A 144010-nucleotide genomic window follows, 5' to 3' on the forward strand; every position below is an offset into this window, starting at 1 on the left:
TTGGAGGAGCCGAAGACATGCCAGGGATAAGTGGGGACCAAGAGGTACTACGCTCCACCATCCATGAGGCGAGCATTCTCTAGCTGTGTAGCTCTATCTTAGAAGTCTTGCACGGTGCCTTGGGGTGGAAAAGTCTCTCTCATCTTCATCGCCATTTGAGTAGGGAGTGCTCAAAGCACCCACTGTTGTAGCATGTAGTTTCCAGGATCTTGGGGTAGCCGAGCGACCAAAACTTTAGCTCTTGTGTGACAAGTTGTGGGCCACTGCCTCCCCCGCCTTCATGGAGAGTTGGTTGAGCTCTTGAGTGATGAGGTCAAAGTAGTTCCTTGGCCGAAAGGTAGCCAAGAACTGTAGCCTGAGGGTGGCTCAATTCGGGAAGTGGTTGATGGGAAATTGACAGTACCACCGATTGGCACTTTCTTCCAGCGTTGTCGAAACAAGACTAAGCGTGCATCATCTCGGTTGAGACCTCTTGAGTCACAAATAGTGAGGAACCACCGCACATGGTCTTCCGCATCTTCAGTGATGGTACCTTTGAAGGTTGGTAGCTTAACTTGCACAAGTGGTTAAGGACAGTAGCCAATGGTTGTGGCCCTGGAGCTGCCATAGGGTTAGAAGAGGAAGATGCTGAGGGAAGAGTAAGGGAACGAGGGAGAACCCTACGACTAGTTCTAAAAGGAGAATGAAGTGGTGAATCACCTCCAGAAGCTCTAGTCTTCCGGGGCATGCACAACACTCCTCTCACACCAACGATCAAAAATCACCAAAAAAGAAAAAATAAATAAAATTTGAGACTATCCTTGACCTCTAGGAGAGTCCCATCGTGATCACCAAATTTTGTCTAAGCTATGGATGACTCCGCCGGTCCTTGCTAGGGAGCTCAAAGACAACCAACACAAACACTATGGTTGGGGGAGAAGGGATCGTGGATCCTCTCAGCAGGGAAGTATACCCGCCAACGACCTCACTGGCTAGACATGCAAGACCTATGCTCTACATTGTCTATCGTGCTCTCCAACCACCACCTAGCACCGCAGTACCCCTACAAGCCTCTCACTCACACCATACACCACTCACACCTCGCTCACCTCGCTCACACAAAGAGATAGACAAAACACCAAAACAGAGCGCAACACTACAATCATAATAGACCAAAGAATGATACAAGGGAGACTCCCCTCCAATAGAAGGATTGTGCTAGACCTCAAGGTGATTCACGAGAGAGTGTCCTCCTCTGTGAGAGTATGTCCCAGACTGTCTGTATGCTACCGAGAGAGTGCTCCCCTTAACTCCTCCTTGGGTGTCCTCCTCCTTGGGTGGCGCTCAAGAGGATCTCTCCTTGTTGCCTTGGGAAAGGGAGAGGGGAAAGGAAGATGGTGCTCAGGATCTCGAAGAGGATCTCTCCTTGCCTTGGGGGGAAAAAGGAGAGGCGTGTTCCCTCCATGAGTTCCATCGGAGTTGGCCATGCACGTATAAGATGTCGAAGGGGACCAGTGGTCAGAGGGGTCGAAGAGCACTACAGGTCGGAGCGGTCGGAGGGCACTAGCGACAGTGGTTGGAGTCATCGGAGGGCACCGACGGTTGTTGGAGTGGTCCGAGCACACCAACGATGACACGATCAGAGTCATCTGGCACCGGCGGTGATGACGGTCGGAGTGGTCAGTGGAGTGTGGAGGAAGTGGCTTCCCGTCCACATACTCGGAGGGGGGGGGTCACTCATAAATATGTAAGCGTAGCATGTGGGTTCAACAAAAGGGATTTTTAAAATATTTTTTAAACACATTTTTTACGTATAGAAGGGTACCATTGGAGGTATTCATAGATTAAATAGAAAAAGGGTATGTTTTATTCATAAAAAATTCACAGATAAGGGGTTTTTAAAGTAGGCCGCCTTGAATGCATGTGATACTGAGGGTTTACATATAGTGAACCCCTCGACTCCTCCAATTTAATCATAATGGAGTATGAAGACATTAGTAATTGTTCATTCCCACAATGTGATAGTGCAATTGAGGTAGGTAAAGAGGAATCTTACTCTATACAACCGTCATCTTGTTCTATAAAGACATTATGATTCTTGGCTTTGTTAATGGTGTGACATTTTAACAAAGAGACAAGTGACCTTGACTTAAGCACAAAGGCTAACATTTTGGGTTGGATGTTGCACTATCTAGAAATTAAAGAGGTTGCGGATGTAACTAAACTCCCAAATCATATTGTATCAACAATGACTATGGGGAGAACTTGAAGAGGTCTCTGGCTCATGTAAAAGGAGCGCACAACAGTGCTGATAAGTTGGTAGCATCAAAGAAATCTACATTGCAGATGATTACCACAATAACAGTAACACATTACCAATTAGTGATGACAACAAAGTTGCAAAAGCTCTTCGCATTCATCCAAGGAATTCAAAGAAACACCGTGCCAGCATAAAGGATCCAGATTTCAAATGGGTTATTGGTGGTTGAAGGCCCAGGAATGGTGGCTTGAATCCAGTGTGTTGTAGATTTTTGGATAAACATGACAAGGTTATCTCCATCAAAGAAAGACATTTGCAAAAAGAGGATTGGACAGAAGAAGCAATATGAAGGATATCATACCCATTTTATGGAGGTCATAGAGGTACATCCTACCCATTTATTAAAGTAAATAGTACTATAAAGTAATAAATCTAACTAATTACTAGTAAATAGTACTATAAAGTAATAAATCTAATTACTACAGAAACTTGACCTCTTGTGGCTTCACATGTAGCACTTCTACATAATAATTTACACTTAACTATATATTAAGTAGTAGCATTTAAGTACGTAATAGTCTCATCCATTAAGTAATATTTACATTTAAATATCAATAAACAATGCCATCCAATACTAAATAAAGTATAAAGTAATATCTTGTTCTGGATCGTACAATCCACTAAACACTTTTATGTATAAAGTAGTACCATCCAATACTAATGCAAAGGAGGCTATATCTTATGATCCAGAGATGAGGAGGCTCTATGCCTCTATAATGTAGATCTCTCATGTATGTTTAGTCCTTTGGTTGATGCACCAAAGTATTATTATACAGTTTTTGATCTTATGGTGGCTCATGATATTCATGATGACGATTCTATGCACTAAGACCCAATGTGATTTTTAGATGTTATTATCTTATTTGGAGGATTATTTTAGTGGTCCTATATTGCCACATTCTTCATGCAAATTTGATGTAGATTCAAATGGGTTCTTATGTACACACTCATGCAAATGCTCATGCAGTGATGATCCTAAGGTCATAATTCTATGGTCGACACTTTGTCCATTGTAGCTTCCTATAGTTTACTCCTGATTCATTTATGGTTCTATGTATTCATTTAGCCTGGTACACCATGTACCTCATAGGTACTCAGTTCTAGCACACTATTATGTTGTATTCTTGTGGGCCACCGAGTGTGGCAAGTGTTAGTGGATAAGTTACTTTCATATTACTCTAGGAATTAGGCATTAATAATGCTACCCTTTATATGGTGTAAACCTTAGAGGGTATGAACCTGTTACATTCCCGTAACGCCGCTACGGGCATTACCACAGGGGGGGACGGCCTCTGGCTCACCACCCAGCCATAGAGGAAGAATGAGGATTGCCCCTCATCCCCCAGGCTATATAGTGTGTGGCCTGCTGTCCACACTAGCCTGGCCGCCCATGACTCCGCATGGGCGTCCTCTCCCACTGAACCTCGGACATGGCCATCCGGTCTGCCGCCGCCGTCGGTCACACAGGCATTACAGCCTACGTGACAGAACCTTTTCATATCCCCATGAATAACTACTCTCACGTCCATGAGAGAACATCCCATGTAATTGCAAGTACCAAATAATCACTAGTTCCTAAGCTTGACTTGTTTCTAATCAAAAGAGTGATGAAGATTTTAAGTTCCATTTAGAGACAGTAGTCAAAAACCAAAGCACTCCACATTATCCTTACCTATTTAAACTCATCTTCTTCATAGAGTAGCATTCTAAGGATCTTTCAACCATTAATACTTAAAAGGGAGGAAAGGAAAGAAATAAAAACCAAAGAACTCCACATTATCCTTACCTATTTAAACTCATCTTCTTCATAGAGTAGCATTCTAAGGATCTTTCAACCATTAATACTTAAAAGGGAGGAAAGGAAAGAAATTAGGTCAAAAAGGAATGATAACAAGACATGATGAGAAAAAGGAATGATAACAAGACATGATGAGAAACATAAAGAAATAAACATGAGTTATGAGTTTAGGTGCAAAGGGACTCTATCATATATTTTTTGAATATGACCTTTAAGATTCTCAAATAAGAGAGATAATGTCCTTTTTTACACTTCCTTTTTCAATTTTCTTTGCTTTAAAAGAGAGGTGCAGGGCCTTTTTTTTTAGTCCAAAAATTTCTTGGTATCATCATAACACCTCTTTTAAAGGTTTATGCTTAGATTGTGCAACCAAGATCCCACCATAAAAGAGATAATTCCTTTCTACTAAAAAGTTAGATGCCTACAAAGCTATTGAGTCATAGTTAAAGACATGTTTACCTCCTTCTAGACACCCTCTTATTACTTCTAGAGAATGGATTTTGATGTTGGGATTCAAGATTTCAATAAATTAAAGGTTGTGAACCCTAGAAACTAGAGCAGTAGCATATATTATAGGGGACTTTTATAATAGCATAGTTGACTACTTTGGTTTGTCCTTTCATTGGCTTTGCACTACCGACTCACATGGTAAAGTCACAGTTGGCTAATTTGATTTGGGAAACTTCTTGAGAACTTTCGTTAATTGTAACGCATACGACTATCTTGAATTTCTTGCTTTTTGACGGTTGTCATCTACCTTGCACAATTTCTTCTATTCCACCTATAGTTGTTTTTTGATGGGCATTATCATGAGAGCATCACGCTTGTTTTTGAGAATTCTGGCCCCTAAATACTTGCAAATTTTTAAAATACCTGTCAAAGATTAGACTGAAATACCCCAAAAAAAAACTTACTATGTTTCATCACTATCTAGGAGTTGAGCTAAGTAAAAAGCCTGATGTATCTTACATGTTAGTGTTTTGAATAATACAATATATCTCTTATTCCTATTTGTTTTTTGAAAAATTGAACCCGTCAGTTTTGAATGAAGGGCAAGGGTGCCCGTCAAAAAAAAAACCTTATTAATTTTCACCTTCACATTTGTGTACACTCCACGCAGCCAAGTCAATACATTATACACCTTATTACCTTAAGTCAGTCAAAAGTGTTTTGATTTTTTACAAAATTCTTCAAAAGACTTGCAGGCTGCAGTCCTATTTGGAAGTTGGAACCTCCAGTCAGACTGCTGTTGGATCGAGTTTTTCGTGCAGCTAGACGTGAAGCTAGACTGTGCGATGTGAAGTTGTGCCGTGAAGCGCATTTCTCGTGTTGTAGAAATAGACAGGCTCCATTGAATACGAGAGATACAGAGACACCCGTTTAGATCCACGAGAACACGAGATGAAGGGTGATAGAATCGGGTGAAACAAGAGAAGATTGCCAAAGCCAGCTAGGAATCATGGCTCCCACTACCTCCTCCCCCTCCTCGACCATAAGCCTCATGCTTAAGGCCTTATGCATAGTGCTTTATGCATAGTGCCTCATGCTTAAGGTCTTATGCATAAAACTATGCATAAGGCCTCATTAGTGCTTTATGCATAAAGCCTCATTAGTGCTTTATGCATAAGGCCTCATGCATAAAACGATGTATAAGGCCTCATGCATAGTTTTTTGCTTAAAGCCTCATGCATAGCTTTATGCATAAGACCTCATGCATAGTTTTATGCATGAGGCCTCATGCATAAGCTTTATGCTCAAGGTCTTAAGCATAAGGCCTTATGCATAAAGCACTATGCATAAAGTACTATGCATATGCTTTATGCTTAAGGTCTTAAGCATAAGGCCTTATGCCACGATATCTAGAAGTTAGAAAGTGCGAGATGTGAAGTGACGTAAGTATTTGTGCCTGTTCGGCATCTCTCGCAGTAATCGAAAAAACATTTTTTTTAAGAGCCTTAAAATTAAAGGCAATGCACAAACTCGTTTATGTGAGCAATGAATTGAGAAATAATTGAGCTCAATTCATGAGTGCTCGAAAGAAACATTTCTCACCATCAAGTGCTTGAGATTCACAGTGTTCGAAAGAAACATTTCTCACCATCAAGTGCTTGAGATTCACAGTGTTCGAAAGAAACATTTCTCACCGTCAAGTGCTTGAAGTGTTCGAAAGAAACATTTCACCAATCAATTAAGGGATGGCGTTTTTTTTTGGACATGCTTCAGAATGAAATGTCTTCTTAACAAATGCTTCAGAATAAAGAATGAAACCGATCGGGAAAAAGTTGCTGAATAGGGTGAACTAAACAGGGAAAAAGTTGCTGAAGCACTGACTTCACCCAATTTGGCAAATCAGGGTGCAGCTAGACCGTGCCATGTGAAGTCGTGCTGTGAAGTGCATTTCCTGTGTTGTAGAAACAGACAGGTTCCATTGAATACGAGAGACACAGAGGCGGTCGTTTAGATCCACGAGAACGCTATGGCCACGATATCTATAAAGGGTGATTGAATCGGTGCAAGAGATGAAGGGTGATTGAATCGGGTGAAATAAGAGAAGATTGCCAAAGCCAGCTAGGAATCATGGCTCCCACTACCTCCTCCCCCTCCTCGACCATAAGCCTCATGCTTAAGGCCTTATACATAAAGAGGCCTCATTAGTGCTTTATGCATAAGGCCTCATGCATAAAACGATGTATAAGGCCCCATGCATAGTTTTATGCTTAAAGCCTCATGCATAGCTTTATGGATAAGACCTCATGCATAGTTTTATGCATGAGGCCTCATGCATAAGCTTTATGCTTAAGGTCTTAAGCATGAGGCCTTATGCATAAAGCACTATTCATAAGACCTCATGCAGCATAAGCTTTATGCATAAGGCTTCATGCATAAGCTTTATGCATAAGGCTTCATGCATAGCTTTAAGGCCTCATGCATAGCTTTATGCATAAGGCCTCATGCTTAAGGCCTTATGCATAGTGCTTTATGCATAAGGCCTCATGCATAGCTTCTTACTTAAGGCCTCATGCTTAAGGCCTCATGCTTAAGGCCTTATGCATAGTGCTTTATACATAAGGCCTCATGCTTAAGGGCTTATGCATAAGCTTTATGCATAAGCTTTATGCATAAGGCCTAATGCATAATGCTTTATGCAAGGCTTGTGTAACGGCTTGCATAATGCATAGTGCCGGGAATCATTCAGCTTACATGCTTTCTTAATATTTCTTTATTTTTTATGTTTTGAAGAATGAGATTATTCCTAGGGTTAATTGACTTAAAGAGCCGAGAAATCTTCATTTCATAATATTTTTAAAATTTTTTCTTTGTTTGTATAGATGTGGCATGGGTCCTCGTCCTCTTGTCCCATAGACCCACAGGTTGAGGCTCTCATCGAGTCTCAACGACAGTTTACTAGGGAGGTAGAGGGCATCTTTGGTTATACTCCCAGCCTATACAGCAGGCACCCCTTTACCACTAGGTCCCAACAGAGTCCCTTGCTAAGCGCTTTATCCTTGCTAGGTACTTTACCTGCCATTACATTTACCCCTCATCCGCCGTTAGCCCTAGTTAGTGCTACAACAGCGGTACGAGGGTAAGAGCTTCAACTACTCTTCCCTATTTGTGTTGGTGACTATAATCGTGGTGTGTGGTGAGATAGGAATGCCACATGTAATATTGCATGGTGTGTGAGAGTTGACCAAAAGAGTGGAAAAGGAGTTGCCACATGGATGATAATGTGTAAAGTGGGATAAGGCTAGAGAGCCTATATCATTGTATGGTTTATTGTGATATGAAATACAAGGGAATAGTGGGATAAGGCTAGAGAGCCTATATCATTGTATGATGTGTAAAGTGGGATAAGGCTAGAGAGCCTATATCATTGTATGGTTTATTGTGATATGAAATACAAGGGAATAGTGTTGAGTGTGCAATCTCTCTCTCTCTAGTTATGGAGTTCTTAGTGTGGTTTAATCCACCTTAATCTTATGCTTAATCTATGTCCTTCACCATGATCAATCCCATTTCTAGAATCTTAACATGGTATCAGAGCCTGGTTCGTGTTAAGGGCTGAGCTGCAAGCATGAGAACCACAGGAAGCGGTATAAGGGTAAGAGCTTCAACTACTCTTCCCTATTTGTGTTGGTGACTACACCCTTGTCGGGAGCTCTACGGGAGGCACCGGCAAACGATCTCTGATTGAGGAGCTTTGTTTGCGGGAGTAAAGCTATAGGGCAACTATACTGTCCTATCGAACACCTATCGGACAAATTTTTCTGGGCCAAAAACGCATTTCGAGCGCATCTGGACCTCCGTTTTCAGAAAGCAAGCGATTTTGAGCACTGCGGGTAAGTCATCGATTCTCTGCAGAACTCTGTTTTAAGAACTGCAGAAAGACAGATTGACTATACAGACACCGTGGGTGCTGCAAAGAGGTCAATAGTTGCCATTGGGTGTATGTATGCATATTGAAGTCAGTGGTTGTGACATTTGAGAGTACTACAGTACCGCTGCAAAAAATATAGTAGTTTGTGCAGGACAAACCAGAGTGCTGTTTCTGGTAAAATTATGTATTTACCAAGATGTCAAATGATGGGATAACCCAGATTGTGGTTGAGAAGCTTGATAAGAATAACTTCCATGCTTGGAGGTTCAGGTTGACGAATTTCCTGATGGGAAAGGACTATTGGGACTACATAGAAGGTGAGCATGAAGAGGCACCAGAGATACCGGACATAAATCCAACTGCTGCAGATGTGAAAGAGTTTAAAGGCTGAAACTAAGGAGCTAGGAAAGTTATGTATTGGCTCTCCATTAGTATACAGGACACCATGATTGGGCACATTCAGGATGCCAAGTCCCCCAAGGAGGCATGGGACACCTTGGTAAAGCTTTATGAAACAAATACCAAGGCACGTAAGATACAGTTGAAGAATGAACTTCATACTGTGGAGAAAAAGAGCATGTCTGTGAATGACTATGCGTTGAAGATAAAGAGTATTGTGGAATCCCTTGCATCTATTGGTGTGTCAGTAGATGATGATGATAAGGTGGAGGTTTGTCTACGTGGTCTCGGGCCACAATACAAGGCGTTCAAGATGTCTATTCAGACTCGGGAAAACATTCCCAACTTTACAGATTTGGTGCCTATGCTGATTATAGAAGAGAAGAGCTTGGGTAAAGACCAACAGTCTTCACAAAACAAAAACAGTTCAGAGCAACAGGCCTTCTACACAAGTTCAGGAAGAGGACGAGGTAGAGGAGGTCGTGGACGCGGTCAAGGAGGTGGCCGAACAGGCAATCAAAATTATGGCCCCAGTAGCAGCAAAACAACAACAGTCCCAGAATACACAACAACAATAACAACAACACGCAGGTGTGGAAGAGGTAAATTCAGAGGCAAGGGGAGTCAAAGAGGCGGTGGAAATTGGCAAAGGCAGTATAATGATGCACGTGAATGCTATTATTGTGGTAAGCCTGGACATGTGCAGGCAGAATGTTATAAGAAGCAGGCTGACATGCAAAATGGGAAAGTGCAGCAAAACAACTATGCATCCTCAAGCAGAAATAATGAGGATAATGAAAGGTTGTTTATTATGCAACATGTCGTGAATACCATGTCTGAAAATGTTGATGCAGCACAAAAAGATGATGTATGGTATGTGGATTCAGGTGCTTCGAACCACATGACAAGTCATGGGGAGTGGTTCAAGGAGATGAAAAACCCAGAAAGACCAGGTTTTGTGGAAACAGGGGATGACACTGCTCATCCAATTGCCCATGTTGGAGATGTGCCATTGTCTAGGATGGCAAAGTGAAGTACCTTGCAGATGTACTTCACGTTCCGAACATAACAAAGAATCTGGTTTCGGTTGGCCAGATGATTGAGCAAGGTTTGCAAGTTCGCTGATGGTTGTTATGTTGAAGACTTTAAAGACAAGTACAGGTTGGTTGCAAAAGGCAACAGAGTGGGCAGAATGTTTACGTTGAATGTAGACATGCCTGAAATGAGTGCTGCGATGTTTGCAAATGGTTCAGGAATTGTTGCAGACACAGACATTTGGCATAAAAGAATTGGACATGTGAATGTGCAGAGAATGAAGTCTATGCAGACTAAAGGAATTGTGACAGGGCTGCCAAAGTTTAAAGTGGAAGGTATGCAGAGAATATGTGAAGCATGCCAATTTGGAAAGCAAACAAAGCATGTATTTCCACACAACAGATATGTGAGTAGAAATGCACTAGATGTTGTGCATTCAGATGTATGGGGTCCTACGAAGACCATGTTTATGGGAGGCTGCAGGTATTATGTGACTTTCATTGATGACCACACAAGGAAAGTGTGGGTATATTTCATGAAGGAGAAGAGTGAGGTGTTCACTCACTTTCAGAATTTCAGAGCTTTGGTTAAAAAGCAAACAGGGAAATATGTAAAGTGCCTAAGGTCAGATGGAGGGGGAGAGTACTTCTCCAATGAGTTCTCTGAATTTTTGAAGAAGAATGGTATTCGGAGACAGTTTACATATGCAGATACACTCCGCAGCAAAATGGAGTTGCTGAGCGGAAAAACAGACACATTGCTGAGATTGCACGAGCATTGATGGAAGAAGAAGATTTTCAGTCTCTCACCTTGTGTGTTCTCTATTAGGGTTTTGTGAGTGTGTGTGTGTGCTTGCAAGAGCTCAAGCTCTCTTCCCCCTGCATCTTTTTATGGCACTGAAAATTTTAAAAAAAAACTACGTGCTAACAGCCTGCAACGCAAGTGATAAACATCACTTTTTTAATTTTTTGAGAGAAAATAATTTAACTTTCTAAAAAAAATAAAAATAAAAATAAAGGTCCATTCACACAAGGATCCTAAGGTTGTAACTCTCTTCAAAGATATGTTCATACATCGAGGGTCCCCTACCCAGTTGCAACCAAGGGGTTTGTAATTTTATTTTTCACCCAAATATAATGATGGACAATCGTCCACGAGCATGCGTGCTCAAAACGAGAAATTTTTGTATTCACCCATTGGTATGAGAGTTACCCTGCCCGAGCTCACCTAGAAGCTCGAAATGGTTGTTGCGTGATGTGTGCAAGAGCGATGCACGTGTGAGGTGCATGCGCATGGGTTGGTTCCCACCCGAACTTCCATGTTCAAATCGGACTCAGTGGTTCTGCTGTGAGCGAGTCGGCTCAAAATGGACTAGGTGTCTAAGATGGTAGACACGGGCACACATGTTTGGTTGATGGACACTCCAATGTATCATTGAGGGGGAGTGTTGAGAGATAGCGATTGCGTTTGTGCAATGCTACATTGATATAGGTGATGGATGATAGGTGAGTTATGGAACACCTTGATTAAGAGGAGGTGTTGAGAGATATAATCGTGGTGTTGTATTGTGTGGGAAAGCACCCTAGAGGTGCAAGATATTGTGGTGAGATAGGAATGCCACATGTAATATTGCATGGTGTGTGAGAGTTGACCAAAAGAGTGGAAAAGGAGTTGCCACATGGATGATGATGTGTAAAGTGGGATAAGGCTAGAGAGCCTATATCATTGTATGGTTCATTGTGATATGAAATACAAGGGAATAGTGTTGAGTGTGCAATCTCTCTCTCTCTAGTTATGGAGTTCTTAGTGTGGTTTAATCCACCTTAATCTTATGCTTAATCTATGTCCTTCACCATGATCAATCCCATTTCTAGAATCTTAACACCTCGCAGTTATCATGGCTCTCATGAGAGTGGCAACCGTCGTCATAGCGAGGGTAGTCGTAGGGAGGGTAGGGACGGTCATACCTCACGTCGCACTAGCACTGAGAGTGGAGGTAGAGAAGATAGAGAATGCCTAGGGCAGTGCTTTGGGGATGGGGATAGTTCTTGAGAGTCACCACCACATCATGGTGATATATCATATTATGATATCACAAATGTGGGTGGCATAGTTGATGACTCTCGTGGTGGGAAGGACATGGTAAACTACTTGTGCTACCAAGTAGTGTTTGCACACTATAAAGACTGCTTTATACATTTTAAGCAGCAAAGGGAGAGCCTAGTAGATGATTGCATTAAAGCTCTCCACAAGAAGTATCCTAATCCTCACAACTAAAAGCAGATGGACGCAACACAAAATCAAAGACATACTTAAGAATAGGAGGTCTCTAGTAAGGGCAAAGGAGAAGAAAGCCCGAATAGATGCTAGTCAAAATGGACACGGCAAGCCATTTACTGCTCATAGGGGTGAGTGGAAGAAAGCCAAGAAGGAGTAGTGAACCAGCAAACAAAGAGAAGCGCGACGGTGAATACAAATGGAGCGATATGGATCGTCGCACTTCCGATCTGGAGGTCGTGCATCATGGGAGGCTGAGTTTGTATGTATAGTACAACTTCATGTCTTTTCTTTGTATTCTCTTTATTTGAGTTGTGTTATAATGTTTGTCTTGTGATGTAGCGTGACATTGTGGGTAGAGATCCTACCCTAGCAGAGACTGGCTACCATCATCGCCCACAGTAGAGGAGATACATGGGATTACCTTCACGATGAAGGGATCATCTCCGACGAACAATACAATCGTGCAAGGAGAACATCAATGCAAGTAATACTTTTTATTTTATTTACAAAACATGTTTCAATTTTTATAATACTTGCTATTTTTATTTATATATATCTTCACTTTGTGTAGGTACAGGTGGACAAGATGACCCAGAGAGTGATGACTCCTCCGAGTAGTTTTTCTTCATGTATAGTTCTGGTTTATGCAACTATGTTTCTTTTTCAAGCCTCATGTGGCCACCATCGTGTAGTATGGATAATTTCTTGGATACAAGATGAAATTTTTCATCTTCTTTATGTATCTATGTTTTTATTCAAGCCTTATGTGGCTACGATCATGTATGGAGAAGTTTTTAGATATAAAATATAATTTCTCATCTTCTTTAATCAATATTCAAAGTGTGTTCACAAATCTTTTTGTGCATATCTATCTTTAATTTAAGCTTTTATGTAGATATCTTTGCTAATCTTGATTCCTCTATGTACAAGGAAGCAAAACCTTACACCAGAGAGCTGCCTACGCAAAAAATGCAGTTGCATGTATAGAAAATGCATCTATACATCTGTACAGGCAGATCTTTGGAAATTTTTTTAATTCCAGAACATGTCTATAACAGAGGCTATAAAGGCATCTATTTACACGTCTATATGCGTGTCTGTAAACGCATTTATATTAGAATAGACGCGCTTATAGACGTGTTTATAAACACGATTATAAATGCGCCCATAACATTTTAAAGCACGTTGTCAAAACACATCTATAAAGGTGCCTATGGTCGCTTTTCCTTGTAGTGACTATTGTCCCTCTCCAAATATGGTCCTTATACTTGGCATGGAGGCTTTGGCTTTTTCAGCTATGCATACACATGTTACTATGCCATGCATGAAGATAGAGATTCATTGATTGATCATTGCGATTGTAAGTGAAAGTAAGAGTGTTATTGTGAGTATGATAAGTTCTGTGGTGGAACAATGCTTTTTTTATGATAAGCTGTGTGGTGGAACAATGCTTTTTTTATCATGAAATTATAATCAAAGGACTTTTAGTGTAATTGTTGTTTGGTGATTTTTACACTTTTTATTTATTTTGTCTTTTTCACACGTTCAATTATGTCACCTTGTCTATTTCTTCAATGCGCCCTTAACTACCGGTAATGGTGATCTGTTTGCTGTTGTTATGATGATGTGACCGTGATTTCTATTATATCAATTTAGTTTATGCAATTTGTGCCATTCGGGTAAATAGGCACCTCACAAAAGTGATGAAAAAGAAATCCAAAAAAGACAATTATGGAGTTCTATTTTCCAAACAATTATTACAGTGCTTAATTACATAAACAATAATTTAAGTAATAAATAGAGAGACTTAGAATTTAGAAACTGCTAGATTTGAAGTGAAGTAAGCATTTGTGCCTCGTTGGGCGTCTCCGGTTCTCTCGTGTTGATGAATAGAAAACATTTTGCTTAAGCGATACAAAAACCTTCAACTTGAAATTTTAAAAGGTTTTTATTGAAATTGTTTTAGGTTTGAAGCAAAAATTTAACTAAAATGCTTAAAATTAGCAGGTTTTATTTTCAAATTTGAAGGTTAGTTTTTAAAATTTGTCATTCACCTAACATTAAACCTCGGTTTTTCCGTGTAGAGTACTAGTGTTCAAAAGAAACATTTCACGAATCAATTAAAGAATGGTTTTTTTTTTAACATGCTTCAGAATGAACTAGTATTGCACCCGCGCGTTGCTGCGGCCGACCAAGGTTCCAGAAAAGAACTATTCCCTCTCTACAACCATCTCTCTCTCTCTCTCTCTCTCTCTCTCTCTCTCTCTCACACACACACACACACACACATGCCCTCTCCCTCTCTCTGTCACGTACACACACTCTCAAATGTTGAAACTCTCCCTCTCTCTCTCTCTCACACATGCACACACATACACACCTGCTCTCTCTCTCTCTCTCTCTCTCTCTCTCTCACACACACACACACACACACACATGCACACACTCCCTCTCTCTTCTTACACTCTCCCACACATAGAAGCGCTCTCTCTCTCTCTCTCTCTCTCTCTCTCTCTCTCTCTCTCTCTCTCTCTCTCTCATGCACACATACACATATGTGAATATATAGTATATACAATATTATGTTTTAGATACATAAACCAATACTTATACATGTATACATGTATTTAAAAATATAAATATAAACATCGACATAATTGATTAAATTTTAATGTACGGAGATGGGTGATAAGTTGTGGTCACTTTTAAATATATAGATAGATATATCATACACACATCTAAACACACACACACACACACACACAAACATATATACATATATATATACATACACACACACACACACACACACACACATATATATACATATATATGTATGTATATATAAATGTAAATAAAAACGCACACACATGTATACACATATACATATATGTTTTCTATTTAATTTATATTTTATTAAAAGATACTTTTTATTCTCTATCTCTCACTCTCTTTCTCTTTTCACCCTCCCTCATTACATCTCTCTCTCTCTCCAGGTGTGCCCCATCTCACTCTCTCTCTCTCTCTCGCATATTCTACACAGATGCAGATGTACGCACATGCATGCATATACTCTCTCTCTCTCTCTCTCTCTCTCACACACACACACACACACATGTATACACCGCACATACACTAATCTAAACGCACACTCTCTCCTCCCACACAAACTATCTCCTATGTAGAAATTATCTGTCGTCTCTCTCTCTCTCTCTCTCTCTCTCTCTCTCTCTCTCTCTCTCTCACACACACATGTACACACCGCACATACACTAATGAAAGCACACACTATCTCCTCCCACACAAACTATCTCCTACATAGAAATTCTCAACCTCTCTCTCTCTCTCTCTCTCTCTCTCTCTCTCTCTCTCTCACACACACTCTCTCTCTCTGTCTTCACGCATACTCTCTCACATAGAAACTCTCTCTCTCTCTCTCTCTCTCTCTCTCACACACACACACACACACTTAAATAGATTTACACATATATATATAATTCTAATTAATTAAATTTTAGATTAAATTTTAATGGTAGGGATGAGTGGTGAGGTGTGCTCACTCTCAAATAAATGCATCTTACATGTAATCTCTCTCTCTCTCTCTCTCTCTCTCTCTCTCTCTCTCTCTCTCTCTCTCTCTCTCTCACACACACACACACACACACATGCACATGCACACTATTCATATCACAATAAACCATACAATGATATAGGCTCTCTAGCCTTATCCCACTTTACACATCATCATCCATGTGGCAACTCCTTTTCCACTCTTTTGGTCAACTCTCACACACCATGCAATATTACATGTGGCATTCCTATCTCACCACACACCACGATTATAGTCACCAACACAAATAGGGAAGAGTAGTTGAAGCTCTTACCCTCGTACCGCTTCCTATGGTTCTCTTGCTTGTATCTCAGCCCTTAACACGAACCAGGCTCTGATACCATGTTAAGATTCTAGAAATGGGATTGAGCATGGTAAAGGACATAGATTAAGCATAAGATTAAGGTGGATTAAACCACACTAAGAACTCCATAACTAGAGAGAGAGAGATTGCACACTCAACACTATTCCCTTGTATTTCATATCACAATGAACCATACAATGATATAGACTCTCTAGCCTTATCCCACTTTACACATCATCATCCATGTGGCAACTCCTTTTCCACTCTTTTGGTCAACTCTCACACACCATGCAATATTACATGTGGCATTCCTATCTCACCACAATATCTTGCACCTCTAGGAGGGTGCTTTCCCACACAATATAACACCACGATTATATCTCTCAACATGAGGTATCACATCTCTTGAAGGTGCAGGTGTAGTGGATGTTGTAGCACTAACTGGGGCTAACGGATGAGGGGTAAATGTAATGGCAGGTAAAGTACCTAGCAAGGATAAAGCGCTTAGCAAGGGACTCTGTTGGGACCTAATGGTAAAGGGGTGCCTACTGTATAGGCTGGGAGTATAGCCAAAGATGCCCTCTACCTCCCTAGCAAACCGTCGTTGAGACTCGATGAGAGCCTCAACGTGTGGGTCTATGGGACAAGAGGACGAGGACCCATGCCACATCTATACAAACAAAGAAAAGTTTTTAAAAATATTATGAAATGAAGATTTCTCGGCTCTTTAAGTCAATTAACCCTAGGAATAATCTCATTCTTCAAAACACAAAAAATAAAGAAATATTAAGAAAGCATGTAAGCTGAATGATTCCCGGCACTATGCATTATGCAAGCCGTTACACAAGCCTTGCATAAAGCATTATGCATTAGGCCTTATGCATAAAGCTTATGCATAAGCCCTTAAGCATGAGGCCTTATGTATAAAGCACTATGCAAAAGGCCTTAAGCATGAGGCCTTAAGTAAAAAGCTATGCATGAGGCCTTATGCATAAAGCACTATGCATAAGGCCTTAAGCATGAGGCCTTATGCATAAAGCTATGCATGAGGCCTTAAAGCTATGCATGAAGCCTTATGCATAAAGCTTATGCTGCATGAGGTCTTATGAATAGTGCTTTATGCATAAGGCCTCATGCTTAAGACCTTAAGCATAAAGCTTATGCATGAGGCCTCATGCATAAAACTATGCATGAGGTCTTATCCATAAAGCTATGCATGAGGCTTTAAGCATAAAACTATGCATGGGGCCTTATACATCGTTTTATGCATGAGGCCTTATGCATAAAGCACTAATGAGGCCTCTTTATGTATAAGGCCTTAAGCATGAGGCTTATGGTCGTCGAGGAGGGGGAGGAGGTAGTGGGAGCCATGATTCCTAGCTGGCTTTGGCAATCTTCTCTTGTTTCACCCGATTCAATCACCCTTCATCTCTTGCACCGATTCAATCACCCTTTATAGATATCGTGGCCATAGCGTTCTCATGGATCTAAACGACTGCCTCTGTGTCTCTCGTATTCAATGGAACCTGTCTGTTTCTACAACACGGGAAATGCGCTTCATGGCACGACTTCACATGGCACGGTCTAGCTGCACCCTGATTTGCCAAATTGGGTGAAGTCAGTGCTTCAGCAACTTTTTCCCTGTTCAGTTCACCCTATTCAGCAACTTTTTCCCGATCGGTTTCATTCTTCATTCTGAAGCATTTGTTAAGAAGACATTTCATTCTGAAGCATGTCCAAAAAAAAAAACGCCATCCCTTAATTGATTGGTGAAATGTTTCTTTCGAACACTTCAAGCACTTGACGGTGAGAAATGTTTCTTTCGAACACTGTGAATCTCAAGCACTTGATGGTGAGAAATGTTTCTTTCGAACACTGTGAATCTCAAGCACTTGATGGTGAGAAATGTTTCTTTCGAGCACTCATGAATTGAGCTCAATTATTTCTCAATTCACTGCTCACATAAACGAGTTTGTGCATTGCCTTTAATTTTAAGGCTCTTAAAAAAAATGTTTTTTCGATTACTGCGAGAGATGCCGAACAGGCACAAATACTTACGTCACTTCACATCTCGCACTTTCTAACTTCTAGATATCGTGGCATAAGGCCTTATGCTTAAGACCTTAAGCATAAAGCATATGCATAGTACTTTATGCATAGTGCTTTATGCATAAGGCCTTATGCTTAAGACCTTGAGCATAAAGCTTATGCATGAGGCCTCATGCATAAAACTATGCATGAGGTCTTATGCATAAAGCTATGCATGAGGCTTTAAGCAAAAAACTATGCATGAGGCCTTATACATCGTTTTATGCATGAGGCCTTATGCATAAAGCACTAATGAGGCCTTATGCATAGTTTTATGCATAAGACCTTAAGCATGAGGCACTATGCATAAAGCACTATGCATAAGGCCTTAAGCATGAGACTTATGGTCGAGGAGGGGGAGGAGGTAGTGGGAGCCATGATTCCTAGCTGGCTTTGGCAATCTTCTCTTGTTTCACCCGATTCTATCACCCTTCATCTCGCGTTCCCGTGGATCTAAACGGGCGTCTCTGTATCTCTCGTATTCAATGGAGCCTATCTGTTTCTACAACACGAGAAATGTGCTTCACGGCACAACTTCACATCGCACGGTCTAGCTTCACGTCTAACTGCACGTCTAGCTGCACCCTGCGATGCCAGATTGGGTGAAGTCAGTGCTTCAGCAACATTTTCCCCAGTCGGTTCACCCTATTCAGCAACTTTTTCTCGATCAGTTTTATTCTTCATTCTGAAGCATTTGTCAAGAAGACATTTCATTTTGAAGCATGTCCAAAAAAAAACACCATCCCTTAATTGATTGGTGAAATGTTTCTTTCAAACACTGTGAATCTCAAGTACTTGACGGTGAGAAATGTTTCTTTCGAGCACTCATGAATTGAGCTCAATTATTTCTCAATTCACTGCTCACATAAACGAATTTGTGCACTTTCTAACTTCTAGATATCGTGGCACAAAAATCACCCAAAAGAAACTTGTAAAACTAAAGAAAAACCTTATCCCTAACACATAAGAAACGCTTACCTACTTGTGCAAGGGAGAGGCTAAGGAAGAGAATACTGAGAGGGCCTCCATGAGAGAAGGTGGAGAAGATGTGCTTTTCAAAAATTGAATATTGAAAAGGAAAAAAGGACGAGAACTTTTATCGAGCTTATGTTTCAAAATTTTTATTACATCACTAGGAAAAAAGCCTCAATCCTTGGATCCAAAAAGTTGGAAATGATGATACTAGCCTACAATAACACCATATTAGATAATTCGAAAAAAATCCCATTCCCATTTGAAAAATGGGATCAAGGTAAACCTATCCAAGATTTTGTTAAAACCCGTTCATGTGACATACCCTCGGAAAGATATTTAGGAGTAGAATCTAAATCTATAATCTCCCATAAATTTGGAGTTAATATGCTCAAAATATGGCTCCCCAAATTATCTAATATTGTCTTTAATTATAAATTTTCTATGAGGGAGATGCAAATTGAGATGATTAAGCTCGGTTAAATCCTTGGATCAACACACGAACAAAATACGGCTCAAGACGCACAATATTTGGTTGAAGACTGAAATGCAAAAAGCCATTGAAGCATTCGAGAGTTCATTACATAAATTCAAAAGGCTACTTTGAAGCTTTCTCGTCAAGCCTTTTTTGCATTGACACTTTGGTTTTCTTAGCAGGGGTCTTGAAGGGGTGAGCCAATGGGTGACTCTTTGATGATGTTGATTTCTTCTTGTTGCCCTTCTCAAAGAATGGTTTTGCTCGCTTCAAGGAGTTGCCGAATCCATCTTCCAAGACTTGAAAATTAGCTTGTGTTTCTGTTCGCTCATCCATTCTTGCCTTCATTGTCTTCACATGGCCCAATGTTCTCCTCAATCCATTGCAAGCCTCCTCAATCAAAGCCTGGTCGTGTCCTACAAAACAAGACAACTCTTGCCACAAGCATTGAAGTGTCTTCACATTTCCCGATTGCTCAAGTACTTCACTACATACATTGTCCCCCCCTAATGCGGCAACATCATCACCATTTGGTTCAAGCACATCAATAGTAGAAACATGTGAGTGAAGATCGATAGTAGACCTAGAAGCATCTTCCCATGCTTCATACATATGTTGGCATTGCTCCATAAGTGAAGCATGTGAAGCACCCCGCAATAACATCACCTTAATTTGGTGCTTACAAATATTTCCAAGCTCTGCCCATGCACATGTACAACATGCCCATTGGCAATCAGAATTGTAGACTGTGTAAAATGAAGCTTTTGTGTTCATGCTCTCCACTATAGCAACACCACCAACCTGGAATGAGACATTAGCATCTGGTATTTGAAGTGCTCGCTCATAAGAATTCTCCACTACTCTTTCAATGGCGTTGTTTCTCATAAAACCATTGTCCTTCAACTGCTGAACATACCAATAATATGGCAAGCATGATGATGTTAACTTGTATAAGAGCCAATCCACCCGCCTCGAACTCATCCTTTTGGAAGAGCCCAAAAACTTATATTTGAGCTGCCTATGATATGACTCTATTGCTCCATTAGTGTCTTGTCCTGAATGTGGAAGCAATCGGGAAGCACACACCCGCATTTCTGCACATAAAACAATTGAAGTTAGAAGAGCAAGAAATGAAGTACGAACAAGAAGGAGAGCAAGTGTGCATTATTTTACCTGTAAGAAGAGTATGTATAAAGTTTAAAATTCAACCTTACCTAGTTTAGCCTCTCTTTAGCCTCCCAATAGGTTTTGAAATACTCAATAAAACTCCCCTCATCTCTAAAGTTGGAGTAGAAGGTAGAGATCATAGCCTTTGCATCCTCTTTGATTATATGCTCTGTAGAATTTGCTGACCCTTGCATGTTCATGATATTTCCCAAAGACCAAAACATAGAAGCTCTTTTGGGCCATTCCTTCACCTTCTTAATAAGGTGTCGGAGCCAACAACGTTTGACATGCCACAAGCATAGAAAAATGGGTGAATTGAACACCACCCTACGAAAAATAGAAAGGACACATCACATAGAACTCAAACACACGGTTCTCATTAGTTTGCACTCAACACATATGAACATATGGTCCTAACCTGAGCGCATTAATCTCCGTTTCGGCATCATCAACCATAAAGGCTCCGGGCTCCCATGATTTATGAAAGTCAAGCATATTATCTCTAAACTTGCTTAACCAAGTGCAAGTACACTCAAATGTAGCTGAAGATGTAAGCACCCAAGCAATGGGCACACCATTGTGATGACCATCAAAAACAAGGATTGTATACAAATGAAACTGTTCATGTGTTTTAAAGGAAAGTGAGAATGTGAACAAGGAGTAAAAACTGAACATTTATTATAACTTAAGAGAATGTGAACAGAGTAAAAATGATAATTCATTACACCACATACCTTATATTTGTTTGTGCCAAAGGTAGCATCCATCGCAAGAAGATTCCCATTTCCGAACTTCTTGCACATCTCCCTTTGCCATGGTGATTGTATTCCAAGGATAAATTCCTTGGAATGTTCCACATCTTGCTCTTGGTAGATAAAGGTGCTTGATTGATTCTCATGACACCATCTCTTAGTGCTTTCCGCATCATCTGTGTGTAGCTGGTACTGATCAATAGCCAGCTTGCTAGATATATTCATGATGTCACGAATAGACAAAAAGTCATCCCTAACCATAGTAATTGTAGGGTCATGACTTTGGCTTGAATGCAATGCTTGGACATGCATTTCCAACACTTGATGTGGAGAGAAACCACAATATAGCATGCTTGAAACCCATAGTTTCTTTTGCATTGAGATCCATGGAGAGAACTTCAAAGAGGGATCAACAAATCTTACACCATGACAAACCTCATCATTTGAATTTGTGTGGTATGGATGTATATAAGAGATTATGGCCACCCCTGGATCTTATGCAAGCCTCTTGACACTAAAATGACATTTACATCCACGCTTTCGCTTACCCTTTGTGATGGGAGGACGCCTTTTCTTACATGGCTTCTTTGCACTTGGCTGTGGCAACTCTTTTATTTCACTACGCTCCTCCATCTCACCATCTTCGTGATTTGACTCGTCACCACTATTCTCCTCCACCTCAACATCATCTTCGCTGCCAGTGTCCTTGCATTCATTGAGCTGGGTAGTTTCGACCTCTTTGCCATCCGCAATGTTAGATTGCATTGGTGCTTTAGTGCCGGCAGGACCAAAACCACACCAAAAGCTAAACAAAACAAAGAAGTAACGATAAACATTTAATTGTATGTGTGTGTGTGATGATTAATGAATGGATTAGACAAACTAAAACAAATACACACTTACACTATCTTCTCAATCCATGATTCATGTGCAATCTTTGTAAGATTGGAGGCATCTCGATGATGGTGGCTATATTTTTTGAAAGAAGTCGGAAACTTTGCATTGTCGGCTTCTCCTTTTACAAAATCGGCAACACAGTTCCAAGGGATGTTAGCTTCGCGTACAAATTTGTATTTTGAACGATTGTCATATGAGTACACCCAACACAATGCTGTCGAATCGAAGACACCGATGTGGGGCATTTGAGAACTCATGGCATTCTCTAAGCTTCAGTTTTGGAGAGACATGATTAACTCTTTAAAAAACCTGAACCTGCTGAACCAAAGGTAATGCAAAGAGTGACACTATCAAAGAAACATTCCTAGCTTGATAGTTAGTAGAATGCAATGATTAGGTGATTAAGAGCGGATAATCGTATCATTTTTGGCACATAGAAGAAGCATAGAATTGTCAAGAATTGGTGCCCATGAACTCCATATATTCCATAGCAACAAAATGGTGAAGTAGAAAGAAAAAACCGTCATATGCAATCGTATATGTATGCTAACAATGATATTTCACACCAATGGCGAGTAGACGGGAACTAGAACTCTGAGCATGTAGAGTCCATCACAATGGAGGAAAACATGCACAATCAAAAGCATTATAAGATGGTAGCTCGAGCCCCTTAATAGGCGACAACAGAGGTGCACGTCAGTAATGACAACCAATGGTTGGATCTGCACAACACCTATTGTCGCGTGTTGGGTAGCTCTGGATAACCAGTCGTGACCAGGCATAGCATGGACAGTAACAAAGGCGTGCACAGCATGAATAATGAGTCGTGACCAGGCACAGCGTGGACAGTAACAAAGGTGTGCACCTTACTGCGTAGGTAAGTAGATGGTTGTATGCGCAGCCGGTCTAGGCAGACTTGAGATTATACGAACAGAAGTTGGGGGCTCTTGTATAAAGCGGCAAGCAGATGGCGGGCACAATCACCGCCTAGTAGGGACGATGTAGCGGAAGAAGCCTCGTCAATAAGGGAGATGGCTTGGTGGCTCTGATGGCGTAGCTGCAAGGGACGACAGTGGAGAGATGGAGCAAGTCGGACGGTAGTGGAGAGAGGCAACCAGGTGGCGGGCGACTCTGATGGGGTTGGAAGGCGCCTGAAGCTGCTGCTCGTCCTCGCTGCGTGTAGGGCTCGAGCTAGAAGGCGCCAAGGTGTGGGCTCCACGGCTGGAGCGTGTGTGGGCTGGCGCCGTTCGCATTAATGGCTGGAGCGTGCGCTGGCTGTTGATGCCTGCGTGGCATATGTGTGCGCTGGCTGTTGATGCCTGCGTGGCTGATATGCCACGCAGCGCCAAATCAGCAAAGCTGGCCGATATGTAGCTCGAGCCATAGGACGATGTCCAACATGAAGTAGGATGAGCATCCATGTGTTATTGTCTTCTAAAGAGTTTATCTTCGACTCCATAGTAGTATGCCAATGAGGGCCTTCCGGGCTCGCCAGTGCAACTGGTACACTCAGAGATGAGTCGGCATCAACGGGTGACTCATGCATGAGAGGAGGTAGCAGTATCACCAACGGGAGACGGAGATATTGTTGTGGCAAGAAGGGCATATCAGTACAAGGAGGAGTACATTCAGCGAGCAGAGCATCGAGCCGAGAGGTTGAAGAATAAAGATCAGTGAGGATGGGAGGACTGTGTGTAGAAATGAAGCAGAGGCTACACCCATGCTGGTGTTGCCACGGCTGCAGCATACACAAGAGGAGAGATGCAGAGGGTCGCACTCAACGTTGAGGAAACGTTCTAATCAAATATTGATTAACGTTGGTTACATTTATAACGTTGGTTACATTTATAACGTTGGGTTTATACATTTTCGTGTGTCGCTTGCTAATGTCCCTTTACACTCTCACGTTTACACGCTCACGGATATGGGCGTTAATTCCAACACTCCCTCTTAATGTGAATGTCGGCATGAGGGTGAATGAGGAGATGTGATGTGTATAGTGATGTATGCATTATGAATTTATCTATAATGCTATATATCTTTACATCATGAGTGTTAGATGAATAATGATATGTCGATGATGATATAATTGCTTTGGTAACTGCAACACATTTGTTTTGTGATGATGTCGATACGCTTTTTGTCGAAGTTGATCTTCTTCACAACCCCACAAGACACATGTTCTAATATGATGACATTGTGTTTGGTAGTAACTGCAACATATGTGTTCCAATATGATGTCGAAACACAAGTTCTTCCACTCTCAGACTTGTCATCCGTATTCTCCCCTTCAAGTTGAGTAGTGAAATTCCAAGTATTGCATCAGTACATGTCAAAACAAAAAGGTTGTATGAGTACTTATGATCAATAAATTTCAAATGAGACGTGATGTTATTTACATGTGTTTGTGTACAATTAAGTTTTAATGTCATCGCTCAGAGGCTAAATGGTTTTCAGCTTGTCGAAGACCAATGTTTAATTTTGGCCACATGGGTGTTGGAGATACTCCAATGGATGTAATTGCCTGTCTGGCATAGTTATTTCCCTCTTGGGGATTTGCAATTCCCAGTTTGGGTTGTTGTTTCATGCCACTTTGGGCGCTTAGGGTAGACGATCACCCATAATTTTGTTTTAATATCATACCTAGTGGGTGTGGCGAATACTCCAACGGGTAGATGCCTCTTTGGGCTAACTTTGTGGGTCTTTGCCCATTGGCAGCAGGTGATGACGAACGAACACTGGCAGAGCAGACGTCAGAAGCGTCAAGGGCAGGCCCCACAAGCACTCCAGGAAAGAGGTTCGATGATACCATGTAGAAATGAGGCAGAGGCTACAGCCAATGGATACACAAGAGGAGAAATGGAGAGCGTTGCACTCGACGTTGAATCAAATATTGATTAACGTTGGGTTTATACCCTTGAGTGTGTCTCTTGCTAATGTCCGTTCACAGTCGGGCGGATACGAGTGTTGGAATCGTTCAAAGTCTGGCGGATAGGAGCGTTAATTCCAACACTGTGGAGAGTTTAGATCTTGATTAGAGGACGTGGACAAGTGTTTGAAATCAATGGAAGTAGGAGCAGCTGATGATGCAAATTTAGGGCAAGAGGCCACATAAGTGCGACTAGAGGGTAGTCTATGGCGGATGAGACAATGTGTATGACAAAATTCAATGGAGGTATCTGGAGAAGTAAGTTTCCTAACAAAAATTAAATGCTTGGCAATGGTTAATAGCTACCACATTACCGTCGAGGAGTTCAATCTTGGCAGTTCCCACACCAAGGGCATATTGTGTGGCATTGTTGTCAAACCGAACCTCAAGTGAGGTGAGTAGTAGATGGTAATGAGTCAGCCAGTCATCTCAGGAAGTGAGATGACAAGTGTCTAAAATCCACATGGATGAAAGGGGTAATGGTATGTGTGTCAATGGCCATGAATGTGAGAAAAGCATCTTCAGTGGTCCCTGTCCATCCTCCTCATTATCAGAGGCTGAAGGACTTTCAGAATCTAATGCATAATAAGAAGCTTGCCCACGACGATATTTGTGTTTACCCTTGTGTTGTTGGCGAGACCAACAAGCACGGGCTATGTGTCTCCAGGCTTTGCGCAAATCTTACAAAATGGTTTGGAGAGTGTAAATTTCCAGATGAAGGACGAGGTGGATTGGACCGGCGAGAGTAAGAGGGATTATAAGTTTTAGCAGGGCGGAATGGTGGTTTAAAGTGAGAGGAGGTACTGGAAACCATAGCAAAAGTGAGAGGAGGTATTGGCAACCATAGAAAAAGGTGTAGCGTGAGAGGTGATAGAGGCACTATGAGCCATAATGGTGGTGTGCTCTTGGAGGATGCTAGGGATAAGGGTGGGCACGGTGAGGTTAGTACTACTTTTGCTGGTGATGATGAAAGGCTGCATTGAGGGTGGCAGTGATGCCAAAAGAATCATGGCCTGTATGTTTTATGGGAGGACGAGTCCAGATGATGAAGCATCGTCCATGGCTTGTGCCAAGAATCTAGGAATTTAGGGACATCTTTATCCTCTGTCATCTCTAAGTGTGTTAATTTTTTTAAGCAATTAACAAGGTGTTGAGACATTTGTTGGTCCATAGGTTAACTTCAACCATTGCCAAATGGCTTGTGCTATGGTCAAAGTTTGCATAGTTTGAGTTTAATGATCGCCCAAGTGTAACAAAATCTCAAGTTGGGCATTAAGATCCCTCTTTTTCCAATCCGCTAAAGCTAGATCGTTTGGGCCGGTCCCATTGTTAACCCAAGGATAACGGCACCACCAAAAACATCTTGTCAAGAGCTTGTATGCAATGGATAATGGAGAAATCATCATCAACAATGAGCTAAGAAGACACATCCAGCTAATGGAAGAGCTAAGAAAAGGGTGTGGACATTTGCAGTTAAGAAGGGATGGCGATGGACATCAAGAACTATCAATTGGCCGCCAAACCATGCAATGTCCGCCCAAAGTGAAACTTTAGATGCGTGTAACACACTCTAGTCTCGCATTTGCACTTCATGTTGTACTCAATGGGGATGGCATGGATTGTATAAAGGACATCATCCTATGCACTTCATGAGAGATCTCTAGCTACTTCTTATTAGTTCTTTTTTAAAGTGTTGGGTGCCCAATTTTAAAGAGTATGAGCACCTGTGGCCAATAAGGGCATGTATATAATTGACTTTAACTAATGAGAGAAAGGGACATTCCCTTGAGTGTTGATTGAGAGTGTGCTCTTGCTCCTTGTACTCTAGCTCTCCACCCTATCCTCTTTCCCTCTTGGTAGTTCTTCTCTGAGAGTGTGCGTCAGGGGATTCACCTAAAAATATGTAAGTATACCACGTGAGGGGGGTGAGTGTGTGTCTCGGTGGGTTCACATAAAAATATTTAAGTATACCACGTGAGTTCAAATTAAGGTATTTTTAATTCAAAAATTTAAGGTAAGTTTATAGAAATACATTTACTGAACAGGATTTTCTATCGATTTTGAAAAAGAACCTATAAGTTCATAAAGAAAAAGGGGGTCATTTTATTCATGAAAAATTCATAGGTATGGGGTTTTTTAAATACCCCTTGAATGCACGTGATACGTAGGGTTTCTTAGTATTGCACCCCTCGAGGTGTGTGTGAGAGTCTTTCCCTCTTGTCCTCTTGGTCTTGCCATGCCTTGCTAGTAAGAGAGTGAGAGTGAACTATTATCTTGCGTGGTGGAGCATTGTCTTCAACACCATGGAGTCCCAAGCTCTACATAGACAACTCTTGTGGTGGCGACAATGGGAGGTGAGTCTTCTCATGTGCTAGCTTGCATTTGTGCAGTTGCCTCTTCTACGAGATGGCCGGTAAGCTACCAAGTTCCCTACGACACATGAAAGGTAAGTACTCCTCATTTGGTTTGCTTTGTGCTAATGAGTGCAGTGTATTTAGGCTTTCCATTGGTGTTGCTACGGGAACACGGTTCCTTTCCTTAGCATTTGTGTAGACTCTTATATACAGTTTGTTTTCTTTGTGCTAGTCGGGGAAAGATCCGGTGTGAAGGGTTACACGCGTTGTAGCACTCGGTGAGAGATCCGGTGCACATGGTGGGATTGGATTTTGTTGTTTCGAGTTTTTTTGGTATTGCTTTGGTTGGGTTTGATTTGTAGGTGATTTTGTTTTAGGATTTTTTACCCTTTTTCATCATTAGTTCATGTTTTTTAAATATGAGGTTAGTGTTAGGATAATTTAATTAATATTTAGTTAGTAAGAGTAATTTTTGCATTAGTAATTAACTAGTTTTAATTAGTTAGTATTAGTTAGTTAATTAGGATAGGGAGAAACAAAAACAAAAACAAAAAAAAAACAAACAATTTTAGAAATAGAAAAGCTAGCCTATCCTTTTTTAGTAGGGGATAAGGGAGACTAGTGGAGGAAAATAGGAAAAACGAAGCAAATGTGGAGCCAAAGAGAAGAGGGAAGGACAAGATGGGTGTTGGGCATACAAGCTAGTCAAGTAAAGTGTTGGCCACAAACGACGCATAGTAGGCATAAGGTGCATACAACAAGGTGAAGTGGGCACAGAGTGTAGTCATGGAGATTGGCCGGTACACAGGTACATAGCAGACATGAGAATTGGTGGTTATGACTGGAGGGCATGGCCTTGGTGCATAGCCACGTAGGTACACAACTTAGCAAGCCAGGGGGGTGCTGGTTGCCGCTAGCCAAAGAGGCTGATTTTGATCTATGGTCTAGCAAGTTCAAAGACTCATGAAAAAGTACGATGGTAAGTACAAGGGTACACATGATGCTCTAGATAATTTAGAGGTTTTTGAACAAATGTGTGAGGCAGTAGGTGTCAGTGATGGCCTACTCAAATCTTAGCTTTTGGACTAACTCTAGATGGAGCAGTTGGACGAGAACCTCCCTATAAGGCCACTTACCCTACCTTAAAGAATTATTTTAGTGTAGAGTTCTCAAAGACTGGACCCAAATGGAGTCATGTACACCAATTGAACAAGGTCAAACAGAAAGAGAATGAGTCACTATCAAAATACATTCGACGCATTAGGTATTATTATTCCCACTACTCAATTGATGAGAAATCAAGTCAACCAAGATTGATTTTGATGTTTCTTGAAGGCTTGAAAGACAAACTTACACAATATTTACTTTTATCTGCAAAAGGAGGACAACCTTTAATGAGTATTGCATCAATGCTCTCGACTTTGAGGATAACATGTCTGGCACACAAAGGGGTCTGAGAAATCTAGTACACCATGCAAATCTCCCCATAGCATAACCTCTAGTTACAAAAGTCAGATAAAATCAGTGTCACGAGGATATGGCTACGTTGTACTAAAGAAAATGGAGTAGAATTGGAAAGTACTCCCTAGATATTCCCGAGCATACCCAAAGAGAGAGATCACATGGTGTCCTTATTGTCGAGGCAATCACACTAGTAATGAGTGTCCATTCAATAGGGGATGGCAGCCTCATGGGTGGATATTGTAGGACATGCAATAATCATGATACTCACAACATATAGTAAATCATGGTATGGTTGTTCCAACTCTTCCTGCTACCACCCAACCTTTATCACTCCTTGTGCCACACACTATGGGTTGTGGCGATCCTATGCCCCCTTCTGGGACTAACCCCCTGCCTAGAGGAATGCTTAAGTTGCCTAAAACACCTCCCTCTATTCTAGGACCTCAACCTCTCCTCAACCTATAGCTACTAAAGTGACACCCATGAGACACATTGAGGCATGACCACTCATTAAGGATGTCATCGACACTTATGCTAGATATACAGATCATGCACAAGGACCAATGGGATACAACTCCTACTCAATGTTGAGTATAGAATCTGATGTAGAGTTTGTAAGGATGCCTGACAATAGCTTGGCTCCCATTTAACAGGATGTTGACCTTTGGAACTTATGGCCATGGGCAACCAATGGGTTATAAGGCACGAGAGCTGAATTCAATGACCCCAGCCAACCTTTAGCTTGGTTTACTTGTGGGGGTGCACACCTCAAAAGGGAATTCCCTTATTGAATCTCAACAGAAGTTACCAAAAGCATCTTAGCGTTGTTCACGATGGTGTCTAAATTGCAGCATAACATGCATCATTCATGGTTGCCCCAACAAACCTCCCTTAGGAAGTGATCAAGGGCCCATAATTCAATTAAACATGGTAAGTGAACTAAGAGCAAACAACTCTTTGATGATCACCGATGGGATGGTCCTCACATGAGCCAAGGCAAAGGCCACGACTCTTCATAGCTCAAAGAACAAAGAAAGTGACAAAATCTCGCATGCTTCTACTAAGCGTTCCAAAGGACAAAAGAAGCGAGAAAGAAAAAAACCTAATAAGTCTAAACTCTCTGTAAAACAAATTTCTAAATCTAAGAAAGTAAGCAGTGTAATCATTGAGAGTGATGATGGGGCTACAAGCACTTCTTGTTCCTTAAAATATGCACCTATGGTTCAAAAAGTTATGACTAGAAGACCTCAATGGAATGGACTGGAATGGACTATAAGACCTGCCATAGAAACTAACCTAATATCCCAACCCCATGGAGGAACGAACTAGGCTCACAACTACAATGTCATGACTTGATGAAAGAGACTCAACACCAACTCCCTAGGCCCAATTACGCAAGACCCTTATAAATTTGTGCCTAAGGTAGCCCATGACCCTATCCTAGAAGGTTCCAAAGAAGGGTGTATATTGTCTCCCTCAAAATTTCATTGTAAAGAAAAATAATATGTGACCAAGCCCATGAATGTTAGAATTAATTCAAATATGGAAACCGAGACGACAAGGGAAGAAGCTACGAGAGGGAATGATAGAAAATCCACAAACTCAAATGAATATCGTTTGAATAACTACCTTGAGGATCAAGCAAAGCCCTATGTTGCTTTGCTATCCAAGAGGTTGAATGATTTCGGACCAAAATCTTTGAATACTTTCCCCTCTTATTTAGGTTCACAATGAGAAATCACTTCAATGAGAGCTCCTATCATTGGACGGGCAAGGAGACAAAAAGATACGACAAAATTGAGTGTGGTAATGTCTGCTCCTCTCACACTCGCATTGGGAGAGTTTCTATCAAGAGACCCACGCCTTTGGCAAGATATATGAGAATCGACAGACGAGAAATTCGACTAGTACCCTATAGAAAGATTAGACACAAAGTCTAAAGAGAGTACACCTATTGATAATCCTAGTATCACTTGTAAAAACATCCATGTCAACAAATCTGACAACTATTGAGGGGTGAAGGAGTTTAACGCCACTTTACCATTGAGACTCAAAGATGAGACATCTACAGCAATCCTAGAAAGGGGAGTTGGTGTGAGCATAGCCACAAAAGAACAATGAGAGGAATGGGGATCACCAAATTTAACTTTCACTATCTTAAAAATCAAAACTTGGCTATGGAAATCTTACAATTCCCATGGGTGTAATTAGGATCAACAAGATGAACTCATGTGGATCACATCTTTTCTATTATGGACTCTAAACTCCACCACAACATATGATGTGATTTTGGGAAGGCGTTTAGAAACTAGCCAATGTCATGGGACCTTTCCTCACCGCACACTCGGAAGCATAAAACAGCCCAAAGTGAGAGGTTAATCTACCATAACATAGCCAACAATTGCATATTAACAAGATGTGTCACTCACCTGGTTGATTGCTTGTGTTGAGATTCTCATAGGAGAGCTTGTTGCCATTTAGCCACACTCCAAGCTCTGCTCCAATGCTGCCCACCACACTTTAATGAAAGCTCGACCCTCCTCTCTCACTCAATCACACACACTCACTCTCTCACACACATGCAAGAAAGCACACAAGAGCTCAAAAGAGTAATAGCATAGGAGAGTAGAGAAGAAGAGCACTCTATTAAATTAGCATAAAAGAATGAATGTGAGTCTACACAATGACCCTTATCTTGTTCCATAGCCTTCATACCTTGGGCAGCCATACTTAAAAAATAGGTCCATGGCTATCCACGACTGCCTAGGCTTATGCAAGCACCTAGTCTAAGAATATAATTTCCATTATTAATTGTGTGGCACATCTTTCATAGACAAGTGGCGATCGCACACTGGCAAGGTGTCCGATGAGGTTAACATGCCTCTCTTCCTGATGCAGAATATGTCGATGAAAATTTGTTGAGGTTGTTGTTAGATGCATGAAATATTGAAGGTCCTGGAAGGTCTGCAAAGCAACATGGTACCAAGATTAAGGTGCATTTAAGTATAATGCAAACATCAATTATGCAGTGAAATATTGAAGGTCCTAGAAGGTCTGCAAAGCAACATGGTACCAAGATTAAGGTGCATTTAAGTATAATGCAAACATCAATTATGCAGTGAGGAATGATATTTAATGATTGGTCAGATTTTCTAGTTAAGACAAGGGTTCTATGAAGCTTGGTCAAAATTTGATCTAAGCTAAGAGGGAGAAAAAGCATGCCTCGGGTTATGACCTTAGTTTGGCCACACTATCCTATGGTGAAACCATCTCTAGCTAATATCTAGCCTCCTAAATGGAACTGCTAATAAGTGATTATTATAAGGTTTCTCTTTTATTTAAAAAAATAAAAAAGTAAGGCACCACCCTACAGACCCAAGCAATGGTCCCAAGACCTCATTCAAGAGTATTGTTATCCTTACTACCTTGCACACAAGGGGAAAAGAGAAGAGAAGAGAGACACATGCAAGGGTCGAGTCAGGAGAGTTGCACTTAGCCAACCCTAAGAGGGTTAACTCCTTGATGTGAGGCCGATAGGGGCTCACTCCACCTCTTCTTATGTCACCCAAGAAGAGATCCAATTGCTAGGTAGAGATCAAGAAGGAGGGAGCTATGGAGAGCTCAACCTTCACCTTATGCAACAAGCATGCAAAAGGGACTTGGTAGATATCAAAGAGATGGTAGAGAAGAAGAGAAATGAGAGCATTACCATCCCTACTTACATACAGCAACAATCAAACATGAAAGCAAGCAAAAAATAAGCTAACATGCACCCACAAGCTCCAATGAGAGAGTGAGAGAGAGAGAGAGAAGAACACACAAGGTGAGAGGCTGAAAAATCTTCTTCTTATTCATACAACAAAAGAGGTCTATAAAGAAGATAAAGTGACTAACACACATAATAGAGTATATACAAGCGGTCCATAATGTGAACACGCTAAGAGGAGCGGGTAGATGTGGACTAGTCAGAGTAGTCTAGTTGTAGAATCTCTAGTGAAGATATGTCAGTGCCAGCTACCAAACCCGCCAATGATGTAAATGTCGAACAGTCATACAAGCGTCTCGTGAGTGTCAGCCCGTGTTGAGCCTGACATCTCAATACTCCCCCTCAAGCTCAACTCCATCTCATGAACTCTAAGCATATCTCGAAATCTTTGGAGCTTCTCAGCTCCCAAGGCCTTCGTGAAGATGTTAGTAACCTCATCGTGTGTGCTGACATAGGCCAAGTCGATGTCGCCTGCCAAGACTCTCTCCCTGATTAAGTGGTAATGTACCTCGATGTGTTTCATCCACGCATGAAAAACTAGGTTCCTGGCTAACTATATACTGAACATTAAGATTGTCACAATATATCACAACCTTTCTCTCCGCAACCCCAAATCAGCACAAGTAGCTTTTGCGTAACCAAGCTACCTCACATGCTACCCATCACAGCTCCTCTGCACTCTGCCTCTGTACTCGACAAGGCAATTATGGGCTGCTTCTTGTTGTTCCATGTCCCAGCAGTACTCCCCACCAATGAAGACATAAATCCATTTGGTAGATCTCATGTTTGAGATGCTACCTGCCCAATCTACATCTGTGTATCCATATAGCTCCGATGGTACACCTGCTACATAAAATAAAGCATAATAAACAGTGGCCCTCAAGTACTAAAGTGTGTGCCGCACACTGTCAAGATGTGGTTTGCGTGGAACCTGCATAAGTTGGCTCTCTAAGAAGTCAACACTGTTGAATGGGAGAGTTAGAATTAGGGTTAGAGATTCATGTGGGAGACATACACAGAGAGAAGCAAGGGAGAGAGAGAGAGAGAGAGAGAGTTGTGGGGATAAGTCAACTCATCAAGATGAGTGTGTGACTCCCCTATCATACATGTATATTGCACTAGTACACATAGTGCACTTAGTACATTAAAAGTACTAAGTGTACTATGTACTATAACTTATGGGCTTGTACACACTATAAGGGTGGGCATAATGCCTTTACCCAAACAACCTCCCACTTAAAGGCAAAGTGCCCTTAAGTAAAGGAAAAGAAAAAATCAGCATGTACATGATAATATACAAGGCCATATCAAGGCTGAAACTGGCCTCATCGCCCATCAAGTGTCTGCAATGAGCAAACTGCTCCGGAGGCAAACTCTTTGTCAACAAATCAGCCGGGTTGTCATCCGTATGAATCTTAACAAGCTGAATTTGCTTGTTCTCTATCACCTCTCTGATGAAGTGATACTTCACATCCACATGCTTCATCTTTGCATGAAAGACAGGGTTCTTTGCCAACTGGATGGCACTCTGACGGTCACAATGCAACAATGGAATATCCCCTGTATAACCTAAATCAACCACTAACCGAGATAGCCATAATGCCTCCTTGCATGCCTCTGTGGCTGCAATATACTCGGCCTCTGTAGTAGATAAGGCTGTGCACTTCTGCATCCTGGATATCCATGACACAGCACCTCCTGTGAATGTAAACACATAACCAGTAGTAGACTTCCGGTTATCTGGATGACCGGCATAATCCGAATATGTGTAACCATGCACTAATGCATCCTGTTTGCCAAAACATATGCACATATCCTATGTGCCCTTCAGGTATCTCATGACACCTTTCACTGCTTCCCAATGCTTCTTGCCAAGGTTGGCCATGTATCTAGAAACCACTCCCACTGCAAATGCAATGTCCGGCCTAGTAGCAACCATGGCATACATGAGACTGCCACAAGCTGAAGCATACGGAATCTTGGCCATATCAGCCCTGCCACTATCTGACTGTGGGCTGTCCATAGCACTGAGTTTCACATATGGAGACAAAGGAGTACTAGTCTTCTTCCCCCCGTCCATATTGAACCTCTGCAAAACTTTGCCAATGTATTCCTTCTGAGACAAATACAACACATGCTGATTTCTGTCCCGAAGTATCCGCATACCCAAAATGTGATTTGCATCACCCAAATCCTTCATATCAAAGGTTTGATGCAGCCTCTGCTTCAAGGTATCCATCTCCTTACGAGATTTCCCGACAATAAACATATCATCAACATACAAGATGAGGATCAATAGACTGCCATCCAAAGTTTCTCCTTTCCACTTACTGCATAACCCTCTGGCTGTTGCATATATATCTCCTCGTGGAGATCACCGTGAAGAAAAGCAGTCTTCACATCCATCTGAATCAAGTCCAGATCATCATGAGCAACCAAAGCTAATACAGCTCTAAGTGTGGTCATTTTGACCACTGGAGAGAAGATCTCCTCAAAGTCCACACCATATTCCTGCTTGAAGCCCTTAGCCACTAACCTGGCTTTGTATCTTGGCTTTGCATCAAGTGCAACTTTGAGCCTGTAAACCCACTTGCATGGCAAAACCTTCTTGCCTGTAGGCAAATGCACCAACTTCCATGTTCCATTTTTGTGCAGAGAATCCATCTCTGACTTCATGGCACGCTCCCAAAGAGCCTTGTCTGCCCTCTGTAAAGCCTCCTTATAACATGAGGGCTCCCCACAGTCAGTGAGCATCAAGTAGTCAACCCCTGGAACAAACCTGTCAGGGGCTGTGGAGGGTCTTGTGGACCTCCGTACCCAATGACCATCATTTGCAGGTTGTTGTCCAGCCTGCATATCACCTATTGGTGGCTCTTGTTCCATGCCATAAGGCTGAAAAATCATGCCCGGTATCTCCTCTAACTGTGGTATATCCATAGGGATATCTTCTGCCATCTCTGGCTGTCCATTTGGACCATTTTCAGCACCATTTAAGGGCTGGTTTTCCTACTGTAATAGCTGATTTACAGCCCTTGGTTGTTGTCTATGATGTCCATCATCATCAAAGATGACTCTGCCAGGCTCCTGTTGCCTTGCAGGCTCCTTATACATGCATGTTTCATCAAAAATGACATCATTGCTGCGTATAATCTTTCTATTCACTGGATCTCAAAGTCTATACCCCATTTCACCTCTGTCACCATATCCTAGGAATATGCATTTGTGAGACTTAGGATCAAGTTTGGTGCGCATTTCCCTGCGTATGTGCACGTACGCAACGCAACCAAACACTCTCAAGTGCTTGTATGACGGAGGCTCCCTGTCCATACTTCCTCTGGCACTTTCCCACCAAGCCTCGTGTTAGGTGACCTGTTTATAAGGTGAACGGCTGTCATAACAGCTTCAGCCCAAAAACCATGAGGTAATGCAGCATGTGACAACATAGAACGGACCTTCTCCTGAATGGTCCTGTTCATCCTCTCTGCTTTCCCGTTTTGTGGAGGATCATAAGGAGTAGAGAGCCCCCTCTTGATGCCTTTAGCATCACAAAAGTCCTAAAACTGTTTGGACATATACTCTCCACCATTGTCGGAACGCAAAGCCTTCAGTGTTTTGCCAGTTTGATTCTCAACATGAGCAACAAACTTCTGAAACACTGAGAATGTATCACTCTTCAAACGAAGAGGATAAACCCACACCTTGCGTGTGGCATCATCAATAAAAGACACAAAGTATTTTGCCCCTCCCAAAGAAAGCTGAGGCATCTCACATACATCTGTATGCACAAGCTCTAACTGAGCATCTTTCTGTCCAAGAGCTTTCTTGTGGGGGCACTGGAGTTGCCTGCCATATATACAATGCTCACAAAACTGAAAACTTGAAAACTTTAGAGAAGGCAAGTAACCCAAATGAGACAATTGCTCCATTCCCTTGACACTCATGTGTCCCAACCGGCTATGCCACATAGAGATTTCCAGCAGCTCGGTTGCATTTACATTAGCATTGTGACAAACACCTGCATGCATGAAGTAAAGAGTGTCCACCTTAGAGCCTCTGGCAACAACCAGTGAGCCCTTACTAATTTTCCACTTTCCACGACCAAATGTGGTAACATAATCAGCATCATCAAGCTGTCCAGTAGAAAGCAGATTCTTCTTGATCTCCGGCACATGCCTGACATCATGGAGCATAAGCTGTGAGCCATCTGAAAACACAAGCCTCACATCACCTCTGCCAAGAATCTTGCATGCATGGTTATCACCCAAATAAACTACTCCTTCATTGCCAGCAGTATACCTGACAAACAAGTCTCTGCAACCTGTGACATGAAAGGAGGCACCTGAATCAATGATCCATGAGTGCATACCATGACCATCTCCTGTAAGAAGTGAATGGGCATCAAGTGAAGACGTGAATAGGGCCTCATCCTCACTGTCACCTGCATGTGACACATTGATTTCTTCAATCTTGACTCCACTTTTGCCCTTTGGCTTTACATCTTTGGCTTCATCTTTGTCTTTGTCTTTGCCTTTTCCCTTTTCCTTTTGATCATTTTTCCATTTGTAGCATTGCTTTTTGATGTGTCCCTTCTTGCCACAATAATGGCATTCCAAGTCCTTTTTCGAGCGAGACTTGCTCCTTCCCCGTTCTTGGCTTTTACCCCTTTGCTGGGATCTCCCACGTGCATTCATTGCATTGGACTTTCCAACAGAGTTGTTTTCCCTATTCATCTCTTCTTGAAGAAGAGCACCCTCAACATCTGCATATGACAGCATAGCATTCGAATTGCTAGTGGCTGTCCTGAATGTGTCCCAACTCTCTGGCAAAGTGCATAAGAGAAAGGTGGCTTTGAACTCATCGTCCATTGCCAACTTTTGATTTATAACTTGGCTGACAATACCATTAAACTCATTTAGATGGGCTATCATAGACGCCCCTTCCTTCATCTGAAGACCTATGAGTTTCTTCAACCAATACACTTTGCTTGAGGCACTTTGCTGGGCATACAAGTCCTGCAATCTCTGCCACATTCCCCAAGCTGTCTTCTCTTCACGAATGCTGAAAAGTAAAGAGTCTGACACAAACAACATGATAGTAGATCTTGCCAGCTCATCCATATCTTCCCACTCTTCAGCAGTAAGAGAAGCAGGCATTACACCCCTTTCTTTGAAGGGCTTGTGCTGCTTCTTCTGGAGCAACACATTATAGCACTGGGTTTGCCAAATATCATAGTTATGTGAGCCTTCAAGCTTCTTGATGTGAAGCAATGAAGAGCTCTCACCTGTGGTTGCCATAGCAATATGCAACCTGTCAATGCCTGACTCCCTGCAAAATGTGCAAACACTGCACCAAAAGCACACAAAGTGCTCACAGTTATTCTCCCAAGCTTTATCTCCCCTGCGGAAGCACAAATGCAACTCTACTCCCACTGTATGTGATGAAATCACCAAAATCTGGTTGCTGCAGATTTAGGACAGCACCTTAAATGTGCTCTGTTCCCCTTCCAAAGTACTGTACAACAGTACTAAGTGCTCACCTGTGATGTACCAAACCTGTACCAGCAAGTACAGCAGCTGAAATTGAACCTTTTTCCCACTCAAATCAATGTGCAGCCATGCCAAAACTTGTACAAAGCTGTACCAAATCTGTACCAGGTACAGTAGCAATAAATGCTCTCCTGGCTGTCCAAATGAGTGAAAATCAGACTTTTACAGTCCCGAACACTGCATACAACAGTCCCGAACAGAAATTGAGCAAAAGCCCCTTGATTGCAAGTTCTGAGGATTCAAGGCATAAATGTCTTGCCTGCTGCTTTGCCAAACTCAACAAGCATACGATCTTGAAAAGCCCCTTGATTTAAGATCAATTGCTGATCATACATGATACATTAGTGCACATGAAGGCATCCAGAGTCTCACAATGCTTCCCCCTGGCCACATACATCCAATACATGAAAGCCCCTTGATTTACAGGCACATTGAGTGCTTGTCAGGCATCAACACATTGCCCAAAGCATCAAATGCGATTGCCTGCATGCAAATCAATCCAATCGGCACAAAAGCCCCTTGATTTGCACTGCAATTTGCTGTAATTTTGCCCGAATGTGCGATTTCTCACATCATACAGCATGTATGAATGCTTAATTGCACAATTACATCAAAAGCCCCAAATTTCGACATCCAATTTCCTGCAAATTGATCCTGATTGTGACCAATGTCACCCAATTTTGCCAATTTTGCTCAGAAATTGAGCAATTCGGCACCTGTACCTGCTCAATTGATTGATTGTACTTGCTCAATTGCAAATCCCAAAAAAAAAATTAAAGCAGAATATCTTATAATTTCTGATTTTTTGTTGCAAAAAATGGAGTTGATGAATTTGGTGCTGTTATTGATGCTGATGCTGATGCTCCTGCACAGCTGTACGGATGGCTGGGCAGCCCTCTGCACTGCCTGGTTGGACAACATGGCTCTCCTCGTTGTATGCAACACAGTAGCTCTCCTCGTTGTGTGCAACACAGTAGACGGCGGGTTTTTGTTACACCTTGGCTAGCACTACGTGCGATGGGCTGAGCACCAGTGCTGACGAGTTGTGCGCGAAAGCTCCAGCATGACGCCTCATCCAGTTCTGCGCGAAAGCTCCAGCACGATGCCCGACTGCTATTTGCCACGTGCTCGTTCGAGTTTTGCTCGTAGGTGTGTTCGCGTGGACGCTGTAGGCACCTGACTACGTGTCCGGAGCCAGTTATGTGTCCGCCTGTGTTCGCTCCACGCTAAGGCTCTCACCGAAGCTATTCGTACTGCAGGAAGCCTGCTCCGCCTGCGTGTACACACCCGCCTGATGCGACTGGTTCAACGGAGAAATGGCTGCCCGCCACCTTCTCTTTTCGCTCGCCTGCCTGCGATTGCTGCGAGTGCTGCTGCCCTGTGGTGTGCGTTGCTATGCTGCGCTGCCTGTCATGGCAGCTTCTGACACCTGCAACACCCAAGCCAGTCACTTGCTTCGCTTGTAATGGGAGCCTACAAATACAACATATAGAGCCGTCAATTTTGCTGCCCTGCACTGGAGGTGTGTGAAGCGAAGGCTACAGAGATGAAACCAGTGGCACTTGCTGCTAGCTCTGATACCAGTTGAATGGGAGAGTTAGAATTAGGGTTAGACATTCATGTGGGAGACATACACAGAGAGAAGCAAGGGAGAGAGAGAGAGAGAGAGTTGTGGGGATGTCAACTCATCAAGATGAGTGTGTGACTCCCCTATCACACATGTATATTGCACTAGTACACATAGTGCACTTAGTACATTAAAAGTACTAAGTATACTATGTACTATAACTTATGGGCTTGTACACACTATAAGGGTGGGCATAATGCCTTTACCCCAACAACACCCACTTACAACCAATAGATTTCTTACCTTCAGGTAATGGCACCAAATCCCAAGTCTCATTTCCATACAATGCATCCATCTCCTCATTCATAGATTTCTCCCAACATACATTTCTAATAGACTCATGAAAACATGTGGGTTCTACAACCTACACAACTTTTACTATATAAGCATAGTGATGTGCCACATAACCATCATAAGTCAACCTCTGTACACGGTTTTTGACTCTTCTAGATCTTTGTAGCTTTGCATTCATGGCTTCCATAGCCTTCTTCACACACCAAGTGTCCTCATTGTTGGAATCCCAAGCTCCTCATCAAGGCTCATCTCTGGGCCACTAGAATCTCCATCACATTTTCAAGACTGGTATTATGATGCAGCCTGCCACTTCATGGTGGTCTATTAACAGAACCGTTGGATGAGGACTCTCCTGGTCCACTCAATGATTGTGATTGCTGGCTTGTAATTTGTGCAACCACATTTCCACTTACGTCAGCCCAACAGCATCTTTTCCAGCAGTATACCAACTACTCATCTCATCAAATACATCTCTGCTTACCCTCAATTCACATGTAGCAAGATTATAACATTTATATCCCTTTTGCTCAAGGAAATAACCAATAAACACACATTTTTCTACTTTTGGATCCAGCTTAGTACACAAGTCATCTGGCACATGCACATATGCACATATGCACATTTTGAATCTAGCTTAGTACCAACTTATCTGGCACATGCACATATGCAATACATCCAAAACTTTCAAGTGTGAGACAAATCAGGTTTCCTACCAGTAAAGTTCTCCTCTGACGTTACATCATGTATGGCTGCAGCAGTAGGAGAGTCATGTGCATGATGTAAATTGTTATAGATATAGCCTCAGCCCCCAATAGCTATGTGGCATATTCTCCTCTGCCACCATCAATGCTCGTGCTATCTCTGTAATGTGCTTGTTTTTTTGCTCAGCAAATCCATTTTGCTGTGGAGTGTACCTACATGTAAATTGTCTCTGAATGATATTCTTTTGTAAGAATTCAAAGAACTCATTGGAGAAGTATTCTCCCCCTCCATCTGACCTTAGGCACTTCACATTCTTTCTTGCCTGTTTTTCAACCATCACTCTGAAATTCTGAAAATGAGTGAATACTTCACTCTTCTCCTTCATGAAATACACCCACACTTCCCTCGTGTGGTCATCAATGAATGTTACGTAGTACCCTCAGCCACCCATAGACATAGTCTTCGCAAGACCCTATGTATCTGAATGCACAACATCTAGTACGTTCTTACTCACATTTCTATCATGTGGAAATACATGTTTTGTTTGCTTTCCAAATTGACATGCTTCAGAAAATTTCTGCATATCTTCAACTTTAAACTTAGGCAGCCCTGTCACAATTTCTTTAGTATACATAAACTTCATTCTTTGTACATTTACATGCCCAATTCTCTTATGCCAAATGTTTGTATCTGCAACAACTCCTAAACCATTTGCAAACATTGCAGCACTCGCTTCAAGCATATTTACATTCAATATAAACATTCTGCCCACTCTATTGCCTTTTACAACCAACCTGTACTTATCTTAGTCTTCTACATAAAAGCTATCGGGATTAAACCGAACGTGCAAACCCTACTCAATCATCTAGCCCATAGAAACCAGATTCTTTGTAATGTTCGAAATATGAAGAACATCTGCAAGGTACTCCACCTTACCATCCTGCAGGACAATGGCACATCCCCAACATGGGCAATAGGATGAGCAATGTTATCCCCTGTTTCAACAAAACCTAGTCTTTCAAGACTCTTCATTTCCTTGAACCACTCACCATTACTTGTCATGTGGTTTGAAGCACCTGAATCAACATACCATTACTTGTTATCCCCTGTTTCAACAAAACCTAGTCTTTCAAGACTCTTCATTTCCTTGAACCACTCACCATTACTTGTCATGTGGTTTGAAGCACCTGAATCAACATACCATGCATCATCTTTACATGCTGCTACATCGTTTCCACCCACAGCATTAACCACATGTTGCATAACAAACAACCTCTCATTATCCTCATTATTTCTGCTAGAGGATGCATAGTTGTTTTGCTGCACTTTTCCATTTTGCATGTCACTCTGCTTCTTATAGCAATAGGCTTGCCATAGTAAAAAGAACCTCGTGTATCATTATACTGCCTTTGTCAGTTACCACACGACCTCTTTAACTCCCCCTACCACTAAACTGGCCTCTTCCATCTGTGTGTTGTTATGAATCTTGGGATTGTTGCTGCTACTGACCATAGTTCTGATTACCTATTCAGCCCACCACCTTGGCCACGCCATGACCTCTACCTCGCCCTCTACCTGCACTTGTGTAGAAGGCATGTTGCTCTAAACTGTTTTTGTTTTGTGAAGACTGTTGATCTTCACCCTAGTTTTTCTCTTCAATGATCAGCATTGACACCAAATCTGTGAAGTTGGAAATGTTCTCTCAAGTCTGACTATCCGTCTTGAACGCCTTGTATTGTGGCCCGAGACCACGTAGACACACTTCCACCTTATCATCATCATTAACAAAAATGACAATTGACACAAGGAACTCCATAATGCCCTTGATCTTCAAGGCATAATCATAGAGCTTCACCAAGGTGTCCCATGCCTCCTTAGGTGACTTGGCATCTTGTATATGCCCAATCACGGTATCATGTATACTAATAGAAAGCCAATACATGACATTCCTTACTCCTTAATTCCAATCCTTGAACTCTTTTACATCTGCAGAGCAGCAGATTCCAATCCTTAAACTCTTTTACATCTGTAGCAGTTGGATTAATCTCTAGTGCCTCCTCATGTTCACCTTCAATGTAGTCCCAATAACCTTTTCCCATCAAGAAATTTGTCAATCTAAACTTCCAAGCATGGAAGTTGTTCTTGTCAATCTGGTTTATTCCATCATGTGACATCTTATCTACAACACAAATTTACCTAAAACAACACTCTTATTTGACCTGCACCACGAACTGTTATATTGTATATAGTGGTACTAAACTGCATCCAAACTATCACAGCTAGTGACCTCAATTTGCATACATACACCCAATGGCAACTTTGAGACCTCTTTACAGTACACACAGTGTCTGTACAACCAATCGTCCTTCCTACAGTTCCAAAATCAGAGTTCTGCAGAGAATCAAAACTTACCTGCAGTGCCCAGGAATGCCTGCGAGCTGAAAAATGAAGTTCTAGATATGCCCGAGACATGTAGCCCTATAGCTTTGCTCCCACGAAGAAAGCTCCCCAATCAGAGTTCGTTTGCCGGTGCCTCCCAAAGAGCTCCCGACAAGGGTGTAGTAGCCAACACAAAGGAGGAAGAGTAGATGAAGCTCTTATCCTCCTACTGCTTCCCGTGCTTCTCTTGCTTTCTGCTCAGCCCTTAGCATGAACCAGGATCTGATAACATGAAACGATGTATGGGGAAAGAGAGCTTAAGCTCTTGCAAGCACACACACTCACACAAACCCTAAAAGAGAACACACAAGGTGAGAGGTTGAAAATTCTTCTTCTTTTTCACACAACAAAAGAGGTCTACAAAAAAGATAATTTGACTAACACACATAATAGAGTATATGCAAGCGGTCCATAATATAAACACGCTAAGAGGAGTCGGTAGATGTGGACTAGTTGGTATAGTCCAGATGTAGAATCTCTGGCGAAGATATGTCGGTGCCAGCTACCAAACCTGCCAGTGATGTTAATATCAAACGGTCATGCAGGCGCCTCATGAGTGTCAGCTTATATTGAGCTTGACATCTCAACACCTCTCACTATACTTCTCCCTCTCCCACTCTCTTCCCTCTCTCCTCCTCCCAACCTCATCCTTTTTTTCTCTTTCTCTCTCCCCTTCTCCCACCCTCTTCCATCTCTCCTTCCTTGCCGTCTCCCTCACTCAACCTATGCTTAATCTCTAATTCCCTCACTCAACCTATGCTTAATCTCTAATTCCCTCACTCAACCTATGCTTAATCTCTCATTTCCTCTCCCTCACCCTTCTTATGCATCATCTCTACTTCCCTCTCTCCCACTATTTCTCCCTTTCCCACCCTCCCTTCATCTCTCCTACCCTCTCTCTCTCTCTCTCTCTCCCCCTCACCCACCCTCTTCTCTTTCTCTCTCCCACCCTCTTCCCTCTCTCTCTGTCTCCTTCCTCTCTCCCCTCCACTTCCACTAGCTTTTTTGAAATAGAGAGATTCCCTCCCCCTCCATCAAGAGAGAGAGGATCAAAGAGAGTTGGAGAGAGAGATAAAGAGAGTCATGACAAAATTATTTGAGAGGGAGAGGGAGAGGGATCGAGATCAAGAGGGAGTGAGAGAGAGAACAACATGAAAACATAAAAAATACTACTTCCAATTACAAATAAAATCAAGTTCATTTACATACAACTTCCAAATACAACTCTTGTAGGCATATAGCAATTAATCCCACCACTTTGGTCTGCACTAGAGAAATACCACTATCACTACCAAGAAGTGGTAAGGATGTGAGAGCTTTCCATGCTTGTGCACCAACTGCAATCTTTTGCTTGACCTCTGCATTGGTTCCCTCCCTCGCGATACGTGTAGCAACAAATTCAATGCTACTTTTTGATGAGGACATCACAAAAAATACAGAGGGTTGTGGGTGGTGTTCTTTACTAAGAATGTTAAGCTAAATGGTGTTTTAACAATTTTGTATAGGGCTTATTTGTATATTTATAGTAGTGGGAGGTGTTCTCTTCTTTTGCACACCCAAAAAAATGCCTTTCTTCTTTTTTAATGTCAATTTTATAAGGCATCTTCCTTGAAACTCCTACAATTAGATAATGAAGGCATGTTTTCTTAATTTTTTAGGAAAGAGTGAGTATGTCATGAAAACAATGAATAATACAAAATTGAATTGTATAATATAGCTGCCAATTGCGGGCAACATATAATTTTACTCCCGAAAAGAAATTACATCGGGATCACATACTGTTTCCTCTCAAAACAACAAACAACCTAAAATTTGACAAGGTGATTAAGAAAAAAAATAAGGTGAATTATAGTTAAAAGACCACTTTATTCAAGAAAGGAGGATACATCATCCTTGTAGGTGAAGACTAAAGACATCTAGGTACTTGTAAGGGCTACATCCTTAAATAATGTTTACAAAAGATAACATACCATAACTACATAGGGTCCTACACCTATGCGCTTTTATGGGCTACTCTATTCTCCAACTCCTCTTGAAGGGAATCCTCCTTCTCCTCAACAATGTACTCGTAACTCCGCCATTTGCACATAGTGATTTTAATCTTCATATTCTAGACATACAAATCTCTGGAATCGATAGACCCGTCTACTAGCATCTTGCTCCAAAGGCAACGGGCCGCCTCTGTCGTGATTCTCAGATGTTCTTTCTCATCTCCGCCTATTTTCTTGCACAAATCTTTGCAAACCCTATCAAGGGTATCCTTGAGAGTATAGTTGGGGATATTAGAGGAAGACATAATGAGATCAACAAAGATTAATGGATGATGGTGAGGATCGTTAAGGTAGAGAATGGTCTATCAATCCCCTATGCTAATTTGAAAATTGAGACATGTGCATGGATTCTTTCCCATAGTCACCCAGTATTTTTATTACGTGGTAGGGATTCCTCGATCTCAATTACAAACACTTCCATCTATCCAGCCTTAATGACCAAATGCTCAAAGATATATTTGAAATTGCCAAATCTATTCTCTTAGCTGCTACCATATCCAATATGCCACTTATGTACTTTGTTGACTGATGAGCTACATCATTTGTTTCTTGGCGTAGTCCCTTTTGCAAAACAAATCCACCAGTCCCTAATGCTCGAACCTCATCTATAGTAAAGTTTGTACCTCATCCAATTGGCCATACAATTAGGGGTCTAGCAAGTGATTAACAGATGGTATTACATACTCTCTAAGTATGATCCACGCGCTGCTATTGCAAAACCACATGCACTGATGCATGTGCCCCCTTGACCACTCTCTCACACCATAGAAAGATGGAGCTAGAATGCCTTGCCCACAGTCTTAAGTCTATTCTTACACTTGCCATCAGGCCACCGAACCATCCTTGGCAAGTGATCTTGCTGTGCAAAGGTGTTCGACGTATAGCCCACATTGAGTTGTGTATGTCATTCTCTAAAATTTCTTGCACCTCTGATTCAGTTGCTAATCCCTCTGCATTGTGACCACCTTTTGAGGAATAGTGGGTGGAAAGTTTAATCTCCTACCTTATTTCTTGTGTGGTTTGTTTTGTGTGACATACCTTGGACAATGTTATCTTCCTCAATATTCATAACTGTGAGTTTTTTACGTTGGCTAACTGTAATGTTATCACTAATATAGTTTAGTTGTACATGCATTAGACTGCCACTCATTGTTTCCCCCAACAATTTATTGGTGGGGATGATGAGCTTGGAGCTTTTGATGTTATGTGATGAGAATCAAAGTTTTACGCTCCAACCACATTCCATTAACAAAATATTAGATTAACAATTTAGATTCTGAATGCAAGCTATTTGTTTCAAATCCGAGAAAGTAATACTTACCCCTACAAGGTGCTTCCACCAATGGGGATATCTAGTATGCCACCAACTAAGCCAACAATCCATGGCTGGTAAGTTTTTATCAGTGAGTTTACCATTCATCCACCATGATCTAATGTGTCTGTACTTTAAGAGTGCCTCTTCTTCACAATGCACAATGCCACTAATGGCATAGTTGCTTGTGCTCTTCTTGAAAACTTCTAACTATACATTGCATTGTATGGATGTTCAAGCTTTATTCCCAATGAAAAAGACAGGAATGCTCGTGACCTTCCAATATATTCTCTGGTCCCTTATTATAGATTGTCCTAACTGCCAACAACTGGCTCCAGCCTCGTTCCAGCCTCATCAACCATGAAGCTAAAAAAATATAGTTTGGAACAGCGTCTTTGCAAAACATTGTTAATCATTTCCCATAAAAGTACTTATGCCAATGTGTCCTCCTCTTTCATTTTGCAAGTCACAAGTATCATGAGCTCTTGCAAGCTACATGCCATCATATAACAATTGGTTGCAAAGCAACTGAAACAAGTTCAAAATTTTGAAGAATTTTACAAGACCAAATTATACCTTGGATCATATACATGTACAGCCATTGTTGTCCATCCCGCACATACCTGACGTGATCAAAACAAACCCAAGCCCTCCTCAAATCACCATCTCCTATTTGGTGCATACGATTCACTAGATCCAAACTCTTTGTGCAAGCCCTGTGATGCTTAACATTTTAAACACATAACACTGCTCTCTGACTCATTCAAAGCTTGCCCAGGAAAACGACTACCATGGAAGATATCAAAAGCACATTGTCTCCTCAATTCTAGGATACTAGACTCTACTCCTTGCACTGAACCATTGATCCCAAAAGCATGTATCATCCTCCTAAATCTATAAGAGAATTGGACAAGTTAACAAACTATGTAAACTATGTAATAAAAAATTTAAAATCAATATGGAATATGCATTACCTTTTATATTGAATTAGGGGATGCATGTGTTCCAATAATAGCGACAACTCCATGTTGCTAATATTTGATTCATTCTTTGTATGCCTCCTGGTGACAAATGCATCCAATACAAGTTGTTTGGTAATATCCATTTGTATCTTCCTTGGACCACTTGTAGACACCTCTTATATTGCCTCTCGCACAAGGTCTCTTATCTTTTGCCATGCCTACTTTGATGTGCCCCTTTTGCATAGCATGCAAATGTTCCACTTGATGTATCATCAAGCTAGTCATATGTGGGTCAACAGGCATACAATAGTACACCGTAGCACCACACAATATTTTACATATAAGTTTGTTCTTGCAGTAGAAATAAGCTAGAGAGCCATACCCATCCATTTGTTAAGCCCAGCGAACGAGGGAAGCTTCTATGTGAGTTTTCCTATTATTTAAAAATTACAAAGCCTTGATAAATACTCTTATTAATCAAGGTTTACTGAAATTGAGCCAAGATAATAATCTTACCAATCCATGATGTTGTATTCGGTGTACCATTCATAGTTCTGCTTCCACACAAGGCATAAGTACACTCAAATAATCCTTCACACAGGAACTCTTTCATACTACTCCAAGAAACTTCACATGACTCTCCGCAGGTTTCACCTAATAATGACCATCATGTTCTTGCTCCATTCCTTGCATTAGAGAGGTTGAAGGATCACATATATTCGATAACTCAAAAGCCACATTACCATTATAGATTTGAGAAATCTCTTCTAACTTCTCAATATGTGTAACATTCTACGAAGAACACCTGCATGAGATTCCTCAGACAATAAGTATTTGACCCCACTCTTCTAAAGTGGTGTGCCTATGGGAGAATCTTCTATTATATGTAACATTGCTTATGATTGCCCAAAAACAAGTCAGCAACAACAAACAAAATCCAAAAAAGGCTAAAAAAATATAAAAATTCAATCACTCGCAACCCCCACCCCCTGACCCCGTTAGAAATTCCCAAAAACCACTAACCTTTTCATTTACTAACTAGCCCTTCTTATTCCTTTCGGAGGAACAACGACCATTGAACGTCACTCAACATCAAGGCAATTCTCCCCACACAATGATCTTTAATGCGAACACGAGGATGCGATCGCCATCAAGAAGAGGGAATGTTAACCCATTCCTAGGGTTAACAAGAGCTACTACCATTATGTTATATCAAGGAGTCAAGGTAAATACACCAAAAGGTCATACATTCAAGATATAAAGCAATGGTGTCCAAATCTACAGCTTGGATGGGTGCTCATAATGTTCCAAAGGAATACTTATGGCGATTCCCGCTTCAAGAGCATGTGGTAGCAAGTTAGGATGAAGTTCCAAGTGATGTACTTCATGGATATATTATGAGAGTAGTCATTGTAATAGCATTAGGTCTCTTATAAGCCTAAAGTGTCTGGCTGGCCACAGTTTAAGTGAGTGTGAACACTTATGGCCATGTATATAAGTGAATATCTCTCATAATACATGAGACTCTCCCATTGTGCAATAGAGTCTTGATCTTTTTAATCCTCTTGCTAATCTATCTCCCCAATGCATGCTAGTGAGTGTGTGTAAGTGACATGAGGTGAGAGGAGGGACGAGTACATGTAGTGCAACGTGGCAATGTGACAATGCTCGCGGGAGGCGTGGTGGAATTGCTTCTTAAGGAGTTGTAGATCTTGGAAACCTCAAGGGTTACGAGCTCGGACATTGGAAAGATCCTCACAACACTTGCGGATCGCTTGTTGGATGTGTTTCAAGGGGGGTTAGGGTGAGCCATTAACAGCCTTCTCTTCTATTTTGCGAGCACCTGCATTGGGTTCAAATTCTACCACATGGAGTTTTCTTTATAGGTTCTGTCATAGCTTCCCTTCACAATATTAGCACACACTATCGAGCCACGTGCAAGAAGTCTTCTGCCCTACCCTGACTATAGTGCCATTTCTGCCTTGCTGTGTCATTCTTTATCTCACGCATGTGGTAACACCAAGCAAAGCAACATCGTAATCGTAGCACAAATCGCAAGCACAAGTAACAACCAGCTGGAAAATAGTGCGATAACAAGGGCACTGCACTTAGAGCAGAAAGAGAGAACGACCACCATTAGCAAAGAGAGAGAAAGCTCCATCCCCATTGCGAGAGAGAAGAACAACATCGTGGTCATGTGGCTGCAGAAGATTAACATATTTTTTTCTCTTTATTTTCTTTATTTTTTTGTGTGGCTCTGACATTAAGGCTATTTTGTGGAGATCCCAATTGTCTAGCACAAGCATCATTTGAAAATCTAAATACCTCTTGCATTGCATCATTGCATCGAGCTTTCATTATGAGGCAAAGAGTGCCATATTTTGTAAGGGAAGTAGACATTGCCATTGAAGCTAAAAGCTCAATTGGTAAGAGACCCTTGTCAACATGACAAAAAGCACAAAAAGAATAAAAATTCTCATTGGAAAATTAACACACATTTTGGAAAGCATGAACTGTACACAAAGCATGCCTAAATCACATAATAGCATGGCACCCACATGTAAAGATTCAAAGGCATTAAAAGAAATTAAGCACAAGGCATCATGCAAAGAGCTTCACGTCCACACTAAAGAAGCAGTCAAAAGTCGGAGATAAAGCAACAAGGAGCAAAGAACAAGAGCCAAGGAGCCAATGAGAAGAAGAAGAAGGCGTCATTGAAATTAACATCAACAAATCATAAACAACAACAAACATGAAGGGTACAAGAAAAGATACAACGAAAAAGAAAGAGAAGCGGCAAAAGCCTTGTATCAAAAATTCATCTCACTACCCATTTCTTAAACAAAACATTATTATAAAAAATCCTACTTCCCATAAAAAGTGATTGTAACTACCCTCTAGCACTGATGATGTAGCTAAGGTAGAAGAAATAGCCAAAAATTCTTTACCTCACTCTTAGAAGAGACCTATAGACCTTAAAGATAGGTCAAGTCTTTATCAAGGGGGGACATCACTCTTAGAAATGACCTCTAGGCCTTAAAGATAAGTCAAATTACCATTAAGAGAGGGAAAGTAGCACATGAGCCAAAGTTGCTCACATCACATAGGGGAATGTAGAAAGTAAAAAGTAAAAGAACATTTTTGTAACCTCGCATCCGACCACCTTGAGTAGTAGCACAAAGATTTTGCACCAAAGAGCACAAGGAAGAGGTAGGGAATGAGTTGAGTAAAAACCAAGAAAGTGCAAAGCAACAAAGGGGTTTATCCCACATTAATGTACAAGCCCAAGGGTGTACCTCCTCATATAACAGGGGGCAGTTTCAAGCAATGAATCATAGCACTTGCACTTATCTCAAGTCTCTTTATATATCCAAGCTAATTTATCTTGGTGTCTAATTGTACTCGAGTGCATCTTAATTAGCACACTCTCATTATGAGTTTTTTCATTTCTATCCACCTTAGTTTAGCATTGTGATTAGTGTAGGATTAGTTTATCTTTAGGTAAATGTCTTGTCACATAAGGAGAGCTTGATCCGTGATTCTTAACACTACTCTCTCTCTTACACAAATCATCGATCGGAACATGTATCTTAATTAATTTAGCATTCCTCCTCTCTCACACACAAAGGATAGATAGGAAAGGAACATGTACTAAGTTCCATTCTTAGAAAATTGTGATGGCCTGAAATCTTGAACTCCGAGTTTGAATCTATAATTTGGAGCCTTTTGAGTGTTGAAGTAAGCTGCTCATGGGGGATTAAAGATGATCAGTAATATTATTAGTGAGAAAAGATATTAGAGTGTTAATGACACACTTAATCATATGATTGAGGCAAGAGCAATAGATTAATCCCACAAAAATCTTTATTAAGATTGAGTGTCTTATATAGGCTTGACGTACAAAGCGTGTGACATCACTGATGAGGGGTCAAAAGGTTCCCCCACATTCTCTCCCATGAATCTAGGCCCCACGTGGTCTCAAAGTCAAATATTCTTGTGCATTAAATGTAGTAGAATTTCCTACACTCTCACTTGAGCTAGGTGCATGCTTTTGGTAGATTCTTGAGCTTTTACTTGAGTAACTGACAAGATCATTTGTGCCCCCTTTAATCCCTAATGTCCATGACCACTACCAGTACCCAATGTCCATACCATAACTATAATTGGAGATGGCCATTGGGAGCCAACTTCCAACAATAATGAATGGAAGTTGTTAATATGAGGGTGAACAATGAGCTATGTCTACTTTCAATGTCACCAAGTTTCCATTATTAATATCTTTGTTATTTATGCCCTCAGCAGGAAGTGTAATGAACACCTATTTTGTCATCTCCTGTCATAATGTTGGGTAACCATGACAAGGTCTAACATTCTGGGGTGACGCAGGTGTATGCATCACCCCATAATGTTGGCTAAGCATGACATGTAGAGTGCAATGTCTCCCAAGAACTTCTCGCATGTGGGCTTGATCACGTTTCGCTAAAAAAAACATTTATGTTTTGGGCATTAGGCCCTACTAATCAATGCACAATCAAAGTACATAAGATTTTTTCAAAAAAAAGGTTCATGGCTCATTACTAGTGCTTGAAAAAACAAGTTTTTCCCAACCAATCAAAGTAAAGACCGTGCTCAAATTTAGCTCTAAAAATTAAAGAAACGACATGTTTATAACTAAAATGTGTTATCTTTGTCCCTTGATAATAAAGGCAATATCAAATTTTGATCTGGATTTTCAATAAAGGCATTTTTTATTATTGAAGAAAAACGAGACAAGTTACAAAAGTCGGGCTGGAATCACATAGCCAATTTCAGGCCGAGATTTCTCACTATCCTAGGCAATCAGCAAAGAGCAATGATCCTCTGGGTCTCTATCCTAGAATCTACAGGTATTGGAGCTTCAGCACATAGCTTAGATCCACGTTTACAAGATATTCTCTCTTCTCTTGAAGCTGAAGAATCTTGACCTTATCTGATACATTCTTTGGAGTGCTTCCAATAGGGCCTACCAGTTTTGAAATTTTGGCCTCAATGTCAGTGATCTTCCTCAAGTAGAACCTCTCCCCTGCAATAATAAGGAGACTTTTGAGGGAGCAGGTATTGCGGGTATCCCCGTTGTGTAGGGCCGCTAGTCTTTCAATCCAGAAGAACCAGAGGATCTCTGTTCTTAATACTGTCCATAGTTCAGTAGAGCAGCCTATGGTTTCCCCAATGAGCAGATGCTTCCAGGATAAGCAAGTTTTCCCCCAACTGGCCACATACTCATTGAGTTTCTTTACCATTGGTTCTATGTTAGGGCACAGTAGAAAAATGTGAACATCATCTTCTTCTTTGAGGCATCTGGCACATGATCCATTTCCCTTGCCAAAGACTAGAGCTTTTTTCTGTGTCCAAATGGCCCTGTACATGATAAGCCAAGCAAGACAAGCTTTCTTAGGTTCCACATGTATGCCCCAAAGTGATTTGAAGAGGAAATACCACTGGCTCCTATCTTTGAGGATATTCCATCTTTGATTTAGAATACAATGGATTGGAGGGGTATTCCACCTGGGAGGAATAGGCCAGATGCTTGTTTGGTTAATCCACTGGAAAGCCTTCAGCTTAGGGGGGTCTTCAATTGTCATTAGCCACCAGTCTTCTCGATGCCATAGCATCAGCCTATTGCCAATAATGTCCAGTTGAGAATCTGAAAGGTTGTACTTAGCAATGAGATCAGCCCTTGATAGCCAGGTTTTCTTATCCCAGTCCCAAAGGTTACTCCATGTCTTAATGCCACCTAAATGAAGCTTCAGTGCCTCTTCCACATCTTGAGTATCAACTTGAGGCAAGTCAAGAGCAGGCCACCAGCTGGAATCGATGGGGTGGATGCCCAACGTGTCCTTGTAGTCTGGGGATGGCATCAGCTGGGCTTTTACTTTAAACCAAGCCTTCCATAGAGAGATCAATAGCTCTGATCCTTTAGGGGTTATCTGATATTTGCTTCCCAAAATGGTTAGAAAAGGGAGCTGTTTCCATCTGTAATGACCTTTAAGAGCAAACAGATGGTTTTTCCTATTAAGAAGCCAAGCCCAATTCTCATCCGGGGACATTAAGCCTCTCAGAATCCATTTGGCTGCCATTCTGTCACCCATATTTTCAATGTCCAAGATACCCAGCCCTCCAAGCTCAGTGGGAAGGCAGCAGAATTCCCATTTCACTTTGGCCACTTTCTTCACCCACGGGTCTCCTCCCCAGAGAAAGTTCCTGCAACAGGAGATGAAGCTTTTCAAATCTTGTTCAGGAGGTCTCCAACAGCTCAGGAAGTAGATAATTGTGGGGATAATAAAATGGTTCAGCACCATCTTCCTCCCTGCCATGTTAAGCTGCCTATTCTGCCATTTTTTTAACTTGATCTCTATTTTTTGCATGATCCATTGCCATTTTTTCTTAAGGGAAACTCTGAACCCCATGGGTATACCTAAGATCCTAACTATTTCCCCATCCTGGATGACCTTGAAACCCTCTAGAAGCAGCCAGTTAGGCGGGGGCTGTATGCTAGTTCTGATACCAGTCTTGTTATGGTTGATAACTGAACCTGAGGCCTTGCAATAGGTTTGCAGACAATCCCAGAAGGCCCCTATACTGCTCTCCTCATTATGCCATAGTTGCTGATGATCTGGATTTTCAAAAAATACATTACCAATCGCTCATTACTTGATTTTATTTATTCTCCACATGTATTAATTAATGTTATACGTGACACGGTACAATAAACTTACTTATGTATCTTAATTATTGCTTATCTTCCAATTATCAATCTTAAATATGTGCCCAAAGATCAAATATGCAAAATTATGGTCATGATAGCCTATTGAAGATCAACGGATCTTTTGAAATGAGCGCTTAGCCACTACTATCATAAGTACAGGTTTAAAGGCGCGATTAAGTGACTCGGAAATGCGCCACTTTGCCAAATTGCCATCATATTTGCATGCAGAGGGGGAGAGCAGCTCCCGCCATTGTCGAACAGAAAAGCTCTTCCTCTCTGTGTGTTTTGCGACATCTCCATAGCCCTGCGACATCGCCACAGTCTTCGCAGCACATTAGCTTGCATTCTCTCGCACACAAACCTTCCAAGCATCAGCTACCTTCTGCTCTGCAAGTTTTTACCAGCTTCCTTTTCACAGCGATGTAGGGTTTCGCTGTTGGAATTTAGGGTTTATCTGTTCTTTTCTAGGGTATTGCGTACGTGATCGCATTTCTGAGAAAGTTGCAGAAGTTGCCTTACAACGTACGCTTTGCTCCGACTGCAAATCGCATTGTAAGGTTTCTGTGCCCGTTTTTAGGGTTTCGATGCTGTAGCATTATTTTTAGGTGTACTCGATTGTGTGCCTGAGGAAGTCACGTAAAGTTGTTCGTAAGGTAAGCTTTGTTTTCGTCACAGAAAGGAAATCTTAGGGTTTTTAAAGGGTTTCTCTGCTCGTTCTAGGGTTTTTCTACTTTTTTAAGGGTTTTTATGTCTCGTATCATGGATTGCTCATGTCTCCAAAACGCATTCAATAGCTGTAACCACAACCTACGTTTTGGTCTGACTATACAAGGGGACTTTTCGGGTTTCTATGCTCAGTTTAAGGGCTTTCAATGCTCGTTTCTAGGGTTTAGTCGTGCGCAGAGGCCTTCCTTCTTGGCCCTTGTTTTCTGCGCATACATTAATTCTTTCTTTTTTGAAGTTTAGCGAGATGGATGTTTATTCTGTTGCTCCCTTCTAGATGCTAAGCGAATTGCCCACTTATTTTGTTAGTCTCTTAGTCTGTTAATCTGCCGATCTGTTAATCCCTCTTTTAAGATGCAAGCCTATTTTATTAGTATGTTATCTACTAATCTTTTAATCTATTAAGTTGCCCATTTGTTACTTTGTTGGTCTGCTAATCTTTATAGCAGCCTGTTAATCCCTTTTGTAGGTCATTATTCTGTAAATTTCTTTGGTTAGTCTGCCAATATTCTAATCCATTTCGTTAGAGTGTCAATCCCTTATACGATTGCCAATGTGCCTATGTACGCCACATGAATGGCAGCATGTTTTGCATTGTTTAACTGGAGCTTCTTTCTATTTCTTAGGAGTAAAGCGGAGCTTTCATTGGATCCACCCCTAGCGACCAGAAAGATGAACGGTTTTGATGACAGATGGGTTGATCCTACTTCTTTTCGGGAGAGGAAAATGTAAGTTGCATTGTTGATTGAAGGCAGAGAGCGCTGTATTGATCTCCATAGATCTAGTTTATGACTGCATTATTATAGCTTAAAACCAGCTCATGGAAGACACATTGGTTGTACATCTTTGCTTTGTATTTGATTGAAACCTGAGCTCGTGTTTTGATTGCATGAAGCAGTGGCTTCGGAGGGTCTGGTGGAGAAGGATGGGGTGCAGACGGTGATGCCTCTGGTGCAGCAATGAGTGGAGACTGGGGAGAATGGGATGGGGGAAAGAAGGCAGCGGCTTCCGGTCCGAAAAAGGATTCCAATAGTTTGACTGGAGACTGGGGAGACTGGGACGGGGCAAAGTACACAATCTTCTCTGGTTCTAAAAGGAGTCTGGATAGTGCCAGTATTCCTCAGCAGGATTTTAAGGGCCTTCCACCATTTGAAAAGAACTTCTATGTAGAACATCCTAACGTGGCATCTATGACCACTGAGGAAGTTTCCACCTATAGAAAGAAGCGAGAAATCATGGTGGAGGGTAAAGACGTCCCTAAGCCTATCCGGTCCTTTGATGAGGCTTCCTTCCCTGGTTGGATTCAATCTTCTCATTTCTTAAGTTTTTTTTCTTTGTATTGAGAGCATGATGTAAAACAGCAACCTGCTACCTGTCCCAATTTTGTGCCTATGTGAGATTATGTAGTATTGACGGGGCGTTCAACAATGGCTTAGAGGTTTATTTTGTTGGCAGATTATGTACTCGAAGGGATTCTGAAGGCTGGCTTCAAGGAACCGACAGCAATCCAAGCACAGGGCTGGCCAATGGCTTTGAAAGGAAGGGATCTTATAGGTCTTGCAGTAACTGGGTCTGGGAAAACACTTGCTTACCTGCTGCCTGCCATTGTGCATGTTAGTGCACAACCAACACTTTGTGAGTCTCTCTGTCAAATTTTATTCACACTCACTTGGTTGGCTAATGCTAATTTTTTAAAGTGTTTTTTTGAGGTGGGTGATATGGATGGGAATGCTATATGATTTCTTCCTAAGTGAACAGCTTGTCTCCAGACTCGTGTACCAAGGTCATATTAGAGAAAAACATCTCCCCCCCCTCCCCTCCCCTTTTTCCAGCCCTACACTCTCTCTTTGTGGCTAGTGCTCCATTGAGACTTTGCGCTTTTCTTCTCAAGGTCTTCATAAATAGAGCTTTTGTTTTCTCTTGATTTGTTATTCTGCTATGCTCTTCTTGACTTGATGGTTCAGTTCTAAGCTTATGCTTCTTAGGCCATGCAATGATTGATAGGGTTGGACTATTCCATTAGGGTGGTTGAAGGCCATGTTGTCTCTCCATTTAGCAGTACTTAGGATTTGATCTTGCTGTGATTTGCTATTGGTTTTTGAACTTGTTGACCAAGTTGCAAAGAAAATACTAAGGTATTTGGAAAGGATCTGGATGTAAGTAGGAGGGATTTATTGAACATGCAAATTAATATTGACCAAGAGGGGTAAAATGGGCAGGCATGGAGGGGCAAGCAAAAGCACAGTTGAGATCCAAGCATGTCTACATATGTAAAGTAATACATTTACATATAAAAGTGTAGTTGTAAAATGTTGTGATTGCATTTATTGAAAGAAAGGTAGTTCTTCATAACATAAGTTAGGAATAGAATTTTGAGTGATTATCCAACTTGCTATAGTTAGTGTGATTCCTTAGTGTAGTTCATGGAGTAGGGTTTGCATAGTTGTGTCTAGGATGATCAACATTCTGAGTCCTATGGAGGATTAAGATACGAGAGATATTAGTGCTCAGAACATGGTTCTTAGAATTATGCATGGTAGAGGTTTGTGGAAGATAATGTTACTTGGACCATGTTAAATTAAAAGGATGCATGGTAGAGGTTGATGTGGAAGATAATGTTGCTTACACCATGTTTAATTAAAAGGATGCATGGTAGAGCTTATTTATTTGTTGGTTAAATGTGGGTAACTATGCATGTGATCTAAATCTCATATCTAATGAGGTCATTCTAGAAAATAATGGATTGTCTATTGGGTCTTCGTTCACTAGTGTTGACTATTGTGCTACTCTAGGATTTAAACTTTTTTTTTTTCAAGGGTATCGTGCTCAAAGTGGAGGGGTGTCTGCAGGAGCACTAGAGTTCCTCCGTTTGTGCACCTGTCACCGTCATCGAACTCCTCGGTCACTCGGTTCTCGCTTCTTAGTTACTTGGTTGTCTCTAGTTTTTGTCCTTCGTCTTCCTCCTCCTTCGCCTTGTTGAGTCCTTGTCTAATCCCATGTTGCTTTGTGCTTCAGTTTGCCATTTGTATTCGCTCATCTCTAGTTTGTTTTTTCTTCCCAGTCCTCATGCGTCTTCCTTCTTCTTTACCTTGTTGAGCTTGTCTCCTTTTGATTTGTCATTGCATCCTTTGTTTTGTCTCTTACTTTTTGTCAGTCTCTCTTTCATCTTGCTTTGCTTTCCTGTTTCCATCGATCAACGCTTCTTTTTCTCTCGCTTGAGACTTTTGTCGCCCAAGCCCTATCCTCTTCTTTGGCTAGTATCTTTAGCTTTTGGATTATTTTCTCTTTGAGTGTTGGCATTATTTGGTCTTCACACCACCAAGGAGAGTCCATGCATCTACTTTGTCATCCGTGATCGAGGCCGTTGTTCCTTGTCTTTTCTTTTCAAAAGTGGACCTTCAGCTCCTCGCTTTTGATAGTTGTCTTCTTGGAGGTCTTCACCTTGGTTTGCAAGATTGTGGGTAGTCGCCCGATTTGTGGATAGCTTAGGAGTCTTTGGCAGGCAAGTCTTGTTGATGAGCTTAAAAAGATTATTGATTTTCATTCTTTGGGACTTGGATACTACCAAGTCGAGTTTCGTTCTCTTCTAGCTTTGCACAATTATCCAGTTGAGTCTCGTTGCATTGTGCACGACCTAAGTATTCTTTGCTAGGCAGCAATACGGCTTTGATCCCTCTTTGGTTAGCATCTCATGCTTTTTCATGATAGTTTGATTTTTTGGTCTCAAGGAGAACTACCTTTTTTTCCTCACGGTTATTTGTAGTGTAATTGATAGTGATGGGATTTCTTCTCTTCCTTCTCATTGTTGCTTTGGTCTTAGCTCGGATGACATGGATTTTCTCTCTTCGTATATATGCACATACTTTTTGGAGTCAGTTTCTCATGTTATATCGCTTTCTTAGCTCTGGGGAGCTCTTATTTTGCAAAAAGTTGAGTACTCTGGTCTTCTCGGACAATGCTTCATTTGTTTGTCGAGAAATGGAACATCTTGCTAGAGCTTGTTTCCATCGTCAGGCTAGGAGGGTCTCTCAAATAGTCTCTTTCCATTTCGAGCTTAACTAGTCATGAAGGTCGGGGGAGAGGGGGGATCTTGGTCCCTAGGATTTAGAGCACTAGGTTCCTATCTTTGAGGATCTTGGTGCGAGAAAATGACATTGTCGATTCGAGGCGAATCATTAGACTTTCAAAGTAGTGGTTTGCTAGGTGCATCAGTTCGGTAGGCCATAGGAGGATATGATTTTGTCAGATAATCATTACGATCTTTTATCTCAATAGCCTCCTTGACGATGATGGGTCTTTTCAGTACCATTGAGAAACTTGTCTTCATTGGTTCTTCCCTTGATTGTTGCCTCGTCATGATTTTGCTCCAAGCATCTGTCAAAATATGCAACGGAAATGATAACCAAACTTGGTTTCACAAGAGTAAGTAGAGTGCAAAAAATAGACAGCACAAGAGACACAGAGAAAGAGGCGTGTAAACTCTTCTCTATACACAAGATCTCGCACAAAACTGAATGATGAAGTGGTGAGGAGCATGGGGCCTATTTATATGCCCCATGGATGCAGTCGGCCAACGCATGAGAGCTCCGCGACTGAGGAAAGCAGGTCGACCAGCATAGGATCTCCACGACTATGTAAAATAGGTCGGCCAGCCACCAGCACCTCCAGGATTGCAGCATAGGCAGTTGGCCAGCCACCAGGAGCACATGAGGTGAAATCGGCCTGACGGGCGGGGAAACAAACACTCGCACATAAAACACTTCAACGCCATTAAGGACCTAGAAAAGGAAAACAAACACGGGGAGCTAGAGTGCTCTTGCAAACAGTACACAGACACCGATTGGCCCCAAAACGCAGTGGCGTCCCTTGCGGTATTTCTTTAGTTGATTATAAGAGCTTTGATTACAATAAGGTTGGGAACTCAGCCGTCACAGTAGAACTCCTGAAGCCTGCAAAGAACCTGCATCATGGCTTCTTTTCCACTCGGCATCCACAAACAAGTCCAGCCATTGTTCACATCGAAAGACTCTCTCACATTGAGTCTGCATACAGAAGCTTTCTTCCATGATCAGGGCTGCCACAACCATCCATAGCCTCTCACCCTATGAACAGCATCACACCCTGACACATCCAGTGCTTCTGCATCACAACACAGACTCCCAAACTGTCTCTCAAAAGAGAACTCGCATCACAGCACAACATACTATACAGTTGACACACCTGTACCAACCTTCTCTATCTTCCAAGGGTACTATCCATCTCTGTCATGGATTCCTTGTCCCCTGTCCAATCAATAGCAAGGCTGTACCAAATATGTGTCCATTCTTGTACCCTTTGCCTGCATGTGACCTATCTCTTGGAGAAACCTGTACCAACCTTCTCTATCTTCCAAGGGTACTATCCATCTCTGTCATGGATACCCTGTCCCTTGTCCAATCAATAGCAAGGCTGTACCAAATATGTGTCCATTCTTGTACCTTTTGCCTGCATGTGACCTATCTCTTGGAGAAACCTAAAAACATGTTTCCTCGAAAAACCTACGACCTGTTTACACATGACACCCTTAGGCGTGTTTCCCTTTGAAACTTCTGTCCTGTTTTCATACAGAACCATTCATGGCACCATTCAACAACAGTGCCAAACACGGTATACATCTAGTTATCTGTTCCCTCATGAAACATCTGGAAACATAGAGATGGCCATTACTATAGGTCCCTCTCTTCCTTTCTAGCAGGAAGAAAACAATCTGCTCCATGAGCGCGCAGCTATGCGAGCTTGCTTCACTCCCATGCCAAGAAACATAACCAAGTGACCTGTACTTGCAGCCAATAACCCAATTACATAGCTGAATTTGCAGCCAAACAAAAATAGCCCATAAACAATCCTCAAACTGATCTCAAAACAGTCCCGAGCATTGCTCATGTTCATAGCCACATGCACTGCTACGAAACAGTCCATAAACCCTTTCCAAAACAATCCCGAACCAAAGCAAAGAGAAGCTGAAAGTTCCATCAGTTGAACGCCATCGAGGTGATGTCTATGTTCATAAAAAACCAGCCCCTATCCGCCTTTATGTCCAGCGAAACCAGCCCCTGGTCAGCACGCAGTCCTGAGCGCCTGCAGTCCAGCCCTCCTATAGAGAGAGAGAGAGAGAGAGAGAGAGAGAGAGAGAGAGAGGAGCATGTGCCGCAGCTTCAGCCCCCCTTCTACTGTTTCTCTTGTGACCACGTGAAAATCCAAAGCTGTATCTCTCTGCAGCCCAGCCAGCCGCCTAGAGAGAAGGAAAACGTGCAATTGTAGCCGGCCAGTTACTAGGTGGTAAACATCTGCTGTGCAGCCCCTGTGCACTGCCTGCCCAACCAACGCACAGTCCAGCCTGCTCTCTGCTCATCCTTCGTGTAGTCCAGCCCACTTGTATGCTGCGCCTGCACCAATACATACAGGACAGCACCTGCACCTGGTCGCCACACAGTCTTGTGTCAGATGACGAGCAGCAGCCTGTACTTGGTCGCCACGCAACCAATCAGCACATCCTCTCCTTCACGCAGCCACATTCAGCCTGAAGCGCAGCCCTGTGGCACACCCAAAAGCACAGCTTGCTAGCCCTTTTTCTAGAGAAAAATCGCACACACCAGATTCAGTAGGCGCCTCCCAAAAAGCATGAGAGAGAAAAAGGCACAGCCTCTAAAAGTGGAGTAGCTTGCCAAAATAGCTTTTGGGCCACCAAAGGTTATAAAACCTTTTTAATTAAAGTCTCTTTGCTCCCTTCACACTTGGGGTTGTCCACACATGGGCTTCCTTTTTAACTCCAATCTGATGCCATTCACACTGTCCACCATGTCCTCGTGCACACCTGCATATTGTTTAGAGAAAAACACAAGGTCGTGACATGAGGTGCAGTCAGCTAGCACCATGCGCTCCTACCAACATGTGGCATCCATCCACACCATGGAAAAATGAAAAAAATGGAGAAAAAAATACGAGGAGTGAGGAAAAATGGTAAAACACCTATACAGGGCGGGCACATCCACAACAGAGGCCCTGGTGTATAACAATAGACAGGAGATGACTTCTAACATCCCCTCTTAGCTCTTGGCTGTGAAATCAACCCAAGGGAGCTGGAGTGTCGTCTGAGCGTAGCTTGAGGTAGAGACTTCGTGAAGAGGTCCGTTGCATTGTCCTCCGTCGAACAATAAAGTAGCAAGATGTCACCAGCCAAGATCTTCTCTCGTACAAAGCGATATTGTATCTCTATGTGCTTGGTCCGGGCATGGAAGACCGGGCTCCGAGCAATAGCTATACAACTTTGGTTATCGCATTGGATAACTGTGGGCTTCTTCTGTGGAAACCCAATCTCGCCTAGTAGCCTTCGCAGCCACACAATCTCACAAGCAGCACCACAAGTAGCTCGGTACTTTGCCTTTGTCAAAGAGGGTAATAGTTGGTTGTCTCTTGCTGCTCCAAGAAATTGCTCCTGAGCCGAGGGTAAAATTGTATCTTGAAGTAGATCTCCTCGTGTCTAGATCTCCTCCCCAATCTGAGTCACTCCAACCTTGGAGTTTGACTCCATCTCCTCTTGTGTAAAAGAGTCCTTGATCCTTCGTACTCTGCAGATACCGCAAGATCCGCAATCCTGCGTCCCAATGAGACTTCAATGGCGTCTGCATAAAAGAGCTCAACAGTCCCACGGAGAAGCTCAATTTCAATCTGGTGTTTAGCAACCAGATCAATGAACCAACTAACTTTCGGTATTGCGAGACATCAATTGGCTCACAAGGATCAATAACGGTTAACTTTGTGTTTGGGTCCATCGGCGAAGTAATAGGCTTGCAGTTCTCCATTCCAAAGGCCTCAAGCAACTCATGAACATATCGCTGCTGAGAGACGAAAAAATCCCTTTGGGTCTGCCAGATTTCCAATCCCTAAAAGAAGTGGAGTAAGCCTAAGTCGGGGTCATCTCAAACTCCTTTGACAAGGCAGTCTTCGTCACTCCAATGTGCTCCACATGATCGTCGGTGAGAATGAGATCATCCACATAAAGGATAATAATCGTGACCATGCTGCGTTCCTGAAAGAGATACAGGTTAGGATCTACAACCGATCTCTGAAATCCAGTTCGAACAAAGAAGGAATCAGTCTTTTGATTCCAAGCCTTGGGAGCTTGCTTAAGACCATACAAGGCCTTATGTAACCTGTAAACCATCCCTTTTGATCCTGGAACAACAAAGCCTGGAGGTTGCTCAACATACACCTCCTCCTGTGTTGTAGGTCACCATTAAGGAACGCAGATTTTACGTCCATTTGATACTACACGGGTCACCTCTGAGAAGAAGCAAGGGCGAGAACGGTCCGAATCGTGGACTTCGGTGCAAAGGTATCCTCGTAGTCGATGCGTGGCTCCTGAGCATAACCTTTAGCCACAAGTCTGGCTTTGTGTTTGTCCATCGACCCATCAGACGTATATTTGGTCTTAAAGACCTATTCGACACCAATGACTGACCGTTTCGATCGACGGCCTCGGTAGTACCAACTCCCATGTGTTGTTCTTCTCGATGGCATTAAGTTCCACCTGTATGGCTTTTCTCCAAGTATCTTGTGAAAGGGCTTCCTTGACGGAAGTGGGCTCCTTGTCCCACATAATACGAGACATCAAAGCATAGTTTACCTGAAGAAGCTCCGTCGTGTTGCTTTTATCTTGGACTCTGTGTGATCTTCGAGGGCCGTCCTCTGTGGTCCACTCGAAGGGTAACTCCGTGACACCTGACTCCCGAAGGGTGTCTAACAACCACCTAGTTACTCGAACAGATCGTGGAGCCTCCTGTGGTCGCGGGGGCTCTACTCCAGCTGCGGGCTCAACCTCTTGTACTGACTGAGGTTGATCAACTGGAATAATGATTTGGGAATCATCATCAGACTCCTCTGGATCTCCAAGAAGTGGCGGCTCCTCGACAGTGGATACTGGAACATGCTCGTCAAAGACCACATCCCGGTTGACGACAATCTCGTTCTTGTCTGGATCATACAATCTGTATCCCTTGGAAAGAGAATTATACCCCACAAATACAAGCTTGCGGGACTTGGAGTCAAGCTTTCCTCAAAAACCTTACAAACTTTTGAGAGAAACTATTCTTCTTTTGATATTGTTGAAACTTCAGCTTGATACTAGAGCATGGTAACTTTTTTTTGATCTTTCTCAATCCTTGGGCTCCCATGGATGTATTGGAAGTTTTTGGCTTCCATAGAGTAAACCTTGGGCTTGCAAAGACACCCTACATGATTGTAGCTGTCCCAATCATTATTGATGTGATAGTACCACGAATCATGATACTCGCCAGTGACTCTTATTTTACAGATGATCATGTGATGTTGCTTCACAGGGGAGGATATCCTTTCACTAGGCACCACTAAGTCTGACCATTTTGCTCTGATACTACTTGCTATCAAAGAGCCTGGGTAGCATGGCTCCAACCATCTTGTGCTTATTCCTCATCACCTATATGCTGATCATTCGTGATTGACCGGTTTTCTCACGGCAGTAAGAACATACATAAATTAGGTATCTATGAGAGCTTCTAAGTTATGTAAGTCTTAGTTACGTAATTATCTATTACTCTTTGGTATGAAGATACTTGGTATTGAAGAGCTTGGGTAGCATGGCTCCAACCTTCCTGTGCTTATTCCTCATCACCTATATGCTGATGAGCAGCTTGCTTACTAGGTTAGAGATACTCCGATGGACCTCAGGGTGTTACTTCAGCCTTTCAACACAATCATGATTGACCAATTTTCTCACGGAAGTAAGAACAACATAAATTCGGTATCTATGAGAGCTTCTAAGTTATGTAAGTCTAAATTGCGTAATTATCTGTTACTATTTGTACTTGAAACAGATAGGCCGTAAATTTGGCATATTTGGACAACCAGATGCTCAAAGGACTTTGAGGGTATCCAAGATGTCCCCCAGTTATGACACACCACATTCGCTGAGTATTGATACCACTTGGGAGGTTATTGGTAGTATCACGGCGTGGCATATCTGGAAGACCAGATGCTCAAAGGCCTTTGAGGGTATTCAGGCTTATGACACCCCGATTGAATACAAGGATCTTCTAGAGTTGTGCAGACAAAATGCAGAAGATTTATGTGAGTGGAGCCAAGGTATTTTCCTTCTCCTCCACCCTTCTTGCAGGCTTTTATGGCAGCATATTGTCCTCTATTGGTTGAGATCTCCCTACCTTTTGGCTTGAGATCTGCCTTTGTACGATTTTAGTTTACTTAATAGAAGCCTCTTTGTTTTGAAAATAAAAGCTTGTTGCCCAGCTTCCATGAGCCATGGAATCATGCCCATGAGTGATAAAACAGCTTTTCTACTAGCGAGTGACGTACGCAACTCCAAATGTAATGCTTGTACGCGTCTACAGGGGATCTTTGGGGATCCTCATGTAGAACAATTAGACATTGCACGTTGAATAGCTCTAGCATGCCCATGAGTGATAAAGTAGCTTTTCTACTACGTACGCAACTCCAAATGCAATGCTTGTACGAGTCTACAGGGGATCTTCGGGGATCCTCATGTAGAACAATTAGACATTGCACGTTGAATAGCTCACCAATGATGAACTCGCAAGATGCCTTGAATAGCTCACCACTGATCAACTCGCAAGACATCTTGTGCAATGAGCCAAGGTCTTCCACTCGCAAGACACCTTGCGAGCGCAATGAACCAAGGCCTTTTGGCTCTTGATAGAGCACCATAATCTTCTTCAAAAGAAAACGTGTACCATCCCACAAGGCATGGTGGTTCTTGCAATGTCGTTGTTCTCTTGTTGCTGCTCACATGCAGGAAGTGATCTGTAAGTTATGCCCATTTTTAACTATATAGTCCAGAAAGGGAATAGTGTAAAAGGGTCTGCATGCTTCAATTCTCTTTGCGTCATAAATTAGCATGTTCATAGATCTTCTTGCTTGCTTTTTTCATGATTGCGCTTCTTCCGGTAAAAGTAGCTCTGAGAATAGTCAAAACAGGTTGTCTTTGATGTTAAAACACTGATAGAAACATCTTTCATATTCATTGAGTCCCAATTAAAAAAATTGGTCTGTTCTAGTCACGTTGGTCACTTTGGTGATTGGCCCATTTTGATCCATAGTGCGGTGTACGGAGCATTTACACTTGAATTTGAGCCACCATGCGACATACCTGTAGTGCCATGGATAGTCATGTAATTCTTTTAGTTGATTAAGTTAATAGTTAACAGGCCAAGCTTGTAACACTAGGTTCTCATGCATGATATTGCTTCAATCTGTAAATGAAATATCATGCATGAGAACCTAGTGTTCAATTTGTAGATTGAATGCACAAAGCATTGAGGCAAGGGTCCTTACTGTTTTTAAGGCTACAACCATTGACATACTCCTTATTGCTTTTGAGGCTCCCGACCATTGATGTGTACAGAAAAGAGTTGGGCCTTTGCTTTGTAACAAAGTAATGTTTTTACACTGCAATTCACAGTTTTACAAGTTTTGTTTTGAGATGCCAATCCAACATTCAGGGAAATGAATCGAAGGCCATTGCTTTAACCTGTTGGTAAGGGTTCACATTTCATAAAAGTGGATGTTCTAGAGTGTTGGTTTGAGATTGGGTTCACATTTCATAAAAGTGGATGTTCTAGAGTGTTTGTTTGAGATTTAGTAAGGCCAAGCCATATTTTTTGTGCTTTATCATCTAGTTGATTGTTGGCTTGTGTTCATTTGGATGTTCTTTATGTGCAGCACCTGGAGATGGCCCGATTGTCCTTGTCTTAGCACCTACTAGAGAGCTTGCTGTCCAAATACAACAAGAAGCATCAAAGTTTGGATCGTCATCAAAGATAAAGAATACATGTATATATGGAGGTGCACCTAAGGGACCTCAAATTCGGGATCTCCAAAAAGGTAGGTCTAAGTCTAATCAAGTCTCTCTCTCTCTCTCTCTCTCTCTCTCTCTCTCTCTCTCACACACACACACACACACACACACACACACACACCCACACACGTATGTACTTAGAGAGATTTTATTAGTGTACTAAAGACGTAATGTGTATATAACACCAAAAAGTGTTACATATGTTCCATGTGTACATCGGAAATCGTAAACATGAAAACGAAGTGCTAAAGAAAAGAAAATGGCTCATGTATGTGGGACTCACACTGCAATGAATGAATGATGCTTTGCTTGTCACGTGTTGTCCTCTTGTAATGCAATATATGTAGATGGGATAGCTGATGGATGGGACATGTTTGAGATTTGGAGGAGAGAGAGAGGGAGGAGAGAGAGAGAGAGAGAGAGAGAGAGAGAGAGAGAGAGAGAGAGAGAGAGAGAGAGAGAGAGAGATCTGATACAATAATGTCCATGGCATATCTCATCATGGAATGGAAAATAAAATAGAAATAAAACATAAACACAGCTATCGCACTTGGGTGATATGAAATTGTCCATGGAAATACTAAGAACATAAAAACATGAGAGCATCTTCAGCTCCGAGTAGATGGTATACCACTCCAAAATATCAAGCATGAGGCTAATGAGTATGGCCGAGAGGTCTCCCTTAGCTATGTCACATGGAAAGGTAGCTCGATCGCGGTGGAGCATGTCTTGGATCTGCCGATGGGGGGTCGGGGGGGTTGGGGGCATCGGGCACACTGGAGTTACGGAGGCTCGATCCGAGGTAACTTCTCTCAGGCGAGGTAGGTTTGGAGTAGCTCGGGAAGGGTTCACAAGATCCACTATATTGGTGTCCTCCACCTCTTGGCTCCAGAAGAAACTGGTGATAGTTGGCTGGCGAGCGAGGGGGCGGGGTGGTTGGGGTCGAAGCTCTCTCAAGAAGCTCAAGCAGGGAAAGGCCTAGGCAACGTTGGTCCTGGAAGTCAACGATCCTTGAGAGGACCAAATCTCTCATGAAAGACAGTGAAACCTCTTGTGGATCTCATAGTATACTAGGCAGCGGCATATGTAATACTCCTCCGTCTCAATCTTTGTGTGGCATAATCGGCAGATCCTCTCCTCTGGGTATCCGTATGAGCTTCTTGGCTCTGAAGATGCGCTAAGCTCTACCTCTCTCCACTTTGAAGCGATGGGATGAAACCCGTATCTAGCCAATCGCAATCGGCATGTCATTGAACATGTGAGCACTCAAGTAGCCCGGTTGCTAGATGAATCCATCCTTAGTGAGGAAGTGATCTTTGTAGAAGTGCATCTTCGTGGGGAGCTTTGAAGGTGTGATCCATGTGCAATGGGTGTAGAGGTGAGAAGATCTAACTGGATAACCCGGTTGGTATCCTTCCTTGCTCTCCATGTATTTGCAAAGAGCCCATCCACTCCTAGCATCTAGCAAAGCGTCATGGCATCCTCCTTGGGGGAAGCCCTCGCACTCGCACATGGAGGCCCTACCCTTCTTGCGTTTCTCCTCCTCGAGTTTCATGTACGATGCTATGTGGGGGTTTGTGCTTCTTCACCACCTCCACCCAATCTTTCTTAGTGGTCTACAGTTCTTCCCGCAGCTTATCACTTGCAACTTTCAACTCCTCCAAGTCAGTCCTTAGACCTTCTTGAATATTCAGTTCTCCTTCCTCCATTGTATGGTTCTTAATCGTAGCCTTTAGGGCTTCCATTTCTGCCCGGAGTTCCCCTCTCACTGGGGTAGCCTTTGGCATTCCTTGTTGTTGCAGTTGGGTCTCTTTCAACATTTGAATCACCTCCTCCTGGTGGTTCACCTGTGTTGCCGATTGTTCAATCTTGTTGTTCTTTCCTTGTATCTCCTTGCGGAGGTCTTCCAACTGTTTTTCATGTTGGTTCAGGATCCTATCTAGCACCTCCTTCTGTTCGCCCGACTTCTTGGTGTTGTTCTCCACTGTCTTGATGTATGTCTCTAGATCTCTCCAGATCTTGTAGATTCATTGTGGCTATTCCCTCCTAGTTGCTGCCTTGGGGGCTTGAGCAAGGGAGGCTGGGTGGGTGGGAGCATGGCTCGGTGGGTGGTTGGGCGGGTGGGAACAACAGGGGTTTAGGGAGGCGGAATGACTCACCACAGTTAGCGCTGGACAGCAGGGCAGCATGGGCGCAACAACGCGGCAAAAAGCAGTAACAAGAGCCATCGGCGGAATGACTCACCATTCATCACTGGGCAACAGGGGTGGAATGACTCACCAGAGTCAGCGTTGGCCAGCAGGGTAGCAGGGTGGCAAAAAGCAGCAACAAGGGCCATTGGCGGAATTACTCACTAGTCAGCGTTGGGCAACAGGGGGCGCAGCGTGGCAAAAGGCAACAACAAGGGCCACGGTCGCATAGGGCGAACAGAGGAGGGGTTTAGGGTTTAGGAAGATGGAATGACTCACCACAGTCAGCGTTGGACAACAGGGCGCATGGGTGCAACGTGGCAAAAAGCAGCAACAAGAGTCATCGGTGGAATGACTCACCAGTCAACGTTGGATAGCAAGGACACAGTAATGCAAAAAACAGCAAGGACCACCGTTGTGCAGCGCGGACAGAGGGGTTTAGGATTTAGAGAGGCAGGGGCACAACGTTGCAAAAAGCAACAAGGGTCACTGGTGTGCAATGCGCGCGCGCCACACACACACACACATACATATAGATAGATAGATAGATAGACACACACACACACACACACACACACACACATACATCGCCTTGTTTCAATTTGCAGTTTGTGTGATGAGGTTCTGATTTGTCCGCATGAATACATAAATATGGGGGAGTACAAAAGTGACAGTGAGTACAACAGTATATGGTTGGAGTGGTAATCATCTTAGGAGCTCTAGCATGGGTCTCTGTCGGATGGCTTGGATATTTGTCATAGTGAGATATGCTTGGTATATATATATATACCAAGCATATATATATATATATATATATATATATATATATATATATATATCTATCTATCTATCTCTATCTATCTCGATCGATCGATCCTATCGATAGGATCGGTCAATCGATCCTATCTATCTATCTATCTATCCTATCGATCGATCGTCCGATCGATCCTATCGATCGACCGTCCGATCGACCATCCGATCGATCCTATCGATCGATCGTCCGATCGACCGTCCGATCGATCCTATCTATCTATCTAGCATGGGTTATATATATATATATATATATATATATATATATATATATATATATATATATATATATATATATATATATATATATATATATATATATATATATATATATATATATATATATATATATATATATATATATATATATATATATATATATATATATATATATATATATATATATATATATATATATATATATATATATATATATATATATATCGATCGATCGATCGATCGATCCATAATATACATACATACATACATATATACATATACATACATACATACATACATACATACATACATATATTCTCGATCGATAGATAGATAGGATCGATCGGACGATCGATTGGACGATCGATATATATATATATATGTATATGTATATATATATATGTATATATATGTATATATATATATGTATATATATGTATATATATATATGTATATATATGTATATATATATATGTATATATATGTATATATATATATGTATACATATATATATGTATACATATATACATATACATATATGGATGGATGGATCGGACGATCGATCGGACGGACGATCGATCGATAGGATCGATCGGACGATCGATCGATCGATAGGATCGGACGATCGAGATAGATAGATAGATAGAGATAGATCGATCGAGATAGATAGATAGATAGGATCGATCGGACGATCGATCGATAGGATCGATCGATAGGATCGATCGGACGATAGGATCGATCGATCGATCCTATCGATAGGATCGATCGATCGAGATAGATAGATAGATAGATAGGATCGATCGATCGTTAGATAGATAGATAGATAGGATGGATGGATGGGATAGATCGATGGATGGATGGATCGGACGATCGATCGATCGATCGAGATAGATAGATAGATAGGATCGATCGGACAATCGATTGGACGATCGATCGATCGATAGGATCGATCGATCGATAGGATCGATCGATCGAGATAGATAGAGATAGATCGATCGAGATAGATAGAGATAGATCGATCGAGATAGATAGAGATCGGTCGATAGGATCGATCGGTCGATAGGATCGATCGGGTCGATCTATCGATAGAGATAGATAGGATCGATCGGATCGATCGATCGAGATAGATAGATAGAGAAGATAGATAGATAGATAGATCGATTGATAGGATCGATCGGTCGATCTATCGATAGAGATAGATAGGATCGATCGGATCGATCGATCGAGATAGATAGAGATAGATCGATCGAGATAGATAGAGATAGATCGATCGAGATAGATAGATAGAGAAGATAGATAGATAGATAGATCGATCGATAGGGGATCGATCGGTCGATAGGATCGATCGGTCGATCTATCGATAGAGATAGATAGGATCGATCGGGTCGATCTATCGATAGATGGATGGATGGGATAGGATGGATGGGATAGATCGATCGATAGGATCGATCGGACGAGATAGATAGATAGATAGGATCGATCGGAGGATCGATCGATAGGATCGATCGGAGGATCGATCGATAGGATCGATCGATAAGAGATAGGGAGATCGATCGATCGATCGATAGATAGATAGATAGGATCGATCGATCGATAGGATCGATAGATAGGATCGATCGAGATAGGAAGGATCGATAGATAGATAGATAGAGAGAGAGGGAGAGAGGGAGGGAGGGAGGGAGGGAGGGAGGTAGGTAGGTAGAGGCCATAATGGCCTATGAGACCAAAATTGAGAGTACATCTGAAGTTGGTCTCATCAAAGAGAACAAGACTAAAAAGTATAATAAATTGATTGTCCTATAGTTATAAGAACAGAACTGCAAGACTTCGAGATGATACTGAGTAGAAAAAACCTAGAAAATATTGAAAAATGTATATTAGGTAGATCCATGTATGGTGATCAATTGAAGTGTTGTCCTCTTCTTAGATCAAGAATCTCCGCCATGGAGCTGTCTAGAATGGAGAGGTCGTAGAAGCGAAGTAGGCGCCTCTGATGCCGAGCAATAATGGCTCTGATTTGGTGATGGTGAGGATGCCGTGGTCGGGATCCTGGTGGGTGTGGCTGACGAGCACGACATAAGATAACTGCTCTATCAGTGGTGACTCCCTGGGAGCGTGGTTGATACTCTGATGGTCCAATGGAGGAGGTATCAGGAGGTGTGTGGGCTCGGTTGTTGGTGCTAGTGTCGAAGAAATTTGTCAGGGTCCTCTGTCCTGTCTGCCAAGAGGGTTTCTCTATGTCTCCTGAGCTTAAGTAGAAACAATCCCAGGCTAGGCGGACGGGGGTTGAGTTTTGAGTTGACCAGATCAGTCTGTCAGGGGTGTCCTCTCGCCCCGTTTCTTTTTCTCTTCTTTGCTGAGGCTATGAGCATGTATTTGACGGCAGAGGAGGTTGGTTTGAGAGGACTCCAGCTCTCAGTCCGGGGGGAGGACTTGTGAGTTTGTTGATGACACGAGCTTATTTTTACATGGCTAGGAGGCCAATCTTCATCGGGCAGAGCAATCGCTCCAGGTTTTTAGTGCAGCTTCGAGAGCATTGATCAATTGGCGCAAGACAGTGGTCTTTTGGATCAGTAGCGCTCCCACTCCGGCATGGAGCCCAGACCGGGTTTTAGATGGATTTCTCCTGGCACAGCAGTGCGATATTTGGGATGCTAGATTGGACTAGATTTGTCACCTGAGCAACAGATTGCCCCGCTTCTTCTGAGCATTCGGAAGAAGCTTTTGTATTGGAGTACAGCTCGGCTATCCTTGGCTGGGAGGGTGGTGGTGGCAAATCAGGTGCTTTTAGCGACCATGTGGTACTTTACGTCTTGTTGGATCTTCTCGAGCTCTTGCATCAGCCAGGTATAGAGGCTGATCAGGAACTTTCTTTGGTTTGGGCGGGATGGTCAACCAGCCCGGGTAAAGGTTGCTTGGACAGTTATTACACTTTCGTTGGCCCAGGGAGGCTTGGGCATTATAGATCCAGTCGATCAGAGTAGAGCCTTATTGGGAAAGCTTATTGTTCGGGGACTGCTTCCAGGCGTTAAGCCTTGGAAAGAGCTTCTTTTGCAGTGGCTGCAGGCTCGGGCTCTCCCAGCAGGGGGAACTTGGGCACCAGAGATACGATGGATCTTCATAGAGATGAGGAGGACAGGCCTCAGTAGAGGATGGGAGGACAGATTTGCCTTGAGCATCTTGAGAGCTTGGGAGCTGTTGAGACCGGGGCTCTCTCAGAGACCTCCTCCTTGTGTTGAGGAGCGGGCTAGACAGCCGCTCATCTGGAGCCCAGTGGTTCGCACAGAGCAGGGTCATATGCTGAGTTCTCGGCCTCGTCTAGCCTGGGGACCTTTGGCGGCAGGCCCAACACGTAGTTTTGGAGACTGGTAGGCCTTCAGCAGTCTCCCAGAGGAGATCCAGGTGGAGAGGCTGAGTCACTTAAGAGGGGAGTTGATTATGAGGGATGACATTCAAGAGGCACTCAGAGAGGAGTGGTTCACGCCTCTCGAGCTAGTGGCCCCACGGTGGATGGGAGCCTTTACACAGTTGGAGATCTTGATTGCTGTCAGAGCTTGCACTGAGGATGGCAGATGTCTCTACTATGAGATTCAGGATGAGAGCAGACTTCAGAGAGTGGAGGTGGAGTCGCCTTTGGTTGCAGAGTGCATCTTTCAGAGGATACGAGTAGTGGCCGCTGCTTCTTGGAAGTGGCATATTGACCCAGACCCTGTAGATGTGCTCCTTGATTGGCGCATATGGGCATATGCAGCGCGCCTCTTGGCCCGGCTCCAGTGGGACCCTGGTGAGCACGAGTGGCATGATCCTTATGCATCCCTAGAGGCCACAGAGATCACCTTTTTCCAGTACATTGTTCGGTTGGGGCAACATATTTTGACGGCGAGGAGGATGGTCTCTCCAGCTGCATCGGGGCATTGGCGGCTACATGGACTCTCACAGGAGTTCCTGGAGGATTTTTAGACCCGGCTCTGGGCTAGTCGACAGGCCCGCAGGATCTCGACTTTCCAGTGGGGTTGGTCGCCTACAGGGACTCAGCAGTTGGCACCTGGCTTGTCTACAGCGGTCTTTCGGCGGCCTGCGTTCGATGCGGCCACCCTATGGAGACACAGAGACATTGCCTATGGGATTGTCCTCAGGCGCAACAGATTTGGTTGCGGATGCTGCGTATTCTGGCCCTCCTCTCCAGAGGGTATGTATACGTGGGGTGCTGCTGCTTGGTCGACTTCGTCAGGGCCTGCTATGGGCTATGAGACGGAGCAAGACAGCCAGGCCATCAGATTCATTAGGGGCCAGCCTCGCCTTGTTCCTTCACTGGATTTCTTGTCCGCCAACTGGACACAGGAGAGGGATCTACGATGGGAGCTCCTCAGCAACCTCACCATCTGGTTCACCTGGAGGACCCGGTGTTTCAGGGCCTTTGAGGGGAGACTGGAGCCACCAGCAGAGATTGTTCGGGGGATTTGACAAGAGTTGAGCCACACCCTGCGAGGACAGTATGATCGCATCCGGGGCGACTCGGATGAGGCAATCTTGCGGCGCCAGGCTTTTCACACCACTTGGTGCAACGGCTCCTTCTATACCCTACACGCGGGGTCCCCCCGTTGGCACTACAGGCCACCTGTTTGGCTTTTTCCCCCTCCTATTGTATGATATAGCCCCTCGGCTTCTTTGTACTGATACTTGTACTTTTCAGCACCTAGGGAGAGTCCCTAGCTGCCTTGTTTTTTTCTCTGCTTTGTTTTCTTGTGAGCAGGAGAGGATCTTTTGTAGCCCTACGAGTGTTTTTATATAGCTAATGAAAGGATCTTTTCTCGAAAAAAAAAAAGAAACAATCCCAGGCATCTCTGATCCTCAAACTCCATGACCTTGCATAACGGCCCAAAACCCTCTCGGAAGAGGCAGTGATATCTCCCTCGGATCTCATAATAGACTGTACATCGGCAAATGTAGTGTTCCTCTGTCTCTACCTCCTGGTAGCATAGCTGACAAATGCGGTCATCCACGATCTGATGCACATATCGCCCTGTCTCAATCCGCAGTTGGTGTGATGAGGTCCGGATCTGTCCAATGGCACAACGTATCCCATGTGATGATAGGTGTACATCCATGCACGCCGGGCGGGTGATAAAATCATCCGGCGAGGTGTGTAGAAAATGGCTCTTGTAATGAGTCCCAAGGGTTCAAGGGGGCTAGTCCATGTCCTCTCTGTGTCCACTCTGATGATATCCATCCTATCCATCTTGATCACGCGGTTTTGCTCTGAGCGAGTGAGATCCAAAAATGGGCAATCCAGACTGTACTGAAAGGGTGGTAGTGCCTCTATCCGCAAACCATGTAGGTCAAACCATGATCTCATCTGAGCGTACCAACAATGAGTATCTCCATCCTCTGTCAATTGTATGGATGAGGTCAATGCCAATCGGGAGTACCTCTGCTGAGGGAGCTCCCATAGCTGCTGTAAAAAGGTAATTGCTTGGAATAGGGCCTCGGTTACTACTGGTGGGGCACCCAGCTCAGCCCGAACAATCTCATGTGGTATTGATGATTTGCTCCGAATCATGCGGGCAATCATCATAATCAGTGGTCTCTCCATTTGCCTCCATTTCTCATCTGTCTCTCTCTGAGATTTGTGATGTATACTGGGCCTCCGTACAGGAGGGTCGGTGTGACAAGCGTATCAAATAGCCACAATTTGGTGCGTGGCTCCTGAAACTGTATGTGTGCACACTGTCTCTCAAGTGTTTCCAAGACTGCATGCTCTCGAGCTAATCTGATAGTCCGCTTGGAGCTCGGACTCTGCCAGTCACACAGACTCATACAAAGCATATATCCCCCACTGCATATCCTCGGGTACCTCAATGTCATGCAATCTGTGCATAAGCCTAGCACGTGGTACGGTATCGAAGGCTTTGCGGAAGTCCACAAAGCAGTAGTATATCCTTCTCTTCCGCAAATGAAATGAAATGTTATATTAACGCCTTCAAAAGGCCAAAGTGACCTATGAGATCAAAGTTACAACCATGTGACATTTGATACACTGTCTGGAAAAGAAAAGAGATAGCCCCACAATACATCAGTAGGGGGAAAGCTAATGCTACTACTCAAAATGGGGTACATGAGTACATGGATACCTGAATACATGAACATGGGGGAGTACAAAAGTGACAATGAGTACAACAGTATATGGCTGGAGTCGTAATCATCCTAGGAGCTCTAGCATGGGTCTCTGTCGGATGGCCTGGATATTTGCCATAGTGAGATGCTTGGTCGGACGAGCCCGATGCCTCTAAGAGGCCATAGTGGCCTATGAGACCAAAACTGAGAGTACATCTGAAGTTGGTGTCTCATCAAAGAACAACTAAATGAGACTAAAAAGAACTAAATGAGACTAAAAAGTATAATAAATTGATTGTCCTACAGTTATAAGAACAGAATTGTAAGACTCTTAGATGATACTAAGTAGAAAATATTGAAAAACATTGAAAAATGTATATCAGGTAGATCCATGTATGTTGATCAGTTGAAGTGTTGTCCTCTCCTTAGATCAAGTATCTCCGTCATGGGGCTGTCTAGAATGGAGAGGTCGTAGAAGCGAGGTAGGCGCCTCCGATGCCGAGCAATAATGCCTTTGATCTGGTGATGGTGAGGATGCCGTGGTCGGGATCTTGGTGGGCGTGGTCGACGAGCACGACATAAGATAATTGCTCTATCAGTGGTGACTCCCTGGGAGTGTGGTCGGTGCCTTGATGGCCCAATGGAGGAGGTATCAAGAGGTGTGGGGATTGGGTTGTTGGTGTTGGTGCCGAAGAAATTTGTCAGGCTCCTTTGTCTAGGTACATCATGGCTTGGCCTCCTGTCTGCCAAGAGGGTCTCTCTGTGTCTCCTGAGCTCAAGTAGAAACAATCCCAGGCATCTCTAATCCTCAAACTCCATGATCCTGCGTAATGGCCCAAAACTCTCTCGGAAGAGGCAGTGATATCGCCCTCGGATCTCATAATAGACTGTACATCGACAAATGTAGTGTTTCTCTGTCTCTACCTCCTGGTAGCATAGCTGATAAATGCGGTCATCCACGATCTGATGCACATATCGCCCTATCTCAATCTGCAGTTGGTGTGATGAGGTCCGGATCTATCCAATGGCACAACGTATCCCATGTGATAGGTATACATCCATGTACGCCGGGCGGGTGATAAAATCATCCGGTGAGAGGTGTAGAAAATGGCTCTTGTAATGAGCCATTTTCGTGTCGAAGGCTCAAGGGGGCTAGTCCATGTCCTCTCTGTGTCCAATCTGATGTTATCCATCCTGATCACGCGGTTTTGCTCTGAGCGGGTGAGATCCAAAAATGGACAATCGAGACTGTACTGAAAGGGTGATAGTATCTCTATCCGCAAACCATGTAGGTCAAACCATGATCTCACTTAAGTGTACCAACAATGAGTATCTCCATCCTCTGCCAACTATATGGATGAGGTCAATGCCAATCGAGAGTACATCTGTTGAGGGAGCTCCCATAGTCGTTGTAAAAAGGTAACTTGGAATAGGGCCTTGGCTACTACTGGTGGGGCACCCAGCTCAACTCGCATAATCTCATGTGGTATTGACGTACTCTATCGGCTCTCCTCGGAAAGTGAAGTGAGGCTTTGATTTTGTCACCCATGCTTGTGTGGTGTTAAACACCATACATAACCTTGGTTTTTCCAAGGTTCACTGTCAGATCTCTATCCGCACAAAAAGCATGTAATGCATCCAGGTGTCTTTGTAATCCCTCCGGAGAGTCTGAGATTAGAACAATATTATCAGCATATAACAAGATGGGTATCAACACCCTTGCTAGGCATGCCTCTGTGTCAAATCCCCATCGGATCTCCTCGTGATCGTTCTTGGTACGATACTCGAATCCTGCAAACAAACAAACAAACAAACAACAAGGGGGTGCAGGCCTGACTCACCTCCCAACCATGACAGCCGTGGGCAAGCCCACAGTCTTGGTTGTCCCCATCGAGCCACGAGCTGAGCTAACTAGGTTGACGTACCAACCAATCTCCTCCTCCCGACGTCCCATACCGCCACGAAGGTGTCCTCGTGGGCCTCGAGATTGCTGCTGGCCTCGGCTGCGCAAAGCAGGTGCACGTCTCCACTAGATCTAGGCTCCAAGACCATAGAGCTCTCACAAACTCGCGAGACTCTATATCTCCCAATAACTAACCTTGGTCACCCTTTTATAGGCTCTTGGCCGGTCATCGGGCGTCCACACTTGGGCGTCCGTCCGTCCATACTTGGGTGCTCGCTCGTTAGTATATCCCTAACTCAGCTCGTCAATTAGCCTGCCTAGCTCCAAGCTTTCCCAAGTCTCGAAACTAGTCTTGCGTGTGTGTAGCACACGGTAGATACACACTGTGCACATGACATACTTCCCTTCCTCTAGGAGCTCACTCCTGAGCTCACGAAAAAGCCAGGGTAATCTCTTTGAAGAGTAGTTAATGTCTCCCATGTAGCGTCCTCCTCAACACGATCCTTCCACTTGATCTTGTATTCCGTGATAAGCGTATTATGTAATCTTCTTTCACGAAATCCAAGAATCTTTTCAGATTCATGCGGAACAAATGTCATGTCCTCGACATCTATAATTTCTTGAGGAGTAACTAATTGATCTGTTCCACCCAGTACTTCCTTAAGTCTACTGACATGAAATACATGATGAACTTTCACATGAGAAGGCAAATCCAATTCATATGCAACGGAATCAATCCGTCGTGTAATACGAAATGGTCCACAGTATCTAGGGGATAATTTCGGAGATTGACTTGTCTGTAAAGTCTCGGAATCTTTCAGAACTCGTAAATACACCATCGTTCTTTCAGAGAACTCTTTGGGTGAACGATATCTATTAGAATAAAATTTGTCTCGGTGTTGAGCACTTCTAATAGATTCCTTCGCAACTTGTAACATTTCTTGTATATCTTGCAAAAAATTACGTGTTGCATCATGCTGAAGTTCTGAGAATCCTACTGTAACAGGTGATCTAGGTTGAAAACCATACATAAGCATGAAAGGACTAAAACTTGTACTCGTATGCTTCGTACTATTATATGCAAATTCTAACATAGGAAGATAATCCTCCCATGAACTCTGTCTTTTGGATACATATGCTCGAAGCATATCCTCCAAAATGTGATTCACTCTTTCAGTCTGGCCATCTGATTGAGGATGATCAGAGGAACTCAAATTCAAAGTTATTTCCAACTTCTCAAAAACAAGTTTTCAAAAATCACTCGTAAACTTAGAGTTCCTATCATTGACTATGTCTTGCGGTAACCCGTACAGTCTAAACAATTGCTCGATAAACTGTCGTGCTAATTGCGTAGCTGTAATAGTCTTTCGGGTCGATAAAAATCTAGTCATTTTTGTCAAGCGATCTACCACAACCTAAATAGAATCGTGGCCTTGATGTGTTCTTGGCAATCCGGTAATAAAATCCATGGAAATACTTTTCCATTTATTACCTGGGATTTGCAAAGGATGCAACAACCTAGCTTGTCTAAAGCGTTCAGCTTTATTTGCCTGACAAATTTGACACTTGAGAACATAATCTTCTACATACTCTTTCATCTTTGGCCAATAAAAAGTGTGTTTCACTAACGATAGTGTCTTGTGTATCCCAAGGTGTCCAGCAGAAGGGGCGTCGTGACACTCCTTAAGAAACTTGGACCTAATGTCTGGGATCTGTGGTACATAAATTTTGTCATTACGGAATAGTAAACCATTCCGAATCATCCATTGGCCTCTTGTAGCCTGAATGGTAGACTGCTCAGTCATTGAGTCTTGGTCAATCAATGAGCTTTCACCGTCTTGGATCTTTTGCTAAAATGGACCAAAATAACTATCAGTCCTGCAAAGCCTTATCAATGATTGAAATAAGTCAGTAGAAATCTCGGTGAACGACAAAGTATTCACCTCTCGAATTTGACTAAGCGCATTTGCAACACTATTCATGGACCCTTTCCGATAACGGATCTCAAAATCAAAATCTTGCATTAACTCCATCCAACGAGCTTTCCTTTCTCTCAAATCATCCGTATACTTGATTGATAGTCAATACCACAAACTTGGAACCATATAAATAATGTCTCCAAACCTTGAGAGTATGAATCACAGCAAAAAGCTCCTTCTTAAGGGTTGGCCAATGAGATTGAGTGTTGTCTAGCTTTTTACTTTCAAAAGTAACCGTCCTATCATCTTGAAATAAAGCAGTCTCGATAGCATAGTCACTGGCATCAGTTTCAAGAACATAAGGTCGACTAGGATCAGGTAATGCTAAGATAGGTGCTTCCTTGACTTTATCTTTCAAAAGTCTGAAGGCCATATCCAAATCGTTATTCCAAGTGATAGGTTGATTTGACTTACGTCTACGACCTTTCAATAAGTCGGTCATCGGTAGTGTGAGTTGAGAGTACTCTCGCACAGATTTTCGAAGAAAAACTACAAAACCGAGAAAAGAACGAAGTTGTTTCATTGTTCGTGGTATAGGCCAGTCCAGAATCTTTTGAACTCGGTCATAGTCAATGCTCAGTCCATCTCGAGTGATCTCGTGTCCTAAGTAAATGATATCGGTCATAAAGAACTCACATTTACTTAACTTAGCATATAGTCGATTCTGTCTTAAAATAGATAAGACAATCGTGAGGTGTTTAACATAATCCTCAAGAGTACGGCTATATATCAAAATATCATCCAGGAACACCACCACAAATTTTTTCAAATGTTCACGAAAAAGATCGTTCATCATTTGTTGGAAAGTGGCTGGAGCATTGGTTAACCCAAAAGGTAATACGAGAAACTCGTAATGGCTATACCTAGTCCGAAAGGCAGTTATTTCGACATGCCTTCCATGAATACGTATCTGGTGATAGCCAGTACGTAAATCTATCTTCGTGAAATATTTCGCTTCTACTAACCGATCAATCAGGTCAGCTGATCGAGGGAGAGGATAACGGTTCTTAATGGTCAGCTTGTTCAATCTCTTGTAATCTATACACATTCTCCAGGTATTGTCCTTCTTTCTCCTAAGCAACACAGGTGCACCCCAAGGTGATTTACTTGGACGGATCTGGCCCATCCTTAAATAATCTTCGAGTTGTTTAGCCAACTCATCTTCCTTGGTTTGGCTCATCCTGTAAGGTGGAATACTGACAGGATGAGCACCAGGCATCAAGTCAATACGATGATCTACTGTCCGTTTAAGTGGTAAACCCGATGGTAGTTCCTTAGGAAATACGTCTTGAAACGAATCAAGTATCTTCTGTTTTCAAACACACTTAATTCATTGACATCCATGGAAGGTACGAGAAATGAAGAAAGTGGAATCAATACACAATGGAAAGCGGTATACAAAGAAGAATCCATTATATTTTCAAAATCAATTGTATTTACAAGAGGTCCCTGAGAGGGATGTATACAATCACCTAAAATACTATATTGGGTGTCCTTATGCTGAAAAGAAAAAATATGACTAGACCAATCTATCTAGACTTGAAGAGTCTTAAACCACTCAATCTCTAATAACAAGTCTACATTCTCTAGGTGCATAACATAGCATTCCAGAGTATCTTTGTAGTCGTGAATCTGGATTGGAAGCATCTCGACCTTTCAATCCCATACTTGTCTTTCCGCAGGTAGGCGTATCTCATAGGTATGATCGTTGAGTGTCGTATCAAGACTCAATTTCTGCACAAGTTTGTAGTTAACAAAGTTGTGTGAGCTGCCAGGGTCTAGAAGAATGTGAATCTTATGGCCATTCACTTCTCCATAAACTCGGAGAAGATCATGCAAGCCAAATACTTTAGAATTGAACAGACAATCAGAACAAGTACCAGGGCGAGAAAGTACAGTAATTGACATACCTGTCAAAGACAACTGATTAGTTGCCTTTGGCTTGGGTCCTGCGTTTGTCTTGGCACCCTTTTGCTTTGGGCACTCATTACGCTTGTGTCCTTTTTCTCCGCAGATAAAACAACGTTCTTCCTTCTTAAGCTTTAAAGTCTTAAGGAGTCGTTTCTTCTTCGGTGGTGTCGAACTTGAATTCTTTGAAGGTTGGTCCGAAGACTTTCCTTCAGTCGTGTTAGCCATAGGTGCGGAGAACTTTCGTTTATGCTTGTTCCCCTGCTCAGTAACGGGTTTCGACTTGGAAGAGACCATTGTATCATCATAGATATGAGCTGAATGAATGGCCTCGTGCAATGTTTTGCATTTGCTATTTTTAACCTGTAAACGGTAGGAGTCTGGTAAATCAGTTACGAAGAATCCCAAAAGAGTAGTGGGATTGTAATATGCGGAAACTTCGCTTGTGTCGAACTTGAATTCTTTGAAGGTTGGTCCGAAGACTTTCCTTCAGTCGTGTTAGCCATAGGTGCGGAGAACTTTCGTTTATGCTTGTTTCCCTGCTCGGTAATGGGTTTCGACTTGGAAGAGACCATTGTATCATCATAGATACGAGCTGAATGAATGGCCTCGTCTAATGTTTTGTATTTGTTATTTTTAACTTGTAAACGGTATGAGTCTGGTAAACTAGCTACGAAGAACCCCAAAAGAGTAGTGGGATTTTGTAATATGCGGAAACTTCGGAGAAGGATCGATACTTCAAAACTCAAAAATCAGCACTCTTGTCGCGATGGAAATTAACGCACAAATTGAAAGGAGATGTGCAGAAAATTGAGAGAGAAGGGTGGGTCCCAATTACCCTCCGTAGGGTCCCCACCACGGATGGTGTATTTGCTTTATTAGAATGATGTAAATCTGAAAACAAATACAGAAAATCTTGACCTTTTCTTGGCTGGGAAATCCGTGCCCTTGACCTTCAGAAGTCCACCCCTTTGCTTAGCAATCTCCTTGGCTTGTCTGGCCCTTGATTGGCTTGAGCTCTTGGTGAAAACTGAGATGAATGATGGGATTGTGGACCTCTCCTATTTATACTACTCTTCAGGGGCAGTCGGCCAGCATCATATTCCCACGACTGAGTATTTTCAGCATTAAATGCTCAAATAAATCCCAAGTCACTCTGGCATGTGTTGCGGGAACCATGGTAAAGCGTGGGCCAGTGAACACCAAGGTAGACATAGGATGAGACAATCTCCATAGGATCCCCTCTATATGTGAAGCTCAATCTAGATGTGAAGACCATTACCTTGGTTTTACCAAGGTTAGCAGAGAGGTCCCGCTGAGTGCAGAAGTCATGTAAAGCATCCAACTGTCTCCAAAGCCCTTCGGCCGAGTTTGAGAGGAGGACGATGTCATCTGCATAAAGTAGTCTGGGGATCAATATGCCTGCAAGTGTGGGACCAGCCTTGCCTAATCCATCAATGAAGCTCGAGATCTCATCAATGTAGAGGCCGAAAAGAGTGGGTGATAGAGGACAGCCGTGTTTCACCCCAATAGTGCTATTAATCTCTTGTGATGTACCTTCTGGACTCGTGACTTATAGAGGGCGATGATGCTCCAAACCATGTCAGGTGGGACTCCGATCTCCTGTAGACGGTGTAGGAGGCGAGCTTAGGATACAGTATCAAAAGCTTTGCGGAAATCCTCAAAGCAGGAGTAAATCCTATGATGTCGTGCTCTACCCTCCTCGACGATGGCACAACATTGCATGAGAGAGAGAGGGAGAGGGAGAGGAGAGGAGAGGGTCGGTTCTCAGCCAACACATTGCATAAGATCTCCTTGACCTGTTTGTATTGTGTAGAGAAGCTTTGTGGACATCTCCATCTCTCTTTATATATAAATAAATAAATAAATGTATATACCCTTTGCAAACAGAGAAGTCATGTAGGGCATCCATGTGCTTTTGTAGTCCCTCTTGTGAGTTTGCAATAAGCACTAATATAAGAGAATAGGCATAAGTATGCTTGTTAGGGAGGCCCCTGCACCTCTCGCTCTGTCAACAATAAAGTTTGAGATCTTGTCAATATATAGCCCGAAGAGGGTGGGTGATAGCGGGCACCCTTGTTTCAGCCCAAATTAGTACTAGACATCTCGTTTGAGAGTCTTCCAGGGCATCTCTCCCTCCCAACCACTAACTCATATAAGGAAAGCAATTTGTTCCCAATCATGTTTGATGGAACTCCAAGGATCTGTAGGTGCTGTAGTAGATGATCACGTGGCACTGAATCAAAAGGCTTTGCGAAAATCCACAGAGCAATAGTAGAGGCGTCGGCCATCAGCCTTGGCGTGCTCAATGAGGCTCTTGAGTGTGAAGATGTGAGGGTGGAGAAGGTTTTGAATCCTACTTTGCCTTGTGCTCTATGACCGTCTTTCTATGCCGATGAGTTGAGCCGTGCCTCCAACACGGATCCACATAGCTTGGCCAAGGTATGCCCGATCATGATGGTCCTGTAGTTATTGGGCTCCATAGTGTTGGCAAGTCTTTGTCCTCCAAATGCGACGTGCCTTCTTAATGCCATATGATGCATCATATCCTTTACCCTAGTATATAGTCTAAAAACGCTCTAGGGTCTCCCCTATTCCCCAACCTTATGGTTGGAAACACGAGATTGGGGAAAGGGGCCACTCTCGGTCGGTAGTGGCTGCATTCTTGCTCGCATATGCCTAGTATCCACATCTTACGCTTTTGAGATGGTAGCAGAACTTGGCACTGGTTTTGATTTTGCTCGTCGTTAGCATCATGTTTGTGGGCAACTACTCCCACCTTGGTGGACTAGCCGTAATCGTGATGGTCCTTAGGTTGTTGCCGTTTGAAAAGCCTACCGTCGGGGTGCAACACCAGTTGGAGATTAGTGTGTGTAGGCTTTTGTCGTGGTCTGATCTGCATGGAGCTGGTAATGAATGAAGGGGGGTGTTGGCGAGTCTTTTTCCTCCAGCTGCCACATGTTTGCATAATCCCATACGATGTTGCATCATATCCTTCACCCTAGTATATAGGGTAAAAACACAGGCCTCCCCTATATTCCCAACCACATGGTTGGGAATATACGGGATTGGGGAAGAGAGGGCCTTTTGGCCGGCAGCATTCTTGCTTGCGTGTGCGTAGGAATGACATCCTGTGCTTTTGACGATAGTGTCCCCAACTTTGTGTATGGTGAGAAGATGTGTGATGACCAGGTGTGGGGAAAGCCTTTCATTACAGTGCCCTGTGTAAATGTAAGCCAAGAGGGGTGCTAGGGTGTTGGCTGCATGTGATGATGGGTGCTCATGATCCTGGGAACGGCTGTTTTGGAGTTTCTGGTTGAGGTGAAGAAAGTGGATGTAGTGGGGCGAGGTTCGGGTGGTGTGGGAATGGAGGCTGATTGGGAATGTGGTAAAGTGAGTGTGCATAAGTGTGCATGATGTGGGGATTTGTGATCTGTGCGTGTGGACGTCACTCCCTCAACCTATGCCAGGCCTCCTCGGAGTTGCTGCTAAAGAAGAGTTGGTATATCTCCTGGTATTGCTTTATCACATATGCTCGTTTCTTGTTGCGAGTGAGCAGTTAATTCTTTGAGCATTATGCACGCTCTAGGATTTGGCCAGTTGCTCTCTCGTTATACCAACCATTCTGGGGTGTGGTACCCATCAGATGCTTAGCATTGGAGCGGGGGCTGCAGAATATATGGTGTCGTTGAGTTGGGAGGTGAGGATGGCATGGGAACTATAGTGGGTCCATATATCTACCAAACCACGATCAACGTTGTTGGCATATATGTGGTCACATTTGTGTTTGAAGTGGATTTTGGTATGGTGGGAGGTTGGTGGGGGTGGCGGTAGTGGGCTGGGTGGTGGGTGGTGGGTGGTGGGTGTACAGGCAATGGAGAAGGAGAGGTAGGTGTGGTCAGTGTCAATAGGGCCTTTGGGGATAGTGAACTTGGAGATGAGTGAAGCCCCATAATATAATCCACCGTGCTTGATCCTCCACTATATGGAAAGCTTGTGAGTCTGTTGGGGGGAGAGAGAGAGAGAGAGAGAGAGAGAGAGAGAGAGAGAGAGAGAAAGAAAGATATAGTAAGCGTCTGCTTAAGAACCAATGGGCCTATGAGACGAAAGTGATACAGTAACGTCCATGGTATATCCCAATGGGGTGATACAAAACTGTCCATGGAAGAGAGAGAGAGAGAGAGAGAGAGAGAGAGAGAGAGAGAGAGAGATGGCTTAAATAGTCCATGCCTTGTTTCTTCACAGGAGTGGAGATAGTGATTGCCACACCAGGCCGTTTGATTGATATGCTAGAAGGTAAACAAACAAATTTACTCAGGGTTACGTACCTTGTTCTGGATGAAGCTGACCGAATGTTAGACATGGGTTTTGAACCTCAAATCAGGAAGATTGTTTCTCAGGTAACTAATGTGCATTCTAATCAAAAGTATGGGTGATTGGTATTCTTTAGGAATAGCAGCCTTATTTTGGTCCAGCTTTGTTTTGTTGGTTTGACCTCTTCATGTGAATTCAGATTCGGCCTGACAGGCAGACATTATATTGGAGTGCAACTTGGCCTAGAGAAGTGGAGGGCTTGGCTAGACAGTTTCTACACGATGCTTACAAAGTGAGTCGTATGCCATCTGATGCATTACTGTTGATTTCAGTCAAGTACAGCGATCTTTTTCTAGAAGGGTTAATCTATTTTTGCTCCTGACAATATACCAGCTAGGGAGACATCCCATAGTGTCTGTACAGCAGCCCAAAAACAATAGAATCTCAAAAATTCAGCAAATGTAGGGAAGTTTGCGTAGTATGGAATCTTTGCACATGCCTCCAAAGCAGTCTGTCAGCACAAAACCAATGCAATTTTTAATGTACGGCTGTGTGGATTCCTGCAGTATTCTCTTTTAAAAAATAAATAAATTTAAAGGTAATATAAATACAAATGGAAATCTCAAACCAAAAGGTAGGGAGATCTCAACCAATTGGGGGCACTATGCTGCCATAAAAGCCCCGTAGGAGTGGAGGAGAAGAAAAAACCATGGTTCCTTTCTCATAAATTTGTTTAATTTTATTTGCATAACTCTTGAAGATCCTTGTATACGGGCTCAGGTGGCCGAAGGAGTATGAATGATGTCACTCCATATATTGCAAATACATTGGGTGTCATAAAAAGTAATACTCTCGAAGGCCCCTTTTGCTTTTGCTCTTTCAGATATGCCTCACCATGATATTAGCAATAATCTCCCATGTGGTGTCAATACTCAATGGAGGTGGTATGTATTGTAATTGGGGGATATCTTGAAGCAAACATCTTTGAGCTATGTCCCTATGGTCAAGTATAATAGGATCAGCTACCTTGTCCTCAGTCAATCTTGCAATAGCACCCCAAGTAATATAGATAGGATCACTCCTCAATTTGCCCAAGAGTTGGGCTATAGATACCTAGATCCTCTATGGTCCTTTGCACTCCCATAAGCAATGATACATTGTCTCAAAGTAGTTGGGACAAGAGGGATCCAAGCGAAAAATGGATCTCCACTGGTTGGTAGGTAACCGACCATGTAAAAACAGCCAGAAGTAGGATATTTGGCTCTTCTTGTATGAGTGACTTTGGGTTTTTCCAAGCATGAGTAACTTGGTGTTATGCATAGTGTAGCTGAAGATAGCCACAGGTACCACAAGGCATGAGTAACCATCATTGGGGAAGGGTCAGTATACTAATACTTCCTTGAGAAACACACTACTCTCATTGGACGGATCGCAGAGCTAGGTGTGATCACCTGTACATCACATCTCTCCATTTGTCATCTAGACTAAATGGAATAGAAGGCAACACCTTGTTCCTTCTCTGGCTTTAGGAATTCCAACACTTGAAGTGACATGCTTGTCCCAGAGAAAAATAACAACCACAAGTGATGATACTCATTTAAAAACATACCAATGATCTAGTGGTTAGGTATAGCTGCATCAATTTGTGTAATCCATATTCTCCCTAAGATAATGATTGTTAATTTTTCCAGCCTGTCGCTTCAACCTTGAGCTATGTAAGCAATGGAAGTTGGAAGTTTTGCAAATGTAAATTGTGTGCGAGTTTACTTTCCTTTGTTTTTTAAAGACATATGAATTGGATTATAAGGTTGTCTCATTTCTCATCTCATTGCCAATAATTTGGTGAAACTATAGTTTAATGTATTTTAGGACCGCGTATGTTTTCAGTCGGAGTGAGCCAAACATACTTGAAGAAGCATACTTTCATACTCGTATGCGTATGCGTATGCTTCACGTATGTTAAAGACTATGATACCGGATACTTGAAGCATACTTTCATACTCGTATGCATATGCTTCACGTATGTTGAAAACTATGATACCAGATACCACAGTAATGTCTCATCACTACGATGAGAAACTCTACACTTGTCATCAAGAAATCTGACCACTAGCTCTATCTAACAACTACTACTTTTTAATGTCTGGAATAAACAAGACTATAGAAAGAGTGATTGTCCCACCATTTACAATAGTGAGAACAACCTTACCAAATCCTTTTATTGGATATGAGGAGTTGTTTGAGCATGTGATTGTTTCTCCTTGAGGAGGAGACTCAAGGGAGGAAAACAAAACACGTTGAGAAGTAATGTGCTTGCTAACACCACTACCAAAGTGCCAGACATGCTAATCTATCACTGACATGCATACATCATGGACAAAAAGGGTCATAATTGTAGTATACAATGAATTCCAATCATCCTCTCCATAGTTCGTTGATTGCTTTTTAACACTTGGTGCTCATGCATCAACCCCACAATCATGGTAGACTCTTTCTTCTTCTCCTTCTTAAACCTTTTTCTACATTCATTGATATAATGACCTAGTTTTCGACATTAGTTGCATTTTCTTTTCTTCTTATGCTTTTCACCCACCTTCTTGGCATGCTTTCCAAAAGGCTGGGAGTTGAGCTTATAGCCGCTCTGAGAAAAGACTGTCTTTATCTTTTTGAATTGCACTAAATGCTTGATCTCCCACACGCATACTAGTTCAGTTTTGTCGAGATTTTCCTTCTTGCAAAGCACTGCAATCAACTCATCATGAGCCGAAGTGTAGATACAAAACCTTGATATGAATCCGATAAAGCTATGATAATAGTAGACACCAAAGAATTGTTCGGATAGATCTCATCCAAAACATGTCAATTGCTCCTTAAGATCTTTAATCCTTTTGAGGTACTCATTCATAAAATCTTTCTCATTGATATGCTAGGACTTTAATCTCTTCCGTAAGTAGGTCAATTGTGTCTCATTACACACCTAGTAAAGAAAAACAAGCGTAGTTCAAGCATCTTTGCATTTTTACAAGCAAATATAAGAAATAATGCTCCATTTTTTTGAAAGTGTCAATAATGCATGTGCTTGTGCATCTTTGTCATCCCACTTGCCTTGTTGCATTGTGGGAGATACGGAGACGGATATCACAGTTACATTAAAACTCGTATCACCATACAAAGTACCTATACTATGTTGTGCTAGCTACACAAGGCATGTGTCTCAATGTCGATAAAAATATTTCAAAGCTCTTTGGCAACCAATACGTGGCACATCATATAAAGCCACAACGAAAAGCATCCTAAACACATCACTACCTACCATTTTTGCTTCCAAATAACTAATCTTTGATATATCTGGACTATTATATGATGAGAGAAAAACCGCCTAAAGAGAAAAAAAAGTACCACCGTCTATTATTAGTCTAGTTCCACACACCACTGTTATATAAATGGGGGTACAAAACTATTTCGTATTTTCTCATTTGTTAATCCCTCTAATTTAGGCAAGCAATTGTATCCTCCAAGGTACTGTGTTTTCAACCTATCTCATTCAAGGAGAAGTATTGCTCTAATAATGATTCGAGAGTATAATTAAGCAATTAATCACAATTATAAAAGTTCCAAGGTGTCTTCTTTTTTTAAGGCTCATGCTCAAGAGAAAGCTAAGAATAAATCAAAAGAGAATTATTAAAACCAAGACTAAATCTCATTATTACTCAAATGATGAAATGTTAGATTTTTTTGAATTACTATGCTTAGCTCTCACATGCATTTGTTCGGAGAGAAAAATTAAACATAATATTTAACCAAGGATTAGACACTACCGTTGAGAGTCTCAAGTGGTAAGACCATTCTAATGGCATCCTATATCCAATAGAGAAGTTCATGGGAGAGAACTTTCACATAGGACAGATTAAGGTGGAATATCTACTCATGAGAGTTCTCGAGAAAAATTATCATTGGGAGAGATCCTTCTCTAGCAAGAGGAGATCAAGTGTTGAATGAAAGGGATGAAAAAGCACTTAGTATAATTGCATTAGGTCTCGGTGACATGGATACATCAAAGGATGCATGGGATGAGTTAGAGAAATTGTTTGGAGCAAGGTAAAAACTCTAAAATTGTATTGAAAATCAAATTCTCTGGTCTAGATGTGACACATGATCAAGGTTTTTATACTCACCTAAATTACGTGAAAAGTTTAATGCAACTTATATCAATTGGAGCACCCATTGATGAGGACGATGCCATTGCCATCCTACAAGAACTTGCCTAATCCAAATTTTGAATGAGCTACTGCTATCCTTTGAGAAAAGGAAAGAAAGACAACGAATGTATCAAATCAAGCTTACTTTAACAAGGAAACTTACAAAGAACTGTCAAGAACAAAATAAAACGCAACTACTGAGAGAATGATGCTACTTTAAAAAAGAAAGCACAAACGAGCTAACTCTGTAGATAAAGAAGAGACAAATGAGATAGCCTTTGATTCGATAGAAGAGGCTAACATTGTTCATGAAGATTGGACTTTCTAAAGCACAAGGAAGGATCAACCACCTAGAAAATGATGGTACTTTAAGAAAGAAAGCACAAACGAGCTAACTTTGTAGATGAAGAAGAGACGGATGAGATAGCCTTTGGTTCGATAGAAGAGGCTAACATTGTTCATGAAGATTGGACTTTCTAAAGCATAAGGATCATGTGGAAATCCCTACTTACTTTGTGTAATCCCTTGTTCTTACTTTGTGTATAACATCACTCAAAGTTCAGTAGTGAAAATCTATGTAACAAAGTAGGTTAAATCCATTACTAGAGTTGGCCTACTCAGGTATTGCTGGTTGACATGATTTTTTGCAGCCGACTAGGAGTGCTGTTCGTCGAGTACCTCTAGGTGGCTGTCAGCTGTCTCTACAACAGGCCGACCCCTTGTAGGGGCCATATAAAATGGCCCCTTGGTCCCCTCTCATTGTATTCGGGTTTTTGGGTTTTCTTGTGTATAGAGTTCCACCTCTCTCTCTCTCTCTCTCTCTCTCTCTCTATTTGTTGTGTTTTTTTTGCAGTGCACTTGCTCTTGTGTTTTCAGATCTTGTCTTCATCTCTGTTGCATATTTTGACGTGGTATCAGAGCTCTAGGCTCTTGGAAGATCTTGGGAATTGCGTGAGCAAGAGGGGGGTTGTTTTGTTGCTGATTGGTGGATTGATTTGGATCGTTCGGGAAGAGAAGAAGCAAGAGGAAGGCAGGCTGATTTGTTGAACAGCCACTTACAGGTTTAAGTTCTTTATTTTTTCCACCCACCTACCCTTTTCAATTACATCCCCGCAATGGCAGATTTACTTGAGATGGTTGAGAAGCATGTGAAGATGCCGACACTCCTCATGTTCCCAGTGGATCGTTAATTGGACGGGAACAACTACGGAATATGGAAGGTAATGATGGAATCTATTTTGGAGTCTTACGATCTTGTTGATTTCATTGTTGTTGGGGTTTCACAGTCGGAGTTAGAGGAAGGCGAGTTACCCTCGATTCGAAAGGAACGTGAGGCACATGCACAATAATGGGATTGTGTCAATGCCAGAGTCTGTTCTTTCACGGTCGGAGTTAGAGGAAGGGGAGTTACCCTCGATTCGAAAGGAACGTGAGGCACATGCACAATAATGGGATTGTGTCAATGCCAGAGTCTGTTCTTTCATTTTTCTCAACTGCACACCGCAGGTAATATCAATCATATCAAGCATATGACGTTGGCCAGAGGTATATGGCAGCATTTGCCTTCTCTTTACAACAGGGTATTGTCCATGAAGAGGATTTTCTTGGAAGTGCAGATGCGGGTGATGATTCCTACAAAGTCGTTGACGATGCGGGAGCACATCAACAAGCTGCAGTCTCTTCAGTAGGAAGTCCTCCAAGTTGGGAATGAGATATCATCGGAGGATATGGCCATAATGTTGTTGTCACATTTGTCCTCTCAGTACTCAGCATTTTACTCTTCTTTGATCACCAGTGATAGGCTCAACACCATCACATGGGAGGAGCTTGTGTCCATGGTCTTGGACCAAGAGGAAAGATTTACGAATCCTCCACAGGGTAGAGGTTCGGAGGCCTTAATTGGCCAAAATGGTCGAAAGGCCGTAACAACAATGACAAAGGGAAGTCTTCATTGGAGAAGTCCGTTGAGAAGAAGTCCGATGCAAACCGCGAAAACTGAAGGCAAAGAGGACGTGGAATGATTGTGGCGAGAGGCCACTATTGGAGGTAGTGTTCTAAGTGGAGCACCGAGAAGGGTGCAGAATCCCAGCAGCAACAGTGAAGACTCTAGCTTTTGTGCACTTGGAGGTGATGGATATCGATGTTTCATTTTCTTCGTGCAGGGAGGAGGTTGGAGGACTCTCTGCTACGGATACTTGGGAGTGGGCACATGACTCCTTTCCGTTCGGCTTTACAGGATCTTTGCAGGTATTTTGGTCACATTCTTATTGGGAATACATCCAGTATCCAGTTCACAATAAGGGCAAGTTGGAGATAGTTTCCGATGGCAGAGGGGGGAAGCATTCCTCCCAGGTGTTGTATGTTTCATCACTTGGTTTTTATCTGTTGTCAATGCATCAGGTTTGCAAGACTGGCATACGGGTGGAGTTTGATGAGCATTTTGTTGCTCTCCGGGACAAAGCAACAGGCTAGGTAGTTTGGGAAGACGGAGTGGAGAATGGAGTTTATAAACTTTTAGCACTCTCTCCCAGGTTCTCAGTTTTGTGATGAGTGGCAATCTGGTAATGGCCACTTAAGTGTGGATACGTTGCAGGTGCAGGCTTTCTTGGACCAGATGGTGGATGGCTTGTCAGATGGCAGGAACTTTCCAGTACTGATGTTGGTAGTTCTTGTGTTCGTCAATCAGAGGAAACTTTACAGGTAACCTATGCTCTGATGTCTCGTAGCATTCGAGACAAAAACACTCTTGTAGATGAGGAATTTTTTTTCACGAGGATCTATTGGAAGGCCAGGTAGGTGGCAGTTGATTTCTTGTAGGCTTTGTGGTTTCGGATTCAGAGGGGGTTGGTTATAGGTTTTCGAAGGCCTTGAGTGGTCTTCAACAGGTTTCCAAGACTTGGCATCTCACCGTAATAGGTGTTGATCCTTGTGAGCAGTATGATGCCTCCTTGACTCGGAAGCAGAACGGTTCATTGATTTGGTTGATGCATACCAGATTGGACGAGAGCTTCTTGATGAGGCTGTTGAGCTCATGTTTGCAGAGGACTCTTTGGGAGGCAGGACTGCGTATCTTGTGGTCTTTTGTGGTCTTTGCAGCATGCGAAGGATCTTGGACTCTTTTACATAGCAAGGGGATTGGTGGATAGAGTCAGATTCTACGGATGGAGTGACTCAGATTGGGGAGGAGAGCTAAACACACGAGGACCTTGACATCAGGCTACAGTTTTTTCCGTGGCTCAAGAGCAGTTTTATGGAACATTAAGAGGCAGCCATCTAATGTCTTGTCGTCGACAGAGGCAAAGTACCAGGCTTCTTGTGCTGTTGCTTACGAGGTGGTAAGGTTGTAGAGGTTACTTGGCAGGATTGGGTTTTCATTGGAGGAACCCATGGATTTTTTGCACTCGATTAGGTGCGTTGTTGGTTGGGTACCTCCAGGTGGTTGTTTGGTTGTCTCTACAGCAAGCCGACCCCTTGTAGGGGCCATATAAAATGGCCCCTTAGTCCCCACTCATTGTATTTGGGTTTTCTTGTGTATATTACTGTGGTTTTTTTGCAGTGCACTTGCTCGTGTTTTCAGACAAGAAACTCCCAGAGTTAAGCGGTAAAAATCTATGTGACAAAGCAGATTAAATCCATTATAACACTTGAGGGGGTTTCCACCATGTGCAACATGGACTCTATATGCTTTCTTTTCTTACCACGGGTCTTATCCACCTCATCCCTAATGACACAAAATGGATTCCTCCAAAGAAGCATCTTTGATAATAGTTTTCCTTTTGGGAGGCGATAGAGTGGACCAAGACAAGAAAACTCCCAGAGTTAAGTGGTGAAAATCTATGTAACAAAGTAGGCTAAATCCATTACTAGAGAGTTAAGGGAGTTTCCACCATGTGCAACACGGACTCTATGTCTCCTTTTATTACCACAGGTCTTATCCACCTCATCCCTAATGATGGTGATGAGACTAATGTTGCCCAATGGAGTCACGTTGCTTGGGATTGCATACGAAATGTCAAAGTCACACAGCAGCAGCACGCACACCACCCTAGGGCATTGAGCAACGTCGGTTGGGATCCCATCTCCCAACCGTTGCTCCCTCTAAAAACTCAATCGGAGGAGATATCTATGACAAGGTGCACTTGCATATATGGGATAATTGACCACAACTTCTAGTCATGCGATAGCTCGAGAGTAGTTACGAGAATTGCCACCTCCAACACCCTCCTTCAATTCGAGCACCTCGATCAAACAGAGGTTAGGATTGCCCAGGACGACACATGCTTAGCTCTGATACCATGACAAAGTCACGCAGCAGCAGCACACAAACCACCATATAGCACCGAGCAACGTCGATGGTTGGGCTCCCAACTGTTGCCCCCCTCCCAAAAACCCGTCCAAAGAAGATATCTATAACAAGGTGCCACCACAACCTATATATGACTCTTCAACTTCCCATGCTCTTGCATATGGGATAATCTACCACAACTTCTAGTCATGTGATAACCCGAGAGTAGCTACGAGAATTGTGAGTAGCTACCCTTTGTGACTTGTTTGCGTGTTGTTGGTTGTCTTGCTTATGCATTTTTGCTTGAGCAACAATACAATAAGGTGGATGATAAGGCTGTAAAATGTATTTTTGTGGGATACAACTCAGAAAGTAAAGGATATAGACTCTATCATCCAGCCACAAAGCGAATTTTGGTGAGTAGAGATGTTGTCTTTGTTGGGGGAACTCAGTTTAGTTTAGCCCCTGCTTTTATGGAAAAGACAGCAAAATGTATGCTCACACGACATGTTTGATGCACTCTTACCTTTCTACAATGCCGGGTAGCCATATGTGGAGCAAACGAATGCTCAAAAAGGTGCTGCAAATCAACCTAAGCTGATTGAAAATCAGCTTGAATTTCAGCCCAGTGTCCTTTGCCCACTCCAAGATGGATTGATCTGCCAGGTCCGGTTATCATGGACCTCAATGAGATGAAGGGGGGCTTTGATGTCCTTGGTAGTGGTGACCAATTGACACTGGAGGAGGGTGAAGGGTGATCAAAGGTGCCCACCAACACACAATGATGGAAACATCTCTCTTCTCTAGGCCTACCCCCAAGGGTTTGTGCATAGGCAAGGAAAGTTTACCAACCCTTCATCGACCATCAAGGAACCAATGTTCAACTTGGTCAGTTGCATTTTTTATGCGGTTTCTTCTCTCAATTTCCTCCTGCTTGAGATGTGATCTTTAACTATTTTCTTCTCTCATTAGCTTTCCCGTCTATTTTGGCTTTTTGATGCAAAAAAGCTCTCATAGCTTTTTGCAAAACAACCTACATAACTCCGACCATCATCACAAGAATTGAGAATTACCGTGGCATATGACTTGCACTGCACTATGCAAGACCGACTCAAAAGCCAATTGATATGACCTTGTGGTTTACGTCCATCTAGAGTTGCAAACCAACACACACAAACAGAGAAGACATTTAAAGTAGTTTGACACAAGTTCACGTCCATCTAGAGTTGCAAACCAACACACACAAACAGAGAAGACATTTAAAGTAGTTTGACAAAGTCACTAACCCAACATTAGGCTCAAAAGCTCCAGGCCAATCTCGAGCATGGGCAGATCACATCTAGCACTTGAGTGCCAGACCTTCAGGCACCAGAGCCAATAGACAACCTTTCTTGTGAGCAGCCTTAGAGCATGTAACCAGCGATTTGTTGAGTCTCTGGGTTCAGTAACCGTCTCTACCTCTGCGTTGACCTCCTCATAGGAAAAAGGATGTGGAATGATTGTTTTATCTCATGCAAGAAGAGGGCTATACTTATCTAATTCTCATACTTGATGACTGGAAGGGGGGGGGGGGGGGGACACACGTGTGCGAGCATGCACACGTGTAAAATGGGTAAATAAAAAGAATTCAGTAAGGTAGTGAAATCCTTCAATATCTGGAATCATTGTTCTGTGTTGTTTGCCTATTGCAGGTTATTATTGGCTCACAAGATCTGAAAGCCAACCATTCAATTCAGCAGATAGTGGATGTTGTGTCTGAGCAGGAGAAATACTCAAAGTTTGTGTTTTTGCAAAGTTGTATGCCATGTGTGAGAAGCTTATCAGCACGGTTTTGTGCCTCTTTTAGGAAATAAATTATGGGTGGTTTCTTGACTAGGCTGGCAGACTTGCTGGAACATGTGATGGATGGAAGTAAAGTACTGATTTTTATGGAAACAAAGAGAGGTTGTGATCAGGTTACTAAACAACTCCGCATGGATGGATGGCCTGCTTTATCTATCCATGGTGATAAGAGTCAAGCAGAACGCGATTGGGTTCTCTCTGAATTTAGGTCTGGCAATAGTCCCATAATGACAGCCACCGATGTTGCAGCACGAGGTTTGGGTATGTGTTGTATCGCCATGCACTTGTAGGATTGCATCCTCTATTGCTGCTTTGGAAAGAACTTGTGGATTGTGAGACATTTTTCCAACATGCAGATGTTAAAGATATCAAATATGTCATCAACTATGATTTCCCTGGATCATGTGAAGACTATGTGCATCGCATTGGGAGAACTGGCCGTGCCGGTGCAAAGGGTACAGCCCACACATTCTTTACAGCAGCTAATGCAAGGCATGCAAAGGAATTGGTGGTGATTCTAAAAGAAGCAGGCCAGTCTGTAAAACCTGACTTGCAAGCCATGGTCGGATCAGGTTATGGTGGAGGTAATCTTGTTCTGCAGTCTATGACCACTTTCAGAAGCTTTGGCATTCTTTGTAATGACTTTTTGAAGTGTTATTGTTCTGCTCCAGGCTATAGTGGTGGTAGAGGTTTTGGGGGCAGAGGCTTTGGTGGTAGAGGTTTTGGTGGTGGTGGCCGAGGATCTTTTCAAAAAGGTTCAAACTCAGTACCAGTAAATGGCCCTCGGTGGTAGGGTGAAACCATGCCCCACAACTTCTGGGTGAGCAATAGCATAGCCTTTGTGCATTCGTAAGTCTATACCAGATTTACTTTATCTAATAATATTGCGCTAGTTTATGCAACTATTTATAGTTGAGCTAGATGGTACGGGGAAGGAAGATTGTTGTAATTTTTTTGTTACAAGAGAATTAACTATCCTATGAAAGGGATTGGGAATTTCAGTTTTATTTTAATTGTAATGCTAAAATTTGTAGAGCTATAGAATGACAACATTGTTTTTCCCTTTTACTAAGGGCTTGTTTATCCTTTTGGCATTCCTTTCCAACTATAATGTTGTCTTGTCAAATCATTTGGAAGAGCTTGTCAGATATGATACTGATAGGGAGATATGAATCCCACACACTGTGATGCCATATTCTTTCACCTGGCTTTTCTGGCTGTATACTATACCGAGAGATGATGGAATAATGTAAAGTGGGAGGAAACCATGTGCATGCTTGCGTAGTTTGCAAAAGGGCACCCCTGTGGAGCCTATTCTTCTTGGCCATCAGTGAAGACAATGCACCTTTTTGGGCCCCATCTTTGAAATATATTGCTAAGGACTGAAATTAACCATATGATTGCAAGAACTCCAGATTATTACATTAGCTGAAGACTGCACCATGATAAATATTCTCTGAAGATTGTTACAGTTGTCATTGTGCATTCTACTCTTAATCTGGTTGAGTACATATCGATGCCCATGCCAATGGTTTATCAAAGTGCCGTGACAATCCCCTCGTTGATTTGTGCTTGCCTTTCACCTGGTCCTGACTGTCATCCTGCCTACCATCCAGCCCCCGGCCCTTCTCTGCTTCTTCTGCCTTCCAGCCCCTCCCACTTCATTGCCTATGCCTGCAAACGGAATATTCCTATTTTGTTCAAGTTGTCCGCCCATCTTGTGATTGGCGTTATGGCTTCCTATCCTTCCTCACTCCCACAAGCTGTGAGAATTATAAATCTTTTACAAGAAGCAACCCTTTTCCCCTTGGCTCGCGTAATTATTCTTGGAGTACCGACTGGACTTTCATCCTGGGGCAGAGGATCAACCGTTACTCAGATTTCTCGCTCTGCCACAGGTGTTTTAGAAACTGTTGGCTTCCAAAAGGAGTTGCATTTGGTCAGGTCTTGGAAGTACCTGTCCTGCCAGGGCTATACAATTCATTTGATGTGTTGGCTTCCAAAAGGCGATGCATTTGGTCAAGTCTTGGAAGTACATGTCGTTCCAAGGCCATACATCCGTTTGCTTCCACAGCGGTTACTACTGTTGGCTTCCAAAAGGAGCTGCATTTGGTTAGGCCTTCAAAGTGCCCGTCCTTCCAGGGCATACATTCGTTTGCTCCCGTAGCAGTTAATATTGCCACCTCTGATGGATTACCCAAAGTTTTTGTTATTGTTCCTCACCCTTCCATCGCTGATGGTTACATCTTGTTACAGAGATCAGATGGCTCACATTTTTGACAAAGGATGGAGATTTCTGGCCAAGGAGATCAGTGTCGTATTTGTCACCACAGGGTCATCTTCCTAGACATTGTCCCAGATTCGAAGGCCGCATTAGGAGGCAATGTGGGCATGCTCATCAGATGTCTCTCCCTACAATTTTTCTTGCATTTAACACACTACATAGTAGGGACGGTGATCGCTTCCAGTCTCATTCTATACGAGAAGGATGCTCCTCATCTTCCCTGTTATATCTCGTTGTTGTGGAGGCTGTGAGCATCTTTCTTTGCTCCATTTTTGGAGTTTTTGGTTTGAGTTTGCCCTTGTGTAGGGAGGATGAGCTTTTGGACTTTGATGATATTGCTATGTTCTTCGAGGCCTCACATGTATGTTTATGTTCCTTTCGGATTGTATTGGAGTAGTTTTGCGTGGGTGCAGGGCGCTCATTAATTGTCAATTGGTTTTTGGATTAGTGACACACAAAGAGTCCTAGTTCTTAAGAGGAATCGATGAGAGTTTTTGCATGGCATTGATAGGATTCTATTATGGCGAGGAGAGTTTCTGCATGGTTGATGATAGGATTCTATTATGGCGAGGAGAGGGAAAAAAGTTATAATGATGGAATTCCATGCCAAGAGAGCGTGTGGTTATTATTGGTAGAGAGGCGGTGGACATCAGAGAGAAGATTGTATGTCATGCAGAGCGAAGAGGTGTCGTGCACAAGTGGTGTCAGAAAAGGTGGAGCACATGAACTAGAAAGTGGTGAAAGTGTGACCTTGACAGAGCAGATGCACACAAGGTAGAAATCCGATGGAGCAGCAACTTGAGCATAAAAAGCCTCTTGGGTAGATGGTTAGCTTATCTCCAGTAGGGTCCAACAGCTCACTGGCATCAAAACATTGTGCACAGGACTCCGAGGTGTTTGAACTTTCATAGATCAACAACCTTTCCATGGTGTGATGAGCACTTGCCCTTCCTTTGCAGCTAATGTGTAGCTGGAATAGAAGGAGATGGTGGAAAGAGGGGCGACAGATAGTTAAAGGGACAGAGGGCGATGGTGTTGATAGGTTATGTGGTTGGCTACCTTAAAGCCAATGTTGAACACCAAAAGAGATGGGTGAACTAGACATGCCTTGCCGAGTCCAAATGGCGATGTTATGAGAGCAACGATGAACACATAGTGAGGGCAGTACCCACAACTGTGGTAGCATGGGTTGGAAGGAAAAAATCAAGGGTGTTTTGGTAGAGGCTTGGAACAGAAAAATGGGGTACGCACTAATGTTGAAGAGAGAGTATGGCATGGCTACATGTGTCGAGGATAGAGGAAGCACATGTCGGTGAAGAGAGGTGGGGAGTGCTTTTTTGAAAAGGGAGAGGGCTATTGATGTCAAAGAGAATGTAGGGGAGCACCTATGCCGAAGATATAGTGAGCATGTTGTCTAAGAGAGAGAAAGGAAACTCATGTTGATGAGAGAGAAGGTAAACAATTCTTATCGAAGAGAGAAAAGGAGTTTTTTTGTCAAAGAGAAAAAAGACTCTTCGTGTTGAGGAGAGAGAAAAGGGAATTGGAGGGAAAGAGATACGCTTAGTTATAGAGATGATGAAGAACAATAACAATTGCTCTCATCTAGTAAATGATCGAGCCTATTGGTAGTCTCAAGGTTGCTCATTTATACAAATGGTCTATCTATCGTGAGTAGGTGTATCGTTTGGGCCATCAAACTGTGCTCGCCCCATTGAATGTGGAGCGTGATTCCTATGCAACCTACCATTGATTGTTTGCCACTATTATGGACAACTTGCCATTGATTGGCAATATTATGACATCACCCACTTGTTGATGGTGTGCAAGTGGTAGCCCTCCAAGGTAAGAGCTGGACCTAGTAAATGCCATGTAGTGCACGTAGTCAATGAAGAGGTTGGTTGTAGGTAGGTAATTCCATCAATGAATCACTAGCGTAGAGTGCCACTTGTTAATTGTCATGACAGTCGATTGGACAGCTAGCACTTGTCAATTGGACGTCGGCACTTCTTGTCAACTCGATGCTAGGCAATCTGACATCATGGGGTTGATATATTACTTGTGAGCATTATGAAAAAACCTCTTCATTGGAGTTCCAATAGATTGGATCAGTCTCCAGAGCCTTGGTAATTAGCCAATTACTGCTTGGCTTAGCATGGTTCATTCCCTCATGTTATGGGTGTGAGCTCACATTGGATCCATAGGCCCAGTGGTGGCAAGGGTAGACGAGGGTTGGTGCTAGACCCATGGGATTAGATGGGGGTTGGTGCTTCTCTCGTGGATGCATTTGGCTAGTTGCGGAGATTGGTATGTAACTTTCTTGGTAGTTAGCCAATGACTGCTTGGCTTAGCATGGTTCATTCCCTCATGTTATGGGTGTAAGCTCACATTGGATCCATAGGCTCAGTAGTGGCAAGGGTAGACAGGGGTTGGTGCTAGACCCATGGGATTAGATGGAGGTTGGTGCTTCTCTTGTGGATGCATTGGCAAGGGTAGATAGGGGTTGGTGCTAGACCCATGGGATTAGATGGGGGTTGGTGCTTCTCTTGTGGATGCATTGGCTAGTTGCGGAGATTGGTATGTAACTTTCTTTGGTTAGATTTGGATGGTACACTAGATACCGAGGCCACACAAGCAAGTTAGCAATCAAAGGATTCATTCCAAGCATTGAGCCTTGGGAGAATTTCTTTATGTTTAAGATTTTCGATTGTATACGTCGTGGTGGTGGAGATTGGATGCTCAATTCACATTTCATCTTTATTAAGGTAGAGTTTAGGGCACCTTCCTCTTTGCTTATAGATCATCTTTTTTTTTTTCAGGTGCATTGTTTTCACGAGGGAGTGAGATCAAGGGATCCTTTCTCATAGACCCCCCTAGGACGCTCTTGGCACCTTTGTTTTCACGAGGGAGTGAGATCAAGGGATCCTTTCTCATAGGACCCTCTTGGCACCTTTGTGCCCCAGATTGGTTGAGATCACCCTACAGTTTGGGATGGGTCTTTTTTGGTTTCGACTTACAGTAATGATTTTGTATGGTCTATTTATACTTAATAGAAGTTTCTTTTCTACAAAAAAAAAAAGAAAAAAAGAAGTGCCATGACAATGGGTTGAAGGTGAAAAATGGTAGGTGAAGCTTCATTTTTAGGTGGCATCATAAACGTGGACGATGCCAATAGTCATTTGAGTGCCATGTTCAACATGTAGCTAGTGTGGGTGTTTTATTGAGCTAATCCCACATCCCTTCCAAATAAATGTGTTGACTTTGTTGACTTCTCATATATGCTTTTGGCTTTGGGAGAACTAATGAAAGTTATAATAAAGTCCATTGGCCCAAACTGGGTCCATGGGACCAAAACTAGAAAATGATGGATAAGGCCCGTTACACATACCCCACCGCCCATGTATGGGCAGGGGAGATTGCTTGCCTATGAATTATGGGCGATGGATACCCCCACCACATCAGCATCGGTAGGCCTAATACAATTCTGTTGGAAGATAAGCAAGGCATCTGCAAACACGTAAATTATCATGCAGTTGGGAAACATGTCACCCATCATGGGGTACATAATCGTCTTGACTTACTAACTATCTGCCATTTGCCTCAACAGTCTTCATTGAATGGTGACAATAGCTCACCTTTCATTGTTCCACTGAGCAATTGGGAGCACCATCTCAATATACGCAAATTCTTTTTTCATACAACCGATGGCATTCCTCTACAATCTACACAACTGTTGGCCCAAAACAACAGCTCAACAGTCTCATGTTCTCACGTTAGCTTGTTGAAGTTTGCGCATCTCAACCAAAATTATTGCAATGATAATAGTTAGCCAGATTCTCAAGCTCTATGACTCTAATTTTTTTTTCCGACTGACCCTAGACCCAAGATCCTCCCATGGTTTTCGTTTTTCATCGCTCGTAAGCACGCTTTCATTGCTCGTATGGGTACTTTTTTCCCACCCGCAAGCGATGAGCACTTGGTGGGCGTTTGAATCGAAGAACTCCCAGTCCCAAGAAAAACATCTCGCCACTTAGGACATCGGTAGTCCCATCCCGCTGCACACTCAGATTTTTGGAAAAAGTTGTTGGATAGCTTTCGGGCATCGAAGATTACACTGTTTATGTGGCAATTGACACATAGGAGCGTGGCAGTTGGCACGTGGTTGGCCATTGGAAGTAGACCAACATGTCTAAGATGTAGCATTATGTCCAAGATGTGGCCATCTCTGGGAGTCTCAGTGTCATTGTCTTTGGGATTTGCGCAAAGCCTCAGCAGGTTTGGCAGAGGATCTTACGCATTTTCACTAGGGATCAGTCCCCCGCCCGTATTGTTACGTGTGGCAAAGTTGCTTGGGTTGCTGAGGCCGGGTTGTTGAGGCAGCGGTTGTCACACCATGAGGAGGAAGTTGCGGGACTAGCCATTGTGGTCTCTCTCACCTTTGCATTTCTACACAATACCAGTTCCAGCTCCATCCACAGGTCTCGTTGGTTAGCAGGTTCTTGCAAGAGATGGGAGATTTGCAACAATATGGCTGCATGACAATATGGAGAGCTCGATGCAACAAAGCCATCCAAGGCACCTTCACCTTGCTAGCGGAGTCCGTTCAGAGCATTTGGCTCGATATCATTCATACCCTCAGTCGTCAGTGGGGGCAACTTTAGGGTGCCTTAGACCACATGCGAAAATGTTGAGAGGCTTTTCTGAGGATCTGGCATCATGGTCCCTTTCTGATTGATAGCGGTGGTGAGCCCACTCGGCATTACAGACCACTTGTCCCCCTCCTCCATTGTATGAGATAGCCTTCTCCTCCTCCTAGAGTGGGCAGCCAAAGGAGAAGAGCATCCTCCCATTTTAGGCATCTTGACTCTCATTTCACATTTGAGGATGAGTTTGTATGTAGCCACTTTGGCAGTTTTCTCGATAACTAATAGAAGGATCTTTTCCCCCAAAAAAAAACATCACACCACTTGAGCTACCACCTCATTGGCTCTACGATTTTGATTTAAGCAAGTTGTGTCTCATGTTACAAGCATGTTGGCCAGATAGATCTTTCATCTTTGCAAAGCAGTAGGCATCATGGTATTCACAACCAACATCATGGTCAACACAATTAATGTAGTCTCCACATAAATTTTACAATGGTATTAAAAAACCTTAGATTTTTCTACCTTCTGCAAGTGCATGGTCACTTGCACAGATTATCTTGGAGCTTGCTTAACATTTGAATAACTGCCTCATCTTGACAGAAGGAAAAATGCCTTTGTCGATAGTAATTGGATGAAATTATGAAGAAAATGTTTGTTCAAAATTGTCTTTTTCCTCTTGAACACATGGTGAGAAAGATTCTTGTCAAGTTCACTCAAAAAGTGCAAGGATTCTTGTTCAAAATTGCCTTTTCCTCTTCAACCCGCTCTTGCAAGTGCATGGTCACTTGCATAGAGATTATACTTAATTATAACAAAATTGTTTTTGTGCAAAAAGTCATAATGCAGAAAGGTCAAAAACCTCCTCAATGTATAGAAAAAGGAGTGCTCATCATTTTGACAAACACAACTAGCTCAGAGACTTATAAAATGGCAAAAATTTGAAGGTTGTGGGCTTTCCAAGCACAAGGAGCCTTTCTCGGCATTTCTTGCATCTTTTTAAAGATATAAACACACTCATTTTTCAAAGGTTCAAAACTTCAAATTATAATTGATAAATGCATTAAAAACATGTTGGTTGCATATTTAGGAGAGATTGAGCTTGAACAAGGAGATGAGAGCCAGGTTGACTGAGAGGTTGTGCGGTACCATCGTGCTAAGCCTGAGGGGAGGCGACTCTGTGTGTAGAGAAAAGATAACCATGCTGCAGCACAACACGTTGAGAGGAGAGAGGCCACATGACAACGTGCAGAACATGAGGAATAGCCTGTAGTGACAGTTTTTGATAAAGAAGTCGAGAGCTTTGGACAAGTTCCAGTGCTGTGTCTGTCAACAACATAGCCACTCTAGGAGACACGCCTCCAGATGACACAACCCACGGCTCCTCCAGTCCTGCCTGTCGGCCTGCTTGGTTTTATAAACGGGTTGACACACATGCATCACCCACTCTTTGTATTATAGTGGGCCAAGGATAGATTTCAGCCGTCTATATTTGTCTTTTTGACACATCTAAAGGTGCCACAAAGCCACCTGTAGGGGGCATTTTTTAAAGTGATCCTACCCTTTACACTTGTGAATATGACAAAATGAGCCCACTGAAATGTATCCTAAATGTGGAATGTATCCTAAATGTGGCCGAGAGATGCATCAGCATGATCGCGTGAGGCGAGATGCATCAACATGATCCTGTGAAATCCCGTTATAGTGGGCGAGATGCATATTTCCATGCATCACTTTCGCAGCATGATGTGTACATAAGGGTTTATTGCACGAGGATGGATGTATTGCATGGTGATGCGCATCAATGTGCACATTGACAAGTCACAAATAGATGTACAACCTTCCCAACATCTTCTTAATGATGTCCATGTTGACAATGATGTCTTATGCTATGCAATTTTTCGATAAAAATCAGTTCAACTTCAAGGTCATCCTTTTTTTCATTGGTTAGAAAAAAACTTTTTTCTGACATTGGAGCAATACATTGATTGAGTCTTTAGTTGTGTTTCCATAGGCATACATGCTTGTAGAGTTGGTACTTGATTATCACGACCATGTTTTCTTGGTTCATTATGGATGCCTCTTCACTATTTCTAGACTCTTTCCATCTCAAAGTCTATGCACTTGTGTGGGTTCTTATTAATGGAAATGAGCCCAAGCTATATTTGGATTTACTAAAGTGCTTGGCTAAAAATTTGTTACCTTCCATGCATGCTAGCTAATTCAAAGGTAAATTAGGCCAAAGCTACATGTGGACTAATCCATGCGGATTAGAAATGTCCTAAATCACATATGTTTTCTTTTTAAACCACGAGCAAACCACGTGGATTAGTGATTACTAACTCACACACAAATTAAGAGGGGATACTAATCCATATGTAGATAATTACAAGCAAATTAGTACCAAATCACTTGTCAATTAGCAAAATCAAACTAGGTTTAGCAAAAAACATAAGTAGATTATCCAAGTGTAGCATAGTAAATCCATACGTAGCTTAGCTAAGTTATATGTGGATTAAGCCTAATTTACCACATGTCAAAATTTCATTTCTATGTTGAGGATAAGAAAATCTTGGGCTCTTCATTCACATGCAGCTTAGTTAAGTCGCACATGGACGTGGTTTAAAACTTTTGCACTTCTTATGCAAATGATGGCTCATACTCCTAATGATAAATGACATAAAAATGCAAGAAATAAGAGAATATAACAAGATTAATGAAAGTTTTTATTGTTTTATTCATGAAATTAACAAGATTCACAACACAAATCCCAAAAGAGTACAAGCATATAGTTTTTTAATTGATTTCTTCATTATACTTATTGCAAATGCTTTGTACAATACTACCTCCTACATGATTCACAACACAAAACAAATAAAAAAGCACTTAGATCTACACACAAATCCATGAAATCTAATGTTTCCCTTAGACACCTAGCTAATATGACATCAATGAATTGAAATAAAATGCAATGCAAGTATGCTAAAGAAATTCTTCATGACATGCTCTAAAAATGTTTACCCTTGATAATGCAAGGGTCATTAGGTTGCTTCTTAGCCAAAATGCTCAAATCTTCTAGTGCTAGAAGCTACTCAAATTGAGTTCCCACGTTGTTGCCACTCAATTGTGGTTCTCCTTCCATTAGGTATGGAGCAATGCACATGGGAGAAGCTATGTGTGCACCTCCTAGTTTCACTCCCTTTCTTTCTTACTCATGTGTGATAGGACATTAGAGAAGAAGAGTATACAAGCTATGTGATAGGAATAGGCAAGATATTAGAGAACAAGCAAAGAACTCTCACACATTCATTGTCTCTATGAAGGCTTAAGGGTTACAATTACAAAATCAAACGAGAGAAGAGAGGAAAATTGTCTTACATAGTTTATAAGCCCTTTTACACAAGGTTGCTAGATAGTTTGTGACTCGAGGTTAGGAATGTTTGGTCTTATTTTTGGGCTCATTATGTTACAAGCTTTGATATCCAAGGTATGTGGCCATCCCAAGGATATGTACACACAGTGACATTACAAAGACATCTGTTGTAAAGGTAGACTAAATATTCTTGATGCTTGGCCACTGTAGACTTTAGGTGATCAAGGCACTCCATGTTTAAGCAAAAGAGTGTCTAATAACTAGTTTTGAATGTTTTCTTTTAATAATTGGTCAATTTTTCTCTATGTGAGCTTGTAGGCTTAACAAAAACCTCTAGTACCTTTCTTCAACTTGTTTCTTGCATTAGATTGGGCAGGTGATTTAGACATGCACTCAGTAAAAATATATATTTTTTCTCTTGGTTGTAATTCTTTGGTCAATAAGAAACAATCCATTGTTGCACTCTCATCAAAGAGAGGTGCTTTTGAGTCATTGTGGATAGAGAGGATTCTATAAGATATGGGTAAGGCATATAAGTAACCTTCTACAATGGTGCAATGTGGATAAAGAGGTTTCTATAAAAGCAGTCTACAATGGTGTAATTTGACAACCCTGGAGTTGCATGGCCATTGATGAGAATCATGTGTTTTACACATTGAGATTCATTATCGTTTTATGTGTGAGCTCATTATGTTTAGGGAGTTTGAGATGGTCTATAATACTTGATGTATGAGCACCTAAGAACTGCCTATTATAAACTCAAAAAACTGCCACAAAGAGCCTAATCTCAAAAACCAAGGGAAAGAATCATGAAGGTTGACTAAACATTAGAAGGTTATAATGGACTTACCATGGAAAAATTAAAATTTCAAAAATAGTTTTTTGCCACACAATCATAGGTGACAAACTTAAATTAATGAAGTAGATATGAATCAAATTAAGGTAGTTATAAATCCTAAAGGTGGAATCCATTCCTTACTAAGGGTGTATTGATAATCCAAATCTGTGCTATAATGCTATGCAAAGTTATTGAAGAGTATAGAAAGATAAAATGTATTTTAGCTGTAAGTTGTATAATTGGGCACATGCGTGCGTAGAGAGAGGCCGTTGTCCGCTAGGCTCCTCCCTCCCATGCACACCACATAAATATGGAGGGACGAGAGAGGCCAAGTGTTCGTTTTTACATATATACCCATGATGCCTAGATACACACATTTCATATGGGACTATGCTAATCTAGGTGGCTCGACCAAGTCGACATCTTCGACCAAACCCCCCCTGACAGTTAAGACGTGAATACTTGGAGGCATTGACAAGATCCGATTTAGAGGCTTTCTCGCACAATTAATTATGTCATGATTAGTACCCTTAGTTTACCCACATAGCCTTTTTCTAGCCCAACAATTACACATGGCACGACAACAAGCTTGACCACCTACTCATATATGCATTCTACCTTAGTGCCACGAGCTCCATCATGAATGGCAAGAGGTCAAATAGCTCTACCACCAGTTTGTCTAGGAGGAAATGTACCCCGTAGCTTTGATACCATGTAAGTTTTATTGGGTGCATGCATGTGGAGCCCTACCCCTCCCTCCCATCCACTTCATCCCATGTACAGCACATAAATGGTGGAGGGATGAGAGAGGCCAAGCGTCCTTTTTTATATATACCCACAATGCTTAGACACACACATTATATATAAGACTATACTAATCCAGGTGTGGCATGGCCAGGTCAATAGCTTCGAGCACTAGTTTGGTTGTAAGACCTAGTAGTGGATGCCTCTACATTTAAATCGAATGTCTCAATTTAGAGATTCCTAAAGAACAACAAAAATCAAGGATTTCTTTATAGCAATGTTGCAAGGTTGACGAGAGGGGATTGGAGAGGGGAGGATGTGAAGTTAGTGTGGGTGTGTGCATGAGTGGGTGGGGAGTTTGATAGATCTTCCATTGCTAAGTTATACATAGAAGTAGATATACTAGTATGTTACATGGAGTGAATATGCCTTTACAATAAAGCAATGTATTTGTAGAGATAGAAGTAGATATACTAGCATGTTACATGGAGTGAATATGAAGCCTTGTACAATAAAGCAATGTATTTATATGTTATTAACATGCTACTCAAGTATATTAAGACTATTGCATGGATTTGTGCCACATGGCAATTTGTGGTTACTTCATATTTGTGTACAATTTGTATCTTATTATTAGACTCAAGACTCAAGTATATTCTAGACCCACTATACATTATATTGAGACATCAAGGTTGCCATGTGGCAGATCCAAAATGTATATCAGAGAAAGCTATAGAACCTTGAATAAGAAAGTGACGCTCACATTGTACAAAAATTTGTTGTTTTGTTCTTTAAAAGACTAAATATTAGGGAGAAAATGTAATTAAAAATACCAAATAATTAAATACCTTTCTACTATTCGTGATTAATTTTTCAGATGCTATTCATGATTGCTTAATGAGAGCTTTTAATTTATGATGTTTATTTTGGTTACTAGTAAAGCCTCTAGCCCTCTGTTTAGTGGACTCCAAGATAGTACACCATACTAGTATAGATTATGAAAGCATATTGCATTAGGTTACAAAAATCTAAGAAAGAAGAAGTGTATGAGAATTCCATCCAAATCTTATGATAACCGTTGATGGTGAATTTCTTGTATGAATGATAGCCCTAAATTCAATTGTTGGTCTCCCATTGTAGGTGCATGTGAAACTCTCTCTCTCTCTCTCTCTCTCTCTCTCTCTCTCTCTCTCTCTCTCTCAATTCTTCAAGGGGAACAAACTACTTGTAAGATTGAAGAAGCCTTGAACTTAATCGTAGGCCTTCTGAAATCTCTGTCTCTCTCTCTCTCTCTCACACACACACATTCACTGTTGGTTGAGATCTTCTTTTTCTACAAAACCATTAAAAATCAAGACACATAATCAACTTTTTTTCTTGATGGAGATCTTTTTTTAAATTAATATTATACTAATGAAAACATCAAATCAAGCCTATAAAGAACTGCTCTCTTTTTTTTTTGATGTTGTGGTTATAATGACGGTGATCTAGGTGAGAGCATTGTGATAAGCAGTGGGTCCAACCCAAGAGAGCATTGTGATATTTAGTGGGGACCCGTTCTGCTTTACTTGCTGCATGCCCCTTGTACACTCGTGCCCCACATGACAAAATAAAATGACATATATTCAAAGCCAATGTTGTGGAAAGGGCAAGAATAATGAGAATAATAGTGTATGACAAGGGCAAGAATAATGTAGAGATATGAGGTGGAAAGTAACGATATAGACTTGGAAGGCTAGAGAAGAAAGGATGTTGTTGCCTCGTGAGAGATGCCCAAACAAAACCAAACAGCTCTCGTACTCACTTTAACTTTAAGCCGTCTGAGTCTTCATCTTACTTATCGCCCACGCTTGTCGCCATAGCTCAACAGCTTCATCCCTACCCATACCAATAGCCATAGCCAAAATTCTCTCAAAGCTTTGAACCTCAGCCAGATCTTCGCCTAAGATTAAGCTTCAATAATAGTAATCTGAGCTTAATTATCGCCCTTGTCGCCATAGCCAAAGCTGTGGCTCAACAGCTTCGTCCATAGCCATAGCCATAGCCAAATTCTCTCGAGCCAGATCCTAACCTAAGCTTGAGCTTCAATAATATTAATCTGAACGTAATCATGGCTCGAAGGCTCCTCGATCGATCTCTGATTGCTCCGATTCTCCTTCTAAACTTCGCTCTGTTTATGGTCGTGCTGGGCATTGCAGGGTGGGCGCTTGACAGCATGATGGACGGCGTGCGTAAGTTCATCTCTGTGTGTGTGTGTGTGTGTGAGAGAGGAGATCATTCTTTGGACATAATATTATTGAGGCGCGGGATTGAAGATAATGAGTTGTGGGTGATTGTTGACTGCAGCTACGTTTGGAAATCAGGCCACCTACAACTTCGTGGTATTCTCTCTCATCGCGGGGGCCGTGGGTGTGGCGTCGATCATAGTCGCCCTTCACCTGATCAGGAATTGGAGTAATGAGAGTGCTGCCGCCAGTAGCTCTTCCGCTATCATAGCCTGGTTGCTGCTGCTCATTGCCTTTGGGTAACCCCATGCATCATTAATTCCTCCTCCTCCTCCTCCTCCTCCTCCTCCTCCTCCCGCTACTCCTCTCTCTCTCTCTCTCTCTCTCTCCCCTCCTCCTCCTCCTCCTCCTCCTCTCTCTCTCTCTCACTCACGCGGCTAATGCATGGAGGCAAGCTTGATTTCTCTGTCAGGGGTAAAATAAGGGTTTTGGTAGAGGCATCGATTAAGAGAATTCTTCCTTGAAAAAACAATCAAAATTTGTGGGTATTCCTTATTTTGAATGATGCTATAAGAGAGAGAGAGAGAGAGAGAGAGAGCATGCAAGATTTCTCTAATTTACAAGCAGCTGAGAAGATGCAAGCATTTTTTAGCTATCAAAATCATCCCAGTAATTCTCTTAGAAAAAAATGGCAAAATTCAAATACATCACTATATCCTACCAAAGATTTGAATGCATCACTATAACCTACCAAAGGTTGCTTGGAAATGTTCCCTTCCTTCTTGTTTCTTTTTTTATAACCAATGCCCTTTTGGGGAGAGTTCTTGTAAAAGAGGCCTTAGGGTCTTGACATATCAAGAAATGATGGATCTAGATGTAGGCCTTAGGATCTTTACATACTAAGAAATGATGGGCATGCATGGACAAGTTTGATTGCATGTCCATGCTCTGTCAATTCCTTGTTTATCAAACCCTTAGGGATACTCAAGGTCAATGTAAACTTTTACCAATGTAAAGCAAAGGTGCATGTTTTGATTCATAATAAATCATATAGATTAGAGATGTCTAGGTCTAGAACCAAGTCTAGGCTTTTTCTTTTTCTTTTTCATATTTAAGGTTCTCTTTGGTTACACTTCCCAACCTCTCTTTCTCTCTCAACACACACCCCCCCCACACACACACATGTACACACGCTCACTCACTCACTCACTCACTCACTCACATGCATGTGCACACACATTCACAATTCAAATTCAAGGTTTCCCTTCCAAACAGCACAGTTATCTTGTTGTTTTAAATCAATGGTGTGACATATAAAGGGTTTTTTTTTACCATTTTGAAAGTGTTTCTCTTACACGCATGCAATGCCTGCTATGTAGAGATGTCTTGATTACATTGCCTTATATTATATTATTTGAAACACTCAATAATCCGTAATTTGTGTGATCTTCAATAAGTTAAGTTTATATATATTAGATTGTCTTATATTATATTATTTGAAATATTCACTCAATAATCCGCAATTTGTGTGATCTTCAATGAGTTAAGTTTATGTATGTATATATATATATATATATATATATATATATATATATATATATATATATATATATATATATATATATATATATACTTGGCAACTGAATTAATTTTGAGTATTAACATATACATTCACTACAATGATGTAGATTGGCTTGCAAGGAAATTGATGTTGGAAATACTGGCACAACTTTGGTAAGGATTATCCCTTCTCTTAGGCCTTAAAAATGTTTTGCATGGTGGTTTTACTTGTCCTAGTCCCCTCTTAGATAGTATCATGATGGAAAAGTTTGTGTAAATGTGTAACTATCTTTCATTCCCATTTGGTACTGTTTAGTTTTCAATCATTTTTTAAGGAGTGCATAACACAATTGAGGCATGTAGGAGCATTAGTAAAGGTTAGAAAATGTTTGAAATTCAAATTATTATTTTGCATTCTTTGAGTTCAAATCTCTCGTCCCTTAACTCTCTCTCATATGCAGAAATTTATGGAGGCTTTTGTGATCATTGTCACTGCCACACATGGACTTTACTTATTGGTGCTACATGCTGACTCCTTGGGCATATGAAGAAAATGAATACACATTAACAATTGCTTGACATTAGTGTATTGTGATAAAAATTCTTTGTATACTAATAGGCATGATCATGTTTATTTTTCAATGACAATTGGATTCATTTTAAATTACGTATATAAAATGCTTTCATGTCTGCTTTGGGTGTGTATCATCATTTAACCATGGCATTTAATTATGGATCTCTTTAGGAGGCATTTAATCATGGACCTCTTAAGGAGGCTTTCATGTCTACTTTAGGTTTGTATTATCATTTAATTGTGGCATTTAATCATGGACCTCTTAAGGAGGCATTTTGTTTTGAGTGCAATGTGACCTTCATAAGAAAAAGGTCATCTTGGTTGTGTTGGGTCACCCCATCGGCTAGGTGCTAGTGAAGTATGGAAGGATCTATCATCAAAAATTGGCCTTGTAGATATGGAGTTTGTGTTCTTATTTTGTTTTCAAAATTGTTTTCTAAGTGTAAGATCTATCCCAAAAAAGAACATGGAAAAGAAGCTCAAACAAGAAATGAAATCTAAATGAAATGCTATCATAATCTTAGAAATCTTAGAGGCTTTCTTTCAATTTGGATAACGTTATAATGCATGGCAATGAGCCCCAAGGAAGGCTACAAAAGGTTAAGGATCATTGCAAAAAAAATCTCTAGCTCAAAACATGTTCTTGAGGGGTACATTTCCATACTACAAGAAGTCTACTGCTTTTTTTGCCAATATTACTTTTTGCATTTATGGGTGCCAATGTTTGCTAATAACCATAGATTTTTGTGTTGCTACAATGGCTAATAAGTGGCACTATCATGGAATCTCTGCTCCTCTAAACTTACCCAGTCACATGAATTCACTAATAAGTGGACATTAGCTTTTATTATCATATTACGCTTTTATGGGTGCCAAATTTAGCAAAAACCACATAGAAATTTGTGTTTCCATAATTGCCCATACGTGGCACTACCATGGAGCCTCCACTCTTCTAATTTTTTTTGGAACATTCGATTTTTTTTCCTCGAATTATTATATTTTGCTCTAATGGGTGATAACATTAGCACTCCGAATAACCATAGATATTTGTGTGGCTATAATGACCAATAAATGGCACTACACTTCCACTCTTCTAAACTCACCACTTATGTGAATTCAGTAATACGTGGAATAGGTAATAAGGGGAACTACTATAGATCCTTTACTTTTCTAAACTTACCTACTCACTTGTATTACCTACATTCATATTCACCTACCCACTCACTTGTATTATCTACCTTGATATTCACCTACCTTTATAAAGCCCCCTACCCACCTTCATCTTCACCTACCTTTATTCACTTAACTACCCACTCACTTGTATTACCTACCTTTATAAAGCCCCCTTTACTCTTCTAGAGTATTCACCTTTATAAAGCCCCCTTTATAAACCCACTCACTTGTATTCACCTACCTTTATAAAGCCCCCTTTAGAAAAATCAAGGTTATAAGGAAAACCAACCCATAGGACTAAACACAATGTTGTTTTGAAAGCAATCCAAATATACATTTGAGATATGGAAGGGGTGGCCCCCTAGTTGGCTGGGTTGCTCTATTGATGACAAGGAGACGTTCCTTGATGAAGGTCATCAAAACTACATGTGTGCCTACCATTGCTATTGCATTGGGATGCTTTGAGGAGGCCACATGATATCTAAGGGCCTCTGAGAGGATCCATCAAGTCCCCTGATTTGGAAATCTTTCCATGGCTCCTCCTTGGGCTGCAATCCATGCACATGATCAGCTTGCCCAAAAGGGCCCCTACTTGGGGTCATGCGATCTATCAAGGTTTAGGCCTCCCTGAGCTCAAGGTATGATCATTACATGCCATGCCACCTTCGCCTAAGTTGGGCAACAACCATCTCCTCTAGAAAAAAAGAAAGTTTTGAATCAAACACTTGCACATGTCAAGAATGATAGAAAGACCAACATTGGTTACCACCACCACTTGCCCTAAGAATATTATGAATATACTTTTTTTATTAAGAATGTCAAGACACACACAATCAATTTCTCTTCTTTATTAAGTTTCTTTTTATTTTACTATTATAATATAAGAAACATCATGACGATGGACCTACAAAGAAGCATGCAAGAGAACACGATGACATGCTTGCTAGCACATTGCTACTAGCACATCAAGATTGTAAGGCAACACATGGATGTGCATGAACAAAGTGGATCCTCAAAAACCAATAAGGTATTACACAACAAATGAAGCATTAAGATTAAGGTAGGAAGAGACGCCTAATGAGACTTGGGTGGTGTAGAGTAAGCAACTCGACAACAAATATGAACATACAAAAAGTCCTAACAAAAGAAGATATACCTATACTAGATGTTACACCAAAGACACGTGCAATGGGTGCCAAGGATGATGTTGAATTATATATAATCTTAAGGCTAATGTGAATAATCTCGATTACATCTTTAGTGGCCCAAATTATGTGCGAAGTCATGTAGAGTTTGATGTTTGAGCACCCAAGAACCGCCTATTATAAACTTAAAAAAAGGCCACAAAGAGCCTAATCAAAAACCAAGGGAAAGAATCATGAAGGCTGACTAAACATTATAAGGTAGAAAGGACTTAACATGGAAAAATTACAATTTTGAAAATAGTTTTTGCCACACAATCATAGGTGACAAACTTCAATTAATGAAGTAGATATGAATCAAATTAAGGTAACTATAGATCCTAAAGGTGGAATCCATTCCTTACTAAGGGTATAAACCAAATCTTTGCTATAATGTTATGCAAAGTTATTTAAGAGTATGGTAAGAGAAAAACTCATTGATAATAGAAGCAAAAGTTTATGTATTGTAAGTTGTATAATTGGGCACATGCACATAGAGGCTATTGTCCGCTAGGCTCCCTCCCATCCACCTCATATCCCATGCACACCACATAAATGTTGAGGGATGAGAGAGGCCAAGTGTCCCTTTTTACATATATACCCATGATGCCTAGATACACACATTTCATATGGGACTATCATCCTAATCTAGATGGCTTGACTAAGTTGATAGTTTCCAACATCCCTGTTGATAGTTAAGACGTGAATACCTTGAGACATTGATGAGATCTGCCTTAGAGGCTTCCTTGCACAATTGATTATGTCACGATTAGTACCCTTAGTTTACCCACATTGCCTTTTTGTAGCCGAATGATTACATATGGCATGACGACAAGCTTGTCCACCTACTCATACATGCATTCTGGTCGTATTACCAAACGAGCTCCATCATGAATGTTGAGAGGTCGAATAGCTCTACCACTAGTCGATTAGCACCACCAGTCTCTGTCTGTGAGCAAATCTACCCCCTAGCTCTGATACCTTGTAAGTTATATTGGGTGCATGCACGTTTAGCTAGGCCCTCCCTCCCATCCACTTCATTTCCCATGTGCACCACATAAATGTGGAGGGATGAGAGAGGCCAAGTGTCCCTTTTTACATATATACCCACAATGCTTAGACACACATTACATATGGTACTATACTAATCCAGGTGGCATGGCGAGGTCAATAGCTTCTAGCAGTAGCTTGGTTGTAAGACATAGTAGTGGATGCCTCTACATTTAAATTGAATGTCTCAATTTAGGGATTCCTAAAGAACAGCCACCAAAATCAAGGACTTCTTTATAGCAATGTTGCAAGGTTGACGAGAGGGCATTGGAGAGGGGAGGATGTGAAGTTAGTGTGGGTGTGTGCATGAGTGGGTGGGGAGTTTGATAGATCTTCCATTGCTAAGTTATACATAGAAATAGATGTACTTATATATTACATGGAGTGAATATTAAGCCGTACAATAAAGCAATGTATTTGTAGATATAGAGGTAGATATACTTACATGGAGTGAATATGAAGCCTTACAATAAAGCAATGTATTTGTATGTTATTAGACATGCTACTCAAGTATATTAAGACTACTACATGGATTTGTGCCACATGGGAATTTGTGGTTACTTTATACTTGTGTACAATTTGTATCTTATTATTAGACTCAACACTCAAAGTATATGCTAGATCCACTACACATTATATTGAGACCTCAACGTGGACTTTTTGCCATGTGGCAGATCCAAAATGTATATTTGAGAAAGCTATACAATCTTGATCAAGAAAGTGATGCTCACATTGTACAAAACTTTGTTGGTTTGTCCTTTAAACGGCTAAACATGAGGGAAAAACTGTAATTAAAAATACCAAATGCTTAAATACCTTTCTACTACTCATGATTGATTTTTTAAGATGCTATTCATGATTTCTTAATGAGATATTTTAATTTATGATGTTTATTTTGGTTAGTACCAAAGCCTCTATCCCTCTCTTTAGTGGATTCCACAGTAGTACACTGTACTCGTATAGACTATGAAAGCATATTGCATTAGGTTACGAATATCAAAGAAAGCATAAGTGTGTGAGAATTCTATCCAAATCTTATAATAACCATTGTTGATGGTGAATTTCTTGTACGACTATTGACCTAAATTTAATTGTGGGTCTCTCATTGTAGGTGCATGTGAATCTCTCTCTCTCTCTCATAATCCTTCAAGGGGAAAAAACTACTTGTAATACTGAAGAGGCATTAACGTAATTGTAGGCCTTCAAATCTCTCTCTCTCTCTCTCTCTCTCTCTCTCTCTCTCTCTCTCTCTCTCACACACACACACACACACACACACACACACACACACACATGTGTGTGTGTGTAAGTCTCTCTCTCTCTCTCTCTCTCTCTCTCTCTCATAATCCATTAATGGGAAAAAACTACTTTTAAGATTAAAGAAGCCTTGAACTTAATCGTAGGCCTTCCAAAATCTCTCTCTCTCTCACACACACACACATGTGTAAGTCTCTCTCTCTCTCTCTCATAATCCTTCAAGGGGAACAAACTACTTGTAAGATTGAAGAAGCCTTGACCTTAATCATAGGCCTTCCAAAATCTCTCTCTCTCTCTCTCTCTCTCTCTCTCTCTCTCTCTCACACACACACACACACACACACCTAATTTCATCAAGCGAGAGTACAAGAATTTCTCTCAATTCTTGCAATCTTACTCTAAAATGTAGAAATTAAAACCTTCACCACATCAAGAAAGGCCAGCTGGAGACTTTTCATCTTCAAGGGTAATGGGTGGAAACACCTTTATATGAAATTGAGAGTTTTAAGACAAAGGAGAGTAGTATCATGATAAGCTGGCTACTTCGTGGTAGTTTGGAATGAAGTGGGACATTTTTGAGGTTCCCAAATTCGTGTCCGGGTATCTTGGGCAAGTTAAACTTATGACCAATCACACACTGTCAAGCTACCATAGTCACATATCTCGGTCAAGATATGTGGTGGCCATGTAGATTCGAGAAGATTTGCCATGTGTCAGGTGAAAATCTGAAAGGTGTTTTGAGTCCGTGTACATATGGTGTGCATGGTATGCAATAAAACTTTGCCCTGAATGCCCTGGCAAATGTACAGAGCAAATGGTTTTGCAGTGAGCTGGTATGCGTATCGTTTTTTTTGGGAGCAGATGCTTGAGATTTGGAAGTTTTTTATTGCAGCAGTATGGTGTGTGGGTGGTTGCCAAATGCATGGCACCGACTGTGATGGTCATGTTTGGTAAGTTGATGCTGCTGACTATGAGCTGTGGGCAGATATTGCATCTGTTTTGGAAGGAAAGTATGGGTGTTGCACGTTAACTTGAAGCATAAGGAAAGCAAGGCAATGAAGGGTGGGTGGCCATCATTTTGAGGCTTTAAGAAATAATAAATAATATATACCACAAGTTGCCAGCTTGTAGCTACGTGGAGATTTGACATGGCTGCCAGCAAAGACGTCTGGAAGGCTGGCGAAGATGCAAAGCGAGTAGGAAGGTGTGGCTGCCTCGTTGAAAAAAAAGGCGCCCGGGTGATCGTGCGAAGGGAGACGCGAGCAGAGTGGAGAGACTGCGTTGAGCAGAGGCACTGCAACAGTAGACGGCACGAAGAGGAAGTAGCTGTTGGTGCTCGAGGGTCGCTCTGGAGTGCAGCTACTACAGACGTGAAGAAGGAAGGTGGCCGCCTCCAGGTACAGGAGCTGGTAGCGACTGGGGAGGCTGGCGAGGGAGAAACGCCCTGGTGATTCAGCGCAGAGCTGTAGCGAAGGCAGCCACAGGTGTGAAGGGAGCAAGCAGTCGATCGGTGTGAAGGGAGCAAGCAGTCGGTCGGTGGTGTTGCCGCCTGGAGCGAGGGTTGACGGGCTGGCGAGTCGGGGTTTTTGAAGTGGAAAAGGCAGACGCCTAGAGGGAGAGACGTGGCTCTCGATGGAGCGAGCAGGCACCGAACGAAGACAAAGTAGCCGCCCTGTAGAAGACGGCTTGGGAGTTGAAGGTGCTGCAGCGAGTGTGGAGAGCAAGACAGTCGAGCTGTTAGCAAGGGACTGAAGTTGAGGGTGCAAGGGTTGGATGCAAGAGGAAGGTGCTGCGTTGAGCAGTTGATGCTGGTGCTGAAGAGATTGTGCAGAGGCTGACAAGCAAGGAAAGCTGCAGAGGCTCTGTGGGTTGGCGAAGCTGCTGGTCACGACACACAGAGAGTGAGAGCTACTGAAGGAGGGTTGCTGGTGGGGCGCCCTCTGAAGAGAGGAGTGGCTCGTTTTGTGTGGGCGATGACTGTAGGCATGCTGACGAGAGAGAGAGAGAGCCTAGAGTACAATGTAGAGTTGGAAGCCGTCTCAAGTGTCACTGGCACGTAAAGCAGCTGTGCAGAGGTGGCTGGTAGTGCCGAAGACAGGTGAGAGGGGCCAGTACCATAAGGGTCCAGGGCTGGTGAAGAGTGCAGAGACCGGGAGACAGAGGCTTGGTTGTCAGACGCGAGGGTGAATTCCCTTGGCAGTAAATCCTGGCCAGAGTCCTGGTTTTTGGTGTTATTGCTGAGTTTTATGGTGTATGGTGCTATGTATGTTTTTGCTAAATGATCAGTTGTCTGTGTTGGTTTTGAGCTATCTTTATGGTGTGGGTGGGTGGTGGCCGGTGGTGCCTCCGTTGTGTTTGTATTTTCCAAGTTTTGGGAGGTGAAGGGCTATAGAGGCAATGGTCTTTCTTCTTTTTTTTTTCACCTCACATTCTTCTGGTGCCCCCACTCTGAGGATAGCTCAGGGATTGTTCGACTGAGGAGAGCTCAGGTATTTCTCTTACGAGGGTGTATGCCCCAGAGTGAGAGATTGAAGGAAGGTGTTTCCAGGTGTTTTTCTTTGGATTTGAAGTGAAGCTTGGGGATCAAAATGATGTCGTATCCAGAGTTTTTGGTGGTCCTAATGAAGATGTAGCAGATTTTCTTGAAAGGATGGAGGTTGCATGCATAAGCAATCACATCAATGAGCCGGTACAGGTATTGCGGTTGCTGAATATATGTTTGAAGGGGGATGCAAGGATTTGGTACAGAGCTTATGAGGAGTCATTGAGGGTTGCTGTTCCATGTATTGATATGACTGAGGATGGATTGAAGACTGCACTTTTGAACAGGTTCAAGAAGGTTGAGGATCCAGATAAAGTTTGGCATGAAGTGCAGGGGTTGACACAGGGTGAATTGGAGCCAATTGATGATTATGTGAAGAAATTTTCTTTGTTGTGGGAGACTTTGTGCAGGGCTTTGGGGGAGGATCAAGTACCTCCGGACATGATGAAGAAGGATCATTTTATTGTAGGATTGAAGGGAGGCATTCACTGGAAGGTTAAATTAAAGAAGCCGAGGTCTTATGAGGATGCAGTGGAGATTGCCAGATCAAAGGATTGGAAATTGTAACGGATGAACCAGCTGTGGGGATGGTTCCAGTGGCAGTGAGGCCTGAGATGAGAAGGGTAGAAGTGGTACCGATGAGAAGGGTAGAAGTGGTACCGATGAGAACCGTGCTGGAAAGAGTGCAACCGACAGAAGCTCAGGTGAATAATGCTATACCACATGGGGACAAGGTTAGCAGCTACAACTACAGCTTCTGATGAAAGGCTTCAACAGGACATGAGGCAAATGGTGGATTGTATGAAGAATCTGAGTTTGAAAATGATGGAGAACACAGGTGGTGGACGTGGCCGAGGTAGAAGTTATAATCAGGAAGGGGTTGAAGGTGTCAGACAGCAGGCTATGGAAGTGGTCGTGGTTTTGGCAGGGGTAGACGGTTTATTCCTACATGCTGGAATTGTGGTGAACTTGGACATCTAAGTACAGACTGTGATAAGCCTCAGCGAATGGGGGGTGATATGTATCCCTTACCCTCTCAGATTCCCAACAGGGCAAATGATTATGGAATTGAAATTAAAGATGAAGCAGGGACCAGTGGATTGACAAATGAGGAGAAAGGTAAAACTAAGGTGATAGATGTGGTCACCCTTGAGAAGACGAAGGAGACAGAAGCTGATGTGATGCCTTTGGGGAAACGGATGCCACAGGAAAGGGAAAGCAGGGATGCTGTAGGGCCTAGCAAGAAGAAAGGTAAAGTGAAGGAAGGAGAGGATGTAAAGGTCAAGTAGAAGCAAAAGTCTCGTAGGAAGTTTCAGGTGACTGATTTTCCACTGGGGGTTGGGCAGAAAAGCTACAATTTACAGGAGGACATGGCTGGAAGGATTGATGATACGACCAGTAGCACCACTACTAGCGAGGGAATAGATGACATTTCATCCAGTAAGGAGGATGCAGAGATGGATGCCTTGGTTATTGATGAGGAAGTGCTTGGAGATGAGGTTGTCTAACAGGAAGAGGCCATACAGGAAGAATCCGAGGAGGTACAAGTGAATCATGAGCAAAGGTATGCATGTGAAGTGAAAGAGTCTGCTTTAAAGTCTTTGGATGATGTACCATTGTGGGATGAGTGGGATATAGAAAGTCTACAGGATGATGAACCTGAGTTGGAGCTAGATGATCAGATGTGCATTAATATTAAGAAAGCCACAAACAAAATTGATGCTATGAAGGAGGAGCAACACCAGCAGACTATGAATGATGTTGATGCTATGGATGAGAATATGGATGCTGTGATAGATGAATTTCTTATTGGCCTTGATAAAGATGAGCATATAGGAACTGAGGTGGATGCTTTGGGAATGGTGCTTGTTGAAGGGGAGTTTGTTTTGCCTGTGGTGGCTGGTTTTGATGGTGATGCTTCTTATGTTGATGGACAAGAAAATGTTATGACACAGCAGGTTTTTCTTGATGAAGCTTTTATCAGTTCTTACCCTCAGTAGGAATTGCTTCACTGGTTCTCCAATATTGGTGTTGATCATATCAGTGATTTTGGAATTGAGATGAGGCAGGATGGTATGTATGTCAGAAGCTTTGTTTCTAGAAGTTCTTATGTTATGTGGTGGGATGTGGGATGGCAAACTATGCCTGTAGAAGATGGCAGTGTTTCTCTGATCACATGGAATAGAGATGTGTTGGTTACCTTGTATGATGCTCAAAGGATTGATGGAGGGAAACGTGGTCATATGCTTTTTGCTGCTGATCATAAATGATTCAGCAGGCTAGGGGTTGGGCAAAGTATGTCAGGTGAAAATCTGAAAGGTGTTTTGAGTCCGTGTACATATGGTGTGCATGGTATGCAATAAAACTTTGCCCTGAATGCCCTGGCAAATGTACAGAGCAAATGGTTTTGCAGTGAGCTGGTATGCGTATCGTTTTTTTTGGGAGCAGATGCTTGAGATTTGGAAGTTTTTTATTGCAGCAGTATGGTGTGTGGGTGGTTGCCAAATGCATGGCACCGACTGTGATGGTCATGTTTGGTAAGTTGATGCTGCTGACTATGAGCTGTGGGCAGATATTGCATCTGTTTTGGAAGGAAAGTATGGGTGTTGCACGTTAACTTGAAGCATAAGGAAAGCAAGGCAATGAAGGGTGGGTGGGTGGCCATCATTTTGAGGCTTTAAGAAATAATAAATAATATATACCACAAGTGGCGAGCTTGTAGCTACGTGGAGATTTTACATGGCTGCGAGCAAAGATGTCTGGAAGGCTGGCGAAGATGCAAAGCGAGTAGGAAGGTGTGGCTGCCTCGTTGAAAAAAAAGGCGCCCGGGTGATCGTGCGAAGGGAGAGGCGAGCAGAGTGGAGAGACTGCGTTGAGCAGAGGCGCTGCAGCAGCAGCAGACGGCGCGAAGAGGAAGTAGCTGTTGGTGCTCGAGGGTCGCTCTGGAGTGTAGGCTACAGACGTGAAGAAGGAAGGTGGCCGCTGCCAGGTACAGGAGCTGGTAGCGACTGGGGAGGTTGGCGAGGGAGAAACGCCCTGGTGATTCAACGCAGAGCTGTAGAGCGAAGGCAGCCACAGGTGTGAAGGGAGCAAGCAGTCGGTCGGTGGTGTTGCCGCCTGGAGCGAGGGTTGACGGGCTGGCGAGTCGGGGTTTTTGAAGTGGAAAAGGCGGATGCCTAGAGGGAGAGACGTGGCTCTCGATGGAGCGAGCAGGCGGCGCCGAAGACAAAGTAGCCGCCCTGTAGAAGACGGCTTGGGAGCTGAAGGTGCTGCAGCGAGTGTGGACAGCAAGACAGTCGGGCTGTTAGCAAGGGACTGAAGTTGAGGGTGCAAGGGTTGGATGCAAGAGGAAGGTGCTGCATTGAGCAGTTGATGTTGGTGCTGAAGAGATTGTGTAGAGGCTGACAAGCAAGGAAAGCTGCAGAGGCTCTGTGGTTGGCGAAGCTGCTGGTCACAACACACAGAGAGTGAGAGCTGCTGAAGGAGGGTTGCTGGTGGGGTGCCCTTTGAAGAGAGGAGTGGCTGGTTTTGTGTGGGCGACGACTGCAGGCAGAGAGTGGATGCTGACAAGAGAGAGAGAGCCTAGAGTGCAGTGCAGAGTTAGAAGCCGTCTCAAGTGTCACTGGCACGTAAAGCAGCTGCAGAGGTGGCTGGTAGTGCCGAAGACAGGTGAGAGGGACCGGTACCATAAGGGTCGAGGGGCTGGTGAAGAGTGCAGAGACCGGGAGACAGAGGCTTGGTTGTCAGACGCGAGGGTGAATTCCCTTGGCAGTAAATCTTGGCCAGAGTCCTGGTTTTTGGTGTTATTGCTGAGTTTTATGGTGTATGGTGCTATGTATGTTTTTGCTGAATGATCAGTTGTCTGTGTTGGTTTTGAGCTGTCTTTACGGTGTGGGTGGGTGGTGAACTGTAAGAAGTGTTCCAACCGGTGGCTGGTGGTGCCTCCGTTGTGTTTGTATTTTCCAAGTTTGGGAGGTGAAGGGCTATAGAGGCAATGGTCTTTCTTCTTTTTTTTCACCTCACACCATGCTATATCTCGGGTGAGATACATGGCATCATGACCGAGCAATCTAGTTAGTATCTCAACGTGTCTCGGGTGAGATAGGTGTAGTTGCTGACAAGATTGGTCGGTCATGGTCCCATGCCAACTCAGTATCTATATTTATATATGGGGTGAGATATGAAAATTGACAAAAAAAATTCTCGGGCGAGATAAAAAAATGTATTTAACATATCTCGGGTGAGATATCCAAAATGCAATTGGATTAGTATATGCGTGAAATTGAATTACCATTTCTCGGGTGAGATACCAAAAATGAAATTGGATTAATATATGCGTTAAATTGAATTACCATATCTTGAGCGAGATAAGAAAATTAACAAATTTTGGTAGAAATAACTAGCACATCTAAAAATAGGTATGAAATCCTAGTGAAATCCACAATCCTAATTTTGAAAAAATAATTATTTTTTAAATGCTTAAAATATACTAATTAACTACTAAAAGTTAATAAAAATGGCCCAAAAATGTGTAAATTAGGCCAAAGAAAGGCCATTTTAAGCTTGACAATTAGGGCTATTATTCCCTCCACACTTAATTGTGAACTGTTCTCATGAGCACTTCATCTCGAACTATCTACTTTGCATCTCTTATTTGCTTCTCCAACCAGATCTACAACACCAAACTGTCATTAATGAACTATCCAACATAAAACTAAAACTTAGGAACAGCTCATTAAAATATTATGCATTTATTAACACTTCGTCACCAAGATGTCAAGTTTGAATTTGTATAATCGGACCACATATCCATGTACACATGCTAATAAGAAAAACACTCGAACTAACCCTCTTCAAAAACTAAGCTATATTCACCTCATACTTAAACACTACTCAGGGAACATGTCTATGGTTATGACCTTAGTCTCTATAACACAATATTCCTTTATAGAATTAATCTCTAAACTATATATTCTAATTTCATAATCAAGTTTGCTATGTAATTAGACTTCTAGAAATTATTTATTATGTCTCCCACTCTTATTTAACTTTGTGAAACTCCCCTTTGCCCATCTCTTAAAAAAAAGGCTTATTTTTTGCCCATCACTTTTTTTAAAATAAAGACTTAAGGCACCACCTTGTGGAGACCAAAGCAATGGCTCAAAGACCTCCATAGAGAATCTAAAAACTGCAAAGACCCTCATAAAATACAGTGATGATTTTTTACCTCAACTTTTATTAGTACATTTTTTTAAATAGACACAAGGTCCCACCCCAAGGATAATCTAGGTCTCAATGTCACCACCACTAAGGTTGTTCCCAGAAACCGACCAATAATCTCACATGGCGATAGTTATCTTCTTGGTCATTTTTGTTTTGTGTGTGTCCTTTTTTAAAAGGTCATACCTTCAGTATTTATGAAGCTTGAATATAAAGTCCAAATATAGTCCCAACCAAGAAATGACTTAAGTAGCTTGGCATACTCCCTCGACATATCACAAAATAGAATCTAACTATAGCTAAAACTACTTAGTTCCTAGGAAATTCAAGCTTTAGAATTCATCCAAGTAGCAAACTAACATGGAATATAAACTAGTTATGCTCTTATTAGTAATTATCTGCACTTCCTCTCACTCGCACATTTTATTTAGTCTTCAATAAACACTCACACACTATATAACCATTCATTTTATTCAGTCTTCTATGTACAATCACATTTTATTCAGTCTTCCATGTATACTCACACACTCTATAACCATTCATTTTTTAAATAACACATTAACATAATAAATAACATCAAAATTAAGGTTCGAATACACCTGATCATTTGTTGTTAAAATCTTCAGCTCATCGTTTTGTATATTGCAACTTTTGGGTCCTTCATTTTTAAATTTGGTTTTAATTTTTTTATTTGAAACCAAACTCTATCATCCAATAGCTGTCACACCTAACAAAGAAAGAAAGTAAACCCTAAAGGTTCCATCAACGTAATAACTCACTCTCAGGCATATCTAAAACACTAGCACTCTCACTAAATTCTTCCTCTATAACCTCATCCTCCTCGAACAACATGGTAAATAATGCTACAATCTCTTGCTCCTCATCACCCAAATCCCAAAGGAATACGTAAGGGCATGCCCACTCAAGGAATCCACAGCTTCAAAGCTATAAAAAGACATGGATACTATAGATAAATGCTCTAAATACGCTGACCCACTAATACTATCAGCCTCATCCAACACTCTAGTCTAAAAAGCACAAGCAGGAAGCAATATTACCTTGTAAAAGAAGGGGTAAGGTTATAAAGTCTAGAAGCTCTCCAATGTTTAGCCTCTAATTGTGGACCCTCAATCCTCATCTGAAAAGGGCCTCCTAATGAGTAGAAAACACTTTCCTCATCATGTCTCTAAGGAGTTGCCCTTATTAGTTCTCTAATAAGGCCAGTATCATGTCTCTTAAAATGTGTGACACTACCAACATAAGAAAGATGTTGCATTCATCAAAATTCTACACAGACACATCACAAGGTGTAACAAGAAGGAACTACAAATAAAATAAAGCCATGAAAGCTGTGTGACAACACATCTCACCTCCCTGAGCATAAAGATATTGAGAATGTGTATGAAGTGATGGTATGCTAAAATGTCTTTGGTGAAAACTCTCCTCCTCACTATCCTTGTCCAACACTGGTTTACTCACGTCTGTCCATGTGAAATCCATTAAAAATATCTGCTCTTTTCATTTTAAACACCACATAGAAAACCTCATAAAATAAAACCATGATCCCATACACTATACTCTCCTATACCTTCAATACCATAACTAAGCATTTTGATTTCCACATTAATCTTAAACTATATAAGATTTAACCCTTAACCCATTAAACCTAAATGATTCATTTTTATTTTATAAATCCTGTATACTTAAGGAAGCATTATCAAAATACTTTTATTACCCTAAAAGTTCATAACCATCTATTTTTAGCTTACCTAGAAACTTATAATGCCTACTATCATAAACCAGTACTAAATCTCCTTCTTTAAATGTACGCACTTTTATATGGTAATGATCATGCCATGCTTTCTAACACTTTTGTATAGCCTGCAAACTTTAAAGGAGGGCCATTAATCTTTCCTCGTCCAATTTTACCAATTTCAATAGGCTATGGTCTAGGGATGCTTGGTCACCTAACTGCATTGCTAATGCACCCTCAAAGTTTGGATTTTATGTTCAATAGGGAATATTGCATTGGTCACATATACTAAATTAAAATGTATATTTTACATGGTTACTTTATAAGTTGTATAATAAGCCTCATATAGTTGCTCGTTCCAATCTTGTCTATTCTATACAACTGTTTTAGTTAATATCCCACATAAAATTCTATTAGTCACTTCTAGTTACCATTTGCTATTGGATGTTAACCTATGACGGACATTGAGACGTACTATGTTTTACGTCATTAATTTAAATATTCTGAGTCATGGGCCGGGCTTGTCGGCACCATATGTTAAGGATGAAGGGATTGGGTGATCGCCGATGAGAGGCGCACCTTGAATATCAGTAGGATAAGGGTTAGGGTCGGCCGGCCATGTATGGGCGCCCAAGTGTGAACGGCCAAGTCACCTATAAGAGTCAAATGTAACCCTAAAATCCTCATTCTCATGTGTTGTGAATACAAGAGTGCTCTTGCCTTATCTCCTTGGTTTCCTTCTCCTGCGTGTGTGTGAGAGAGAGAGAGAGAGAGTGAGAGAGCGATCGAGCACTGTGTAGCGGCACGGCGGCGGCGGAGAGGCGGTAGAGCGGCGATGGCGGCTCCTTCTTCACTGCGACGCGGGAATCCTTCACGGAGGCGGTTAGAGCGGTGAGTGACACACCCTTTGCATTCTGTTTGAGCTTCCTTCCCTGGTTGTATGCTTGCAGCCATTCGTGGCTCGCATACGATGTCCGACAAGTCCCCAGCTACGACCTGTGCGGCAAAAGCGCACATTTTTGGCGCCGTTGCCGGGGAGTTGCCCTGCACCAAGCTCCAGTTTGCAGCTCAGGCTGCTGCGTGAAGTTTAATTAACACTGTAGGAAAGGCATCTGTGTTGCTGTTGAGGTGTTTCTGTGGTTTTCAATCTCTGTTTCTGCAATTTGTCTTCTGCATTTCTGTTTCTTTTGTTTTTTTTCCGCTTTGCGTGTGGGCGTGCATTCTGTTATCTGGTTTTCTGCATGTGAGGGGGGATTTCTGAATCCCCAGCAGACCTGCGCTGTGTGCGAACTGCACCGCGGCCAAGGCTGAACCCTAGATAGAAACCCTATAAAACTTATCCCAAAAGGAAAAATCAATTTTGAAAAAAAAAATTAAAAAAAATAAAAATAAAAAATTAAATTTTTTTAAAAGAAAAAAACCAAACGTGTGGAGAGGAAAGATTTTTCATTTGGAGAAAAATTTTTGAAAAGAAAGAACCCCAATTGACCCACGACCCCGGCCTCGGTCTCGGTCTTTTGATTAAAAATAAAACGGGGACAGAATGGGGGAGATATATGGGGACACATGTCTCCACATCTCTCCCTCATTTTGTCTCCCCTTTTTTTGCAGACAATCCTTGGCTATAGCCATGCAAAGCTATACATGTTGCTATATGCGTGGCTATATGGGCGATGGCCGCATGCCCCGAGCCACGTGTATAGCCGTGTAATTTGTTTTTTCTATAAATGGATTCTTTTAAATTTACACAACTTTGGATACGGATGTGCTCTTCGTGTGTTGTAGTGTCTCCTTTTTTTTCTCCCTCTTATATTCTCTCTCTTTTCCTTCTTTTTGTTGCAAAAAAGCTATCGTGCAAAGCTTCCACATGTAGCGCGTAAGTGAGAGAGTCATGCTATCTTTTATTTGCAAGTGAGTGGATCACCATGACCCTCAACACTAATGCCACATATTATTTAAGACTCCTATCACACAGATAGGACCAATAGCTGTGAAATCATCCTTTCTTTTCCTTTCCTAGTAACTTTACTTTTTCTCCCTAATTTACCTCAAAATTGGAGCCAAAAACAATTCTAAGTCCCACTTGTTAAAAACCAAAAGGTTTACTTTCGGTAGGTGAAGCTTGGAATCGAGCCTGAGACCTCTAGTTTAAATAGCTAATCTCCAACTAATACACCACTAACACCATGTTGTCAATCCTCTATCAAGGTAGCAACACACACATAGATACATAACAACAAGCAACGAGAGATAGATGGTAGCATAACACTCAAAGGAGATTGAAAAGAATGAGTGAAATGACACGATAAGGTCACTTACACACACTCATAAGAGGGCATATCACAAAGTAGATAGATGAGAATGAGTGAAGTACAAGTGAAGTGGCATGATAAGGTCACTTACACACAGTTATAAGAGTGCATGCATGCGCTTGGAGGAAAAAACCTCAGTTCATTATTATCCCCTACACTCGCACATCACTATCATATAAATGGCTACAAATCCCCTACACTCGCACATCACTATCATATAAATGCTGTGGATGATTACTCCTAACTTTATAAAACACTTCAAACTTCTCTTATGAGATAGAGCCTTCGTATACATATTTACCACATTGTTGTGTTGTATAGAGACATAATCCATGGCAAAACCGTCTCTGAGATTAGAGACGATAAAGCTAATGACAAAAGCATTTCTCTGTTCGAGTCTTAGAACGAGCTTGCTTGCTTCTGACCCCGGCTCGAAAAACAAAAAAGGACATAATCCATGCTAATCTCTCTTATAGTGAGTCTCTCCCTAACATAATGATAATGCACCTTAATGTGCTTTCTGCCTACTACGAGCATGAAACACTAGGTTCCTCAACGACTAATTCACTTTGCTTGTTAGTGTAGACAGAGTGAGGGACTGATGTCCAACACCAAGATTTACCAAAAGGCGTCTAAGCCATCCACACTCCACAGTTGTTGTATAAATGATGTACTCAGCTTCACACCTCAAAGTGTCCACTATCGACTACTTCTACTGAGCCATAATATACATGAATTACTAAGGTGATGCAAAAGTCCTTTTTATTCCTGGGAACAAATAAGACTTCAGCGAGAGTGATTATCCCACCATTTGTGGTAGTGAGTACAACCTTACCAACTCCTTTCACTGGATATGAGGAGTTGTTTGCATATGTAATTGTGCCTTCTTGAGGAGAAGGATCAAGGGAGGAAAATAAATCACGATGAGAAGCTAGCACCACTATCAAAGTACCACACATGATGATCTGTCACACTGACATACATACACAATGGACAAAAGGATCATACTTGTAGTGCACAATGAATGCCCAATCATCTTGTGCATAGTTCACTGACTCCTTCTTCTTAGCTCCTAGGTGCTGATGCATCAGCCACCATAGTTATGCTTGACTCTTTCTTCTTCTCCTTCTATGGCATTTTTACATTCATTGATACAATGGCGTGGCTTTCGATAGTAGTTACATTTTCTATTTCTTCTTAGGCTTATCACCCCCTTCTTGGTACCGTTTCTAGAAGATTGGGCTGATTTTTCCTTTAGCTTACAATTAACCTAAGAAAAGGCTTTATCTTTATCTTTTAAATTGGTAGCAAAAGCATGACCCTCTACCCACTTTGTACAGTAATCTATTGCCACTAGAATATGCTCCTCCTAAACTAGACCCCATTTCTCAATGGCGCTTAGCAAAAGGTCTAAATAGTATGGTTTTAATGGTCTTATAAAAATCCACACCCTATTTCTAAATGTCCCTTGGTAAAAGGTCTGAATAGGATGGTTTAAATGGTCCTATAAAAATCCAAACCCTATTTCTCAGTGTCCCTTAACAAAAGGTTTGGATGGTCTTGTAGAATCCAGAGCCCATTTTTAAAATGGCTCAAGGGGTAGTATTTGATTATAAGGTATTTAATCTATCATATAAGGCTGACCCAAGCTATGACAAACGTCACATTCCTTGGTGAATTTCCATGCATGGTTAACACTATAGGTCACCATAATCTTGCTTAAAACAATTTGTTGCCTATGACTGTGATCTTCCATCAATACCACTTATTGCTATTGGATACACTAGAATATAATCTAATCAATTTCCATCTTATATAGCTGCCCGCCGCCGTTGACCACCATAAAAGTTTTTCTCTTGAGTGATAGCCTTTTTTGGCTTATTATCTTTGAAAATTTTCCCCCTCTATTGTTGGAAAGCATGGTGGGTGAGTGCACAGACAAAGGGTGAAGGTGAGAGAGAAAGAGAAAGATGTAGTGAAACTCAAGAGAGCAAGAGATTGCACCACTCAAATGATACTTTCATGTTATGAGAAGAACCACCCAAGTACATGCTTTTATAGGCACCTAGGCCTTATCTCCCCTCGAAATGAAGGTGGTGAAACCCGAACGCAAAAGAAGCAACCAACTTCCAACTCCATCACATCACTGCAGTGCAGAGAGGTGACCTAGCCATGTGCACATCCCGTGCCATAACTATTCTCTCAATCAACTTATGACCGAAGCTTAGATTATTACTTAGTCACCCTCTGACTCCTAAACTAGGATTAGAATACATATTTGCCTTTTATAGCATCAAGGCTTTACAACAACTCCAAAAGACATCCAAAATATTCAAATTTTGGGGGACAACCCGAGAAGAGAACCCTTGACTCATACAAAAAAAATAAACTAGAAAAAGAAGAGCTTAGAAAGCCCAACTGTCATCAACCTCCTCTTGAGTGTAAGACTGTTGACTTGAACTGTTGTAGCATGAAGTGATTCTTCATCAGCATCTTTGTCTTCGGAACTATGGAACATCATCTTCAAGAAGATTTGCACGGTTTTTTCCTTGTTCTTTCTTTTCTTTTTGAAGCAATCTACTTCTTTGTGTCCTAGCCACTTACCGAATCTACATACAATATTCTTGCTAGACTTCCATTTATTCCCTGTGTTGTGATAAAGGCTTGATTAGGATCGATGCTTGTTGGCTCATCTTTATTCCTCTTGTCTTTATCAATCAAAAGAGATACTAGATTATCATATGTTAATGTTGAAAGATGTAAAACCTTTAAAGTTTGCTAGAATCGAGTGATTCCTTGCATGCTTTTAAAAAGCATGGCCATTTTATCCCCATTGTTGGGCTCACATTTCAAGCTAGTTAGCTATTTTATTAATGATCCAAACTTGGCCAAATGATCACTTAGCTCTTCATTGTCATGCATCTTTAGATCATAGAATTTTACCTCGAGAAAAACTCATCTTGAGTTACCGAATATAGCTTGTAGCTTGTCCCGGATTTCCTTATGTTGATTAGAAGTCGATGTGGTTTATAAGGGAATCTGCAAGGCTGAGTCCAATAAGAGCGATTGTCTTTTCGTTTCATTGTTGCCAAAGCTTGGCTTGATTTGGATCTCTGGATCGTGGATCTGTATCATTACCGGACATTGTTCCCCATACTCCTATTGTAATCATCTATTAAACACCAGATTGAGTTGTAAAAGGGTAGACACTGCCCTTGAATCTTGAAATTGGATCAAGAGGTAAGACCCCCTTCACATCACCATGAGTTCAGCACAGGAAATAGCTAAATTTAATGGGGAACAGTTTTATACATGGCAGACAAAAACCATGTATTTGCTGATGAGGAAAAATCTGTGGGGATTAGTTGAAGGGAGAGATGAATGCCCTGAGAGAGGGAAAAATGAGTGGAAGAGCAGGAATGAAAAAGCATTGGGACTTATTGCACTCAGTTTAAATGATGAAATCATTCATCACATCACAGGGATACAATGGGCAAAAGATGCATGGGATGAACTCAATAAATTATTTGGTACACAAGCAAAAAATTCAAAGATAAATTTGTTAATGCAATTCTACAAATTGGACATGAAGGAAAGTGAACCTTTAATCACACACTTGAACAAATATAAAAGCATTAAGCAACAGCTGGCAGCCATTGGCAAAAAGGTCGAAGATGATGAGGCACTAGCAGTGCTTCTGAAGAGTGTGGACAAAGGTGATTATGAAAATATTATAGCAACACTAAAGAATGTACCTGAATTGAAGCTACACGAGATAGAAGCAGCTCTACTAGAGCAAGAGAGCAGAGGCAAAGAGAAGAAAGGGCTCGACTCAACAGCAGGGGAGGAAAAAGCATTCTTCACTCGAGGAGGATTCTCTTGAGGACGAGGACGAGGAAGAGGCAGAGAAGGAGGAAGGACCTTCACTTGCCACAAATGTGGAAAGCCAGGACACATGGCGAGAGACTGCTACAGCAAACCCAGTGGAGAAGGAACGACATCGGCAAACTTCATGGAGGCTCCAAAGGAAGTGGAGTCGGATCATCTTTTCTGAGAGACAGAGAGAGAGAGAGAGAGAGACCCCACAACCCAATGTAACCTGCCCCAATAAAGTAAAACCACCTCTGAGCCACCGATGATGTAGGCTACGTGGTAGATGTATGTGTGAGCACTTTAGTCAAGGTCGCGGGCACTTATAGTAGCCTTGGACACATAGAGAGAGAGTGTGTCAAGGACTATGGAGTTTAGGGACTTGAGACACTGGTCACGGGCTATCAAGTAAGAGGGAAACTTCGTATAGGGTCCAGGTGTGCTAGGATTATTCACTTGAGGGGAGGTGTTGAAATATACAAGTGAATAGGGTGTGTGCGGGAACAAGCCCTTGGTTAGAGGCTGTAAAAGAGATTGAGTAAATGTGAAAGAACCTGTGAAAAGGTGAGAAGAATCTACTGGGAGAGAATAAAGGGTAGCATGAGAGAATTTAGGAAGTGTGGAGTTATTCTGGAAGATATTCAGGGAAAAGAGAAGAGGTGGAGAGAATCAAGCAAGAGGTGGAGATATTCTGGGAGTGAATCATGGAGAAATCAATGGGATTTGATGCTTGATGTAAACTCTATAAATTGAGGCATAGCCCTAATGAGAATTTGCTGGTTTTTGAGTATCCATGCCTACATTAATCTATTTGTTAATTACCCACTAATTATATCTTAATTATTTACTAATTATCCACTAGTTATATCTTCATTATTTACTAATTACTCACTAATTACATCTTAATTATTTGCTAATCACTTTGTTAATGATGTTGATTCTAGTGTTTGATCCACCATAGCTCATTACAATGCTCAAATTTTAACAATTTTTGCATTCATTGATATAATGGCGTGGCTTTCGATAGTAGTTACATTTTTTATTTCTTCTTAGGCATATCACTCCCTTCTTGGTACCGTTTCTAGGAGACTTAGGCTTATCACCTCCTTCTTGGTACCGTTTCTAGAAGACTGGGCTGATTTTTCCTTTAGCTTACAATTAACCTGAGAAAAGGCTTTATCTTTATCTTTTAAATTGGTAGCAAAAGCATGACCCTCTACCCACTTTGTATAGTAATCTATTGCCACTAGAATATGCTCCTCCTACAAATATCTAGACCCCATTTCTCAATAGCGCTTAGCAAAAGGTCTAAATAGTATGGTTTAAATGGTCCTATAAAAATCCACACCCTATTTCTAAATGTCCCTTGGTAAAAGGTCTGAATAGGATGGTTTCGATGAAGCTAATGACAAAAGCGTTTCTCTGTTCGAGTCTTAGAACGAGCTTGCTTGCTTCTGACCCCGGCTCGAAAAACAAAAAAGGACATAATCCATGCTAATCTCTCTTACAATGAGTCTCTCCCTAACATAATGATAATGCACCTTAATGTGCTTTCTGCCTGTGGGAGCAAGAAACACTAGGTTCCCCAACGACTAATTCACTTTGCTTGTTAGTGCAGACGGAGTGAGGGACTGATGTCCAACACCAAGATTTACCAAAAGGTGTCTAAGCCATCCACACTCCACTGTTGTTGTATAAATGATGTACTCAGCTTCACACCTCAAAGTGTCCACTATCGACTACTTCTACTGAGCCATAATATACATGAATTACTAAGGTGATGCAAAAATCCTTTTTTTTTTCCTGGGAACAAACAAGACTTCAGCAAGAGTGATTATCCCACTATTTGTGGTAGTGAGTACAACCTTACCAACTCCTTTCATTGGATATGAGGAGTTGTTTGCATATGTAATTGTGCCTTCTTGAGGAGAAGAATCAAGGGAGGAAAATAAATCACGATGAGAAGCTAGCACCACTATCAAAGTACCACACATGATGATCTGTCACACTGACATACATACACAATGGACAAAAGGATCATACTTGTAGTGCACAATGAATGCCCAATCATCTTGTGCATAGTTCACCGACTCCTTCTTCTTAGCACCTAGGTACTGATGCATCAGCCCCACCATAGTTATGCTTGACTCTTTCTTCTTCTCCTTCTATGGCATTTTTGCATTCATTGATATAATGGCGTGGCTTTCGATAGTAGTTACATTTTTTTATTTCTTCTTAGGCTTATAACCCCCTTCTTGGTACCATTTCTAGAAGACTGGGCTGATTTTTCCTTTAGCTTACAATTAACCTGAGAAAAGGCTTTATCTTTATCTTTTAAATTGGTAGCAAAAGCATGACCCTCTACCCACTTTGTACAGTAATCTATTGCCGCTAGAATATGCTCCTCCTAAACTAGACCCCATTTCTCAATGGCGCTTAGCAAAAGGTCTAAATAGTATGGTTTTAATGGTCCTATAAAAATCCACACCCTATTTCTAAATGTCCCTTGGTAAAAGGTCTGAATAGGATGGTTTAAATGGTCCTATAAAAATCCAAACCCTATTTCTCAATGTCCCTTAACAAAAGGTTTGGATGGTCTTGTAGAATCCAGAGCCCATTTTTAAAATGGCTCAAGGGGTAGTATTTGATTATGAGGCATTTAATCTATCATATAAGGCTGATCCAAGCTATGACAAACGTCACATTCCTTGGTGAATTTCCATGCATGGTTAACACTATAGGTCACCATAATCTTGCTTAAAACAATTTGTTGCCTATGACTGTGATCTTCCATCAATACCACTTGTTGCTATTGGATACACTAGAATATAATCTAATCAATTTCCATCTTATATAGCTGCCCGCCGCCGCCGACCACCATAAAAGTTTTTCTCTTGAGTGATAGCCTTTTTTGGCTTATTATCTTTGAAAATTTTCCCTCTCTATTGTTGGAAAGCATGGTGGGTGAGTGCACAGACAAAGGGTGAAGGTGAGAGAGAAAGAGAAAGATGTAGTGAAACTCGAGAGAGCAAGAGATTGCACCACTCAAATGATACTTTCATGTTATGAGAAGAACCACCCAAGTACATGCTTTTATAGGCACCTAGGCCTTATCTCCCCTCGAAATGAAGGTGGTGAAACCTGAACGCAAAAGAAGCAACCAACTTCCAACTCCATCACATCACTGCAGTGCAGAGAGGTGACCTAGCCATGTGCACATCCCGTGCCATAACTATTCTCTCAATCAACTTATGACCGAAGCTTAGATTATTACTTAGTCACCCTCTGACTCCTCGACTAGGATTAGAATACATATTTGCCTTTTATAGCATCAAGGCTTTACAACAACTCCAAAAGACATCCAAAATATTCAAATTTTGGGGGACAACCCGAGAAGAGAACCCTTGACTCATACAAAAAAAATAAACTAGAAAAAGAAGAGCTTAGAAAGCCGAACTGTCATCAACCTCCTCGTAAGACTGTTGACCTGAACTGTTGTAGCATGAAGTGATTCTTCATCATCATCTTTGTCTTCGGAACTATGGAACATCATCTTCAAGAAGATTTGCACGGTTTTTTCCTTGTTCTTTTTTTTCTTTTTGAAGCAATCTGCTTCTTTGTGTCCTAGCCACTTATTGAATCTACATACAATATTCTTGCTAGACTTCCATTTATTCCCTGTGTTGTGATAAAGGCTTGATTAGGATCGATGCTTGTTGGCTCATCTTTATTCCTCTTGTCTTTATCAATCAAAAGAGATACCAGATCATCATATGTTAACGTTGAAAGATGTAAAACCCTTAAAGTTTGCTGGAATCGAGTGATTCCCTGCATGCTTTTAAAAAGCATGGCCATTTTATCCCCATTGTCAGGCTCACATTATTTCAAGCTAGTTCGCTATTTTATTAATGATCCAAACTTGGCCAAATGATCACTTAGCTCTTCATTGTCATGCATCTTTAGATCATAGAATTTTACCTCGAGAAAAACTCATCTTGAGTTACCGAATATAGCTTGTAGCTTGTCCCAGATTTCCTTATGTTGATTAGAAGTCGATGTGGTTTACAAGGGAATCTGCAAGGCTGAGTCCAATAAGAGCGATTGCCTTTTCGTTTCATTGTTGCCATAGCTTGGCTTGATTTGGATCTCTTGATCGTGGATCTGTATCATTACCGGACATTGTTCCCCATACTCCTTCCCCTGCATGAGAGGCAGTCGAACCTTGCCATGTTGGGAAAACCGGTTCCGGAGAAATTTTAGATGGAGGGTGCTAACAGGATGAAGGAAATGGAGGGTGCTAACAGGTAAGAATTTTTAGATGGAGGGTGCTAACAGGATGAAGGAAATGAGAAAGCAATCTTGAGAGGATGAATATTAATCTCCAAAATTTTACACACATGATGATGGTGCTTTTGTATGCCTTCATAATGTAGAAGATACTTTGTGGGTGATGATTTCATGTGTGTTGATGATTTTGCTTCCCCTCTATTATGGGATAATAGTGGCTCAGTCGGGCGGCCGAAGCTGGCGGTGGAGGAGACGTTGGCCCGCTGGGCTGCCCATATATTGGAAGAGCAGCTATCGTCGCCGCACACAGAGTCGTCAAACAGGCTGAGCCATCTCCTGTGATGGTACAGCCAATTTACTGCTGCCATCGAGGTGCTACCATAGAGGTGGCGCTGCCATTCGAGCGTACCAGAGGCCGCAGGGACTGGAGGTGGCGGCCGGGGAGGCAACGCATTGAAGTGATACTTTCATGTTATGAGAAAAACCACCCAAGTACATGCTTTTATAGGCACCTAGGCTTTATCTTTGACCATATATATATATATATATATATATATATATATATATATATATATATATATAAGAGGTGGTTCACACCACGGAGACTCCAATAATTCCAATATCTATAAGGAATAAGAACAATGTATCTTACCAATCCAAGGGTACTGATATTTCGTGACTCGTCCATTGACCCCATCCGATTGTTCTCTCGTTTCAATTTGGAACTAGACGTGTGCAGCTGCATGAGGGTTATAAAATGGTTGTGGGAAGTTGAAGATGATGATTACAAAAATCACACATGAACAAAATACCATAGGAATCAATGCTATGAAATCATGAAGATGAAAAAAAAAAAAGCACGATACAAGACCAAATAAAAGAGAGCACAGCACAAGACCAAGAACAAAACTATTGAGGTACAACCTTCCCCTCCCAACGTGAGTAGCTCCATCTCCCTCACATGGGTATAGTATTTCTAAATTCTACCCTTGGAGCCATTATATAATAACTTGAACATTAAAAATAAGGTCATTGCTTTTACACAAATAACCTTTGTGCCACAAGCACTGTTTCTTAAGCACTTAAAAGTAAAAATAAGCCAATACACACACACATGGCACATCACTCATACGAATACAATGCTGCCCGATGTGAAATCAAACCAATTACTAGATGAAAACACAACCAAATTAAAATATGAAACTTTGTTCAACACTGTAAATAATGTTCAAGTGCTATGTACAAACCATCATCAATGTCAAACCTCACTCTCGGTACCATCACATTGCTTAACATCCCTACCTCACTAATGTCAACCATGTCAATTAAAACAATTAATTGGAATCCACACAATTAATCTTGACATGGCAACATAAAATAGGTATAGACACATAACACCAATAACACTAGCCCACAATAGCAATAACACTAGCAATGCATGATACCAATAACACTAGTTCACCAATATTAATGTGGTACCATCCACGATACCATCTACCAACATGGTACAATGGTATCTTAGGTGCCCTCATAGAGTAGATCTAGCATTTAGTCTTGCTTGACTTAACATGTTTGCTTATATGAGGGGATGAGGTTTAAACAAGTGTAGAAAAACCGCTTAGGTATCCACCGAGCATGTTCTCTAGGATGGTTCTTAAACTACACTGAATATCTGGTATAATGTTGACTCTAAATATCTAATCATGAATTCCATGTAAATCAAATGGTCTACAAATAAATATATTCCAAGGTAGTATCTAAATTGGTCCATATTAGCATTATTATCATCAAAGTTTCTTTCTATCTATATTGTCCCATACCAGTATGAGCAACAATGAAAAATCGCAAGAACAAAGATCAATGTTGTAAAAGTTTTATCCTTCAATGTGAAAGGACAATAAGTAACACATACATGATGATGATCAATCATGAGATATATGTGCATCATCGAATCACTCTTCAAGGTTGTGTTTTTTCAAGTCTTGACAGTAAATAATGGTCTAACATGTACTCTAAGTTTATATTTTCATTCACTCTAAGTTAAGTTCAGTCTAAGTTAAGTTCTATAACACTTGAGAGCTACTAGTGTTCTAACACATATTTTCATTCAGTCTAAGTTAAGTTCTATAACACTTGAGAGCTACTAGTGTTCTAACACATATTTTTGTATCTAAGCTAAAAGTAATTTACTATATTTATTCTAAGTTTATACTTAACAAGGAAATTTATAGTATCTCATGAAGTTTCTAGAGTGTTACTAACTCTTTCTCACTTAGCAAAAGTTCCACTTATATAAATAATGTCAATGCTATAGATTTTTTCTTCTAGAGTTCATTGGCAGTTTTGTAAGAGTATCTATTTAAGTCACGAGCTTACCTTAGCCTTTTCCAAAACAAGTGTTGTTTGCTCTTTGCCTTAGAGCCACAAATTCAATTTCCCGATGTGGATGTGCTAGCCCCTCAGATCATCACTCCATTGTCACACCACACCTGAATGCTCCCTTGTGTTGCTAAGGGGGTGAAGGAAGGGCTCTTCTTACATAGATGGAGGCAAGAAGAGAAGAGCATTTGCACTAGTTCTCTCTCACAAGAGGTGGATAGAGGAGAAGCTAATGAGACGGAGAAGCCTACACTCAAACCTATTATCTCATGGTGAAACTAGGTGAAAGTAGAGACTCGATTGCTTCAAAATGGGAAACAGTGGAGTCCAAAATAAGTAGTTTTCTTTGAAGATATTTAGAGGCTTAGACACTTAAATAGGATCTAGTCGATGGACTGCGTACCATGGACTGGGTCCCCATCCAGATATATACCTAAATGACTAAATGATGAGGTCGGATGCAGGTGCTAGATATTGTGAGTGCCTATGTATGCAAGATGTGCTTGTGAGGTCCAAACCGGATTGGTGCCAAAGATTCCGCCGATCTCATAGAAATAAGTGATGAAGGACTTGGTCAAATTGTCACATGATGTTAATGAGTTCCACAACCCAAATATCTAGCATCTAAGATGTGTTTGTGAACTGTATAGCCCTTTTGATTAATGTAGGTGTAAAGCCCTTGTGATTAATGTAGGTGTCTTACGTAAGCTATGAGGGCAAAAGGTGTGCCTATGTTCTCCTCCAAGTGAAAACTCCGACTCCCGCTCTTTTTTTTGGCAATTTTTCCACTTTGGTTGAAAAAATTTGAGGGTTTTTTCAAATGGAGGTTTGTCATTTAAGGGTTTTTTCATGTTGAGGAGATTTGTTGTTTGAGGGGTTAGTTGCTGACAAGAATGGGTTGTCCAAACAATTGTTGCCTGCATTGATTAAGGGAATCCAGATGAAGGACATACCATACCATGGACTAGGCTTTCTCCCACCATAGAGAGATGTACCTAGATGTATGTTGATGGTGAGGGTACACTTTGGATTACCGAGATGTACTTCCACCATACAGAGATGTACCTAGATTTATGTTGATAGTGAGGGTATACTTTGGATTACTTTGGAGTCAAGTGAGCTACCGTGTTATGTGGTTGGTCTCACGGTTTTGGCTATTTGATGAAGAACCACCATGAGCTTCTTCTTTACAGCGTGTTTGATTAAGAGGCTATTAACATCTATTAGTATACCTTATTTGAGGTTGATGGTTGCGAGCTCTTCTAAGTAAATCCTCATTGAGAGCGATCTTGCATTGTGACCCATCCAACATCTATGCCTCCCCCAAATCATCAACATTATGGTAGGACACAATGAAGTGTAGGGTGAGAGGGAAATTTAGGCCCCATATGATGGTTAGGTTTAAAAGGCATTGAGGTCGCCGACCTTGTCAAGATAGACATTTAGTTAAAAGATGACATGACGTTTCATCGATAGTTAGGCTATCCTATAGTGATTTTTGAGGGTGTTCTTGACCTATGTGAATGAGGGTTTCTTAGGTAGTTAAAAGATAACATGACATTTGGTCGATGGATAGGCTACCTGTAAAAGTGAAGCAATTATATATGCAAATGCACAGTATGGGTATGGACCTAGGCACATGGACCTTGGGTCCCTTTAGCATAGATTTGGGGCATGGGCATATTGATTAGCCAGTGTGAAATGGCCATCACTATATAAGTGACCTTGGTCTGGCCTATTGTACTTTTATCACCTTATCACATCTTGTCTTCTTCTTGGTATCGTTTCTAGAAGACTGGGCTGATTTTTCCTTTAGCTTACAATTAACCTGAGAAAAGGCTTTATCTTTATCTTTTAAATTGGTAGAGCAAAAGCATGACCCTCTACCCACTTTGTATAGTAATCTATTGCCACTAGAATATGCTCCTCCTACAAATATCTAGACCCCGTTTCTCAATGGCACTTAGCAAAAGGTCTAATTAGTATGGTTTAAATGGTCCTATAAAAATTCACACCGTATTTCTAAATGTCCCTTGGTGAAAGGTCTGAATAGGATGGTTTAAATGGTCCTATAAAAATCCAAACCCTATTTCTCAATGTCCCTTAACAAAAGGTTTGGATGGTCTTGTAGAATCTAGAGCCCATTTTTTAAATGGCTCAAGGGATAGTATTTGATTATGAGGCATTTAATCTATCATATTAGGCTGACCCAAGCTATGACAAACGTCACATTCCTTGGTGAATTTCCATGCATGGTTAACACTATAGGCCACCATAATCTTGCTTAAAACAATTTGTTGCCTATGACTTTGTGATCTTCCATAAATAACACTTGTTGCTATTGAATACACTAGAACATAATCTAATCAATTTCCATCTTATATAGCTGCCCGCCAACCACCATAAAAGTTTTTCTCTTGAGTGATAGCCTTTTTTGGCTTATTATCTTTGAAAATTTTCCCTCTCTATTGTTGGAAAGCATGGTGGGTGAGTGCACAGACATGAAAGGGTGAAGGTGAGAGAGAAAGAGAGAGATGTAGTGAAACTCGAGAGAGCAAGAGATTGCACCACTCAAATGATACTTTCATGTTATGAGAAGAACCACCCAAGTACATGCTTTTATAGGCACCTAGGCCTTATCTCCCCTCGGAATGAAGGCGGTGAAACCCGAACGCAAAAGAAGCAACCAACTTCCAACTCCATCACATCACTGTAGAGAGGTGACCTAGCCATGTGCACATCCTGTGCCATAACTATTCCCTCAATCAACTTATGACCGAAGCTTGGATTATTACTTAGTCACCCTCTGACTCCTAAACTCGGATTAGAATACATATTTGCCTTTTATAGCATCAAGGCTTTACAACAACTCCAAAAGACATCCAAAATATTGAAATTTTGAGGGACAATCCGGGCAGAGAACCCTTGACTCATACAAAAAAAATAAACTAGAAAAAGAAGAGCTTAGAAAGCCCAACTGCCATCAACCTCCTCTTGAAGTGTAAGACTGTTGACCTAAACTGTTGCAGCATGAAGTGATTCTTCATCAGCATCTTTGTCTTCGGAACTACGGAACATCATCTTCAAGAAGATTTGCACGGTTTTTTCCTTGTTCTTTCTTTTCTTTTTGAAGCAATCTGCTTCTTTGTGTCCTAGCCACTTACCGAATCTACATACAATATTCTTGCTAGATTTCCATTTATTCCCTGTGTTGTGATAAAGGCTTGATTAGGATCGATGCTTGTTGGCTCATCTTTATTCCTCTTGTCTTTATCAATCAAAAGAGATAACCGATCATCATATGTTAATGTTGAAAGATGTAAAACCTTTAAAGTTTGATGGAATCGAGTGATTCCCTGCATGCTTTTAAAAAGCATGGCCATTTTATCCCCATTGTCAGGCTCACATTTCAAGCTAGTTAGATATTTTATTAATGATCCAAACTTGGCCAAATGATCACTTAGCTCTTCATTGTCATGCATATTTAGATCATAGAATTTGACCTCGAGAAAAACTCATCTTGAGCTACCGAATATAGCTTGTAGCTTGTCCCAGATTTCCTTATGTTGATTAGAAGTCGATGTGGTTTACAAGGGAATCTGCAAGGCTGAGTCCAATAAGAGCGATTGCCTTTTCGTTTCATTGTTACCAAAGCTTGGCTTGATTTGGATCTCTGGATCGTGGATCTGTAT

The 144010-nt window shown here is 41.8% G+C and overlaps 3 protein-coding genes across 3 annotated transcripts; 2 read left to right on the forward strand and 1 right to left on the reverse strand.

Moving 5' to 3' along the window:
* Positions 1-19761: 19761 nt before the first annotated feature.
* On the reverse strand, positions 19762-22711 carry LOC147615002 (uncharacterized). The gene is made up of 7 exons (XM_086780017.1): positions 22461-22711; positions 22106-22362; positions 21896-21953; positions 21540-21810; positions 21224-21423; positions 20906-21132; positions 19762-20732 (listed from the first exon to the last, which is right to left on the reverse strand). The coding sequence occupies exons 1-7, from the start codon at positions 22709-22711 to the stop codon at positions 19762-19764; spliced, it is 2235 nt and encodes a 744-aa protein (XP_086636143.1).
* A 32124-nt stretch (positions 22712-54835) lies between these two features.
* Positions 54836-98119, forward strand: LOC147615003 (DEAD-box ATP-dependent RNA helicase 20-like). Its single transcript, XM_086780285.1, has 11 exons — positions 54836-55197; positions 55995-56096; positions 56267-56664; positions 56824-57003; positions 67138-67299; positions 86662-86816; positions 86930-87022; positions 96906-96991; positions 97091-97317; positions 97413-97640; positions 97728-98119. The coding sequence occupies exons 2-11, from the start codon at positions 56041-56043 to the stop codon at positions 97847-97849; spliced, it is 1707 nt and encodes a 568-aa protein (XP_086636411.1). The 5' UTR covers positions 54836-55197; positions 55995-56040; the 3' UTR covers positions 97850-98119.
* Positions 98120-110718: 12599 nt separating this feature from the next.
* On the forward strand, positions 110719-113410 carry LOC147615004 (membrane protein PM19L-like). Its single transcript, XM_086780286.1, has 4 exons — positions 110719-111166; positions 111282-111459; positions 112849-112894; positions 113182-113410. Exons 1-4 carry the CDS (start codon positions 111046-111048, stop codon positions 113266-113268), a joined length of 432 nt encoding a protein of 143 aa, XP_086636412.1. The 5' UTR covers positions 110719-111045; the 3' UTR covers positions 113269-113410.
* The last annotated feature ends 30600 nt before the right edge of the window (positions 113411-144010 follow it).

Source organism: Cibotium barometz, chromosome 41, assembly GCF_041138505.1.
Source record: "Cibotium barometz isolate CiBa-2024 chromosome 41, ASM4113850v1, whole genome shotgun sequence".
NCBI lineage: Eukaryota > Viridiplantae > Streptophyta > Polypodiopsida > Cyatheales > Cibotiaceae > Cibotium > Cibotium barometz.

Coding starts and splice junctions, on each gene's coding strand:
- LOC147615003 (XM_086780285.1), top strand. CDS start 56,041: ATGAACGGTTTTGATGACAGATGGGTTGATCCTACTTCTTTTCGGGAG. Junction 56,097..56,266: donor TCTTTTCGGGAGAGGAAAAT/GTAAGTTGCATT, acceptor TGCATGAAGCAG/TGGCTTCGGAGGGTCTGGTG. Junction 57,004..67,137: donor TAGTGCACAACCAACACTTT/GTGAGTCTCTCT, acceptor CTTTATGTGCAG/CACCTGGAGATGGCCCGATT.
- LOC147615002 (XM_086780017.1), bottom strand. CDS start 22,711: ATGAGTTCTCAAATGCCCCACATCGGTGTCTTCGATTCGACAGCATTG. Junction 22,363..22,460: donor TCATGGATTGAGAAGATAGT/GTAAGTGTGTAT, acceptor TGTTTTGTTTAG/CTTTTGGTGTGGTTTTGGTC. Junction 21,811..21,895: donor TTCAAGCATGCTATATTGTG/GTTTCTCTCCAC, acceptor TACTATGGTTAG/GGATGACTTTTTGTCTATTC.
- LOC147615004 (XM_086780286.1), top strand. CDS start 111,046: ATGGCTCGAAGGCTCCTCGATCGATCTCTGATTGCTCCGATTCTCCTT. Junction 111,167..111,281: donor CAGCATGATGGACGGCGTGC/GTAAGTTCATCT, acceptor TGTTGACTGCAG/CTACGTTTGGAAATCAGGCC. Junction 111,460..112,848: donor CTGCTGCTCATTGCCTTTGG/GTAACCCCATGC, acceptor ACAATGATGTAG/ATTGGCTTGCAAGGAAATTG.